The sequence below is a fragment of the Lampetra planeri genome, chromosome 16 (assembly GCF_965212315.1).
Source record: "Lampetra planeri chromosome 16, kcLamPlan1.2.h2, whole genome shotgun sequence".
In the NCBI taxonomy this organism is placed as follows: Eukaryota; Metazoa; Chordata; class Hyperoartia; order Petromyzontiformes; family Petromyzontidae; genus Lampetra; species Lampetra planeri.
This window is the reverse complement of record NC_136122.1, coordinates 8,507,400-8,651,578: the sequence shown is the minus strand read 5'-3', so window position 1 is coordinate 8,651,578 and position 144,179 is coordinate 8,507,400. Positions and strand designations below refer to the sequence as shown.

At 45.2% G+C, this 144,179-nt stretch overlaps 1 protein-coding gene across 1 annotated transcript; it reads left to right on the top strand.

Annotated features, from left to right (window-relative positions):
- The first annotated feature begins 68,908 nt into the window (after positions 1–68,908).
- OSBPL5 (oxysterol binding protein like 5) lies at positions 68,909–133,611 on the top strand. The gene is made up of 22 exons (XM_078601488.1): positions 68,909–69,044; positions 74,889–74,891; positions 76,033–76,097; positions 97,541–97,624; positions 100,929–101,030; positions 103,149–103,352; positions 105,083–105,167; positions 111,145–111,301; positions 112,734–112,935; positions 113,394–113,578; positions 115,397–115,478; positions 116,223–116,321; positions 119,909–120,005; positions 121,193–121,291; positions 121,734–121,831; positions 123,728–123,817; positions 125,194–125,330; positions 126,338–126,523; positions 127,483–127,636; positions 129,158–129,254; positions 131,209–131,302; positions 133,417–133,611. Exons 1-22 carry the CDS (start codon positions 68,909–68,911, stop codon positions 133,547–133,549), a joined length of 2,589 nt encoding a protein of 862 aa, XP_078457614.1. The 3' UTR covers positions 133,550–133,611.
- Positions 133,612–144,179: the final 10,568 nt, after the last annotated feature.

The window sequence follows — 144,179 nt, the reverse complement described above, 5'->3', positions numbered from 1 at the left end:
ACACTCTGCTCGATTGCACTCGTTTCTTCAACTTAAACACAAGTGGGCAGGTGGGTCCTTCTAAACCCAAGGCCCCCTTATCCTTTTTCCCAGCTTCATTATGGGGCTGATTTTGCCTGATAAGTCCATCACTGTGTACAAGGACGGGAATTCAATCGAGACGGCTGGGAAGATTAGCTCAACGCATTTCACAAGACACCAACTCCTTTTTGTACAAAAAAGCATAATCTAGACATATATAATCACACCTTAATACGGACCAGGGCTGCCCAGAGGAAATCTGGAGGCCTGAAACTTGAGGCCCGAGGCAGAAAGCCACATGGGGCCCTCTTATTGACGAGCAACAACAACAATAGGCCCATTGAGGGCCTCTCCATTGTATGAAACGCATTTTGCAAGCATTCACTGCATATGCAATGGTCTTTTTTTGTTTAGCTGTACACATTTATCCGTATTTGTCAACGTAACATTTAAGAATTAGCCGGTTTCAAGGTTACCAGGCGTCTGAGGTCAGAGGGCAGTCGGCATTCCTGAGATTCTGGGATAAAATCTGGATAACCACCCATGATTAAACCTCACTCTCGGTTTACTAAACTAATGGCCTTAAGTTAGTGACCGGTGACTCAAAATCGAAAACAAATAGCGATTGCAATAAATGTAGTTTTGCACGTAATTTGGTTAAATTCCAGCTCTGAAAATTTAACATATTGGCTCGATTGTCTTTGCAACAAACAACCTCATAGCAGAGTGTGTGGGAAAGTGCACCCCACCCCTACTGAGTAAAGGATAAGAAAGCCGCCATAAGGGGTTTTCAGGGTAAAGTAAGTCTGTGTAGGATTCGGCGTTTCCAAGACACATGCTACGACACACGGTGCACATTGTGAGATTCCCGAATGGATCATCTCTTCTCACGACATTCTCCGGATGTTTCTTAAACCCATTACCCCGTCCATCTGTCCACTCACCAATATCGATGGGTACACAACAGCCAGTCGATAAATATATAATCAGTGTGTGTGTGTGTGTGATGTGCTAACGAATGGTTACTCGCCAATATTTTCAAGACATCTCGCTGGCGTGGAAGAGTAGGCCAAACACCCACCGGCGCTCCCTTTAGTGGAAGGCCAATACGCCAACAGTGGTGCGCGGTAAACATTTTTAAATCCTTTATATTAAGTTCACTTGCTTGCTTGCGCGCTTACGACCGTGCAAATCTTTCGGTCGTTTTTTAACCCACTTCCCGTGATCCAATCGAGCTGACATTTTGCACACAGACTCGTTGTGCGTGACAATTTATTTTCGTGAAAAAATTTTCCCAAAATTTTCCACTTTTTAGGAAAAAAAAAATTCATATTTAATTTAAAATATCAATGTGATAAAAATGAAACTCTTACTCAAGATAAACAGAAATGAATAATAAGATAAAACCGATGCCACGCATATAAAGGATTTATAGTGAAAAACTTTGTTTTTACGGGTTAATCTTTCAAGGACTAACCACACCTCTACATTTTTACATCACAAGGTTGTTTTTGAAGCAGGTACCGCAATCAGTAATGACGAAGTGGAGCCATCCAAAATGTGTCCATGGTGTGCACATTGGATGCTCGTTTCTGCAGGCACTCCACACATTATTTATTAGTCATCATTATTTAGGGGAGGGGGGGGGAATTCAAAACCAGATATATTAACACCATTGGAACCTCCTTTGCCAGTAGCAAAATATAATAATTGGTTTTTTACCCTTTTATCTGGCAACAAAACTGACACCTTTTTTACGAGGAGTGATGTTTGCATTGACCACAATACCTGCGGTCGGAATGCAAACAAAAAACACAACTCTGATAATGTATGCCTTTTGGCGTCATCTGGTCCAACACCTAGGCTCTAAGAAAAGCTGTCTCGGGTGTGGACCAATCAATTTCAAGGACAGTGCATACATTATCAGAGTTGTGTTTTTTGTTTGCATTTTGACCGCAGGTATTGTGGTCAATGCAAACATCACTCCTCGTAAAAAAGGTGTCAGTTTTGTTGCCAGATAAAAGGGTAAAAACCAATAATCAGATATATAAAATTCATAAGAAAACAACCGACCCATGCACAGCGAAAAGGACACATTTACTGTCATCCTTGATTTATTTCCACGCACTGTGAGATGACTTGGGAGCAGAAAATTAACACCCACCACCCCCCCACCGAGAAATTTGACTAACTGCCACAATCCAGGGAAACGATTCAATTCCTCCCCTTTCCGATATTAGAAAGCCGCTGGAGCTATGCGCTTTAAACGTCTAGATTGAAAAGAATTTCTTCAGAACTGCCTTTTGTCTTTCGTTTGTTGCCCTACCCGGCAGCACATCCGATTGGCACGTCTGGCTGCGTACGGTGCGAAAGAAGTTCACCGTCCAGAACATACATACAATTCAAAGATCGACTCCTTTTCATACGACTGTAGAGATGTTAAATGGATCACTACGGCGCGTAACGCCAAGTGTTGTTGAAACAGGCGCAGAGGGCAACACACCGTGCAGTACCATCCAGTTTGCCACTAGGGGCATGGTACTGGGTGCGAGCAGGAGGAAGCCTCTTACAGTGGCGGGGCCACTGGGAGAGTGTGGTAGGGGGCGGCTGGTGGTAGGGCCCATGTGGGGACGAGTCACCCCGGCACCGGGTTAATCACGTGATGGGCCGGGGTGAGTAATGTGGGCCAAAGGTGAACGAGGGGGCACGGGGGGGGGGAGTAGCTGAGAACGTCTAGAGCAGCGGTCCCCAACCTTTTTGGCACCAGGGACCGGTTTCATGGAAGACAATTTTTTCACGGTCCGGGGGGGAAGGCGGTTCATCATTGCGTCTTTCCCCCTTTTTAAAAGCAGCTCTCCAGCGACGTTTGTTTTTTACTCATTGTGGCTACTAGGGGTTAGAGCTTGTGGGCTCACCAACACCGTGACTGAGACAAGTGCGCAGTGCGGGAAAGAGGCGCCGAGGGAAGTGGCCAATAAAATAATGGGGGCGTGCCACGCGCGGCCTCACCGTTCACCTCCTGCTGTGCGGCCCGGTTCCTAACAGGCCACGATCCGTGGCCCGGGGGTTGGGGACCCCTGGTCTAGAGAGTTCCCGAAAGAGGCGTGGTTAAGGGCGGAGCCAGAGAGGGAACGGGTGCGGTGTAGCCTGGAACCGTCGGGAATATTCTGGACGTAGGGAGCGGCCGAGGGTGGAGCCAAGCCGCGCCGAGAGAGATAAAAGGGAAGCCCCGATCACAGATCCGGGCTGTCTGCAGGTGAAGTGGAACCCAAGTGCTACGTCTACGTCTTCGACATCGTGGGTCAGGCAGCACGTTGGCTGCTCTGACCCGATTATAGTTATCCCGTATGCAAGAGAAATAGGATTATTGTGGCCCTATGCGTAACAAGAGTGAGAATATGTGTATTTAGTCCCGTGTGTAATGGTGTTGCGTAAAGTGTAGAATAAAGTTGTCTCTGCATGACTCGCTACACTACGATGAGTGCTAGCGCCTCGAGTGGATGCAGGGAATAACGGCATGTCAATAATGCAACAAATACAATACAAACGTACGTTGATTAATGAACCAGTGCTCTCATGATAGACCCCCGAGAGATGAGCACTTCATTCAGAACATTGGCTAGGATAGCCATAAAGCAAAGCAAGAAAATGCTTGGAGACACAAGAAGCTCAAATGGTGCCGTATCCATTAAACATAATAGTGACGCATCAAATGGCGTATCTAATTATTATTAACATAACACATTTGTCCACACTGTCCGTATCTCGTGACATTTCTATGTCTCGCCTACATTTCTCTCATCTCACAATATCTCTTCTCTTTACCTATCTCCTCTGTCGTCTCACTCGTATTTAATTATTTGGTCAGGTCCCGCGAAAAAAAACCTCATTTTTACATGGGACCCACAATCGGCTAGCACCACCAACTTCATTGAGTTACGGCACGCTTACTTTTCACGCTCATCTCCTATCCAATGGCTTCACGCCGCTTGCATCCATTCATTCATTCATAGGCCGACAATAAGCATCCTTCAAACTTCGATGTCCCGCTTCGCTGGGTCTCAGTGTAGCGTGGCGCGAGTTGTGGCAAGCCGTACGGAATTCACTTTAGGAATTATTCAGCACGAAGAGCAAGAGCTGCAGTATCCTCGGCGCAGCAGGGATGTGGCGTCTCAAATGCCACGCGGTGGGGAGACGGTTTCGTGGCGGGGGTGGGCAGAACCGGCCCTAGACCTTTGGGGGCCCTAAGCAAAATTTGGTTGGAGGCCCCTTTGATGTATGATTTTTTTAACCCACTCGCTAGCAGTGACTCTAGGGGGCCCTCTGCTGGCCACGGGGCCCTTTGCAATTGCAAGGGTCGCTTAGTGGCTGGGCCGGCTCTGGGGGTGGGTGAGAGTGGGGGGGGGCTTCGTTGAGTGGCTGGCGTCACCGCCGCGGCATTCGAAGTCTCGCTCGATACCGGGGGACTTCAAAGGGAGGATGGATGGGAGGAGGGATGGTGGGCAGTCGATCGCGGCACGACTGTGGGGGGAGGTGGCGGGCGACGCGACGGGGCCCTTTGAAGGGAGCCGTAAGTGGCGGAGAAGGGTCAGAAGGCGACAGGAAGTGAAAGGCTTGAAATTAAAGCCCCCTTCGGCGTTGTGACCAAGTGCTGTACTGTACTCCCATCCTCCCCACTCCAGCCCCCACCCAACGCTAGTGAAATACTAGCTCATGTAGAGCAGTGCCGGATTAAGCTAGTGCCGGGTCTGTATCATATGTTATAAAGGGGCACTAAATTAAAAAACACACAAATATTAAAACACGTGTTTTACTTGCATAGTAAATTTAATTTTTTCATTTCTATACAGCCAGATAATAAAAATCGCTAACCTTAAACACCCAGTTGTTCATACAAGTTAAAGTCAGTATAGTACTATAGTAATAGAGCAAGTGCAGAATCACTGAACCGGAATTGATAGCTTGAAAGCATTTAGCGTGGGGCCCTCGAAAGTGCGGGGCCCGTAACATATGTAGCTAATTTTGCTGCTCGGATAATCCGGCACTGATGTAGAGTCCAAGGGGTCAGCAACCAAAACAACAAGAACATTCATTTTTTACGAATTCGGTAAAAAAACAAACTCAGTATTTCAGCGCGTGTGAACACGCAACGGTGGCTCCTGCATAACTGTCACGAAGCAAGTCCTTCAGGAGCCTTGTGAGCCTCCGAAGCCACGGGTTGCAGACCCCTGTCATCGACGAATGGGGTTCCGGCCACGTTGGTTCGGTTGCGAGTTCAAATCCAGACCCTCATCTCTCCGGGATTGATCAAATGAAAATGCCCTTTGACGGGGAAGTCAACAGTTGTTGCCCTGTATAGGTAGTAGACTCGTCCCTATCAGAGCAATATGGAATTTCCACCACTCGCTGAGGGCTATTAATGGAAGATGAACACTGCCCGAATGCTCATTTGCGCAGGAAATCACCGACTCTTTTTTTAGTAAGGCTGGCCTGCGCATAGGCTTGCCACCGCTGAGGTATGGGACACTTGATGGGAATAATTTCTCACAATAACGAAAGAGGGGATAACTACACACATATGCATTGTTTCGAGTTGTGGATTATGATACCATTGAAAAATACGACACTTCCAACATCGAAGGAGGACCTACAGATTCCCTGGACAGCTTTACTTTAAACAGATGATGATCCTGGGAAAGCATGACAAGGTGTAGACCTCTTCTTGGTTCTTTCGGTAAAGTCACGTAGAATGGAAATAATAAAATAATACAAATTTTACATAATAAAATGATTCTCACGACGTTTCGGCCACAACGCAAGCAGCCGACCTCAGGTGGAGAGCAGGTCTGTCGAGTAGACAGATTCTGAAGTCACGAAAGCTTTAAATCGACATTTAAGGTGGAAACCTTACGTGTGCACGGCTCACCTGCATGCAGGGAGGCATAGATGTGGAAGCAAAGGTGTACGGCACAACAGTGGCTTTTGCTACGCTGCCTTATGAAGCCCACAATGTCGCCCTGCCACAGCACCATGACAGCCTGGTTGTGCATCGTCGTCTCTTGCCCGATCGCTACACAGGGCTCAACGTTGAGCCTCCGACGCAGGGGACTGTCGGGACAACGTTGTGACGTCAGCTCTAAAGAGGAAGAGTTCAGTGCTGCCACTGGGTGGCGTTACGTTTTGGTACAATCCTGCGGGTCACGCTGATGCGTTGGGACAATCCTGTATCATGTCTCGCACGTGCAGTTGGTGACTGATGCAAAGATTACGGTCGCCCGCCGCTGCAAATGGGAGCTTTTAGAGGTATAATTGACTGTGATTTGCGTCCTTAATTTGCATAGCCCACCTCCGTGAGGCAATTCCAGCACACCGCTGAGCTAAGCGTTGCAGCTGCTTATTCTGTAGCCAATTTCCATATCACCCCAGCGTGTGGATGTTTTATTTATTTATAACAAAAAAAATTGCGGTCTATGGCGCTAATGCGTGGGTGCTGGAGGAAGCAACGTCCCAAGAGCCAGACGCGGCCCATGACTTCATTTGTGAAGTCATCTTCTTGGTTCTTTCGGTAAAGTCACGTAGAAGGGAAATAATAAAATAATAAAAATAAAACATAATAAAATAATTCTCACGACGTTTCGGCCACCACGCAAGCAGCCGTCATCAGGTGGAGAACAGGTCTGTCGAGGAGACAGCGTCTTGCCGAAAGACAGTCTTCAGACTCTGTCTTCCCGACAGACCTGTTCCCCACCTGAGGACGGCTGCTTGCGTTGTGGCCGAAACGTCGTGAGAATTCTTTTATCATGTTTTATTTTTATTATTTTATTATTTACCTTCTACGTGACTTTACCGAAAGAACCAAGAAGATGAATCCCTGCAGTCACGAAAGCTTTAAATCGAAATTCATTTGTGAAGGTCCGTGGCAACACGTGGCCTCCCACTTCGGCCCACGAGCGAAATGTATTCATCGCAGCGAGCCCCTTAACCGCGTGCCTCCTACGGAACTGCGACCCCGGCATCGACAACGTTGCTGGCGCAGGGGTTTCCCAAGCTGCAGTCCGTCGCCACCCACCACTCGTTGCACGCTGCACGCGCCCAATGTTTGTTAAACAGCGCTCCCACGTGACGCGCTCAGCAGATCGACGCTGTCCGCGTTCGTGGTGCCGATTCAACTTAAGATTCAGATTCTAGATTTGAAGCTTTCGTGACTGCAAGGATTCATACTCTTCGGTTTTTTCGGTAAAGTCACGTAGGCAAAAAGTAAATAATAAAAATGATAGAAATAATAATAGAAATAAAATAATAAATCACGACGTTTCGGGCGCAACACAAGCGTCCGTTATCAGGTGGGACAACCACAGCAAGAGACAAATGCTGAAGTGGGCGAGAGAGCTGCTTGATTTAGATGTCATTGCTCGAGTGACCTGGGGCGCCAAAGTTACTAAACAACAAACAGTGCAATGATGAGGAAGAGCAATCAAAACAAACAAACAAAGCACCGTGTTGTACGGTGCAACGAACATTCAAACACAAGACAATATCCTACTTTGGTCCATTCCTTATGCACGCAAATATGTTGAACTTCTTTCGCAACGTATACGTAGCCAACCGTGCTCATCGGAGGTTGATTCTAGTTTTGTCAGCATCATCCTCTGCTGAAGGTAGCCGTCCTGGGAATCTGTAGGTCCTCCTCGGACATGAGAAAGTCGCGTTTTGTTCAATTGCATAATAATAAGCCACTCGAGGCAATGCATTCACATGCTTTAGTTTTCAATAATGTTGGTGGCTGCACAATTTAAATGTATGAGACATGTTGAGCAACAATGAGCTTAACGTTCTACAATTTGCCACGGACGTTAGTTTGTGTAGCAACTGTGACCTTTAAAAAGTTATTTTCACCACAATTTTAAATGCTATGAAATGTATTGACATGAAATGTTATTCCGCATATTAACATTTAATAGCATTTCCTTCAATATATTCCCCATTATGAGTGCAAAAATGTGAACTTTCGAGTTTTTTCTACGTTGTACTACAATGCTTAGAGTGACATTTTCAAACAAAAAATCCAATACTTGCTTTTTGTAGGTCACGTAACACGGAGGGTGTGTGAAACGCAATTCCTCGGCCAATGTTACATTGGCACAATTCATGCTAAACAGTGAATACGCCCCTTGTATTCCTGTGATGTAGGGAGCAGTGCTTTTCGCGTGCCCCAAATCATCGCCCAATATCGAGGCACGCACGAATACGACTTCAACATCGCAGCGCAGCTTTTCACGGCTGTGCTCTGCAGCTCTCCGACCTGGATTCGTGTTGTAGCTGCCCGTCATGGGAGCTTCTTCGGGAGCACGGTGCGAAACGTCGGTCATTGTGCTGAACAACAACTGCTGTACAGTCCGAACAACGCGTGGGAGGCTTTGCAAAAATTGCACATTGTGCATCACGATCGCATTAATTCCCTCGTAAGCCTTCAGTCTCTTCTCATCCCCTGCGAGTTCGAACCTTTACTTGGAAATTCATCCGAAGACAAAGCAAATAGAACAACAATCGCCCCAACGAAATATAAAAGCAGGGATAAGCCATCATCTTTGTCAAGGTCTTAGCACTTGCCTTATTTCATCATTGATTTTTTCTCCCCCCGCTTACAAGCGTGGCTTCTCCCTGATGAACGCTGCCTTTTTAGTCGTGACGTTCGCCTCCGTGGCTTCACTTGAGCGTCATTTTAATTGTGGGCGCGAGAGCTCAATAGCTCCCACTGACCCCCATCTCCCAAAGCAACCTTCTCATGGCTCGCCTCCAAAAGCCCACCACCACGCGTTTGGCCCGGGATGGCTTTCTGCTTATCTCCCTTCATTCCAATCGTCCCCACGGCTGAACCTGGTGACCTTTCTCAATTTGTTCAATTTCGTGACAAGATTCCTCCACCCTCCCCCCCGCCCCGCCACCTCCTTCTCCACGATATGCATTCACAATCTCAGAAAATGGGATAATAAAAAAGCGATCTCCTAAGAAGAAGAAGACAATCCCGTATCGTCGCCCCCCCCCCCCTCCATTAGAACCCAGAGATAAGGTCCCAGCTTTCCTCTCGTTCGTTTTCCATCAGTTCGCACGAAACGAGTTTATGAATAGGTATGAGCTGCAACAGCACAAAGGCGCCGAATTGAAGCGCACGTCAGGAGGTGCATTCTCTTAGTTATTTCGGTAAAGTCACGTAGGTAAAAAATGAAATTAAAATTAATAAAAAATAAAACAATAAAATCACGACGTTTCGGAGGCAAACACAAGTCTCCGTCATCAGGTGGGACGGTCACAGCCAGATTCGCTGCATCAGGAGGTTCATTGCAGCACAGCGGACAACGACGGCGTGACGGGCGTGGAAAAAACGGACGAGGCAACACAGACAGAGAGAGAGAGAAAGCAAACACTTTGCGTTTTGAGCGGCAGCGTATCGTCGCCGAGGTTTATATGAGCAGAACAGAGCGACAGATGGGGATACGAATACAAATGTGAGCCCGAGATTGAAAAGGCAACAATCAGGTTATCGTATCCAAAAACATCAACAACCCCGAAGAGCCAGGTGAGCCGGCGTGCAGTTTGTAATCGGAGAAATCGCAGTCGGACGCTTCCACCCGCAATTCACGCTCATGTAAAAGTTTCCAAGCAGGAAACAACTTTTATTTTTTTCTCTCGTGCGATGTGTTCACGAATGTGTGGCGTACAATTGGTATGCTGACATAATTATTGGACGCGGTTGGTTACAATGGAAAAATATCAGAGCATCTTTGTGTTGCCCTTTTTAACTGGCCTTATTTCATAAACTGCATGGAACCCCACTTGCATTATCATCCCTCCAAGGGCACAACGCAACGATGTTCATGACACAAAATCATGCCTTGCGGCACGAGGGCACCTTGGGGCAGCCGCTGGTTGAATACATTACAAAATGTGCAATTCCAGTCGGCTTGATTGGATTGATTAACTTGCTTAAGACACTGATTTTGCCGAGCCCACACTTTCAGATGGCATTATGCATCAGTTTGATTAGCACCCTTTTATGAACAAAAATGTAATTCTAATTTTTTTTTAAATTTCACTTGTAGTAGATTGCGATTCAAATGTGTGATGAGTACACGACTTGAGTTACAACCAGTGCGTACGGCGCACGTGTACGCCCACAAGCATTGCAAACTACAACGTCCTCAAGTCACGTGCACACACGCGCACACACACACACGCGCCATCGTCAAGTGTCTGTGACGTGTCGCTTGTCAGCGTCCCAATGGTGGTTTCACCCCTTGCCTCGTTGCGTACGGTGGCGGCAAAATGTCCAGGCGCTAAACGCCAATGTCGAGGCTCACGACATCACAAGGTCGCACTCGTTACACACAGCGCGCTCGTGGCAAATGAACCAAAGGCACCTTAGATTTGAAGCTTTCGTGAATGCAAGGATTCATATTCTTAGGTTTTTTTCGGTAAAGTCACGTAGGTAAAAAAAAATTAAATTAATAAAAGTAAAATAACAAATAAAATAAAAAATCACGACGTTACGGAGGCAACACAAGCTTCTGTCGTCAGGTGTAACCGTCACAGCACGATTGCTGTTTCTTACTTTTATTAATTTTTATTTTAAATTTTTACCTACGTGACTTTACCAAAAAAAACCTAAGAATACAAAGACACCTTACCGATCTCGTCGAGGGAGCATAAACCACGCCGGTCATCTTCTTGGTTCTTTCGGTAAAGTCACGAAATTAATTATGTTTTATTTTCATTATTTTATTATTTCCCTTCTACGTGACTTTACCGAAAGAACCAAGAAGATGAATCCCTGCAGTCACGAAAGCTTTAAATCGAAATTTAATTATTTTATTATGTTTTATTTTTATTATTTTATTATTTCCCTTCTACGTGACTTTACCGAAAGAACCAATAAAATGAATCCCTGCAGTCACGAAAGCTTTAAATCGAAATTTAATTATTTTATTATGTTTTATTTGTATTATTTTATTATTTCCCTTCTACGTTCTACGTGACTTTACCGAAAGAACCAAGAAAATGAATCCCTGCAGTCACGAAAGCTTTAAATCGAAATTGTATTATTTTATTATGTTTTATTTTTATTATTTTATTATTTCCCTTCTACGTGACTTTACCGAAAGAACCAACAAGATGAATCCCTGCAGTCACGAAAGCTTTAAATCGAAATTCACCCGGTCATCGCAGCAGCAGCAGCAGCGGATTTTGGCTGCTGCCATCGAACAAAAGGCGGTCACCGCATCGCGCGCGCTTTCTGATGCGCATCTGTGGCCGTCTTGAACGCGCTTCCTTCGGATATTAGGAATCCACTGGAGCTATGCACTTTTACATCTATGTTGGAAACTCATGTCTTTAGAACTGCTTTTTGTGTTTAGTTCGTCGTCTCCCGCACCTCCGATTAGCACGGCTGGCAAAGAAAGTTAACACACATACACACACATACGAGAGGCGAGGAGGGGGCTTCAGGGGAGAGTCCGTGTAGTTTGGCTGTTCCTCCTCCGTCGAGGAAGCACAGATCACAGTGGTGTACAATGTGGCTCATAGTTTGGATGGCATGGGCACGGTCGTGCTACTGTGGCTTGTCAGTGCTTTCACTGTGACAGCACGGTGTTCCATTGCAGTGATGGTCGACAAACCCAACTAGAGAGTAGACACTCTAAACAATAAACACACACACACAGACGGTACATGACGATGGCTCTCCCCATGTACGTTTGGGTTGTTCGGCGTGTCTGACGGTTCGCTCCACACACCGGGAGCTTTCTTCAAAAGGGGGAACGTTTCGCGCGGGAAGCACCACGGCACGTGGAGCGAAACGTCGGACGTCGTGCCGATCAACGCGCGAAAACGACCGCGAACGCACGCACATCACAACCGCGACAAGCTACAAAGTAATGCATGGCAATGCGCGGTCAGCTACCCACGTTACGCGTTACGACAAAACCACACCTCGTGTTTCAGAATGTTGACTATTTTTTACCTGCCATTTATGAATGTTAATGTGACGTAAAGAGCACACTGGATGTATGTGCTCAGAAACACCTGCGTCAGGCAACACACATGTGCTATGCATACGAAACGTACAATTAATATGCTTATCAATCATGATATGAAGCTTTCGTGACTGCGGGAATCCATACTCTTGGTTATTTCGGTAAAGTCACGAAGGTGAAAAGTAAAATAAAACATTATTTTTTTGTTTTATTTTATTTTTATACCTACATGACTTTACCGAAATAACCAAAGAGTAATATGCTTATATTGAACTATACAGTATGTTTGGTAGCTCTGAATTAAATAGATCATGATCCACACGGTGTAATGTGAAGATCAGATACCGTGGCGTTGAAGTTTTGCTCGGTACTGTATTCCATTTGTCAACCCGTCATGCTACTGCGGATTAACGTGAAGTGACAGAAAATAGATACACCTCCTCAGGTAAGCTGGGCACAGATTAACTGGTGTCAGTGACCGTCAGAACTGCGTAAAAAAACTGTGTCGAAATCACAATAATCCAGGACACGAGCGGAGTATAAATCTTCGCTGGTGTCTGTGTGCAGATACCACCTTGTAAGAGGGCACGTGACACTTCGTGTAACATTTCACGGCGTGTTCGACTCGATGATAAGTTTGCTACGCAACGCGACAGCATTTTTAATTTTGACCCGAGGTCAAGTAAAAGCTAACAAGCAAAATAAATACACTTCCTCTACTGGTTTGGAATTAATGTTGCAGCCATCAAGCTGTCACGAACACACCTGATGTGGATGAACTACACCAATTAGCTGCTGCGTAGCACCGATTAATTCTCAGTGACGTTACTGCAAATGCAAGCAGGTATTGCGTTCGACTGGAGGCAGGCCAAGAAGGCAGGAGGAGGGTGACATGAAGACTGTGATAGCAATACATCATAGACATCACACGGAGCATCCCCTGGACACAAACGCATGTAATGTCGTCTCATCAAGGCCAATCTATCTGCAATCACAGTAGCAGCGACTCCCCGGTTAAAATTGTCAGCGAGAAATAACGACACACATTTTACAGGTACACGCGCAGCAAACCTGCCCTGCAATGTCTTAGCTCACACCACTGCCGAAGGAAGGGCTTCCAATAAGAGTTAGCTCTGGACAGCCCCTCGAGAGGATATTTGGCCTACTCTTCCACGTCGGCCAGATAGCTGGAGAAGAGGTGGAAGTGGCTCACAGTTGACCCCACCACAGGGGGCTTGTGCCGGTCGACGAACTCTGAAGTGTAATAAAAAAAAAAATGTGACGTTAACCCACCAACACCCGACACAGCCAATTAGCATGGTTTGTCACTTAAACAAAACGTGCCAATCAGTTGCTACTTCAGCACACCGGTGTGACAAACCTTACAAATTGGCTGTGGTCGGGTGGTGGTGGGTAAACGACACATTCATATTTACGCGATATAACTAACAAAAACCTTTGTTATGGATAACGTTGGTTGAGAAAGCTTACGTGCTCAACTGTCGCCGACCCGTGCACGCTGCTGGGTGGACACAGGCTGGCCGTGCTGACAGTGGCTGGTGGTGGGAAATTTCAAGAAACCTGCCCCTTTGTCTCAACTGCCGCGCCAGGAGATCGATCTAACCCGACCACCTCCGGATTGCGAATGAACCGTCAACTTCGCTGTGGACAGCATCCAACATCTTCTTGGTTCTTTCGGTAAAGTCACGTAGAAGGGAAGTAATAAAATAATAAAAATAAAACATAATAAAATAATTCTCACGACGTTTTATTTTAATTATTGTATTACTTCCCTTCTACGTGACTTTACCGAAAGAACCAAGAAGATGAATCCCTGCAGTCACGAAAGCTTTAAATCGAAAAGCATCCAACATGTTACGCGGTTTTGTTGTTGTTGTTTGCTGGCAATTGCGACAGAAATAAGCACGGCGATATTTGCCGCTGCTGATATCCAGTGATATCATTGCTGGGGGGTTTACGCATCCGACTCGTCCCAGCTCTCAGGACAGGGCGGGTGGCGGCGAGAGGTGGGGGGGGCATCAGCTGAGCGGCGCTCTCGCCACCAACGATTGGACGACTGTTCAACCACAGCGACTCCCCCCACCGCAAAGGCTGAGACCCCCCCACCCTTTCCTACGCTTCGGTGAACATCTGTCACTCGGCGGAGCAAAGTTGTTCGCGAGCAATTGCGGAGCTTGGACAAGGCGTGGAGAGAGGTCGCTCGCTCACTCGCTCGCTCGGTGCCTGCGTCTCTCTCAAGCCGAGGCGCGCGACAAACACCACGAGCGCACATCTCGAAGGGGCTCAGCTGGAGATCTCATCGCACCGTTCCTCCTCGAAAGGTACGCGGCGCAGTCGCCGGGGTTTTATTTATTCGCTAAAAACGGGCCGACGGTGGCAGCTGGCAGCCGACTTCGTTGAGATGCATGAGCAGTTGGTAAAATATTTATTCGTATAAATATACGTTATTTGTACTGGCGATTCAGCGTAGTACGCATTGCTTGGTAAGCATACGCAGCCTGTAAAGTGTCAACATTTATGCACGAATACAGCACGCACGGAAGTTGCTGTGCACGGAACCAAGAATCCAAAACTCTGTAAGTGATCTAATGACTACGGTCTGTGGCAGAGCATCAGCCAGCTAGTGCTAATTATAGGGCGAGTTTGATATCGCTCGTAAGGCATATGCCGAATGTAGTGATCATATTTCTACGTGTAAAGCACACATGGTATGATCACGTCTGTGTGATGCCATGCGGGGGGAGGGCATAACAAGGGACTCGATGAGACGCGCACGGTGCAGATGCCTCTGATATTGTGACGACAAGTAGCGAGGCATTGGAGTGGTTGAGATGAGATGTGATGGAAGGCGATCTGAGCTGCCGAGAGATGTCATCTCCCGTTGAATGCAAATCCTTAATCAGAGAAATGTTTGCGTTCAGTGATATATTTATTAAGGTACAGGGCAGAGGTTGTTTATTCTTGGAAAAGGTTGCCATACCTCCATGGCAGGTTAAAATTAGAAACCACCGAGTGAGGATAATTTTATGAGATTTGCAGCCGCAGATATTTTTCGATGGAAAATCAATAAAATCCATCGGAATGCGGAATTTCCGGCACATGTTTAAAAAGCTACAAATGAACATTTGGACTGCCTAATGCGCTATTTGAGCATGGCGACATTATAAATAAATAAATGAACAGAAGTATTATACATTGCAAAGGCACATTATAAGGTTGCACTCATCACACACAAATTGCTTGCCATTAAAGAACTACAACACCTTGCGCTGATCTTCTCAAGGATCATCAACCACCACGTGAACTCCGGTCATCCTCGCAGCCGCTCGTGGCTGGCCATCGAACAAAGACGGTCACCTCTTCACGCACTTTCAGATGCGCTTCAGCGGCCGTCTGGAACGCTCTTCGTTCCGATATTAGGAAGCTACTAGAGCTATGCACTTTTACATCCAGATTGACAAACTCGTTTCCTTAGAACTGCTTTTTGTGTTTAGTCTCTTGTCCTCCCCCCACACCTCCAATTAGGACGGTTGGCTACGTACGGTGCGAAAGAAGTTCAACGTACATACATGTGAAATAATACCGTGGTGCAAACGGTGAGCACAATGGACTTGCAATCCAGAAGTCACCGGTTCGATTCCATCTCGCGAAGCGGTCGTTCAAACAACGGGGCCACGTTTCTCAAACTCCCCCCACATCTGTCCACCCAGAAGTATAAATGGGTATACCGCAATGAGTCAATCGGCAAATCGCGTGTGGTGGAGTAAATTGCGGGTACTTCTACTTCGTCTATGACATCTGGGGAGGCATGGAAGAGTAGGCAAATAATAGCTAGAGGGCTTCCATATAACTGCCGTCTCGTAGGGACCCTCTTTAAAGAAGTGGCGTGCACAAGCAATTGCATGGCTGCGCCTTCATCTTCTTCTTCTTATTGTATTCGACACGTGGAAATGTAAGCTATGTTGTTATTGCAATGTTTATTTATGCATTGCCAGCCATTTTTATCCGACACATGTTGAATGCATCACATTGCATCGGTGACCAGGCACAGCGTTTGCGTGCGTGTGTGTTACTGGCAGGCTGATCATGTCACGAGAGATGAATATTGGATTTTCAAACCCACTTGGCCCCGGAATGGGTGCACGTGATTTTTTTTAACAGTTGACGCAGCATACACAGCAAATCCTAAAAAAAATACGCGTACACGCGATAGAGCATATTTTTCATTTTTTTGTTCAGCCAGACGCTGTCTTTCCGACAGCCCTGTTCTTCACCTGAGGACGGCTGCTTGCGTTGTGGCCGAAACGTCGTGAGAATTGTATTTTATTATGTTTTATTATTTTATTATTTCCCTTCTACGTGACGTTACCGAAAGAACCAAGAAGACGAATTCTTCATGCTAAGATTTCACAAATCTAATAGCGTTGCAGTGTCGTGTTTCTCCACTTACATAACCGAGCATTCGTAGCAGTGAATTCGTGGTGTTGAAGTGCCAATGATTTATAAGAGGGTGGGTGATATCAGTGACTTTAATGCGAGTCATGGTATATGAAACCTAAAATATATCGCATTCTCTGGTTTACAAGATGCTGTGGAAAGTAAGAAGCACCGCAAACTTGCGCCCGGTGTGTCAATAAGGTTTTACCAATCTAGCCACGCAGGGGTCACCTACCACGTTGCGGACATTCGAGTGACACTCATAGATCCACCTTGCTTGCCGTCTTAAAGCGAGAGCAAGATGGCATCATCATCATTGTGCTCCAAACAGGTACGGGGAGAAAAGTGTGGGGGGGGGGGTGTAATTATATAACGATAGATTGTTAAATTTCGATTTAAAGCTTTCGTGACTGCAGGGATTCATCTTCTTGGTTCTTTCGGTAAAGTCACGTAGAATGGAAACAATAAAATAATAAAAATAAAACATAATAAAATAATTCTCACGACGTTTCGGCCACAACGCAAGCAGCCGTCCTCAGATGACGCTGTCTCCCCGACAGACCTGGTCTTCACCTGAGGACGGCTGCTTGCGTTGTGGCCGAAACGTCGTGAGAATTATTTTATTATGTTTTATTTTTATTATTTCATTATTTTCTTTCTACGTGACTTTACCGAAAGAAACAAGAAGATAGATTGTTAATCACAGTTAATTCGTATGCGATGCCTTTACAAGTCATACTATTGTAAGGTGTATTACTTAACAATAATACGCTTCCAGCTTCCAGGCCGCGATAATAATCCGCTGCTCCTTGACCGCGGTTGTCCGGATTGACCACCCGAATGTGAAATTGTGGTTGTTGCCCTCCGCATCCGCTTGCAGAGAAACGCCTTTAAGAGTATTTGGTTGCGCGACAAATGTCCACGCGATGAGCCACTTCGTTGAGCTATCATTTGTGGCCAGGTGGCTTTTGAAAAAATGCCAATATAGATCAGTGGTCCTTAACCTGGTAAAATACAATGAAAAAATGTGAAGTCGTTTAGTAGCAGTACATCAGCCATACGGAAGAAGAAGACATGCCACGTTCATAAGATGCATCCCCCCCAACGTTTTGCTCTCAAATACACGGCAAAATGTGACCATTCGAATCGGGAGAATTTGGCGATTGATACGATCGGAGTAGACGGAGCTTCGTTTGGTTTCAGAGAAGAAACGATTGGTGGTTGTACTCTGGAATTAGAAGATAGTACACGGCACTTGCATCTGTTTGTTTTATGAGTTATCAGCTTATATGGAAGGCGCATTTGCAGCCAAAGAGTTTATACGAGAACGTATAATATATATATACAGACACATAGCTGGCAACCCATACGGTTTACCCGTGTTCTTGTACAGGGAAATTGAGTTTTCAGGTCCATACGGCGCACAGCCGTTTCAATACGTGCAACAACATTGCTTAGTCTACACTATGAGACATCTCCTTTACCAGTGGCAAAATATAGTAATAGGTTTTTACCCTTTCAACTGGTACAAAAACTGACACCTTTATACAAGTCATCATGTTTGCAATAACCACCACACAAGCAGTCAAAATGCAAACAAAAAGAAACAACTCTGATGATGATAATGATATGCACTGTCCTTGAAGTTGATTGGTCCACACCCGAGACAGCTTTTCTTAGAGCCTAATCTCCATTGTTGTTGGACCAGATGACGCCAAAAGGCGTACAACTCAAAAACAGCGCACTATCAGAGTACTGAGAGCTCGGGGTAAGCATTTACACTATGAGACCTCCTTTACCAGTGGCAAAATATAGTAATAGATTTTACCCTTTTAACTGGTATAAAGACTGACACCTTTATACTTTACTATCGTTTAGTCTGTTTGTGTTTCTCCCTTGTGATGGGACTTTGTAGGATGAACGTTGCGATTTATAAGGGCACGGGGTGACCAATAAGGTCTGAATTAGTCTGCAATAAGGTACGCACTGATACAGGGTTGACAGGTATGCAGGCACACCTTATAAAACATTCGCGTTTAGCAAAACGAATGCCGGTGCGATCATTCCAATTGAAGTCCGTGGAATTTTATTCAGACATTCAATGAAATGTCTGAGTTTGTAGTGCTCTGCGTAAAACTCCTGTGACTCAGTTTTGTGTGTGTGTGCGCACGTCGCTTTAGATAAAGTTTCAACTTTCCTCCTGGGCTGTGATTAATATGATAATGTAAGTTGCTTTTGATCAAACATCACACTGAATGTCAATAAAGACAGGCAAACCTGTGAACTCCAAGCGCGTCCCAAAGGGAATCTTGACTTAATACTTTTTTGCAGCGAAGCTTTGCGAAATGCTTAATCACTGCGACTGCTGCTGCTGCCTGGTTCATAGCGGTGTTGGTCTCTGGCATACCTTTTTGAGAAATATAACCGTGAAGCATTCATGGACAACGAAAAACCAACGAAACGTCTCCATGGAAAAGGACACATGGCCCATGCCTATCTCCACTTTCAATGGACATAATTGATTTCGGTGACATTGGCTGAGCTCCCGTCAGTGACATCCGCACGTGTTCGCCACTCCAAACCCCAGGGACAGGGTGTCTGGGAAGATCAGACGCGCGTGAGCGCCACGCTTCAACCGTCGCTGGTCAAGGTAGAGGTGCAGCCCTGCAAGTGCTCGCTCGCTCCACCGCTGGCCTCCGCTATAGACGGAGCTCCCGAGAGCCCGTCCAGTGAACGTATTTGGTGTACTCGTGCACGCTGGGCCGAAATTTTGGAAGAGGCCGGAGTGCCCACATTTTTCCACAACCACACGCGGCCTGCCAATCAGCTGCTGCGGTGTTCCCATCTATAACGCGGGGTGGTTGGTCTGGTACGCTGCGGTACAAATCTTGTCAGATCTCGGAGGCTAAGCAGGTTTTGAGCCTGGGTAGTGCTGGGGTGGGTGCCCCCCCCGCCCCAGCAACACCGGAATGTCAAAGTCTGAACAGGACTGTGCACGTGATGGGCAGTTAGGTGGCAGTGGAGCAACATCCATTGTTGTAATGTACTCCCGTGCTCCTGTGTCTATGCTTCCCACCTTCAGCTCGCACTATCCAGCTTGGTGAAGTATGGTAAGAAAAAATGAGAATCCCATGACCCCGCAAGGCATGAGAAGACGTTCATCCAGTGATGGATCCACAAAGGTTTGGTACATGTACAATGGGCGCCTTAAGTATACTGTTTGTATATATGTGTTTACTGTATTGGCCAGATAATATTTACAAAGAGGTGGGAGCCCACTTACCAGCAATTCTAGTTTCAAGGGAAGGCTAAAAGAAGTATAAATTTATTAAACGTCAGGCCCACAAAAACACTTCAAATTACATCGCCGTGCGAAACTGACAAACTCTGCAAATTATCTCGAACACTTTCAATTGTAAGCGGAGAAATAAACCGCAGTATTAACCACACGGGTGATTGGTACGTGGCTCATGAGGATATCCCCCACATCTTAGTATAGTTCATTCTCCTAAAACGCCGCGTGTATTCATAACGCGAATTGGATATAGCGCGATTGAGCAAACGGAACTCTTTGTTGCGCGAGTATGGCTGCCTCGGTGCAGCATCACACGAGGCGGGATACTTCTGGATGCTTCCAGATGCTACCCACGCACCTCGATCTTTGTTCAGCCTACGTACGCATCTCACGTGTCGTCGCGAACTGTGCTTTACCCGATATTATATGTTGTTTATTATAACGCGATATTTCCATAACGCTGTGATCTTCACGAACGCAGCTACCGCGTTATAGAAGAACAGACTGTGCTTCCACGCTCCTTCAAGTGGAGGCAGGCACATGTCCAGTTCCGTAATTATTCCACAGCCACTGAAGCAGAGTTGGACAATTTGAGCTGGATTCATGTTTATACTCCATCTCTCGCCTAAAGCCCACCCAGACACGGCGTCAATGTGGAGAACATCGGTCGGTCACAGTGCAGCACAGCACGCGAATGTCAGAGGCGCGGCGAAGAATTAAGAGCTAACAAACCGACACAAATGGCCCCTCCGCAAAAACCAATTCCTCCACGGGACAAAAGGCTCATTGTGAGGTCATCATTTTCTCTGAGCAGCTGCTACTGTAAATTCATTTCGACGAGCGCCTGCTCCACGCGGTAAAGGTGCAGCCCTGCAATTGCTCGCGCGCGCCGCTGCAGGCGGAAGAGCCTCCACTCGACGTTGTTTGGCCTATTCGATGCTGGCCAGACGTCCTGGTCGAGGTGGCAGTCCCCACACTTTACCCCACCACACGCGGCCTGTCTGTGGTGCACACATTTATGCGTTAAAGAAAGCTGCAGTATTTGTTTTCAACATCCGCGCAGGGAGATCGAATTGAACTGGAAAATTCCGGATTGCAAGTTCAGGGTGCTAACCATTAACCCCGCGGAGCATAATTCCAATTCCGTGTGGGATTGTCTGATCGTCAAACATTTAATGTAAAATCACAGGGTCACAAGCTGGTCGGCCGGTCTCTGCTGGTCTGCAAGGCTATGGGAAGCGGCCTGTGGAATTATTGCGGAAACTATTTTTGGGAGAAAAAAACCCCCGTATTTTCTACTTACATGGTGGTCCATGAATATTGACAGTGATCTGCAGGTCAAGCGAAGTTGGGAACCGTTGAAAAACATAATTTTCGCCATACGTCAATCAGTGGTGATGGTTACATTGGCCAAATGAACCATCGCAATTGGCAACAGCCACCGATCGGCAGGGGGTTATCTTGAATAAAGTTATTTTCAAATAAGTTCACTGGTGCCATGTGATGAACTTCTTTCCACAATCCTGTACATGAACACGCCTTCAGAAGAGCCGTTTGAAACAAAGCTACACGCTGTACAGTGAGTGCCCAATGAGTATACGGCAGTTGACACGGTTGCTAAGTCACTGTCACCAAATGATCCCGAGTGCACCCAATTTTGTCAGGTCTCAGAACGCAAAGCCCCTTGAACGTGAGACTGCCAGGGAATACCAGGCGTTACACGCTTGGGCTGCGAGGTGGCCCAGGATGTTTCGGTACAGCGGTGGATTCTTGAATCTCACCACGCGGAGGGGTCTGAGTGTTAACCCATCGTGTGTGTGTGTGGATTTGATGCGGGGGTCCTCCAGTTTCCTCGCGAATGCTCATCAATGGAATTGGGCCAAACGTCCAAATGTAGAAGTTTCCTAGAAAAAGAAAGTCTAAATTACTGAGTGAGACTTTCCTCGATAAATATATGGCATTATTGCCGTTTTCTTGAAATGCCGTAAACAGGTAAATTGTGTCCTGCATATAATAGGGTTTGGTGGGGAGTCCATAATAGAGGTGTTTTGGGGTTAGATCACGTAAATATATAAATGTGTCGTTAAAACCCGCCACCACCCGCCACAGCCAACTAGTAAGGGTTGTCACGTAAACAGAACGTGGCCAATTCGTCACTAGTACAGCACTAACCGGTGTGTTGGAGAGTCAAGCCAAAACATTTACAATCTGTTAGACTTCTCTACAAATCTGGCTGTCGCCTGATGAAGCTAGTTGTAATTACTGGCGAAACGTTGTACTCAGATTGTAAATGTTGTGGCTTGGCTTTCCAACACACCGGTTAGTGCTGTTCTAGTGACGAATTGCCACGTTCTGTTTACGTGACAACCCTTACTAGTTGGCTGTGTCGGGTGGTGGCGGGTTTAACGACACATTTATATATTTACGCGATCTAACCCCCAAAAAAACACTCTACTATAGATGACATTGGTCGCAAAAGCCTACGTGTTAAATTGGCGGGGAGTGTTAAACATTTTCTAAACATTTGGAAACAACCTCCCCCCCCCCACAACTCCTTTTTTATCCACCCCTCACGTGTTTATTGTAAGAAAATAACTCGCGTGGCCTGTAACGCCTGGCGGCGTATCGTCGGAATATACGCCATAAGTAGGAAATGTGAATAAAGAAACATTTTTTATGGGATGATTGAAAACCGTACTCCTGCCAATGCCCACTAAAGTGAACAGCGTGGAACGCGATACTGTCTTGTCGTTAGTTCAGTCTCCACTGAACAGAGACGCCGCACACAAAACGGTTCCAGTCTAGTCGTGCACCGTACAGGAACTGTTATTATTTATTCAAAAACTTCAGGATTCATTTTCAGGAGGGGCCTGTCAAGTCTTCAGCAGGAGGGGGGGCAGTGATCGCTATGAATGATCCCAATTGAGCAATTTGTGGGTAGCTCATCTTCTTGTTTCTTTCGGTAAAGTCACATAGAATGGAAATAATAAAATAATAAAAAAAATAAAACATAATAAAATCATTCTCACGACGTTTCGGCCACAACGCAAGCAGCCGTCCTCAGGTGGAGAACAGGTCTGTCGAGGAGACAGCGTCTTGCCGAAAGACAGTCTTCAGACTCTGTCATCCCGAAAGACCTGTTCTCCAACTGAGGACGGCTGCTTGCGTTGTGGCCGAAACGTCGTGAGAATTATTTTATTATGTTTTATTTTTATTATTTTATTACTTCCATTCCACGTGACTTTACCGAAAGAACCAAGAAGATGAATCCCTGCAGTCACGAAAGCTTTAAATCGAAATTTGTGGGTAGCTGTTCAAATTAAGCTAATTTGGAGCGTTACGCAGGAACAAAGTGGCTTACTCTAGCGAATGACACCGCAGGTTCTTTATTATCCACTGCGGAGCAAACGGCGCGTAGTCTTTTTACGGTGAATACCACAATGCCGCAGTAATAACCAGCACCCCGGCAAGCGGAGATCGCTCCAACGCTTGGACATGTCAACGTCCCACTGCAATGTTGGATTGTGCGTGCCAGAATTGGCTTGGCATCTTGAGTGGTAACAGTGGCATTTTGTTGCCTGTTTTATATAAATATTTATTTTATTGTAAAAAAAAGAATCAACTTCCCAAGCTGTAAGTGGGAACAATACATTCTGGATGTAAATAACGGGCTTTTGTTCACGAAACAGATGCTATGGTACTGGGGCACCCGGTCGCTGAATTCGGCCGGTATTTCTAGGACAGTGTATTAATACACTTGGCTGGACAATGGACAGCTAACCTCAACCCTTCAATATTATATCACGTGGAGTTTCCATGTTAGTGTCAGAATTGTTTTATGAACGTGCCGAAGGCAAAGAGCAGATGGGCACCGGGAACAAGCCTCGACGTACGTGCACCGAGCGGCAAACGGATTTTAAACACTTTGTATTTTAAACACTTTGTATTTTAAAACTTTGTATTTTAAACACTTTGTATTTAAACACTTTGTATTTTAAACACTTTGTATTTTAAACACTGCGTGCATTTTGGTGGTAATTTAGTCGGCGCTTTTTTGTCGTTTATTTCAAGTCTGAGAGGGTAGTTGCTGATGATAAGCCGTGGAATTTTTGGACGAGCGTCATTGCAGGATCGTCCTCTTACTAAACGCCAGTGTGAGGGGGTGCGTCATTTGGCCTTCCCCACTATTATCAACGCAGCAAGCGGTGAACTCGGTACATCTTTGTGTATATACACAGATAGCGAATTCCCATTTCTTGGTCTTCCTCGGTCACTGCCGTCTCGAATAACACAACCAATATATATCTGCGTCAAACACGTCTCCATTCAGAATCCCGTGGCTAATTTCGAGTCATCGCAGTCGGTCGCACACAGTTGGTAGGCAGCTGTCGTAGTCATCGTCACGCTCATCATCATCATCGTCGCCGTCGTTGACGAAAGTAAGTCGATAGACAAACACTTGAGCAATTATTATTTCCACCATACGGCGCTGTACTCGTATGTGTGCTTTTTAATAAACATTGTCACGCTGAAGCATTAAAGGTCATCATTTTCGGCGTAATTACCCGGCGATAGCCCAGTAATGTCACGTAAAGACGGGACGCAGTGCAAAATCTGTTCGTAATTGCACCACTATTACAATGTAATTAACAACCAGTGACAATTTACCTCCTTCCACGAGCTAATGTCTCTTGCTGCATAATTTACCCACGTGGGTTATGTGTGTGTGTGTAATTATACAGCACTATAAATAGCCCTCATTTGCTTTAAGTTTAATCACGACGTACACGTTTGCACTGTTAATGCGATTCGCGTTATGAAAACATTATTCATCAACTGCACAGCAACGCATTGATAAGACGTCACACTGGGGTGAGGGTCACATATGGAAAAATAATTGTAATTACCTTGCAATTAACTACAATAATAAACAATTATTTTAATGTGTTAGGGATTGTACCAGAGCGATGCTGTGTTTGCCATCTTCATTCACAGTAACTCTTTCAACTACTTCCTCGTAAACAATACCTTAATATTTAGCTCTGCGGGGAATATTGGCATCGTTTTTATGCTAAATGAATGCATCCGTAAAATGAATAACATTACCCGCACTCGAACTGGTTGTGCTAAAAAAAAACGTTTAAGCAACAGCGTGATTGAGGTCAGCAGTTAAGCAATCAAAATGTTGTTGCGAATAATGATTTGAGACATCTGCGTTTAATGAAGTGCATCTGCTTATGAATGTTCCTTTGCATGCCAAATTAACACTTTCACACCGGCAGAACACATTCTTTAATGCATTTGTTAAAAAAAATTGAAAGTCAATTTGTATATTTAGTTGATACGTGAGTTTTTACACATGATACATTTAAATGTGGAATCCATCTACTGTATATATATGGTAGCCACCTTTCATGATTTCCTAAACATCATCCTCTAGTTGAGGTCATCTCCTGGGAAGTCCCTAAGTCTTCCTGGGACATTAAAAGTCCCACTACGTTGTCATTTGCATAACAATGCATCAGGTCAAGCCTCTCTCCTGCTATTGTGAGATATTGCTCTTTCCGCGATATGACAATGTTATTTTTACCACAACCCTTTACACAGACCAGCCCTTGCCTGAAATACAAACGCGATTTTTTTCTACAATGAGCATTGACTTGCCGCTCGTCTCCCGTCCGGAGTCCTAAACCAGTGGCGGAAAAACAAAATGCAGTTCTCCCTGCTTCTGATACTGCGAGACAGAGGTGGGACAAAGTCATTGTTATGCAAGTCCAAGTCGAGTCGCAAGTCATCAAATTCATGACTCGAGTCTGACTCGAGTCCAAGTCACATGACTCGAGTCCACATCTCATAGGTGGGACAAAGTCATTGTTATGCAAGTCCAAGTCGAGTCGCAAGTCATCAAATTCATGACTCGAGTCTGACTCGAGTCCAAGTCACATGACTCGAGTCCACACCTCTGCTGCGAGATATTTCTTGTTCCACTGACATGTGCCAGTTTTGTACCTCTGAGATGCTAACCTTCTGAGATACATACGAAACATTTCCAACGGACAGGTTGTTGGGATTTTTGCACACAGCGTTGGTGTACGGTGTTTTTGTCTGCAATATTTTGCCGTCTTTTCTTGGATTTTCTGTTTGCACTTAGTCACATATTCACTTTAAGATGTTTTCTTGTTCTTGTTTTTGTTTTTTTTGTTTGTTGCGGTTGCACCCGATTCAAGAGCCGAATGGCTCACAGGGCTATACCTAATAAATGAACTTGAACTTGAACGACCCAGGGGTTATTAGAATCGAGCCGGCTCGACTGAGATCCTGGGTTTTGAACGTTGGCAGCCCACTCATGAATAAGTTGGGTTCTCGAGTGCAGTGAGGTGATGGGCTCTGCCTGGCCACCAATGACTTCACGAAAAATAACCCATTGCTAGTATTTTAATTACAATTGAATTTTGGGTTTTTATTCAATCCGGCGATTTCAAATTCTAAATTTGACTGCCCTGTGATGCACATTTCTCTGTAGCAGGGAATGTGAAAAGATTTGCATGCAACGTGTGTAAATAAAAAAAACGGTAATTCGAAGGGATCTCTGATGTGGTTCTCTCATAGCTCCTTCCACGGGCCGTTTTGTAACCCATGTGATGAGTCACTGCTATGTGCGAGTTCTTAACTTGGCACTCCGTCTCGTGGCATAATACCCGCAGCACGTCGAGAATACAATTGGGGGAACAAAAGCACACTGCATTCATACAGTATGTCTGGAGGTGAAAGCTCATGCCTCATTACGATGTGACCATGCCTTAGAGGACCTGCTCTTAACACAACATCTCCAGGCGTTTGTCCTCATGTTGAGTACATCCGGATTCTATCTATTGGCCAGGGTGGGTTGGTATACATTTTCAATTCAGCACGCAAGACAATGTATTCAGCCAGAAGCACTCATCGTGATAAACATGTCACCGGCGTGCGATATTAAAACTCTATCAGTCCGTACAATGTTTATTACCCCTTTGGACAAATAATTAAAATACAACTCTCAAAATGCAAGACATGAAACTATAACTAAATTATTTAGGAATGAAATTTAATTCTTAATGGCTCAAGCAAGTAATCATCAGCATTATTGGCCCAAGAAAGCTACAATGTCATGTACCGTACATGCACCATGAATGTGATCATTGAGATGATGCCTTATTGTAAAATATAATGACATTTTTAATATTAAATTGTGTATTCTCGTGTTTTATCAAGTGTGAATATAATATTGATTCAATGACTGAAAATAAATCTTATGCTCATGATACGTGCATCGAATCATGTACGTAGACATCAAACACTGCATATTTTTCAAGTTCTAAATAATTTTAAGTGTATTTGATTAAGCAGGTGAAAACTCATACATGTTGAATGTTATGTTTTCACACAACCAATGCGGACACTTTAGGTGCTTCATTCACCACAAATGTTAAATGTTAACGTATTATTTGCACATGTATAATAAACTCGCATCATGAATTGGCTGAACACAAAAACCCAATGCAGGACCCTCCTAAAAATAGTCATACGACTCAGTTTGGCGCTCCTGGATAAATAAGTAAATTATAATTATTATATTATAGTTAGTCGATCGGTAGGTAGCGTGTGGTGGGGTAAAGTGTGGGTACTCCAACTTCTTCCAGGACAAATGTAATTTTTAATTCATGAAAGAGAAAAAACATTAGGGTTGTTAATGCCCGGTGCGTAAAGGTCCCATCCCAACGATTCGTGTTACATTAACAAATTGCCTTCGAATGTTTAAACCTTTTGTAGATTGGCAGGTGACGGCCCGTCGAGACCTGTCTGTCTGAAGACATTTGCATTGGCTTAGCGATGACACACCAAGAGGCTCTCTCTGCTCGTTTTCCCCATCCCAAATCACTGTGACATTGCAACTGACATAAAAGTCCCGAATATTGCTCGCAAATGCAGCTGAATGACATAAAACCACCAGAATGTATATGATGTGGCACTGTCATTATGGTGATTATGAGGACAGAAGAAAAAAATGTAACAGTTGAAAGCTTTAGCTCATAATGAGCACCATCTACCTTCAGCCACAGATAATAGTCTCAGGGCACTTTCACGCCATAATGTATTCACTTTAATGGCTTCAATTACAGTGGCTACATTCGCTTCCAAATATCTGCCGTTAATACATAAATTATCTAATTCATAAACTACACCCTCTTAGGCATATTGCTGATTATTGTATAAAAAAAAACGTAGATGCATGAAACACAACATACTTTTTTCGATTTAAAGCTTTCGTGACTGCAGGGATTCATTTTCTTGGTTCTTTCGGTAAAGTCACGTAGAATGGAAATAATAAAATAATAAAAAATAAAACATAATAAAATAATTCTCACGACGTTTCGGCCACAACGCAAGCAGCCGTCCTCAGGTGGAGAACATGTCTGTCGAGAAGACAGAGTCTGAATGTCTTCTCGACAGACCTGTTCTCCAGAGTCTGAATGTCTTCTCGACAGACCTGTTCTCCACCTGAGGACGGCTGCTTGCGTTGTGGCCGAAACGTCGTGAGAATTATTTTATTATGTTTTATTTTTATTATTTTATTATTTCCATTCTACGTGACTTTACCGAAAGAACCAAGAAGACAACATACTTTATTTATCCAGGCAAAACCCCATTGCGACGAGAAGTGTCTTCTGCAAGCATGAATTGCGTCAAACAAGTGGCGACGGTACGGTGTACCGTATACGTTAGCGCATTTCAGACCTCACATACGGAGCGAAATCAGAGGTCGCCAGTTCGATCTCCCAGCGTGGCACTTCAAATATTGGATAAGTGAACTAAATGGGGTGCCGTGGTGTGCGAGCTGTTAACTACCTCGCGTGGCGTCGAGGAGATCGTGGGTTTGACGCCTGTATATTTGGAGTTTGCATGTTTCTCTCTCTCTCTCTCTCTCCCCGTGGTCACGTCGATATTTCTCCGCGTCCTCCAGTTTTTTCCTTTACATTCAGAGACGTGCGTTTCGAGTATTTGGCTGCTGTAAATTTCCACGTGATAAGCCACTTCGCTGAGCTCTAAAAGAAGAGCTACACAGCTCTGTGGACCTTACCTGGCAGAGTAAAAATAGTTTAGGTTTTGGTAAAAAAAAAAAGTTGAGTAATTTTTTGGTTTAAATCCCCCTGCCTGTGCCCACACAGAAATATAAAAGGGGACACCACAGTGCGAAAATTGTGAGATCGCATATGGTCAGCTAGCATGTGAGGCCTCCAAACTCTCCCAAGACGCTTGGTCAGCACGGACGAATAAGCTAACGACCCCCTAGTGGAGGTCCCTTCTGCCAACAGTGGCGTGAGCAAGCAGATGCAGGGCTGTGCAACCAAAAATTACACAAACAAGTGAATAAATGCCGCAAAGATTCTGAAAATCCCTATTTTTTTTGTTCGTGTCAGTCGTCACATAGCAGCTAACGCTGAAGCTAAATTCACTTCTCCAACTCCTTCGATTACTCCGGTGAGGGCGATCGCTTCCCGTGGGCATTCGTTTGTCTCCGTCAAGTCCTCCTCTCCTTCGGGGCAGCCGTGTAAGTCCACCACCTCTCTGCGTGCGTGGACGGCGGCCCCTGCTTCTTGCTCCGGCCACGTGGCGGTGCGAGGACACCGATGGTTACTTGTCGACCTCAGTTCCCTTTGCGTGTGGAATGAGCGACTTCCGCGACACGTTGTGTAGAGGGTACTTCTTTATCACTCACACTGGGCACAACACAGGCCCACACTTGTTCTTCCTCACACCGAGTATAACGCTCGATATTAACGTCTTTACTGGCAACACACAGCCAATCACTCGGCGTGGTCCCATCGCCCTCACTCGGCTACGCCGCTGGCGGGCGGCGTGACGATGACAGCGATGGAAACCACGCAGGAGATCTTCCACGTGGCAGGACGACAGAAATAGATGTCGGCGAGCAGCGACGCAGCCAGGACCCTAGACCCCACACACGAGCCCCGAGCCCCGGGTCCGCTCCCCCTGATATCCCCCCAGGCGTGGCTAGGCCCCGCCTCTAGCCACGCCCTCTCATGGAACCTTCGAGCAGGTTCCCAGGGTATCTCGGCTAACCCCACCTGTTACCTTTGCTCCAGATAAAACCTCCTTCTCTGATTGGTTGGTACTTAAGCGTGCCCGTACCCGTGATTCCCTTTCCGGCCAGCAGGTGTCACCCTGTCATTACACATGTCCGAACCAAAGAAGTGTATGTGTATATCTTCGTATTCTTGTTACAACAAAGACACCTGGTGGTGTAGCTCTGTCCTCATTATTATTATTGTTACACAAATACGATTTTCTATTTTACTTACAAAGATCCTGATTGTAATCCATAATTTCAGTCGAGTTTAGCCTGGAGAATTTGCATGTCAATATATTTTTTTTCCCACAGCAGCCACTGTGAACAATGAACACAGCCCACATCTGTTTCCACTGCAGACATCCTTCAGTGTCGTTGACATTCAACGCAAAGAAGACCGTCGGCAGCTGCCATCGAACACATACCGTATGACAAACAGCTCCAGCAGTCACAACACCGCACACAAGCCTGACCTGGTTAGCGGAAGCCGATCCACGGAGGACCATTTCACATCGACTCACTTCGGCTCGCCATCAAAATACCGAGTTTTTGTTTCCCCCTTGGTGGCATGTATGTTGAACGTCTACGAAGCCAACCGTACTGATCGGAGGTGCGGGGGAAGGAGAACAAACTAAACACTAAAGAAATTAGTTTTCAATCTTGATTTGCAGAACGTCGATGGCTTCCTAATGTCGTCAGTATGAGCGTTCCATCCGGCCGTAGAAGCACATTTGAAAGCGCCGTGCCATGCGGTGACCGTCTTTGTTCGATGGCTGAGCCAAAAGCCATCGAATTAAAGCCTTCGGCTCAATTGCCCTGTACCTCTGAGTCAAGCATGTCATTGTCCCGTCGGCATTTCATTGGCGTGACCACACGTACACGATCAGGATTTTTATCCGGAGATTATTTTATTCATAAGCTGTCGGATTAATCTAAGAAATTTGTGCCGAGATAATTTAAACTCTGAATCAAGCCCATGTATGTAGATGTACAATAGATCATGTGTGCATGCAATGTGATTGGACCATATACGATAATGGCAAACACGCACAGAGGAAGGGGAAGAAATGTCTGAGATAGCCGGCTGGCTGACTTTTTAAGAAAAAGGAAAACTACAACGTTTGGATTTTCCGTTCCGCTCTATAAAACGAAACAAAAAACCAACCAATTATATTTCCCTTGTTTACTTGATCCTAATATCGCAATGTAGTTGTGACCTTGTGTAAAGGGGGCGGGGGGGGGGGAATAACAACTCAGAGTAGGGGGGCGGCACCACAACACATGTAATGATTTGACTACAAATAATTATTTACACTATGAGACATCTCCTTTACCAGTGGCAAAATATAGTGATGGGCTTTTACCCTTTTAACTGGTACAAAAAACTGACACCTTTATACAAGGCATCATGTTTGCAATAACCACAACACAAGCAGTCAAAATGCAAACAAAAAGAAACAACTCTGATAATGATAATGATATGCACTGTCTTTGAAGTTGTAAATGCTTACCCCGAGCTCTCAATCCTCTGATAGTGCGCTGTTTTTGAGTTGTACGCCTTTTGGCGTCATCTGGTCCAACACCAATGGAGACTAGGCTCTAAGAAAAGCTGTCTCGGGTGTGGACCAATCAACTTCAAGGACAGTGCATATCATCATTATCAGAGTTGTTTCTTTTTGTTTGCATTTTGACTGCTTGTGTTGTGGTTATTGCAAACATGATGCCTTGTATAAAGGTGTCAGTTTTTGTACCAGTTGAAAGGGTAAAAACCTATCACTACACAAATAATTAGTTGGGGGGGGGGGGGTGAACCCTCCACCCACACCCCCAGCTCGCCCCTCTCCCACCCCCCCCCCATGCTCCGTGGCTGCCTATGCCAACTCTATATGATTTCTGGTCACAAGATAATCCGTATCACTATGCAGTTTGAATGGACGGAAAACAAAGATGCGCGTGCTGCTAATGTCGGAGGCCAAATGGCAACGTGGCAGGGTGCCCGGTGAGCGATTGTAAGCTCGCGAGTTCAAAAACGCGCCCGGGCATTAGCTCAGTGCATACCGTCCCTCCAAGGTCAACAGGGTGTTTGGTGAAACGCTCCGTGAGAAGTTAGCAGTGGTCCTCGCCGAAGAAATGTGATTTTTTTTATTCTTCACCACTGACTCAGAAGGACCAATACAAAAAAGATATCACCCGAATTGTTATTGTTGTCTTCATTACCATCTTCATCATCGTTGTTATGTTTTTAATTACACAAGACTCCTTTTCAGGATGGTCCTGCCAAGTTTTTTTTCCACGGCAATGTTGTTACGTGTAGTCCCAATTGAGTCATTTTCAGGGAATATTTCAGCAGTGCAATGTTTGGTCTAAAACAGTTACATTGTGTTATTTTCGTTTTTGGGAGTTCGATTTTTAGCATGGGGAGGCTGTGTTTGCACATATGAAATTATCGATCCAGTACAGCATGTCAAGCGAATGATGCCACGGTGTATTGGTTAGCACCCTGGACTTTTGCCGATTCAATTTCCCGGTGAGGGAGGTGAAACATTGGCCAAGTTTTCTTAAATCCCCCTGCCTCTTGTCCACCCAGCAATACCGATGGATACCACAGCAAGTCGATCTGCAGGTCACATGCGGTCGGATATGTAGTGGGTGCTCTTGCCCCTTCCGAGACGTCCGACCAGGGTAGAAGAGTAGGCCAAATACCCCCTACAGGGGCTCTCCAGAGCTCCCTCCAGTTAGTGAAGGCCGATTGCAGGGCGACACTTTGAATATCTCAACAAAACCTGCCAACACCCATTTTTAATAGACCAGCCTCTGAATTGTCAAGTTTATATCTCTTCTGATACTATTATACATATATAGTGTTGCATGCCAAAGTCATGCACCATTTTAACCTCAGCCGAATTGGCATGTAATGAGTGAGTGATGGGTTGACCCTCTGACCCCAATCTGTTCAAGAGTCCTTGGTGGGATGAAGAAGCAAACGAAGGTGTGTGAGCACATGAATCACAAGTCATGAGTGGCGCTGCATCTCCTAACTGCAGTGTTCCCTCCCCCTGGAGGATCCCACCTTCAACACATCGCGAGAACCTCGAGCTAATCTCAAAAGGAGCACGTTTCATTAACACTTTCCTCTCCGCTCTCCTCTGCCTCTCCCTGCAATTGCGCTTAGTTTTTGTTCGATTGTGGTCAATCATCATTTCTCCGGCGGCGCGACGGTTGTCGGGCCATGGGTACGTGCTGACGAGCAGCACTTGCCGCTAGCATCATGCATAAATATACGGGGGATCTGTGTCTTTGTATGCGCGCGCGTGCGGTTCATGCATTGTGCTACGAAACCAGCGAGCCGAGTTCGATTCCCGGCAGCGGCTAACTAAGAGTGACGAGTGATGTCAGTGTGTAAACATCAAAACTGGGAAGACAAAGGCGGCTGGGCACGCTGCTTACCAGACCAAGGCCCTGGTACACCAGGCCTGCCTGAATAGGGTGCGTACTTATGGCATTCACCTTGAAGCGGCATGCAAATTTGCACAATGACGTTGGAAAGGGTCACGTGCACACAGCAGGAGGACTCAACACGTGTCGTGGTCATTATGCAGAACAAAGCTGATTAAATGCTGGATCTGGTAGAGTGGTTGGATTCACTTAATTCTAAGTTACAGCTGCTACTCTGCTTTACCACTACCACCATTATAATGATAATTACGAATGAGTATAATCATCGGCGTCATTGACGTCAATGTCCATGAAGAGCTCTGAGCAGATTACGAAACGGTGTGAAAGTCTACGTTAATTTTCTCTCACTATTGCTGCTACAAAAACCCCAACAACTCCTCCACCGGCGTCTGGGCTAAGCGCGTGGGTCTTTAATAGGCACCTCCGCCCGAATTAGCAGCGATACAAACGTATGCGATTAAATTTGGGAGTTAAAATAAAAACAAATGTGTGCACTTTTAATCAACATTATCGCAGGGACATTTTCCAACAGGCACTCAGGGGGCAGGCAGCAGTGAAAGTTGGCACGTGGCACGTGTCAGACATGAAACGTCTCTGGCACGCGGACAGTGGAGAAAACGTGACATCCGGACAGCTCTACGTGAGAAAGTAAATAAGTATAACCAGTAACAACAAAGTTTTTCACTATAAATCCTTTATATGCGTGGCGGCTAGAGTCCTCTCGTCCTCTGGCTTGAAATGGCTGTCACATATGGATCAGATGATTGCATTGCACCATTAAGCAATTGGTAATGAAATATAATATTTTTGTCCTAAAAAGTGTAAAATTTTTGAATTTTTTTTTACGAACATTAATTGTCACGCACAACAAGTCTGTGTGCAAAATGTCAGCTCGATTGGATCACGGGAAGTGGGTTAAAAAACGACCGAAAAATTCGCACGGTCCTAAGCAAGCAAGCGAACTTAATATAAAGGATTTAAAAACGAAAGATGCTGCGCCGAAAGTGGCTCAGGCCGCTGCTGGCAGAATGACCCCTGCGCCTGTTCGACCGCTTCACACATATAACAATAGGCCGGTGGGAGAACTCACACTTTACCCCACCACACGCGACCTCGGCTGCCTCGCTAACGTAGTGCTGCTTTTAGGATCTCCCTCTTTCGCTTAAGTCATGCATTGGTGATGTGACAGAGATGGATTTACAGAGTTCCCTGTGCCAAGGTAAATGTTTGTAATAATACAAACATTGTGCTGCATAACTAGCGATCGATATCCATTGTTGGGAATTATGGCTAGGGACATAACATCATATGTAGGGAGCCACGGTGGCGAGATGTTGACTACCTCGCCAGGTATACAAGAGGTCCCGACCCTGATGCCTGCTGTATATTTGGAGTTTGCATGTTCTCCCCGTGGTCGCGTGGATTTTTCTCCGGATCCTCCAGTTTTTCGCTCCACATTTAGAATCAACGTGCGTTTAAGAGTATTTGGCTGCTATAAATTTCCACACGATGAGCCACTTCGTTGAGCTGTCAATTGTGGCCAAGTGGCTTTTGAAAAAGAGCTACATAGCTCAGTGAGCCTTACCTGGTAACATTAAATATGGTATATGTAGATTGGAAACGATACACGAGGGAAGATGAGCTCTGCACGGTAGGGAAGTAACAAAGACGAGATTCCTCAACTCACAAATATGCATCTACAAAACTACACTGAATGCTTACTCCTCGATATTTATTCACCAAGTGAAATCGATCATTATGCTCATGAAAGATGTATCCAAACTATGCGTGCAGGAATCGCGAACGTGTTGTTGCACGTGACCGGTTCACGCAAACAATCTGCTGCCACTAATAAGAGACGTTACATTCACCACAGTGGCGAAAGCATGTCCCTCCAAATGTCTCCAAGTCATTTGCAATTTATCAAATTTATGAAATTGCAAATTTTTTTATCATGTGCAGCTGATTTTTGCAGCCCCGTTTAATTTGTGTGATTCTTCACGTTTGGATAACGTAAATGTGAGATCATCTGCTTGCGTTCTCATATCTGGCTCCGATTGTTTCTAACCCTTTGTAATATAATAGCATAATGCCCTATAAATGTACAGCTCTGCATCTATTCTTTTTTTTCGTATATCCTCTGTGAATTGTAATGCTCTATCACTGTCTTGTGCTGCAGATTACTGTACACAAATCATGTATTCTTCTGGAAACAAAATATGTGCTTAGCCATTAAATATTCAGTGGCCACTATGTAGTGCTTGACCATAGGGATGTACTGTGCTTGTTTCAGATGCAGTCTCCTGCTGCTTAACCGCGTCTCACCATTCATTATTCTGCTCGTGAAATTATTAATTAATGGCTTTGCCATACAATTAGCGATAACCGTCAGAAGGACGCAACTGCTAAGGACAGCAGCGCGTGTGGACAGAGGATGGCGAATGAAGGCCGACTGCAATCAAAAGGTTGAGATAAAGAGGCGGACGGGAGCTGGCTGGAGAGCTTCTGGAGAGCTGAACGTAATAGTCGGTAGCAGTTGCGTTCCTGGAGAAACGCCGCGTTATGGAAAAGTCGCGTGATAATAAATCATATAAAACACAGGGTAAAGCACAGTCCTCGATAAACACGTGAGATGCGTACGCAGGCTGAACAAAGAGCGAGTCGCATGGGTAGCATCTAGAAGCATCCAGTAGCATCCCGCCTTGTGTGATGATACTCCGAGGCAGCCGTACAACCACTCCCAAACAATCCGGATTCCAAGCTGGCCATAGCTGCTGTGAACAGATTGATGCCTTCACGACCGCTCATAGATGCAGGCTTCCAGCGTTAACACAAAACTGGCAGAGTGATGACTGACCTCTGCTAATAATAATTGACATTTGTAAAGTGGCGGATTTCATCCGTAGATCCCAATGCGCCTCATACGGAAGGCAGGAAATTAACAGAAACTGCAGGGTAAGCGGCCAGAACGAGGGGGGGGGGTAAAGGCCGGATTAAATTAAAGAGGTGAGCTTTCAAGACAGACTTAAATAGCTCTAACTGCTCCGCTTGTCTCATTAGCAAAGGCAAAGCGTTCCAAAGCTTGGGAGCTTCGCTGGCAAAAGCTAGATCACCCCAGGAAATTAGCCTTGACCTGGGAGTCTTTAGAAGAAGGTGATCCAAATATCCCAGGGACCTCGTTGGAGTATAAAGGTGGATCAGTTCCTGTAAAGATTGCGGGGCTAACCCATTGAGTGCCTTGTAGGGCAGCAGCAGCAGCAGCAGAATCTTATTGTCCACTCGATACTTAACTGGTCGCCAAAGTAAAGACATGGGAGCAGGTGTGCGATGTGCTCGCGAAACGGTGTGTGTGTTTAGGGACTCTAGCAGTTGCATTCTGCAACCCAATCTCTGGACCATATCGTAAACCACTGTAATCTGTGCACCTTCCATCGAGGAATAGCAAAATTACACGAACTTTCGTCTGAAGCCCTCTCGTAGCTAGCAGACCTCATCATTGATATTCAGCTCCTGGACTTATTGCCGTACGCAAGAATGGAATAATGAAAATTATCATTCCAATGTGGCCTCAAAAATATGTTCGTAATCAGTGTGCGTTCGCCACTGCAACATACGGTTTAGAAACACGGTCATTCATGTGAAGCAAAATGTTGAAAGGTTTCCAAAGAAGAGCCACGGTTGGAATTAATTTGAGATACAGAAAGATGAACGCATGGATTAGAGGACATACGCAGGCTAATTACATAATTAAAACTTTGATTTAAAGCTTTCGTGACTGCAGGGATTCATATTCTTGGTTCTTTCGGTAAAGACACGTAGAAGGGAAACAATAAAGTAATAAAAATATAAAACAATAACATTCTCACGACGTTTCGACTGCAACACAAGCAATCGTCATCAGGTGCGAAATCCACAGCAATAACAGTGATTTGATAAACCATTTCGGGTCTTAATTGATTGTGTTCACGCTTACGGTGACTTTCAGACCGCATTGCATTCTCTAATTCTCCCCCCTCGTCTTTTCCGAACAAAGATGGACTCGTCCATCTGACCAACTGCCAACTCGCTGTCCGTGGTGATGACGTTAGGAAAAAAACGCCACTTTTTTCAAAATTTCTTGCTGTGGATTTCATACCTGATGATGATTGCTTGTGTTGCAGTCGAAACGTCGTGAGAATTTTATTGTTTTATATTTTTATTATTTTCTTTTTCCCTTCTACGGGACTTCACCGAAAGAACCAAGAATGTAATTCAAACTGTTCGGATAAGTCATTGGGCTTTGGCACGCTGCGAGAAGAGTAGAAGGCGGATGGTCAAGAATATTGATGCGGTGGCAACCTAGGAATGGAATCCAACCGAAAAAAAACATCCACCGATGAGATGGCGTGAAATCAGCTCGCGTGTAGGCGCGAGCCGGGGTTATTAGATCGCAGGATCGTGAGAAATGGTGGCGGCGTGGGGAGGCCTCCATCCAGCAGTGGATCAACCATGGCTGACGATGAATTGCCCGTGTTCAGGTGCAGCACCCCCTTGCTGATTAGCCGCTCCTGCTCGCTGCATTCACAATCGGTGTGTTTGTAACTAATTCATTAATGTCCTCGTCCCGTCCCTCGGCCGTGGCCTCGAGCCACCACTTCTCCCCGCTCAAGTGTCAACACTGTTCTCTGTGGAGTAACAGTGTCGTGTGCGAACGCGTGGCAGATTCCTGGCTTAAGATTCCCCTTGTAAGCAGGGTTCAAACGTCTAGCGTCTGCTATTTTAAAAAAAAATATGATAATTTTGACCTTTCTCTGAGTTGCCATCCTTTTTTTACGTTCCCGCCCACCCCCGATACTAAATCACGTATTAGGTTTTGCATTGAGCTTCAAACACTTGTAGATGTCACTGCAATGTTCGTCTTGACAACGGAGCGCACATGGGGTTGGTGTAATGGCATTATACGGAAGGCGCGATAATGGCTGGATGAAATGTAAAATGTGTCAAAAGATATTTCGAGAAATATTTAAGACATGCAACCCATTACTGCTATCCGGCACTAGTTAAATGTGCCACTGGACAGCCAATACGCACAGACGAATACAAATCATCCCCGCTAATCTGTCATACTTTTTTGTCATTTCTTATTATTTGGCATTTATTTGTTTATAGAATGATGTTCTTAACCTTGGCATATTAGGCTTTTTCTGAATCTGAATTTATACCATGTGAATTAATAATACAAAATATGGTGTTAATGATAATGACATTGGAACTCACTTTGATCTAAGAGAGCCAAATTGGTATTGAGAGTCTCAAGACTGAGGTTCATGGAGGCTGTCCATTGGGGTGTTTGGCCGACACCGTTGTATGTGCAGTATTTCGAACTTCTTTCGCACCGTACAAAGCCAACCCCGCTAATGGGAAGTGCGGGGGAAGGACAACAAACTTTAGTACAGTCAGCCAATGGAGATCAACCTGAGCTTATCAACTCGCTACACTTGTCTCGTGTATTATACTTGTCTCGTGTATTATATAGTTTTGCATCGAACTTGGACCCATATCTACCGGAGACGGTCCTGGCTAATAAACATCTGGCGGGTTTATCAGAATTGGTTTAGGGAAGGATGACGCTGCCGATGAAACCATGAATGCCGAAACCGGTCAAAGGTTTGCTTTTGTTCAACCATTGCTGCTGAAAAATGTACACCTAGAAGGCTGTGCGACCGACTGGACGTTTTAAAAAAAAAGTTACTTTTTTACGTGGAGAGACGCATACAGAAATATGGTGTATTGTGTGTTTATTCATTCAATTTAATCGTCAGCGGATGAACCCCAGATACTAGCCTGGGGTCTCAGCGGTGCCATCTCAGTCTCTCTTGAGCCGTTCAGCGCCAGCTACAAAGGGGTTAACCTGGAGAGAATGGAGGTAGCCAGGGGAAGAATTCATCGCCCCAATCTCCCAGGGGTAACGCCCGACATATTGACGTTCGATCTAAGATGTGCAGATTCAACAGGCATCATTTCATTCTTGTTGAACAAAGACACACACACATTGGCTATAGCTGACTAGCCAGTCACAGGCATGTGAAATCATTTTTTTCCAAATTAATTGATTTTTTTTCGATCCATAGACTAGGGATGAGTTTGAGGTTTCATTTCTTTTTTATTAGGATTTTGGCAATTCCTGCTAAATTTTCAGATTTTTCATATATTTTTAATTTAAAGTTATTACACTTTAATAGCTTTCATTGCTTATGCATTAAGATTAGTCATTTGAGTCATTTTAAACATTATTTACTAAATTATTGAATTACGTAGAGTGCCATTAGCAAAACAATAAGTTGAATATATTTTTTCTTTAAAAAAAATATTACATCGTTTATAAAAAAAGAAAAACGCTGTAATGTCATGGAACTTTTGGCCAGGCAGGCGTAGACATGTCATCACAAATGCGACTTTACTTCCGGTAACATCCAAAACTCAAAACATTTCGGATCATTACAAATTTTTAATCCAGGCCAGATTTTTGGGGTATTTTTCTAATTAATCTGAAAATTGGGAACATTCATAATACATATAGCCGCTCTGGTCGGCTTTAAATAATGCAATGATACACAGTTGGACACTTAACTATTTTACTTTTCACTCCAGACCACAATATTAAATGTTTTATCATTCACCACTTTCACGTAGAGTATATATGAATAACAAACACATGAAGATAACTTTTAAGCCTGGCTCGCACACAGTAACACATTTTGAGAGCACTTACTTTTACCAGCATGCCGAAAGAAAAGGTTTTGGGGCCAGCTCTAACCTTTATCGCTCATGCTTCCGCAGCACCAAAGCACCCGGCGTGACATATATTATTTTTAGGATGAATCAACCTCATAGAGTACCGGGACTTGAGAATATGGGCTCAAAGCTGAGCAGCCGCCAGTATACAGTGATCCCTCGTTTATCGCGGTTAATGGGACCGGAACCCCTCGTGATAGGTGAAAATCCGCGAAGTAGGATTGGCCCCCTAGGAATTTCCGTATATGTGTGTGTGGGTACCAGAATGTTTAAACTATGTATATTTATACTTTATATATATATTTTTTTTACTTAAATCTATTTAATTATAAAACCTTAATATTATACATTCACTCTCTCTCTCTCATACGATGCGTATTATGGTGTTCTACACTCACCAATGACAGTAGTATCTTGAGACTTGACTCCAGTAATGACGACGACGACGATGACAATGACGATGACAATGACGACGATGACAGACCTGTGCAGTTCGATGAATGTGATGATGAATGATGATGATGGTGTTACTGCACAGGTATAATGAGGCCTTTAAATCAGTTCGAAAAATCCGCGATGCACTGAGGCCGCGAAACTTGAACCGCGAAGTGGCGAGGGATCACTGTATTAAGTTGTGGCCTCGAGGAAATGCAACAACAAAAGTAATTTTTTCACGTTATTTAGAATTACACCATCTCTGGAGGCTCATTGTCAGTGCCGTGACATTGACACAATGACACTTGTCAATGACATCCAAAATGACAGTTGCACCTCGCCCCACCCCCACCACCACCCCACTTGATATACCCACACTGACAAGCTGGTGAAGTATGATGATACAAAACAAACTGACTGACTGACACAGCACGGGTAGCTCTTCATCCAGCAGGGGATTGACAAAGGCACTGCTCCAAAGAAGGCCTTACGTGTCAGCGTACTGTTACGTCATGGGACGGCATCGGCGACAGCCGTGATGAGTGTTCTTAGGTTTTTTCGGTAAAGTCGCGTAGGTAAAAAATTAAAATCCATAAAAGTAAATAAAAAATAAAATAAAAATCACATCGTCGCCGGTTAGACGATGTGATTTTTATTTATTTTTTTATTTACTTTTATTAATTTAAATTTTTTACCTACGTGACTTTACCGAAAAAAACCTAAGAATATGAGTCCTTGCAGTCACGAAAGCTTCAAATCTAGAACCGTGATGAGTTGGGGCTTTTTTTCGGTTTGGAAATTGAACAGCTGTCGTCTGCCGAATATAAAATTGCATCGTCATCATCATCATCAGCAATGGCCAATCCACTGCTGAACGGCGGTTCTCCACAAACCGCAGCCACCAACTTTCACAGCCAGTGCGGCGTGATAATCCGCCCGGCACCTGCACACTTGGCCGCATGTCCTCTCGGAACATTTAGCATTCTTCGGCTGCCAATTCATTATTATTATTATTCTTGACCATTCTCTGTTATTCTTGACCTCGGATTAGCACGGTTCGTTACGTATGGTGCAAATTAAGTTCGTACGAACATCCGTACGTACATCCGTACGTCAACTCTTCCAGCTTAATATCCTGGCCAAGCACAATTTTTTTGTTCTTAAAAGTTTGTATGATATGATTAACCAAAAATGCATATATATAGTGTATATATCTACGTACTTAAAATAATTAAATTTCACAGTGTGGAGTGAGACTCCGGATTGTGGCTAGAAATTGCCAAGACCGCCGCAGCCTAGCTTCACTTGTGCACGATATTCATTTCTTCTCTGGGACCTTTTTGCGGAGCACAGATAAGCAATGCGCTGGTAAGGAAGTCGTGATATCTGCCCAGCAACAGCATTTTCTGAAAACCTCTGCTTTTTATACGAACCACAACCGTCGCATCTCCATAAATGCAACGACTGCTCTGTACGTGCATTTTTTAACAAACACACGTCCAATGGACAAAAACGAATAGGGCACTTGCTGCCATTAACAACGGCCCGGTTTGTGAAGTAAATAGCAGAGGTGTGGACTCGAGTCATGTGACTTGGACTCGAGTCAGACTCGAGTCATGAATTTGATGACTTGCGACTCGACTTGGACTTGCATAACAATGACTTTGTCCCACCTATGAGATGTGGACTCGAGTCATGTGACTTGGACTCGAGTCAGACTCGAGTCATGAATTTGATGACTTGCGACTCGACTTGGACTTGCATAACAATGACTTTGTCCCACCTCTGGTAAATAGCATGCACGCGTTTTGCAGTTTAATCAGATTTTTTAAAATATAAAATGAGAAATTCAACGATAGACCTGAAACACAAAGATATGTACACTTCATGGCGCCGGTATCTAAATGTCACCATCTACAAAGAAGGTACCAATTTAAAATTGCCTCTGTGAGAATTACGACACTGAGCTGCGAGAGATGTCCCGTCAACTGCTTCTTCCATACTTGCATGTGTAGGTCATTAAAATTAATAGCGATACGATCTGACTATATGCTTTTATTTATATAGTGTGCCTTCGTTGACGTTGGTTTATTACTTTATGACTTTATGACCCATTTTTACCATCTGCCTGCAACAACAACAACAACAAAAATGCTCTCCCACGTGAAAGACTGGGCAGAATACTTCTTGTTTATTTATTCGAACATTGAATTATATATTCTCTCAGCTCAAAAATCGCCACAATTCCAGAAGACACTCCCACGTCCTTCACCAAAATCGGTCCCAATTGTGCCCTAAATTCTGCGGATGGGGCTTCAGAGCGAAGAAGCATATGGTGCCTTTCCCATCCTGACCCAAAGGCAATGTGTGAATGTGCAGATGCACCAAAACAAATGTTTGAATTATGAGTGAATGAGTGTGCAAGCCTGGGGAACTTGCCTCGAGATATTTATGGTGCTCTACCTTCCTGCCAAAACTAACGCCTAATTGAATTGGAATTAAGATTTTATTTGGTAATATCGTAAGCGTAAGCCAAAGGGGGAATAAAATATTGTAAAATCATCATCGGCATCATAATACTTTTATCTTACACGGCACTGCAACACAAGACGAGTTTATATTGTGTTTATACGAGGATGCGTCTGAAGATGCTGCACATTGACAGTGGACTTAATCCTTTCCTGTTCCGAGACATCTGCAAGTTGCAGGGTGGGTCCCGTTCGCCGCTGAATTTCGGAACGCGCAAGCGGTTAACGTACATTTTATTTAGAGAGGCATAGCATCGTTGTTTTTAAAGACATTGGACTTGCCGCTGAGAGCTACAATAGCTGGCGCCAAACTGTGCCACACGCACTCCCGCAGTGGCTTGTTGGAGCCTCGGTACCGATAAAGTAGTATTATTTTATTTTCTTGTTCTGATTCCAATTCCGATGACGTACACATGTCCGTCCTCGGAATGGGTAAGGGTTCATTCGTCACGGGCTGAGTTAAAATGTAAGGCAAAAACGGGGACAGAAAGTCGACAGGAATGGTATCTGAGCGAAGGTAGATCCAGACTATGGGGGCAGCAGATAAGAATGATTGACCTCCCACAATTCCAAGTTTGACCAGGGTTGCTTCAGACAAATGTTTGCATCGCTGCCGATCATAGAATCATGGGAGCTCGTTCTGAGATGGGTGCTAGAATGTTAAGGGCTTTCAATAGCAGAGGTGTGGACTCGAGTCATGTGACTTGGACTCGAGTCAGACTCGAGTCATGAATTTGATGACTTGCGACTCGACTTGGACTTGCATAACAATGACTTTGTCCCACCTATGAGATGTGGACTCGAGTCATGTGACTTGGACTCGAGTCAGACTCGAGTCATGAATTTGATGACTTGCGACTCGACTTGGACTTGCATAACAATGACTTTGTCCCACCTATGAGATGTGGACTCGAGTCATGTGACTTGGACTCGAGTCCGACTCGAGTCATGAATTTGATGACTTGCGACTCGACTTGGACTTGCATAACAATGACTTTGTCCCACCTATGAGATGTGGACTCGAGTCATGTGACTTGGACTCGAGTCAGACTCGAGTCATGAATTTGATGACTTGCGACTCGACTTGGACTTGCATAACAATGACTTTGTCCCACCTCTGTTCAATAGTCACACACACACACGTGCACGTCGCTTTGGGTTTTTTTTTGTATTGAAACAACCCGAAGGATTGTCGCATGTGCTCGATGACAGACAGATAGTCATCGAGCACATTGCTCCTCCACACAGGTCAGACAGCTGGAAGAAACCCATTGAGCTATGGAGCCACCTTTTTCACCGGTGTCTAGCCCAAGCTGGGTTGGGTAATGACGGGAAGAGGAAAAAAAAAAGAGACACACGACGGGAGGCTGTAGAAAGTTTCGTAAACATTGCCCCGCAGCGTACATCTTTAAGCTCAATTTTAGGGCAGCTTTCCAATTATCACCGAGATCACCATAGGACATCATCGGACTCTGCAACTGCAAGCACAAGCAGCCACCACCTTCCTTGATTGACGTGTACTGTGCGTGCCCTTGGCTATTTAATAAAATCCAATTCAATTGCAATGCAACATTTCCGCGGGTTGCATTGAGGGTGTGTGTTGTAGTCTAATGTAACAATATACGTATTTGTTAAGTGGATGCAAATGGAAATCGCCTTCCTATACCTCGGGCAGTTATTGAAGGTCTGCTGGGAAAAAAACAATGGGAGCAGAGGTGAGGTGCTTTGGATAAACCGAACTTGATCGTAAAAACGCGTCAAAAAATAAAATGTCCCATCGGTAAATAATATCGGTGTGTATTTATATACTTAACATATAGACGGGTAACATGAACACTTACAAAGAGAAATGGAACCAAATATGAAACGTATACGAATCAACAGGGAAACGCACGTGATCAGCATTGCACTGGGGGACAGAAGCAGCAACAGATGGATCAGAACAAATGAAAAATCAGGGACGTCACTTAGACTGTTAATTGATGTAAGTGTCCTGGAGCAGAAGACGCTGCTTGAATGGATGGCAGCGGACGATGGTGGAGACTGACAGTGAAATGGCAGCTCAAGAGTGGAAAGCAAGAAGAAGCCCACTGTGGAGATGGAGCAATGAAATCAACTAACCTTACTCTGGTTATCCTCGCAGTGGCTTTTGGCTAGCCATCGAACATAGACGGTCACTGCATTGAACGCTTTCAGATGCGCTTCTGCGACCGTGTGCGACCGTCTGGAATGCTCTTCTGTCCGATATTAGGAAGCCACTGAAGCTATGCACTTTTAAATCACCAAGAATGACAAACGCCTTTCTTTAGAACTGCGTTTTGTGTTTAGTCTGTTGTCCTTCCTCCCCCCGCACCTCCGATTAGCATGGTTGGCTATGTACGGTGCGAAAGAAGTTCAACATATATACATACATGAGATCGTGAACGTGCGTACATATTTATACGTAACTTGCAGGAGCTTGATGGACTGTTGCATAGCGAGACGGTGAGGGCTGATGACAACTTGGGGAGGAGGCGTTCACCCAGCAGAGGTGAGATCGTGACTGATGATCATGGTAATGATGATAAGTCTAATGTAAAACAACAACAACAATAATAATGCATGCAAAACAAGGGAACGGTTTAGAACATGCCCATTAATCAAATTGCGTTTTACGTATGTGGCGAATATTTCAGTATTTTCATAACACTGTATATATTCATTGAAAGTAATGTCATAGTTGTACCCTACACTAACAACAATATATATAACATGGTTATTATTTTTAACAGTGTTGTCCCCATCTTAAAAAAAAAATCTCAATTTTGAAAGTGCTCACATTAAGCACTCATGCGGCTGACAGACACTGCATGCAATTAAATGTTTTAATTGCATGCAAATTTCATTTTCAAGAAGACTTAAGCAATTACGCTCTCGTATTTTTACATTCACAGACGCATGGAGGCAATTTTTGGAACAAAGCCTCAGGTGTTTGGCATCAACATGAGATGTGCACTTGTGCATGCAATATTGCAGCAACCTATCCCTTTAGAAATGCACAGATGCTTTTTTTGCGTAAATAAAAGCTGGGCAAGCTGGGCGATTGAGCGAGCTTCAAAATAATCAAACATTCCCTCCAGTGGTAAAATACAAGCGGGTTAAGGCAAAGGTGCAGGTCCTGAAATGTTTCGCTCATGCTATGGCAAGCAGAAGTCCCCTCAATCAGGTGGGAGCTTCAGAGAACCCCTTCCACGATGGGAAGACGTTCTTGGAAGAGTTGTGAGTACCCACACTTCGACTTAACTTGGGCGCCACGGTGGCGAGATGTTTACTACTTTGCCTGGTATGAAGGAGATCGTAGGTTCGATCCCGACGTCTGTATAGTTGGAGTTTGCATGTTCTCTCCCCCCGTGGCCGCATGGATTTTTCTCCGGGGCCTCCGGTTTTTCCCTCCACATTTAGAATCAACATGCGTTTAGAGTATTTGGCTGCTATAAATTCACACGTGATAAGCCACTTCCTTGAGCTATCATTGGCTTAGTGGGTCTTACCTGGTAAAATAAAAAATAAAATAGTTTTATCGTTTTTAGTTTCACTGTTACGCACATATTCGTACAGCTGGGTGGTGGTATTTAATAAACAGAGGCGGTGGTATTTAATAAACGTTTGCCCACATTATTACAACAGTTACGAGATCTGGGATCGAGCTGACGACCTCTGGATTGCAAGTCCAGTGTGACAACCATGACACCACAGCAGTATCGTCTCACTGCAGTACTTAAAACTGTGCTGCCTTTAAACATACAAAAAAAACAACCTGCTCATGTATTGATGATTCATTCATTTCAATTAAGTAATTGTGAAACTAAAATGTATGTGGATTACATATCTGTCATTTTTATTTTAAAAATCACTGCATGTCCGTTTTAAGGAACCCATTTCGGAAACAATTAAAATCACTGGGTTGCTTAATCTGATCAGCCACCTATCACCACACACAGAGACCTTCTATTAGCGCGGTTTGCTACGTACGGTGCAAAAGAAGTTCTAAATACAAACAATGGGCAGTGCTTAACCAGTGCAAACCACAGAATATGCCGACACCTGATACACAAGTGTAAAGTGAAACTCACTCCAACCCATGGGTCATACAGCTTCGCACTGCACCAATGAAAAAAATCGTTGAAGGTGGTGAATCAGCAACTCGCCAACTATCAGACAGCAATCGACTGGCTAAATCACTGACAACACAATCCTTCATAGTTGCTCTCCATTGGCCATACGAAACCGTCATCATCATCTGTACAGGACACAATTTGAGCCAGTCTCTATTAACAGACACGTGCAAATGTCACGATTTAAACAAAGCAGGTGCTGTATGGAAGACATGCACTGCCCCCACACAATATGGTGAACCGGCTTGCGAATGCGAGCTTGCCTCTTTAGGTTTCCAGGGCAGGTCACACACAGAGACGGGCATTACGAGCTTAGCAATTGTGATGTATATGGTCACAGGCCTTACTTGTGTGTGTGCAGTGGAGGCTTATGTTTCATTGGAGTTCTCATATTTGAAATAATGATTTACTTTTGCACACATTGTAATTGACCGTTCACTATTTAATTAAATGCTTCGAGCGACAGTCTGCGTGATGACGTTTTCATTTCTCGGGACATAATTCACGAGCAGATGCAGGTGCCACTTTTGCAACAAAAACAGGACCCTGTGGGGTGGGCTGGTAGGAATAATACTAATACCGGTACAGGGATTTCGACCGGGTATAGAGGAGTTAAAAAGAAAATGATTTGTGCATGGGGGGTGAGCGATGACGTCCTCACCCCCCTCCCCACTGACCCGCGCGCCCACAGAGCAAGGATTGCAACAGGCGATGTCATTGGCTGCGCCGGATGCGACGGCCATCTTGTTTAGTTCATTTAGTTCACGGATCGCAGGGGGAGCGGGCGGCCATCTTGTCGGACAGACGGACAGTCGGACGGACGGACGGACACATTAATCTATTGGTGGTCTGGTCCACTTCGTTCCAACCAGTATAAGACGAACAACTACGACTCTACTTTTGTTCCCTCCAATTCGTCTGCCTTCCTATTGAAGATGATGGAATGCCATTGTCTGCCAATATGTCGCTGCCAGAATTCTTACTGGGCACAAATTCATCTCGTCGCTGAAACCCTGCCTCAAAACTCCCCCACCAAGCTTCCCGTTCCACACTGTAAGCCTCCGCTTCTACAGCAGCCAATCCGTTGCTCCCACCACGACTAACCAAACATCCCCTTAGCTCGCATGATCTGAAGTCCAGCCAACTAAAATCCTTCGTTTCAAGGGCCCTTTTCAATCACGCTTCTTCTTTGACCATCAAAAAGATCGATCGAATTGATGTCTTTCAACTGTAGTTAAAACCCCATCATTTTAATCTGGCTCCCCCCCCATTGAATGCTCTATTGATTTTGTGATAGTGTGGTCTTTGCTTCTTTTAATTGTTTGCTTGTTTATATAACCGCAAGATGTTTGTATTTAGAGTGTTCTTTTGTATTGCTTTTTGACTTAGTTTCTATTACTTATCACAGATGTGTATATGAGGCTAAGCGTGCTGATCCGGGTACTATTGAGATCCTTATTTTTAATTTAAGACAGCCACCCATGAGTAAATCCGGGTCTCAAGTGTAACAATTTGATGGTCTCAACCCAGTTACCAATAACTGCAACAACAAAAAACGATCGGAATTTTTTTTGTTCATACGACTCAACTTATCTAAATTCCACGAACATATTCAAATATCGCACGTCACGTGATGCACGGCAATCTCATGGCAGAGGGTGCGTGAACGTAGGCCGCTTGAAATTATTTTCAAAATATGATCTGCCCAAACCATCTCGTGCTGCCGTACGCGGACACACAGAGTCACGGCCGCCGTGGGAGATTGCCGAACGGGTGCGTTGTCTCCTGGCGTGACACTGCTAGTGCACCAACAATACGATTGTAAAATAAATCATCAGTGACATGGCCTGTCACTTATGGAACTAACACCGCAATTCGTCTTATTCTGCAAACACAAAACAAGCTGTTATAAATCAGTGCTCAAGATATCGGTGTCATTCGTTTGTCGTTGCAACTCGCTGGTCCGCCCTTACTGGACATCTGTGATAAAAGAGCGGCATATCTCATCGGGTTTCTGCAAGATAAATAAACATTATGATTCTGATACGTAGCGTTGCTTTTGAGAACATTTTGTACATTATATGAAAGTATCTGCTTGTGCGAATGAATCGAGCGTCACATGTATATTATCAAGTATGACAGCGTGCAATTATTTATACAGTATGCATACATATCGTCATATCTTGGAGGCTAGCGATGCATCTAACTTTTGGGGTCATTAGCTTGCGGAAGTTGGCTGTACTAACCTCGTCAAAAAATGCTTAATATCCTCCTCCCCCCAACCATTCATAGCAACCAAGGTAGCAGTGGAGAGGTCACGCCCATGCAAATAAGCTCCAGCTACAACACAAAAATAAAGGCAAAGATCCCCCGTATAGCCTGACAGAGACCGTTGGGACAAGTGCTGTTAGCGAGTAGTACCTATGAAGGCCAGAACGGCACACGAGGGGGTGGGTGGCCAGCACCACGCCCGGCCGCCTTTGTCTCCCCAGTGGCGGTGTTTTCACGCACCGCACCAGGTACTCATTTGAGGCTGAGTTGACACACACACATACACACACGTGCAGTGGTGCCGCCGATACTTCTTGCAAATTGAAAGTCAAAGGCCCCGCTCGGCAAATTAGTCTGGAATGAAAAGCGATAATTGCGAACTGTAAATTTGCTGAACTTGTGCTATACCTTAAATTGACAATGTTAATTTAGAGCCCCACGTGAATTCACTTCCAGATGTAGGTTACGGGCAAAGGGTCGGGGTGGGGGGGGGTCTGATTATGCTTCACCATGGTGATCAGTGTGGGTTGGTGAAAAGGGTTGGCTCAGACCTATTTCGAATATCACACGCCACTGATGTTAGTTGTAGTGTAGTCAACAATCTACCTCAGGTCCAGTGCCGGATTATTCTAGCAGAGTAGACAGTGACACGGCGTGGTACCTGGAAGGTCCAACCCCTTCTCGCAGCTGATAGATGATTTGTAATATTTAGAGCCCTCTGAACGTTTTAATTGTGTGTATGGACTTGGGTCGGCTTCGGTGTTACTGACAGTGAGTCACATTGAAGCGACCTGCAACCTCCGTGGTGGCAGAATACGATCGGACTAACTGACCGTTTCACGATTCGGCAAAGCAAACCCAACCTTGCTACTGCAACAGGCAGAGGTGTGGACTCGAGTCATGTGACTTGGACTCGAGTCAGACTCGAGTCATGAATTTGATGACTTGCGACTCGACTTGGACTTGCATAACAATGACTTTGTCCCACCTCTGAGATGTGGACTCGAGTCATGTGACTTGGACTCGAGTCAGACTCGAGTCATGAATTTGATGACTTGCGACTCGACTTGGACTTGCATAACAATGACTTTGTCCCACCTCTGGCAACAGGATATGCAACATTACACAGAGACCACGACCATTCGAGAAGGAACATCAAGCCCCATTGACCTGTCAAAGTAAGGGCCTAGGAATCCCACAATACGATATTTCCCCAAGCTCAAGCCACGATATGAAGTGCAGTAAAATAGCCAAATATAGGAGCAGTGATGTCAGCTACTGTCAAAACGCCTGGATCCTTGACGGTGTTTTATGGCAACGTTAAGGAGCTGTGCGGGAGTGGTGGCGCGGTTATTAGTGCACTATGCTCTGACCCCGGTGACCTTAGTCCGATTCTGGACCACGTCCGATGTGATCGGTGAGTGATATCTGGACCTGTCCCTGGGGCCACCTATCCAGAGCCAGCACTGAGCAGTGTGAAGTATGGTAAAAAAAAAAAGCGACATTGAATGGGGAGGCCCTCATACAAGCAGTGGATTAAGGGCTGGATGTGATTATTCTTATAAACCCATCGTTCAAGCCGCCAAAGCTCCAGTTTGACCAGGATTAATTGTGAACTTTCCCATTTAAATTGGCAGGCCCTGCCATTCCTCCACCCACAGAAGGACGCTCTGTGTGCAAACGATAGTCCTATGTTGTGCCGCACGACTGAGCATGGGTTGGAGAGAATGCACTCATCTTCTTGGTTCTTTCGGTAAAGTCACGTAGAAGGGAAGTAATAAAATAATAAAAAATAATAAAAATAAGCAGCCGTCTTCAGGTGAAGACGGCTGCTTGCGTTGTGGCCGAAACGTCGTGAGAATTATTTTATTTTATTATGTTTTATTTTTATTATTTTATTACTTCCCTTCTACGTGACTTTACCGAAAGAACCAAGAAGATGAATCCCTGCAGTCACGAAAGCTTTAAATCGAAAGAATGCACTCACTTCATTGCCACCGAACAAGTCAACCCAACAGTACCACGTGGTGTTCACTTCGAGCCCGCATCAGCCCGAGAGACAGCGCCACAGTCGGGCTCGTCGGTGGCACGAGCCTCTAGCAGACGGCACTGAATGGGATTCTGCAAGTCCACTTCCTCCACTCTTTGCAGCCCTCCAGCTCATTAGGCGTAGTCGCAGGGGCAGCACCAACGCGGGCTCGCTCGATATTTGCGCCACCGCTCAAGGGAATCCACGACGCTCCGCGTATGATGCGCCGCACGCCGTTGCGGCGCAAAAAGCTCACGTTAAGTAATGTTATGATTGTGGGAATTTCCCATTGAGATGCAGCTCATGGTCATTTTTCATCATCTGTGTCAGTGTACCGTGTGTCTATAAAAGCAGTCATCCGGAAAAAGGATTTTATTTAATTCATTAGTTTGCTGGGCTGCATGTGTGTCTGTGTGTGTGGCAGGGGGAGTGGCAGCGTAGCGGTTAGCGCGCTGCGCTAGAAATCCAACGACCCGAGTTCGATTCTCACTCACGGCCAACACCAGTGACGATCATCAGCACCGGTCCTGGGCCACCCCTAGGTCGACTCAGCCTCAAATGAGTACCTGGTGCGGTGTAAAAAACATCGCCACGAGGGAGACCAAGGTGGCCGGGCGTGGTGTTGGCCACCGATCCCATCATGTGCCGTGCCGGCCTTCATAGGTGCTAGACAACAGCATTTGCCCAAACAGTCTTTGTTGTTACCTTTGTGGCTGCCTAAGGCCACTTTTCACTCGACATCAACATTGTCACGGCCATGTCCCCTCCTCCCTGCGCTCACTCTTTATTTATACACTTCTCTGTATCCCCACAGACTCACAGGCCTCTCATTGTTTCTGTTGCATATATATGTGGTAATTAAATAAAGCCAACACAAATACAACCTAATTTCCTTCAATACCAGCCCTTTGAGTTACTAACTATGCCGCGATTGAATAGCACCAAATTTCGATTTAAAGCTTTCGTGACTGCAGGGATTCATATTCTTGGTTCTTTCGGTAAAGTCACGTAGAAGGTCAATAATAAAAAACCAAGAATATGAATAACACCACTTTATTCGTTTTATTTGTATCAAGTGTAGTCATTTATTTCACTCCATAAATTGCGCTCGCATATAAATTAAGTGAAATCTGCAATGGCTTTAAAATTTAAGTCCACCACCGTAATTGTTTATTGCCACAACTGTCTACAGAGGTAATTGGAATATTTAATATCGTGCGGGCAATACTGGCAGAATAAAGTTCACTAAAAGCAACTAGGACACATTATTAATGCATATAAACCAACGTGCACTGTCAAACGTCAGCATAGGATGCACAGCAAATAACAACAAATTGGACCCCATGCAGTGAAATCTTTGCAAAAGAATCACATTGCAGATGGTATCCCTGTCATATGATCGTTGTTTGAGCATCCTTCATCACGCTGGTCAGTGAAGGGCATTGCACAGGATTGCTTAGAGACAGTGGTGGTTCTTAACCTTTACTGCAGCCTTGCACCCCTTTGGTTATCAATCGTTAAATAATATATAATGTTAAAAAATACATAGGTTAGATGAAACAAAGTAGTTGTACTTAAATTTCGATTTAAAGCTTTCGTGACTGCAGGGATTCATCTTCTTGGTTCTTTCCGTAAAGTCACGTAGAAGGGAAATAATAAAATAATAAAAATAAAACATAATGGAGTTATATAATAAAATAATATACTATAATATTTTTTTTCTTTTTATTATTTCCCTTCTACGTGACTTTACCGAAAGAACCAAGGAGATAGTTGTACTTACTTGGCCGTGCTCAATTTGTGTTTCGATTATTTACCTTCTAAACAAAAAATCTGGAATTTCTCGCACTCCCAGGGAGGGCTTCTCGCACCCCCAGGGTGTGCGTGCACCCCAGGTGAAGAAGAACCACTCTGCTCTAAAGGTATCGCTCGCCACTGCCGTGAGCTGTGGCCAGGAATCAAACCCTTGCCATCAGTAGTAGTAGGTTTTTACCCTTTCAACTGAAACAAAAACTGACACCTTTATACAAGGCATCATGTCTGCAATAACCACAACACAAGCAGTCAAAATGCCAAAAAAAACTTTGATAATGATAAGCAATGTCCTTGCACTGTCCTTGGTGTTGGATCAGATGACGCCAAAAGGCGTACTGGTCCAACACCAATGGAGACTAGGCTCTAAGAAAAGCTGTCTCGGGTGTGGACCAATCAACTTCAAGGACAGTGCATATCATTATGAGAGTTGTTTCTTTTTGTTTGCATTTTGACTGCTTGTGTTGTGGTTATTGCAAACATGATGCCTTGTATAAAGGTGTCAGTTGTTGTACCAGTTGAAAGGGTAAAAACGAATTACCAGAGGTGGGATAAAGTCATTGTTATGCAAGTCCAAGTCGAGTCGCAAGTCATCAAATTCATGACTCGAGTCTGACTCGAGTCCAAGTCACATGACTCGAGTCCACATCTCATAGGTGGGACAAAGTCATTGTTATGCAAGTCCAAGTCGAGTCGCAAGTCATCAAATTCATGACTCGAGTCTGACTCGAGTCCAAGTCACATGACTCGAGTCCACATCTCATAGGTGGGACAAAGTCATTGTTATGCAAGTCCAAGTCGAGTCGCAAGTCATCAAATTCATGACTCGAGTCTGACTCGAGTCCAAGTCACATGACTCGAGTCCACATCTCATAGGTGGGACAAAGTCATTGTTATGCAAGTCCAAGTCGAGTCGCAAGTCATCAAATTCATGACTCGAGTCTGACTCGAGTCCAAGTCACATGACTCGAGTCCACATCTCATAGGTGGGACAAAGTCATTGTTATGCAAGTCCAAGTCGAGTCGCAAGTCATCAAATTCATGACTCGAGTCTGACTCGAGTCCAAGTCACATGACTCGAGTCCACATCTCATAGGTGGGACAAAGTCATTGTTATGCAAGTCCAAGTCGAGTCGCAAGTCATCAAATTCATGACTCGAGTCTGACTCGAGTCCAAGTCACATGACTCGAGTCCACATCTCATAGGTGGGACAAAGTCATTGTTATGCAAGTCCAAGTCGAGTCGCAAGTCATCAAATTCATGACTCGAGTCTGACTCGAGTCCAAGTCACATGACTCGAGTCCACATCTCATAGGTGGGACAAAGTCATTGTTATGCAAGTCCAAGTCGAGTCGCAAGTCATCAAATTCATGACTCGAGTCTGACTCGAGTCCAAGTCACATGACTCGAGTCCACATCTCATAGGTGGGACAAAGTCATTGTTATGCAAGTCCAAGTCGAGTCGCAAGTCATCAAATTCATGACTCGAGTCTGACTCGAGTCCAAGTCACATGACTCGAGTCCACATCTCATAGGTGGGACAAAGTCATTGTTATGCAAGTCCAAGTCGAGTCGCAAGTCATCAAATTCATGACTCGAGTCTGACTCGAGTCCAAGTCACATGACTCGAGTCCACACCTCTGCGAATTACCATTGTTTGCCACTGGTAAAGGAGATGTCTCATAGTGTAATTCCTTGCCATCAGGTTCGCTGATCCGCCATTTCTCCCCTGTTTCTTATGCCCGATGAAAAATCTAACCAAATAAAATGACTGCTATAGTAATATACTGCTGTTTGATTCAGTGGTGGGGCTGTGTATCATCGGGTCACGCCGGCTTGACCCTCTGAACCTTGGGCATTTCTGCTGAACTAGAATTCCAATGTAGCTTTGTACTGCAACCCCTCGCATAGACATCGCTGCACACGCACCATCTCCAAATATCTCGACAAAGCCTTTGTTCACATGCGACAATGATGGTTACATAAAACGCGCATATGACAAGGATAACACTGCTTATTAACTGTGAACAGATGGACTTATGTCTTTGATTCTCTTTGTTCCATCCACTGATTTCTTAAATCGTTTCCGCTGACTTTCCTACAGACTTGCTCCCAGTGGCAGAATTCCTCCACTGATCTTGCTTAATTGTTTTTCTTTTGTTAAAAAAAAAAATTCTCAGTCGTGCAGTAAACCCTGAGTATTTGGGAATGTGATTATTCGTTATTGGGCTTAATTCGGCACGGCTGTGCTTTATACACTATTAGTAATTCGCAATAAGCCGAATTGCCGCACCAAATGGTCCAATTTCGGCATACACGTGGAGCAACGCCGCGTGCCTACGACCAAAACAACGACTCAGTCTGGTAGCAGTGCACGTGGTGAGCGTTCGTGCAGACCCGTTGTTGCTTTGGACTTTACCTTGTTGATGCACTCTGTGCAAGCCAACCCTCTCAGAAATGTCGTCTACACCTACACCAAGAAGTAATAGAAAAGGGACTGAGGTATAAATCCCGTAGTCTGCGAGACAAATCCAAAGTTTTGGATAGTATTGATGCAGGTGTGTCAATTCGTATGGAAAGAAAATTTGGAAAAGAATTATTGGGGCAGGAGGCACTGGGGAGTACACCATTGTACATAATTCGGAATCTATGATTCGGCAAGGCCAGAGCCCCATATGTGTCCAATTAACAAGAGTTTACTGTATATACATTCATAATAAAGGTTTTTGAGTTAGATCTTCATTTGGAATAATATTGGTCGTGAAAGTGAAAGCCTACGTGTTAAACTGTATATATATTATTGACATTCTATCACTTGCCCACGGTAAACACCAAAAAAAAATTACGCTGTTGACATTCTTCAAGCCCACCTGCTGTAGAGATCATATTTAGCGATGGGCCCAAATTTTTGACAATGTTGTCTTCTCCAAAATTTGCAATGCGACAAAACATGACAGGGAGGTTTAATTTCCCCTCCCCTTCACTGCGGGTAACCGACCCATGCCATTTTCCTATCATCCCTTAAGAACGATGCTTTTATCCACGAAACAAAAACTGCAGTTTCTGATCAGAGCCACCAATTACCCTGGATTGAGACACCATGGCCGAATTCGTCCTTGAGCCAATGGTTTATCAGCGCCATCCAGGATGACAAAGGCTACCAATTATTTTCCTGAAACACGTCATCTCTAGATCACAAATGTTTTTAATAGCCAGTTGAAAATAACGTCCTTAATTTCGTCTGAAATGGAAGAATGTGTGAGTGTATTAATCATATGTACGGGCACACCTTCATTTCCCCAAACAACAAATGCCGGTTTCAGTAATCCTTAATTTTGTCTGCCGTTCTAAAAAAGGAACCGAGCGGTTAGTGAATTACTGTAGTCGTACAGAATTGCCACTAGTGTGTATGACGAGAGAGTCTCTCTCGTGGCTTATGTAATAGCACTTGGGAAAGGTATAATTGGCAAGCTCTGGTACAGCCCTGATAACTAGTCACGGCTTTGAGTGTGACTTGAGTCACACACACACATCTGGTCCAATGACACGAGCAAATATTAGTTATATATCTTTTGCATTTTGGCGATGAATTTGTGCAAATCTAAATGAATTAATGGAAACAAATAAATAGTAAGTAAAATATATCTACTTACACTTTTAACTTAAAGCCCTTTGTCAATCTACTCCCGGATGAAGGCCTACTCATTCTGCGACGGTCATTGGAGTTTTGACCATACTTCACCACGTCGGTCAGTGCGGGTTGGTGAAGGGTGGGGCATGAGTCCCAGGGCCAGGTTGAGATATTACTCACTACTGATGTTAGCCGTGGCGGGGGACATGAGAGCAGGTCACCCGGATTATAAGCACAGTGGACGAACAACTGAAACCATCCCATGTGGCTTGTTTGTTTGGACACAAGTCCTGTTGGTGCTGGGAGCCAGAGCAGAGCCTCTCACCATTCTGGCGAATTTCCCGATGATGCTGGATGCAATTACCAGCGAAACGTCGTACTAAAAATAAAACATTGTAAATGATGTGGTTTCACGCTTCAACACACATGTGGGCTAAAGCAGTGAACTATTTGTCTTTTGTCAACGTGACACTTTTTACTGATTGGCCGTGTCGGGTGGTGGAGGGTTACGACACATTTATAAATAACCCGATCTAAACCCAAAAACGTTGATTATGAATAATATTGGTCGCGAAAGCCTCACACGTGTTAAACAAACAGATTGGTAATGTGGCCAGAATGAAGATGGCGTCGAGGTGTACATTCATAAAGCAACACGAGGCAGTCAATGTGCTTAAATATGGGAGGCAAAGAAGCTTAACGTCTTATATTAAAAGAGACACACACACATCAGAAGTGTTAGCCCTCCTTAAAGTGCAGTGAATATTTTCAAGGGTGAAACGAAATCTAAGGAAAGTCTTTAACACCATGGGATAATTTTCACGTTCGTATATAAGTAAAATATGTTTTTAAAAAAACTGCTCTCATTTCAACACCTATATATGAATACTGTAATTATGAAACTACCTATTGCGGCAAAATGTATGTTTATTAATATTACAGGAGCATTATTTCACAATAATGGTATAAGCTTTTCCGTGTTTTTTCAGTACCAATATCGTCCTTACAAAATCCCAGTAAATTGTGGCAATGATTAAAGTGCCCAGCATCTAATATGAAATGTTTTTTTAATATTGCAGCTGCTTTTCTTTTCAAATGTTAAACAGCGGTTTACTTGAATACAAATGCTATTACAAAAATGTATGCCGTGGATATCGCTAAAATTTAATCAAACAACACTACAGAAATGTACTCTATAAATACTAGAAAATGCTACCGTAGTGTGATGCTGAGGTCACCGGTTCGATTCGATCTCCTGGCGCGGCAGTTGAAACAATGGAAAGTTTTATGAATTCCTCCCATCTCTGTCCACCCAGTGGTATGACTGAGTACAGCACAGTTCGGAGATCGGCAATTCAAGCGTCGTGGGGTTTCATGTGGGCACTCTCTCCTCTTCCAAGACGTCTGGCCAGCTCGGAAGAGTACGCCGACATGCGCTGTACATTTTTACACACAGCAGGCTTTTGTGACCAATATTATCCATAATAGATGTTTTGGGGTTAGATCGCTTAAATATATAAATGTGTCGTTAAACCCGCCACCACCCGACAAAGCCAATTAGTAAGGTTTGTCACGTAAACAGGACATGCCAATTCGTTACTAGTACAGCACTTCGGTGTGTTGGAGAGCCAAGCCACAACATTTACAATCTGAGTACGATATTTCGCCAGTAATTACGGGTTTAATGACACATTTATATATTTACGCAATCTAACCCAAAAAAACCTGTATAATGGATGATAATGGTTGCAAAAGGCTACGTCTTAAAGTGACAAGCCTTACGAATTGGCTGCGTCGGGTGGTGGCGAGTTTAACGACACATTTATATAATTACGCCAAGGCCGTAATTATAATATATATTGGGGGGAGACACATCCCCCCCCAATATTAAAATATGCTCAAAATGCCCCCCCCCCCCAATATATTGCTATAAAATAGAATTCTGTTTATATGATTGTGGTTATGGTTGGACTTTATTAATCCCTAATCTCTGCCATTACGTACAATGAAACAAGAAAAGGTAATAAAGAAAAAACATAGCGACGTAATACAATACACTATTAGACATTATTGTCAAAAATAAATAAAACGTCCATCCCATGTGTTAGTGAATTTTTTATATTTTAGGTAGGAAATGGCAGGAAATTAGTTTTCAAATTTAGTTTTTTTCTGGGGGGGGGACCCCCACACCCCCTGGAAGATTTGGTCCCCCCCCAATGTTGACTCCATGGCTACGGCCTTGATTTACGGGATCTAACCCAAAACAAATCTCCATTATGGATGCCCTGCATACTGTAGCTCCCACTAGTCGAGGGCCTTCCACCAGCAATGGTGTGAGAAAGCAACCGCAGAGGGCTGCACCCTTTACCTTTCACATTATCATTCATTTATTTCCCCAATTCATACTTTGGGCTACATTATCCCCGCAGAGCGTTCCAATTTCTACAAAGGACCACAAAGGCCAAACGTGCACAATTCTTACAGCAGCGTTTCAGTCCCATCAAGTGACAGGGATTGCACTCTGCCCCTTCTGCATGAATCACCTTCTAGCTACAGGTCATATCCTCTTGGCAAACATTCGTATTCCGCCCCCACCCCGCCGCCCAATTTTCTGCAGCATTAATCGGTCTCGCGTAGTGTCAGTTACATTCACGCTCATTTCAATCTTCATCGGTGCTTTAAAACTATGAAACAATTTTCATCCATGTTATGCATTCTTCATCATCGTCATCATCACCACCTAAGCCCTATCTACTGCCGGATTAACGATTCCCTCAGTCGTTGTCAGTCCTCGAGGTCACGTTACACAACATTCCGACGGACTCTGGCGCAGTTTCTCTCTTGGACGCGTTCCCCTCCTCCGGCTGCCCCGCAACATCGTTAGTCTGGAGCAGAGTTCCTCGCTCATATTCAGAGGTGGTGGGGAGGGATGCCCGACGTTCGTCGATAAGTGTGAGGACCGCCAAACATTTGAAACCATTGGGGTTTGACAGCAGCACGATGATGGGGGGGGGGGCGTGTTGTCACGTGTTGTGTATTGTCGGGGGTCCGCACGTCCTAAAGGACACCAGGGGGGCCACCAATGGCACCGCGGGCCTTGCGAAGAAGAACACTGTTTACACCATTGGAACCTCATTTGCCAGTAAAAATATGATAATTGGTTTTTTACCCTTCTATCTGGCAACAAAACTGACACCTTTTTTACAAGGAGTCATGTTTGCATAGACCACAATACCTGCAGTCGTAATGCGCCCTTTGGCGTCATCTGGTCTAACCCATGTGAGACTAGGCTCTAAGGAAAGCTGTCTCGGGTGTGGACCAATCAACTTAAAGGACAGTGCATACATTATCAGAGTTATGTTTTTTGTTTGCATTATGACTGCAGGTATTGTGGTCTATGCAAACATGACTCCTTGTAAAAAGAAGGTGTCCGTTTTGTTGCCAGATAGAAGGGTAAAAAAACAATTATCAAGAACACTTGTTCTGGACTGGCTGTGGAAGACACTGGGCTGCGATAAAATCCCAACGAGGATTTGAACAACAAAAAAACTTTCCGAATGCGAGCCGCTCACTCGACCACTGAGCCACCTGGCCGGGTAATTTTTATTCGGCCCATTTGAAATAGGAGTGTTAAAAGTTAACACGCCATTATACGTGTCAGTGCTTTGGGAAGGTCACTCTTACAAGAGCAAGGATTGAGCCAGATTGATTGTTAAAGTTGTGTTAAATAGCATTCATACCGTTTAATGGGCTGTGTTCAGCTGTGCTCTTTTGCTAATGTTCCCTGCAGCAGTGTCCGCGGCCAATTCACACGGAATGCGGCCGATACCGTCAGATCTTGCAAGTTAAAGCTAAGCAGGCTTTTGAGTCTATAGAGTACTTAGATGGGCAACCACCGTGCTTAAAGAGGGTCCTTGGCAGTGCATCAGCAGACACTGAAGCAAGCCTGCCTCTCCTGATGCGACGCCGCGTGGTAAAATGCGTCCGGTTTGCTTCTGCGGAGTCAATGCTGCTGAAAGAATTCACTCCCAAAAGGCCACGGGGCCGATGGGTTGTGTAAGGAATACTTTTTGTTTTGTTTTACGTGGAGAGACAGACACACATTGTCCGTGTGTCCGTTTGGTTATTTCTATTCTCCAAAGTGACGCGAATGATTATTTTGAGTTGTGCATGAGACATGTGTTGTAGGCTGCTGTGAGCTACATTGTTACCGGAGGGCAGTACGGCTAAGTCTCTTGTTGTGCTGTCCTATGGTGCAACATCATTTCTCTCTTTCCTTCACAACGCCGCACTGACCAGCATGGCAAAATGTTGTCAAATAACCCCCCACAACCCACATCAAGCAGTGGATTTGGGAGAAAAAAATGGATAAGCATGTAAATACGATAATACGCAACTAACGCTTCAAAATATGCGCATTAGGGAAAACGTAATAAGCGCGAAAGCCCCGACGTGAGCAGGAATACTAAGGTGAGATTGGCTCTAAGCCATCTGCACTAAGCCCCGTGATTTATTCCGTAGTGAGATACAGACTGGGAGCCTAATGGACTGGGCTGGCTCAAAAGCATTGGATTTTCATCTGGCTCCATTGCCACAAAAAAAATGGAAAGCAAAGTGTCAGCAATTAAATGTTGAATGCACATGGGTGGCTTTCTTCGCTGTAAATTACCGGCAATTCGTGACGGTGTCTAATGGCTTCTGTCTACAACTGTAAAAGATAAAGGTGCAAGCCCTGAAACTGCGTGTGTTCGCATTAGGGCCTTCACGAGAGGTATCTCTCTAGATGGCTTCTCTGGAGAGAATTTGGCCTACGCTGGCCAGGCGTCTCGTAAAAGGGGGGAGTACCCACATTTTACCCCACCACATGCCACCTGCCGATCATTTAACTGTGGTGTGCCCAATTATGTTGTTGGGAAGACGAAGACTAAACTCAACAATTATTTTTTATTTTACCAGTTAAGGCCCACTGAGCTATATAGCTCTTTTTCACAAGCGACCTGGTTGTCACAGATGATAGCTCAACGAAGTGGCTCATCATGTCCAAATTTATTGCAGCCAAATACCTGAAACACGTGATGTTGATTCTAAAAATGGAGGGAAAAACCAGAGGACGCGGAGAAAATTCCATGTGACCACAGGGAGAACGTGAACATTTTTAATATACAGCAGCCATCAGGGCCGGGATAGAAGCCATGACCTCCTGCATACCAGGCGAGGGAGTTAACATCTGCCTTGGACAGATATGTTTTTATCAATTGTATAAATTTGCCATACTGGAAGATCGAAGCGGAGACCTCCGTATTGCCAAGCCAGGTCGCTAACCACGACATCACAGCACCATCTCATCTGCTTATTTACATCGACTAAAATTGTAAAAAAAAACACAGGTTGTGAATTTCCCATCCGACACCTTGTTTTGTGGAACAACAATTTTGGGCGGAATGTGTGACACAAACGATGACTTCACGTTTTTAAATGGACAAGGATGTATTTGAAATGCCAACATCAATTTCGATGTCAAAGGAACATAAAAAAAAAGATTGCACCATCAATTTCCAGCAACACTCCTGCTTTGTGCCCCACTTATATTTTGCCACAATAAAATGTGTATTTTGCCCCCAAAAAGTACATCTTTAGTTGGAATACAGATCACTGAAATTCAAAGTTATTATCTTGCATTCAAGAATAGCGCTTTAACCAACACGGAGAATTGTACGCACAATCGGGGAATCAACAACACGGTTTGAAATTCATTTCAGAATGGCTCAACTATACCGGGAATGTACAATTAGCAACGCAGATACTTATGCGAATTCCCCGAACTTACCGAGAGAGAGAGAAACAAATACATCTTTATTATACAAACGCTTGAGAGTAAACACTAAATGCTAGATACATTTTAAATTATTGCAGACACAATGAACATACCCGTTGGTTCTTTCGGTAAAGTCACGTAGGTAGAAAAATAAAACAAAATAAAAAAAGTAATATATCACGACGTTTCGATCGCAACACAAGCGGTCGTCCTCGAGTGGAAAACAATTATCCAGCAGTGGAACTGCTGAACATGTATTTTCTCCCTCCATCCTGGCTCAGATTAAATACTTGCCTGCTTTGCATGTACGCATTCTGTGTGTATTATTACAAAGCCACCTAAGTGGTTCTGTGGTAGGGGCAATCTATGTTTTAATACAAAAAAACAAGTAAACGTATTAAAATGTACTACAAATATTTAAACCACCACATTTTACACATTACAATTACATCATGGGTTATTGATTAAAGTCACGTGGAAACACATTGTCTCGAATGAAAATGTGAAACTATTTTAAAGCGTTACATTATAAATATAGATTGGTCTTTACTGAAGGCCATTATGCGACACTTTATTCCAGGAGGGAGAAACCTTTTCCTGAGGGTTGAGCAGGACTATCAAATACCCTTGGTGGGCAACCCACACACATTAGTCGATGCTAAACTCTGACCATGCTCGGACTGTAGGCTTTGATTGTGCACTAAGACCTAGACGGCACAATGTACTGCCTAGGTCTTAGTGCACAAGTGAGAGCCACACTAATATTAAAAAAACAGAGCACAGTATTGTAGTAGGTTTTTACCCTTTTAAACTGGTACAAAACTGACACCTTTATACAAGGCATCATGTTTGCAATAACCACAACACAAGTAGTCAAAAATGCAAACAAAAAGAAGCAACTCTGATAATGGTAATAATATGCACTGTCCTTGAAGTTTATTGGTCCACACCCGAGACGGCTTTCTTTAGAGCCTAGTCCCCATTGGTGTTGGACCAGATGACACCAGAAGGCGTACAACTCAAACACAGTGCAATATCAGAGTATTGAGAGCCCGGGGTAAGCATTTACACTATGAGATCTCTTTTACCAGTGGCAAAATATAGTAGTAGGTTTTTACCCTTTTATGGGGACTAGGCTCTAAAGAAAGCCGTCTCGGGTGTGGACCAATCAACTTCAAGGACAGTGCATATTATTATCATTATCAGAGTTGCTTCTTTTTGTTTGCATTTTTGACTACTTGTGTTGTGGTCATTGCAAACATGATGCCTTGTATAAAGGTGTCAGTTTTGCACCAGTTTAAAAGAGTTAAAACCTACTCCTATATTTTGCCACTGGTAAAAGAGATCTCATAGTGTGAGAGCACAGTATTGCCAGGTTTGAAGATGTTCTACTGTCCAATTAGTGTGGCGAATATGCTCGCCTGCAGTGATGGATGAAACACTATTTGCCGACAGCTTCACAGTGGTAGGCCCCGTGTGGCCATGGCGAAGGCAACCCCCCACGACAAAATGTACACCCCACAGTGAAAATCAATTAATATCCCACTCCACACCGGCGTTACTGCAGTCAACGTCAGCTTCACCGTTATCAACGTACTACTTGTACTGCATGGAGGAGACCAACACATTGAGAGATTTGTATGCAACGTGTACGCACCCTATGATATATCAGAGTTATTCTGAAGGTTTTTTTCGGTAAAGTCACGTCGGTAAAAAAAATAAAAATTAATAAAAGTAAAATAAAAATCAAATAAAAAATAATTTCATTTTATTTAACTTTTATTAATTTTAATTTTCGGTAAAGTCACGTAGGTAAAAAATTAAAATTAATAAAAGTAAAATAAAAATAAAATAAAAAATAATTTTATTTTTATTTTACTTTTATTTATTTAATTTTTTTAACCTACGTGACTTTACCGAAAAAACCTAAGAATATGAATCCTTGCAGTCACGAAAGCTTCAAATCTAGAATTATTCTGAAGGCTTCGGTTTTACTCGACGGGCTCGCGGTTGTTGTCTTGCTACAGAGTTTGACACGAGAGAAAACAGCTTATTGGTGCGCCGTCGCTGTTGATGAACGCTTTGGAAAAGTGTGGACATGTGCAGACGTCCTTGCTGACACTGTCTCTCTCCGTCTCTCAATTATAATCGCTGTATCCCCTCCATTTATCTGCGCGTCTCTGGGTGTCTGTGTCTCTCTGTGTCTGTCGCTTATATTTCCTTCTATCTCTGATTCGGTGTCTATCTGTCGAGACGTCTCCATTGATGCCCTCTTTCTCAATTGTCCCTCTGCCGCCGTCTGTGCCTCTGTGCCCCTCCATTCCCTAAATATCCCTGGGTGTCTGCATCTCTCTGTGTCTTTGTCTCAAGTTTATCTCCGTATGTTTCTCTCTCTATTTTTTTCTGTCTAGAAGTCCCCACTGACAAACCCTCTCTCTCAATTCTCCCGCTTTCTCTCTGTGTCTTTGTGTTCCTGAACGTTTGTCTGTGCGTGTCTCTGCGTGTCAGTATATGTGTGTCTGGTGGCATCGTGGTTAGTGCACTGCACTCGGAACCTGGAGACCCAGGTTCGATTCCCGCTTACAGTCTAACACCAGTGGCAATTATCTGAACCGGTCCTAGGCCTGCCCCAGGTCGTCCAGTCTCAAATGAGTGCCTAGTGTGGTGTGTAACCATCGCCACTGGGGAGACAAAGGCGGTCGCGCGTGGTGTTGGCCACCCACCACCTTGTGTGCCGTGCCGACCTTCATAGTTGCTCGCTAACAACACCCCCAACAGCCTGTTAAGGCTATAGGGGGATCTTTGTGTCTGTCTCTAAACACTCTTTCCATTTGTCTCTGTGTGTATCTCCGTGTCCCTCTGTCTAGATGTCCCCACTGACACCCTGTGCCATTACCCGCTACTCATCCCTCCACAAATGGAAATGTAATTGACTCGCTGAAAAGTAAAAAAAACAGGCTTCACTGATGCATTGACCCCGATCTCTGGTTGTTGTAAATGTCATGGCTTAACATGAAAGTCAGTGGCATCATGCACCTAGGCAACTTTGAGCGATTTCCCAAAGGCACTTAATGAAAAGGTTACGCTACGTGTTAAAATAACGACGGGCCTGAACACTACCTGCTCTTAAACGATGCATAATTTATTATTAAGCTGTAATTATTTAAAAGGAGAAAGATTAACAGAAAGGTCTACCTTTGCTCCACCCACACCCTTTTCAATAACAGGGGAAGCTCTACATTTTATTTAACATGCCACGGGTTTCATCACCACGAATGGTACGACTGGAATCGTTTTAAAGGCATTAGTCATCTTTCCATTGGTCCCAATCAAGCTGCTCACATTTTGCGTGCCAATGGTTTCAAACGTGTGCCAGGCCAACACTGCTATACCTACTATAATCACCCAGGAATGTCTGTCCTTAACGTTCGTGGCGTCACTCCACATCGATCAGATCCCCTCATTAATATTCATGAGCAGGTGACGTCCTCCAAATGAACACCGCCCCCCCCCCCCCATTATTACCTACTATAATGAGCCAATAATATCTGTGTGAAACGCTCGTGACGTCACTCCACGTCGACCAGCCCCCCTCATTAATAATCATGAACAGGTTACGTCACTCCACATCGACCAGCCCCCCCCCCCATTAATAATTAGCTGGTGACGTCACTCCACATGGGGGGGGGCCGAGGCGCCTCCTCCCCCCTCCTCGGCGTCAACTCACAACCCTCACTACAAAGGCAGAACGCTCACGTCACGTGGTCTCCGTCACGCTGTTGAGACATCAAAGTAAAAAGGACGTCATGATGAACAAGGGATTATAACCTTAAAATGAAATAGGTCTGTGTCACCGCGCCCTTACAAATTGCACACGCATTCATGCAATGAATATCACGTCACGGTCTGCTTTTCGCTTGCAAGTTTCAGATTTACTGCAATACACCTATCCTTGGACGGGCAGAAGGCGAGTTTGCTACATTTGGCACTGTTATAAAGTAATAACTCCCAGGGGTATTTCAAGGAATGCTTGTATTCTGCAACAATTGAAATTCTGGAGCTGTGAAACTGCAATGTGGACCTTTGTCTCTGAGAACAAGTCAAAATGAAAGAATCAGTTTCACGTGTGTCCCTCCATGCATCAAATTGCTTTATTTTTCTCACAAATCGATGCTGTTAAGGGGCCACAATGGTGCACTGCGTCAAAACTTTACCAAGAAAGGAAGAACCCATACTCTTTGGTTCTTTAATTAAAGTAACACAATATATGAAGGCCGTTTTGTGAACATTTACAATTTATTTGAGACGCATCATAATAATAAAAACAATCATTCGTCCGGCTGATGCATACAAACAAAAAAAAACTCAGACCATTCCGTAAATGTCGATGGAAAACCTCGGCGCTTATTTATATTAATTTTGTATTTTCCATCTCGCGACCTCGTGTTGATTCCGTTCAAGAGGTGCCCGAGGCCCCCAGTGTCCAAGACGCTGGTTCATGGCGTGACAGGAGGAATGTCTGGGCAGTGAAGCACTCGCGACCAGCACAGCTGTCTTGTATGCAGTGGAAGATGGCAGCAGCAGTCGTCTTTTCAGTTTATAGGTTGCAAGCTCAAAAAAAAACGGCACTGAAAAATGGGAGTGTGTGGTCAGCCAGTGTGGTCAAACTAAGCATTTAAAATAGCCATCTAGCTAAGTCTAAGCAGATACCATCATTTAAAGTAAGACCCAGATGGGCTGAGCAATTGTAATTAACGAAGAGTGCAAGAATACTATAGAGTACAGGAATATAATATCAGGGTTAAAAATAACAACGAAATAAATCGGTCTATTCAAATGAATAACGCGACTTTGATATTGAATCTAACTTCCGGGCCTCACTCAGAGAGCCACTTCTAAAGCACGTGCGCTCTCAGCCCTCTGCCTGGGCTCCCGCTCACGTGAGTCATTGCGTCAGCGTTCATATCACGCTTGACAACCACGAAACCAGCGGAAGAAAATTCCACATTCCTCTGACAAATCTATCCAAGAGGACAAATCGCCGTCGACCTCCTCGATTTGGCAACCTCAGGTGTGGAGCAAGAGACGAGATCGACAACCCTGACCGGGGTTTTGAACTCGCAAACCTTGCGACTGCCATCCACACACTGCACCACCGCACTGTCCAGTTCCAGAGGAAGCATCTGTCTGCAGGATGATCACTCGAAAGCAACTGCGACTACAAAAATGCTACAAATGGAACTCGTGTTAATGGTGGTGGTGATTATTATTAATTGAATCAAAACAAAGTAGTACGAAGAGAACAAGAGGAATCCATGTAACCTAAATAATAATATTGCAAAGTTAATTATGTATGTATTGTCTAACAAGTCAATCATGAGACTGAAAAATATATCTGTGATGTGTATAGTAGATAGACAAAAAATATTGGCTTAATGGTCCATCGCTGAAGCAAGACCATTGTCCAAACACAGATGTATGTTGAATTTCTTTAACACAGGTACGTAGCCGACCCTGCTAATCGGATGTGCGGGGGAAGGACAACAAAATAAACACAAAAAGCAGTTCTACAGAAATTATTTTTCAATCTGGATGATTTAAAAGTGCATAGCTCCGGTGGCTTCCTAATATCGGAAGGAAGAGCGTTCCAGACGGCCGCAGAAACGCATCTGAAAGCGCCGCGCGATGCGGTGACCGTCTTTGTTGGATGGCCCAGCAAAAATTCGCTGCGAAGATGACCGGAAATGTAAATATTGAAGAAAAAAAACACATAGATAGGTAACAGAAAATGTAACAACTCCGCAGGTGAAAGGGTTAACTTGCGGAAGAAGACGCTGTGCGTTGAAGTGTGGGACAAAGGCTTGTGTGCTAGGCTCAATGTTATTTTCTTCCCTCGTGTCGATTTGCCTCTGCCCCCCGCCCGCCTCCTTCCAAAAACCCATCCCCACATCCCCCACCGCCGCCTTATTCTCGAGCACTCCCTCTTCCCCCCTCCCCTTGGCTCTGTGTGTCACGCACGCGCATGGCACGCGCGCGCGCACACGCAGACACGCGGAGCAACACTCCTGCCATGAAGGAGGAGGGCGCTCAGCGGCGTCGGTTCTCTCTCTACGCCGGCATCGTGTCTCCGCCAAAGCACGCCTCCCGCAAGCTCGTGAGAAATGCGTCTTTCGGCGGCTACAATGAGATCACGTTGCCCTGCCCAGGTGAGAGCCACCCGCCCCTGCATCATAAACAAACAAACAAGCAGCAACAACAACAAAACAACTTCCCATCGCCTTGCGCGTGGGAAACGATCGCGGCAGTTGGTTATCGCCGTGCAGTTTAGACGCTGCACCAGGCGTAGCGGTTTTAAAGCACGCTGGGCAAGTTGACTCAATCCACCCATTGCCTCTGTCAACCATTCACATGCGCACACACTACGGTTAGTCGAATGGAAGGTCACCTGTGGTTGGGATGAGGCATGGGTACTTTCACATTTTCCAAAACATCTGGCCAGCTGAGAGGCGTATGGTCAAATACCCTCTAGAGGGGGGGCTCTGCAGAGCTTTCCCGAGTGGAGGCCCTTCAGCGAGCAGCGGCGTGAGCAAGCAATTGCAGGGCTGCACCTCTGTCCTTTGTACGATCACAACAGTCGTTGTCTCGAGAGAGAAGACGACTGCCATGCGCGCATAGCAATGTGGAACCTTCATCACCAAGCTCAGGACTCTCAAGGGAGACCAGCGGCACTCAACTCTTGCTTGACCTTGAAGACACTCGACTTTATTATTGTTGCGCTTTCTTATGAATTGGAGTTGATTTGCAAAATTTGCAGTGCACGTAGGGCCCCTTTCGAGAATCCACTGCCGCATGAAAACCTCCCTTACGCCGCATGAGCTGCGGGGTTATACTTCATCGCCCTGGTCCGTGCGGGTTTGGGGAAAGGTTCCCTTTCAACGTACGCGTGAATTGTGAATTAAAGCGCCTCTCATCCGCGCGTTTTTAATGCTGTCCAGCTGATGTTGAAAGCGTTAATGCGTTAGCTCTGTCCGTCTCTATCTGCCTGCCCTCTCTGTAGCAAGGTTATGCGATAACTCGCACAAAGATAATCCAATTTAGATGGAATTTTAGTGGAAGTTGTCTACTCTGTTAAAAACCGAACAAATTGTTCTTAAGGATTTCCCCAAACGTATTTTTGTAATGTCATTCAGTTTGCATAAAATTTATCCCAGTTTTTAGAAAAATGACTTTGGATGCAAGGTCGTTCCCTATAAAAACATAGAAATGGCTTTATATTCTATGCTGTGTGTGCAAAGGCTACTAATAAAACTATATGCTGTAGTTTTTTTTTACTTGCATAGACATTTTTTAAATATTTAAATGTAACATATGTGTATATATATTTGTTCATTAAAATATGGACCAAAGGGGCTGTACATGATACTAAAATGCCACGTGAAATTTCATACATTAGACATAAATAACAGTGCACGCAACTGTGTGGAATTTACGTCTGTTAAAATGCTCATGATCAATATTTGCGGAAACATCCCAAGTGCAGACATCGTAATTAAACCGACGTTTAAAGATTATCAGCAGCACTTTCTGGGCTGATGACAACAGCTGCCATTCAACCGTCAATTTGTACGTACAGTCCTTTAATTGCGACTATACTTGCCATCATAGATCCATTAGTACCCTGCAATGTTATCGCTTACGATGTTTCTATGTACGGAGCATCAATCTAAGTGCAAATCGCTTTTGTCCGTACGATGTTCTCAATTCGTCGCTTGAGATCGGCTGGGGGGGGGGGGGTCAGGGCGTGTTAATTGATAAAAATTGTAGCTTCGTGGCCAATTAAAGTTATGTGGATGGTACGCCCCAACAGTCTCCACAGACCCATTATCCAAAGACACCGCAGCAGCAACACATTCGTTTAGTAAATCGTTAAAACGTTTGTCCACTTATAAAAAAAAAGTGCGTCCTGAACAACCATTATATCCACGTTTGAACAATTTGAATGGGAATTAGTAATGTTCTCAAATATTAGTGTACTGTGTTTCATGACTGTTATAAAATATAAAGTCTGATAAATATGTAATTGAAAAGTAGCGTACCAATGTGACAAAAGGATAACGGTTTTAATCAGCGCATCCTACCACTTGATGACATGGTTCGGAAGAATGGAGCAAGGAGAGACGCACGCTTGGAATTACACCGAGAGAGAGAGAAAAAGGAAGACGTGGGCTTAGGGAACACACCGCATAGCTCAAACTGTTTTTATAAATTAAAAGTGGGCTAGGGCAAGACGGAGTGATGGTGGCCGATGGTCAAGAATAACGACGGAGTAGCATCTTCTTGGTTTCGATTTAAAGCTTTCGTGACTGCAGGGATTCATCTTCTTGGTTCTTTCGGTAAAGTCACGTAGAATGGAAATAATAAAATAATAAAAATAAAACATAATAAAATTGAATAATAAAATAATATACGTAGAATGGAAATAATAAAAATACTACATAATAAAGTAATATAATACAATTTTCTATTATTTTATTATGTTGTATTTTTTTATTTAATTATTTCCATTCAACGTATATTTTATTATTTTATGGAAATAATAAAATAATAATAAAAAATATGACATAATAAAAGAATATAATAACATTTTATTTTATTATGTTTTATTTTTATTATTTTATTATTTCCATTCTACGTGACTTTACCGAAAGAACCAAGAAGATGAATCCCTGCAGTCACGAAAGCTTTAAATCGACGGAGTAGCAGCTAAGGAATGCAACACGCCCGACAGAGGATGTCCACTGCGAGGTGCTGGGTGAATTTCTTATCGTGAGGATTGCATTGGATTGTGGCCACTTAGGGAGGCCTTCATCCAGCAGTGGACTAACCATGGCTGATGATGATTATTATTATATATGCGACGCATGCATGTAACGCAACGCGCGCTCTCTATCCGCATTTATTTATTTGACAATACGGATGACCATATTTGTATGCGTATTTAATTTACAAAAATAACTGCTGTACTAGAATTATTAATGACCTAAATCCTGAAAAACACTCAAGCTTATGCATAAAAAAGACTCATCTAGTATGCAATCCGGTATTTGAAAACCTCTTAACACGATTGCATTTGGTAAAAAAACGAGGCATAATGCCTCGCATTAACAAAGTACAAAATATATGTTTGCTGGGGCAAGGATCTGCTCCCGTTTTTGCCAAATGGGTCCCAGGTGCCTCTAGAGAAAAGAACAATGCCTTTTTCTGATTGAAAATTATATTTGGAAAACCAATTTCCACTTCCCAGGTACTTGGGACCATGTCAAATCCCATCAATTGAAATGCAATGCGGGTCCCCCGTATAAATAATATAGAAATGTACACCCATTCGTTATTCTGCTACTGGGTTAAGGCCGACCCTAACCATGTCGGGCATAGGGGATTGTTTAACCATACTTCACTGCAACGAACAGTGTGGGTCAGTGAAAGCGAGGGGGGCCAGGACAAGTTCAGATATCACTCGCCACTGAGGTCAGCCGTGACTGGGAATCACACTTAGAGCTCCAAGTACGTACAGCCTGGTGCACAACGCGCCACTCTACACTATATATATGTCTATTTTTAAAGCACCAAATAAGAATCTCTATTAATACAATCAATTACACGGACTGGGGTTTCTTATATCATAAAATGCTGCCAATTTTCTGCGTCAAAAACATGTGTAGTGGCGTAACGCGCGGGGTTAGCAAACAGCGGGTGCATTTGAGGGCGAGCAGGTGCGAGCGTCAAGACGTGGAGTAGCCGCCAGAGAGGCGCCAGCAATTAGGGGGAGGAGCAGTAATGAAGCGGGTGCATTTGGGGACAGGCAGGTGCGAGCGTGGGAACACGGGGTAGGCGTCGGAGAGGCGGGAGATGGAGGCGATAAGAGGGAGAGAGCACGTGCAGGAGGCGCCGCTGAGGCGCCAGCTTAATGGGGGTAACTGAGGACCCTTACTGAGGAGGGGGATATAAGGTGTGTGTGTGGAGCCACACGGGTTGTTGTTGGTTGGAGCTGAAGGAACGAAGAGGACAAGAGCCGGGGAGAAGAAGCCTGGGACCTCGCCCTCCACACCTCGTCCTGCCCAGCGGTGTTGGCTGATCCCCCGCTGGGGGCAAGGACGAGGGTGGAGGTGTGAGAGGAGAGTGACAGGCTAGTGGAGTAGTAAGTGACAGGCTAGTGGAGTGTAGAGTGACAGGATAGTGGAGTATAGAGAGAGGGAGTTCGGAGCAAGGGTGCGTTGTGTTCATGTGAGGAGCATCCACATGGGATGCGAAGTAATAAAGTGACACAGGAGAAAAGCCAAAAGTGTCCATGTCAATACACCACTACACATGTATGGTTTCTTATTTAGGCCTCATTTGTCCTTTAAAGGGAGGAAGGTTGCTGCACATAGCCAATTTATCAGACAAATGAGCTGCAAGTGAAACCCAATCCACATTTGTGGCTTCCAACCGCATTGCATTACCAGGCCAGCTCAGATTGTTGTGTGACAAACACTCCATGACACCTAACCCAAAAATCAGTTGATGAGCCCCATTTTATATCCCCTAGTTTCCCAGAGCTCCCCGTGTCCCTTCAAGCCACCTGTTGCTCCTCAGGCACCACACGTTCTTTACGTCCTCTCAAAACAACTCGTCCTGTGACTAAACGGCGACTCGGCTAAAACTCAAACCCAATGACGTGGTCAAAAAAAAAACTGAAACCTCTGCTGGAGAAGGCCTTTAGCTGCCTAGAAACAGAAAGTCGCTTTGCATCGCCAGCACGATGCCCAATTACCGAGGCTTCTGCCTCAACGGTAGCCAAGTAGCGTGACACGGCAGACTTGCCTCGTGGACGAAGCTTGGCAGATCTGTTACCTCGTTGTTTTTGTCACAAGCATCTCGCTTAAGGAGTTCCTCATTCATCCAATTATGCAGGGACATAACGGGCGCTCACTCTCACCGTAACTATAGTCTTGTTCAAGCCCATTACTGTACAAGAAAATCACCATGGTCATTTTCTTTATGATAAACGAAACAGTAACAGCTGGAATGTGCAGTATATTATAGCAAATAAATCACAATTAAAATCTTCTCAATTCACTCATTGATGAAGGCCTTCCCATGCCGAGTGAATTAAGTGGGGGGTTTTGACCATACTTCACCGGAGTGGTCAGTGTGGGTTAGCGAACGTAGTGGGGTCGGGGGAGGCGGGTGAGGAGTCGGGGTTGAGCAGGAACTGGACTGATATCCCTTGCCACTGATCTTAGCCGTGGATGGGAATGAAACTCAGGTGGTTTAACTCACAGCGCAGCGCGTGAACTGGCGTGGCCTCTCTCCGCGCACACTAAAGTAGATTATAATTAATCTGATAATGCACACATTGTAAAAAGCCATTTGGTAAGTGTCCAAAAAAAATTTTCGCCGCAGAAACACAGTTCTGGGTATTGCATTACGACGAGTGGAGTTGTTTTTTGTGAATGTTGCTTGTGCACCAATTAGTTTTCACGAGGTTAGACATGCCATTCAGATAAATGGATCAGAGACCAGTAACAAATAAGAATTATGAGTGCACATCCCAACGTGAGGTACATTTCACATTCTGTACCGAGAAAGCAACTGGATTTTTGTTTCACAGGACAGCACAATATCTCAGACGGAGCATTTGCCGTGTTTTGTGTTCACGTATTCACCAGGATTGGAGTGGTGGCACAGTGTTTAGCATGCTGCGCTATGAACCTGGCAACCCCCGAGTTGTGTTCCAGGCGATGGCAAACTTCGGTGGCGAGTAATATCTCAACCAGCCCAGAGCTCGCAAACAAACCTGCACTGACCAAAATGGTGAAGTATAGTCAAAAGAGAAACCTCCATGAATGACGAGGCATGGGGGATGCCTTGGTCCATTACTGGATTAAATCAGGCAGATTGTATATATATACACAACAGCGAAAGGCCACCTGTCCAAAACCCTCACGCTCGCCTTCGCTGTCCTCGTAATCCGCTTTGCAACTTCAGTTCTCCGATTAAAGGGTCAGAGGGTCATCTTGCGCGTGTCACACACGCACAAAGCACGTGCCAATCTACAACTCAATTCTCTCCTCGCGTGAAAGTGCCGCTGCTGCTGTCGCTGCTGCTGCGTACGTGAGTGAGTGAGTGAGGGGGGCTAAAGAACAAGGGGGGGGGGGGAACATTACACGTGGAAGAGACGTCCTTCAACAACACTGGGAGCGCGCAATGCTATTCACCCTGCAGAAGTCTCTTCTACCTTAATGTAGGGTTTCGTTGGGTTAGATCGCGTAAATATCTAAATGTTCCGTTAAACCCACCACCACCCGACACAGCCAATTAGTAAGGTTTGTCACGTAAACAGAACATGCCAATTCGTTACTAGTACAGCACACCGGTTGTGTGTTGGAGAGCAAATCCACAACATTTACAAACCTGTGGGCGGAGCACTGGCGTGGTGGTCAGCACAGCTTGCGCTGTGGAACCGGTAACCTGAGATTGAATCATCAAGTGGCAAGTGACTGACGAACAATTCCTGTCCCCCACCTTCACCAACTCACAAATAACCAGCATGGTGACGTACGGTCAAACAACGCCAAGGTGTAAGAAGGGGCCTTCGTCCAGCAGTGGATTAACAGAAGGCAATAAGTATAATGTTCTTACTTGTAATGGGATACATATGTTGGTGTGATAATGCATTGGCAGTGGTGTACAAGAACAAATAACAAAAACCACTTAAATCGAATTCATCAGTAACACGGTGGACTTAAAAGGAATATTATATAATTGGTAGCGTTTCAAGCAACATTACAGGCCAGAGAGGTAGAGTGGGAAAGTGTCGGAATAATCACATCTCGATTTAAAGCTTTCGTGACTGCAGGGATTCATCTTCTTGGTTCTTTCGGTAAAGTCACGTAGAAGGGAAGTAATAAAATAATAAAAATAAAACATAATAAAATAATAATAAAAATAAAACATAAGAAAATAATAATAAAAATAAAACATAATTAAAAAAAATCTCCGAGATTTATTTTATTATATAATATTTATAATAATTTAATTATTTCCCTTCTACGTGACTTTACCGAAAGAACCAAGAAGAATAATCACATCGTATATCGCATGCTCATGTGTGCAATGTTGTCTTCTCTTCTTGACGTCACCTTCCTGAAGTGGATAAAGATAAGGGCACGTTGATACCCAAAGACCTCACGCCACTCACCATCTCCAAAAGTAAGGTAAGACAAAGGCGGTCGGAGCCCTCTCGGCATCACTCACCACACGTGATGCCCTGTGCACACTCAGCGGATGGCTCCCCGGGTGCCTCGCGATCCTAATGGAGAAAACTTCTAACTGGTCACAGAGCTGGCGGTCGGTGACGGCTACGGAAATAGATGGACGTTCCACTCTCTCTCTCTCTCTCGTCTCTCCAGCCAAAAACAACAGTGACCTCGTTCATTACGCTGTAACGATCCATCGGCAACCCACCCCGCTCCCCACCCATCCATCCATCCGCGGCGCCGTCCAGGCCCCCATTGCACCACCATGTGATTGTATAGACATGAATTGGGACCTCACGATTTGTACGAAGGATGTATATTCTCTTTTGTCTCGTTTTTTGGCACCGATGTTTGTATTTGTTCTCGTTTTCCTCTATGTGTGTTGAACGTTTTTTTTGTTTTCTCCGTTTAGCCTCCGTGGAACGCGAGCGTGTGATCTGTATAATTGTAAAGTTCGATTCTCACGCGGCACAATTGAGTCAACGCATGCGTCATTAGTGGGACAAATGGTTCCAATCAAAATGACGTATGTATCTTCACGGGCCTATCATGTATACAATGAATGTAACAGCCACAAAGATGGAAATTCCATGATGCAAGATAAAATGACGAATTTCAATTTGAGACAGATGTTGTCTTGCTGTACTAGCTATCGCAGAGGAATTACAATCCAGAAATTAATAAAATCTTGTAAATGGCAAGCAACTTTATCGTAACAACCAACTCAGTGCAGGCTAGAAAACGTAAATAGTTTCAATAACGCAGAGGCACATGCACAAAAAAGCACTCAGCCTTGTGCATTATGCAAAAACCATCAAGAGATACAAAATAACTGCAGTGTGGCACTCTTGTCTTAGATCTCGGAGCTAGCATGCAAGACTAGACAAGAGATCTCTGATCTAAGACAAGATTAGAGCGGTTGGCTTAGTACGGTGTGAAAGAAGTTCAACATACGTACTTACAAACAGATCACGATCAAATCAATTTGAGCAAATGTGATCCGATGGGCAGTCGTGAAACAGAGAGAGGGAGGGACAACTGTAGACAAGTTTCTTCCTCATGAGGACTCATCAGTGCACTAGAGTCGCCAATGCTCACCGCTGCAAACATCCAGAGGTTGCCGGTCCAATTTGATCTCTAGGGGCGGCAAGTGGAAACAATGATGCGAATTTCTTGAATCCCGTCCACCCACATCTGACCAGCTGCATTGTGGGTACACCACCGTTAGTCAATCGACAGGTTACGTGTGGCAGGGTAGAGTCGGGGTACTCTCACCCCTTTAAATATGTCTCGCCAGCATGGAAGAGTAGGCCAAATGCCCACTTGAGAGGGCTGTTATACCAGTAACGGGATAGATAAGAAATTCATTTGACAAATTTCGTAAAAATGATTAAAAGGTCAAAATATGTAATGCGCAAATGGAAATAGCATACGCATGGTCCAATGACAGCAGCATGAAAACCCCGCAATTAGGCCCATGGTTAATTTTCCATCTTTGTTTAGAATTAATAGTGTCGGAGGTTAACACAAGCCCGTCTGTGACAGTGGAGGAAAATCGCTATTACGTACATCAATAGACACTGGGTGCAAGGACAATATGTCATTGATGTGATTACCACCGGGGGGATGCCGGACTGCTGCGCCATCCGCCGGGTCGGTCCGGAAAGGACATGCACATTGATAATTGCAGCTCCATAAATAGCAGCGTGCACATACATTAGTGATGTGTGCAAATGCTATGCCCGTCTATGCATTTATTTATTCTTAGTGCAAGACTATGTGTTTCACTTCTTGAGTGCTTATATAATTGCTTGATGTAATTGCAAGGTGGATCGCATCACACGTTGATGGAATTTAATAGAGAAGGCTGCAACGTTGGGCTAAACGATAAATGTGGGCAAAATAATTGGCGGATAAGGGCACGGAACGACGCATTTGCTCGACAAATCGAGATACCGGAGACATCTGTCGGAGGGACGCAAGTGAAAGACTGGAGAATTATATAAAACTATAAAACTAAACTATGTTTTCTTTTACCAGGTAAGGCCCACTGAGCTATATAGCTCTTTTCTCACAAGCGACCTGGTTATCACAGATGATAGCTCAACGAATTGGCTCATCATGTCCAAATTTATTGCAGCCAAATACCTGAAACGAGTGATGTTGATTCTAAATGTGGAGGGAAAAAAACGGAGGACCCGGAGAAATATCCACGTGACCACGGGGAGAACATGCAAACTTCAAATGTACAGCAGCCGTCAGGGTCGGGATCGAACCCACGGCCTCCTGTATACCAGGCGAGGTAGTTAACATCTCCTAGCCACCGTGGCGCCCAGAATATGTATTCCTTGAACCGTTCTTGAAGATAGTAATAGTTTAGTTTAGTTTTGCACAACATGCCAGGGATGTGGACAGACTCCGTGAGGCTAGAATGCGTAAGTATTTTACAATTAAATTTCGATTTAAAGCTTTCGTGACTGCAGGGATTCATCTTCTTGGTTTTTTCGGTAAAGTCACGTAGAAGGGAAGTAATAAAACAATAAAAATAAAACACAATAAAATAATTCTCACGACGTTTCGGCTACAACGCAAGCAGCCGTCTTCAAGCTGAGCTTATATATAAGCTCCTAGCTTGGTAGTGTCTCATTCTTCACCTGAAGACGGCTGCTTGCGTTGTAGCCGAAACGTCGTGAGAATTATTTTATTGTGTTTTATTTTTATTGTTTTATTACTTCCCTTCTACGTGACTTTACCGAAAAAAACCAAGAAGATATTTTACAATTGTTCCATCAGGCATATGCTACGATACAAAGACACCTCCGTTCGGAACTCTGCAGCCAGCAGTGCATCACTGTGAGTCATACAGAACAGCCCTGGCAAAGCGTCACTGAACTCCAGATTTGAAATTTTCGTGACTGCAGGGATCCATACTCTTTGGTTCTTTCGGTAAAGTCGCGTAGATAAAAAATAAAATAAATTAAATCACAAAATTTATTATATTTTATACCGACATGACTTTACCGAAAGAACCAAAGAGTATGTCACTGAACTGTTTATGAAGTCACTTTAGTCGGAGTCTTTCTCCACACTAGAGGGACGCACAGTTAATACGCCCTGCAAAGATTTGTACGTCACATGTCAATCACACCAACATCCATAATACCGATTTTTGTTTTGGATTATATCGCGTAAATATAAACGTGTCGTTAAACCCGCCACCACGCGAAACAGCCAATTAGTAAGGTTTGTCACGTAAACCGAACATGCCAATCAATGTGTTGCTAGTACAGCACACCAGTTGTGTGTTGGAGAGCAAATCTACAACATTTTCAATCTGAGTACAACATACCTCTTCTTGGTTCTTTCGGTAAAGTCACGTAGAATGGAAATAATAAAATAATAAAAATAAAACTTAATACATTTACTTTATTTATTACATAATAAAATTATTTAATAATGTTTTATTTTTATTATTTTATTATTTCCATTCTACGTGACTTTACCGAAAGAACCAAGAAGATGAATCCCTGCAGTCACGAAAGCTTTAAATCGAAATACAACATACCTGTCAACCCATACGGTTTTCCAATATTTTTGGACAGGGAAATTGAGTGTTCAGGTCAAAACGGCGTAAAGCCGTTTCAGTACGGGCAAAAACAAATTGTATTTGTTTGTGTTTCTCCCTCGTGATGGGACTTTTTCGGATGAACTTTGAGATGTATAAGGGGCACGAGGTGACCACTAAGGTCTGAATTGGTCTGTAATAAGCTAGGCACTGATAAGGGGTTGACAGGTATGCACCAATCTTTTCTTATTCTACGTCTCAGGGCTAGAACGTAGCCAACGTAAGTGACAGATGCAGTGGCACAATGGCCGTAAAGGTGGCCATCAACTCACCACACTTGAGAACATGGTTTAATCACATGTATCATGGGACCTTGTCGCCAGTATCAAATTATGAAAATTAAGAGTAGCTTTGACCCTTTTAGGCAATAAGACAGGTATTAAGAAGTTCAAACACCGAATAGAAACGTTTTGCAAGGAATCAAATCTGCATTAACCACCCGTACTTGTGGTGAACACACAAACTCTGATAACATGTGCATTTTTTTTAACTGATTGGCCTACACCAGAGAGGCAGCCTTCTTTGTTCACCACAAGTATCGTGGGTGGTTAATGCAGACATGATTCCTTGCAAAATGTTTTTATTTCGTTCTAGATTTGAAGCTTTCGTGACTGCAAGGATTCATACTCTTTGTTTTTTTCGGTGAAGTCACGTAGGTAAAAAAAAAACAAAAAATAAAAAAAAACGTTGTCCCCACCTGAAGAAGGACGCTTGTGTTGCGCCCGAAACGTCGTGATCTTTCTATTTGGTGTTTGAACATCTTCACACAACTGTTTTATTGCCAGAAAGGGTAAAACCTATTCTTAATTGTCATACTTTAATCACAGATGTCTGTCTCGAATTTAACTCAAAATTCGTAGGGGCCCAGGATCGGTGCTCTGAATCCTAGGCCAACCGGCCACCACGGGGTTTAATAACAAAAAAAAGGCGTTAAATAGAGAATTAGCCTATGATTTAAACCCGACTTATTAATTCCGGTGACTTTTGCCTATAAAACACAATCAGTTGCTGATACTCGGCAACGTATTCAATGCGTGGCATGTACACGTGTGTATACCTCAGAGGTGGGACAAAGTCATTGTTATGCAAGTCACAAGTAAGTCTCAAGTCTTTGCTCTCGAGTCCCGAGTCAAGTCGAGTCAAAGATGAGGCAAGTCCAAGTCGAGTCTGAAGTCATCAAAATCATGACTCGAGTCTGACTCGAGTCCAAGTCGCATGACTCGAGTCCACACCTCTGGTATACCTTGCTGTATTCTCTGCCTGTTTAGGACGCACTCCCCTCCCCCCCTCCCCATCTGTATTCCAAAGCCAAATCTGGGGGCGAATCGTTTCATCCGGCAAGCGTGTCTTTGTGTGTGACCACGTTTGTAAAACAAACAAACAAAAGACCTTATTGATACCGGGCACAAGTTCTGGGGTGCGTTTTACTCCCCCCCCCCCCCCGTCGCGTCCCCCCCCCCCACAGTCTGGGGAGATTGGGGTCGCTGTGTGCGACGATCTCAGGCGACTGCCACCTGCTGGGTTGCAGCTTAACGTTTTGTCAACAGCGGCTGAACGGAATTGCCTTCGATGGCAGGGGTGAGAGTTTCAACGATGAAAATATTGTCTGCGTCTCCTACGCATCTCTATGAACGCGTAGGGATGCGTAGAGACACATAGACCCGTAGAGTACCCATAGATACACATAGAAACCCATACAGATGCAAAGAGCCCCATAGAGATACATTAGATACCAGACTAAGGGGCCGTCCGTAAATGACGTCACGCACCTAGGGGGGGGGGGGGGTCAGACATTTGTAACGATGTGTGACGAGGGGAGGGGGGGGTGAGAAATCACGTCACGTCAAAATGCGCAACTTTAAATAAATTTAGACAACACGTTCTACTTAATTAAATAGACTTTTTGATAAATGTTTTTCCTACAACATCAGAGTGCAGCGCCACATTAAATACGCACTACAATGACAATAGTTTAAAGCGATTTGAAGCATTTTTATTTTGGGTGGGGGGGGCTGAGCTTTGTGACGTCATGTGTTGTAAAAATGTGTTGTAATTACTGGAGAAACGTCGTACTCGAATTGTAAATGTTGTGGGTTTACTCTCCAACACACCGGTGTGCTGTACTAGTAACGAATTGGCACGTTCTGTTTACATGACAAACCTTGCTTATTGGCTGTGTCGGGTGGTGGCGGATTTAACGCACATTTATATATTTACGCGATCTAACCCAAAAACCTCGATTATGGACACATTCATATTGCTTATAATAACCATACAGTTCACAGCGGTTTGCCCAGCACAGGTCTTTAGATCTCAAATATATTATATTTTTTCTTGGTTCTTTCGGTAAAGTCACGTAGAAGGAAATAATAAAATAATAAAAATAAAACATAAAAAAATAATTCTCACGACGTTTCGGCCACAACGCAAGCAGCCGTCTTCAGGTGGAGAACAGGTCTGTCGAGAAGGCAGAGTCTGAATGGCAAGCCCCAGGCTTGGAGCGACTATTTATGCTGGGGTGGAGGAGCGAAGAGCGTCTTGACAAAATAATTTGCATATCAAGATTAATTTAGCATATTTATGGGAAATTCAGATATGCGATTAGTACTACTCGTGAAGTGCGTATTATTTTCCTTCTACGTGACTTTACCGAAAGAACCAAGAAGATGAATCCCTGCAGTCACGAAAGCTTTAAATCGAAATATATTACATTTGTGGAATGCGTATGCAGCCCTTTTCTTCACGTAATCCACAACTATCGGTGATTTTATCCCGTGGATAAGTGGATTAAATTCACGGATAACCAAGCGAATAATAGGATCGGTGATATTGGCCGCTCACATCATCACAAATAAAAGAGGAGTTATCCTGTATAATACAATTTGAAATGCGTATCTTCTTCAGTACTGTCAGACCGTATCAATGTGTCGATGATTGTCTCTGAATCCACGCGATAACCTCCTGAAGCAGTCGCATGGATATCAAATCTCGACATGAATTCGTAATCCCCAAAAATTGTCGTCCGAAAAAAGGAAGAATAATTGCCTCTGAACGCAATAATGAAATGCTCATCTTGATAATTACCACAATTGTTACGCCTAATTACAAAACGTGCCTTGAGATTTGTGAACACACACGTCAGGTGTTGTATCAATGTGTGGGACGTAAAAAACATATTTGCAATTCATTATGTAGTGCTCTGCAACAGAGAGGCTCATTCGTCATCACTAATGACCATGATTTGCTGAATAAATAAGAGAGGACATAAACACCGATAGGCTTCCTGTTGCAGGCATATGGACTCTGCTTCTCACGTGAAATATTCACGCGTTTAAATGTGAAGCCATCAGCTAAAAAAAACGAATTGCTCATTTTGTTTGTATTTATTCGTTGTGTCTTCTGCTTCAACTGTCAACAGCTGACCTCTTGTGGCTCTATTGAGTCCCAAGCAAATACGAGAATAACTCTCGATTTAAAGCTTTCGTGACTGCAGGGATTCATCTTCTTGGTTCTTTTGGTAAAGTCATGTAGAATGGAAATAATAAAATAATAAAAAGAAAACATAATAAAATAATTCTCACGACGTTTCGGCCACAACGCAAGCAGCCGTCCTCAGGTGAAGAACAGGTCTGTCGATAAGACATTTCCATTCTACGTGACTTTACCGAAAGAACCAAGAAGAGAATAACTCTGTTCTATAGCCCCACGTCAAATGTACAGTGTATGGTTTAGTCTATCAGCCTATTGGCGTTCTGTACAAATACTATCCAGCAGTATTTATCAGAGGTCGCAAACGGGTTTTGATTCCTTACCCATACCCGTACCCGGCCGCACCAGGGTCGCAAACGGGTACCCGTACCCGGCCATACCCGTACCCAACCCGTACCCGGCCGGGTACGGGTAGGGTACGGGTATCGGGTTCCTGATTGCGACCTCTGGGATGAAGCCATGTTGCAGGCGCGGGTGGGTTGATTCTAGGAACTTGAATTGTGAGAAGAGACAAGACGTTGGGAAATGAGTGACATACGGTTACTCACCAGTGACTCACGGCCTACCCGTACCCGGCCGCACCAGGGTCGCAAACGGGTACCCGTACCCGGCTGGGTACGGGTAGCCGGGTGTCAGGTAGGGTACGGGTATCGGGTACCCGGTTGCGACCTCTGGTATTTATTTAAGCGGGAAAACTCTAGACTGATTTTGACCATCTGGGTCTCATCAGCAGTCAGGCAGCTGGTCATGAGTCCGTTTCTCAATCCCATCTTAGAGCCTACTCTATATAATACCAAAGGAGAATATTTGTAACTTTCATTCGGGAAAACTTTCCAGGAGGACTTTGCTCGAATATTACGTACTAATTCGTATTAAACAATCGTAGTACATTAACAAGAGTAATCTTATCCCTTTGTTAATCAACTGATGGATGAAGTTATCCTGATGCAGTGTCGATCAAGGGGGTTGGTTCACCATACATCTTCACACTGGTCACTGATGTCAGCCGTGTTTGCAGAGCAGTGTGCTAACATGTGCCAAATTTCTTTTTGCAGATGTCAATGCTTATATATTTTTAAAAAACGTAATTTATAGCCCACTGTTATTCCACTGTTTAATGAAGGTCTTCTAACACCGTGAAGGTCGTGGTATTATTTGACCACATCTCACGCTGCTGGCCAGTACTGGTTGGTGAAGGAGGATACCCAAAGCTGGGGTGAGATATCACTCGCCACCAACATTGGACATGGCCGGAAATCAAACTCAAGATGCTAGTTCAAAATCCTGACGCTCTCCAAAGACTCGTCAATTTAGTCTCATTACGGATACCTGTCTGAGCCTCAGGTATCTCTACCGGACTTTACACGGCACAGTTGGAGTCCGCAGTGGTGAGATGTTCACTCGCTCGCCTGGTATGCAGGAGGTCGTGGGTTCGACCCTGACGCTTGCTGCTGTATATTTAGAGTTTCCGTGGGGTCGCGTGGATTTTTCTCCTCGTCCTCCCGTTTTTCCTCTACATTTAAAAACAACAACAAGCGTTTAGAGTATTCGCCCGCCGTACATTTACAGATGATAAGCCACTTCATTGGGCTATCATTTGTGGCCAGGTCGCTTCTGAAAAAGAACTGTACAGCTCAGTGGGACTTAGCTGGTCAAATAAAAAATTAACCCGTAAAAACAAAGTTTTTCACTATAAATCCTTTATATGTAAGATCACCTCTTGACATGCCCCGTATATTCCCGAGGGCACTAGCGTTGACCCGTTTTACCACTTTCAAGAACCTGGCGGCTTCAATTTAACTGCTCTACAAATAGTCTCCATTGTACAGCGTGGGGGCAGGGATTTCATGCCATGTGGTTAGTCAACATTTGCGTCATCATGAAACGGGCGGCTAGAGTCCTCTCGTCCTCTGGCCTGAGATGGCTGCCACCTATGGGTCAGATGATTGTCTGCCACCATTAAGCAACTGGTAATGAAATATTTATTTATTTTTCCCTAAACAGTGTTAAATTTTGGGAAAAAAAATTCACGAAAATAAATTGTCACGCACAACGAGTCTGTGTGCAAAATGTCAGCTCGATTGGATCACGGGAAGTGGGTTAAAAAACGACCGAAAGATTTGCACGGTCGTAAGCAAGCAAGCAAGCACGCAAGCACGCAAGCACGCAAGCAAGCAAGCGAACTTAATATAAAGGATTTAAAAATATGTTTCACGAGTGATACCTTCTTGCATTTTGACAAACTGCTCTGGGATGCCATGTATCCGTACGCTGCACATTAACCGCTGGATTGTCCAATCGATATTGACAGTTCAGGGGCATCAAGTTACCTTCTGCTTGTTCTCCGTTATCTCTTTGTACCACACCGCGTTGCGCTCAGTTCGAACGCTGGAGATTTATTTTTTGTTCCGGATGTGTGGAGGGGGGGGAGAATAAGAAAAGGATCTCGAGAAAACAAAACCGAGTCAAATTAAATGTCTCATTACTCAATGACCTGAGAGGAGAAGACCATCACACTCGACGTTAAATAATAATCACACACAATGGCTTATGATAAAATACATAAATTATATTAAATAATAGCTGGCTTAAGTATGAGGCTACACTGTAAAAGTCAATAAACACACAATGAAATGAATTTGTAATGGAAAAGTTCATTATTCTAATATAGCCATGCATGATGCAATGCATTTTAAAGTGATAGACATTAATGCCTCACAGTATTTGTTTATTTTATTTCAATATGAGATAATGTAGGGACGTCCTTGTATACTGGGTATTTGAACGTCATAACACACAGTCCATATATGATTATTATACAAAAAATTTTGATTCACAAAACATATTTTACAAAAATATAAAACACTTTTCAACTAAAGGTAACTTGTCAATTTTACAGCCAAAAATATTCAGTAAAGCCTGTTGAATCTCACCACGGTGGCGAGATGTTAACTACCTCGCCCGATATCCAGGAGGTCGTGGGTTCAATCCCGACCCTGGCGCCTGTTGTATATTTGAAGTTTGCATGTCTCTCTCCCCGTGGATTTTTCTCCGGGTCCTCCGCTTTATCCCTCCGCATTTAGAAGTTTGCGTTTAGACTATTTGGCTGCGATACGTTTCCACATGACAAGCCACTTTGTTGAACTATTGTTTGTGGCCAGGTCGCTTCTGAAAAAGAGCAATACAGCTCAGTCGGCCTTGCCTGGTAAAATAAAAACATCTTTATAGTTTTTAGAATAATAGTATTGAACCTAACCATGTATATCCCCCACCTCCATTGTGTGTGAATTCACCAATGATGTAATTGGAATCTAAACATGTTATACATATACAGTATATAGAGAAATACAGTGTTACCTGTGAGGTGTCCGTGTGGCTCAGGAGTTCGTGCACTGAGGAAATCCTGGGTTTGAATCCAGGTGTCAGCCACCCATGATTACACTGGTTTTTCAAGTGTAGTGAGTGAATGATCTCAGCATGTTCCACCAATGAATGCCCTTACATTGAAACGTATTACATTTGCTTCTTCACTGAATTTTTGGGGTATACAGTGTGTTTAAAAGAGATGGACCCGATGTGAAATCGCTATATCTCTGCAACCACGAACCGCCCATGAATGAAACTCTTACCACTTGAAAGTGCGGGGCATAGAGAGGGCGGGGCATAGAGAGGGCGGGGCATAGAGAGGGCGGGGCATAGAGAGGGCGGGGCATAGAGAGGGCGGGGCATAGAGAGGGCGGGGCATAGAGAGGGCGGGGCATAGAGAGGGCGGGGCATAGAGAGGGCGGGGCATAGAGAGGGCGGGGCATAGAGAGGGCGGGGCATAGAGAGGGCGGGGCATAGAGAGGGCGGGGCATAGAGAGGGCGGGGCATAGAGGTTCAAATGATCACAGCTAGATGCCTATCCCAGCGCACAAACAGCCCCTGGCCTCAGTCATTCGCAAGACGCGCTGCCTCAACGTTGGAGAGGTCGCACGGGACCCCAAGACTTGGCGCTACACTCTTGGCCCCCAAGATCCCCAGACATCATCACACCCTGCGGCTTTTCTTGTGGGGATACGTCAAAGGCCGTGTTGTTTTTGTGCCACCATTAGCGACTAATCTGGATGACCTCAAAAACAGAATCACAGCAGCGGTGACTTCAGTGGAAGAAGACACTTTGAGAGGCGTTTGGGACGAATTCAACTATCGTCTCGATGTTGTCCGTACAGCAGGTGGAGGGCACATAGAGCATTTATAAAATGGTTAATAAAACTTGATAACTCATTAAACCGTTTATAACTTTTTGTGTAATTGTAACATGTTGGTATCGTGAAATATACCGCTTTGAAATTGGGTCCATTTTCTTTTTTGCAGCTCGACAAAATACACACAGCTATTGCAGGGCACATGGAAGAGTGTAACACTCCGTATCACAAGCAACTTAAAGATATCTTGGCAGTAGTTCTGCAATACCTGCTTCTGCGGGCCGTTCTATAACACGGAGTGTTCCAAATGAACGCTTAGCCTCATGAGATGATGCCAGTCGAACTATCGCAATACACCTGGGGGTGAGGAAAAAATATACACGGTGCATATAACCTGTACCTGCACTGCATTGATATCTTGTATTATACTGATATTTGCATGTTGCTAATTGCGACTTGATGAGTCCTGTTTATGACACTATTAGAATTGTATTGTGACATAAAGTGTCTGTTAGGTAGTACAGTCAACTCTTACCTGGTAACAAAAACCCACTGCTCACTACTAACCATCAATGCCATTCAAAACCAGTCTCGTCGTTACTTCAGAGAAATCTCCACTGTGCCGTATCACCCTCCTGACCAATGCACATCGCATCGCTGTGACGGGAAATGCGCAACTCTGTTGAGCGAACGATTCAATATCCGTGAGAAAGCCATGCCCCGTGGCTTATTCTGCGCTTCCCATGTGGCGTGTATGGCGACGGTGATTGCGATGCTCTGGCCTCAATCCCCACCGTGCAGTCTGTTGTGTCCCGTCACCCCCAAAGATTGCACGAATACCACCAGACCTAGATTTGAAGCTTTCGTGACTGCAAGGATTCATATTCTTAGGTTTTTTCGGTAAAGTCACGTAGGTAAAAAATTAAAATTTAAATTAATAAAAGTACAATAAAATAAAAATCACGACGTTTCGGAGGCAACACAAGCTTCCGTCTTCAGGTGGAACCGTCACAGCACGATTGCTGTATCTCTTACTTGATACAGCAATAAGAGATACAGCAATCGTGCTGTGACGGCTCCACCTGACGAAGGAAGCTTGTGTTGCCTCCGAAACGTCGTGATTTTTTATTTTATTTCACTTTTATTATTTTTAATTTTAATTTATTACCTACGTGACTTTACCGAAAAAACCTAAGAATATACACCACCAGACCATTTACGCGTCAGAGACGGCGGGGCGAAAAACGGAGCAGTGCCCGACTCACTCCGCAAAGTGAACTTCCCCCACATCACGGCAGCATTGGCGATGCTGGCGCGGGTGTGCGAGACGCGTTTGCTAAGTGCGCCATCCATCCTCACTTGCATCCAAACAGCGCCGCCCTCGCCCTCGTAACGTACCGACCAAAAAACGAGGCTCATTTGTCACTTTTTGCGCTCTGAGGCACTGGCGCGGAATCACAGATCCCGTGCCTGCGGCGCAGCCTAAGTGCATTGGGGCTCAGCCACCCGCTCAGATTTGAGGCACTCGCCGTCTCACTTGCCTCGTCTCCACGACCTTTGGGGGCTGACCTAAGAATGGCCCAGTTCTGTCCAAGATACAGCGGCAAGGCCTGGCAATGTTTGGTCCCCATACCCCGTGAGCCATGCGGCTCCAAGGGCTCAGCGTCCCTCACCAGTGCCGGGTGAAGTTAGTGCGGGGCCTGTAGCATATGTTATAAAGGGGCCCTAATTTAAAAAAACACGGCAATATTCAAACGAAATTTTTTACTTGCATAGTACAATCATTATATTTTTTCATTTGCTATACGGCCAGATAATACGAAAAATCGCTAACCTTAAACACCCAGTCGTTCATAAAAGTTTAAAGCAGTATAGTAATATAGTAATCGAGCAAGTGCAGAATCACTGAACCGGAATTGAGAGCTTGAAAGCATTTAGCGCGGGGCCCTTAAAAGTGCGGGGTCCGTAGCACGTGTAAATACTTTTGCTACGAGGATAATCCGGCACTGTCCCTCACCCTCTCAGCCTTGACCTTTGCCCTCCTACGACCCTTCAGGGTGATTAAGCAAATAATCACTGCGTTGATGTTTTCTTTTACAAAGTATTATTATGATTAGGGCACATACATTAAAAGTGCAAATGAAAATAGATTGTTTTCAATGTACTGTGCGCAAGTTATATAAAATACAAGTAAATAAGACTAAAGGCTGAAACTGCACAGCACTGTACAAATACGACAGGACAAATGACAAATTGTAGCCTGTGAGATGCTATTCATAAGACTCGTGAAGAAGTAATTATTGGATCGCATCATGATGCCAAATTGTGACGGATCATCAAATTTGCTGGGGACGTGAATCCTCACTGGACGTGCTATGACTCCATGAAGTGATGCCAGTCGCATCGCAAACCCTTGCAGACATTCACCATACCCCCGGCTCATCCTCAGACGAAGTTTTGTCAGGTTATGTAATTTCCCTTGAAATTGTTTGACCTTAGAATTACACTTTAATCACATTGGCTCCCCCAGGGCTTCCGTGCGCTTGCGGAAAAAAATGAAATGTCATCAGCATCTCGGGTCAAACTGAGGTGACCATTAAGAGTGGTTATGAATATTCATACAGTCCATGTTGTTCCATTGCTTTACAAATACAATGTTCCGTTGGGTATTGAAAGACTTCCTAATTAAACTATATTGGATTGTTAGCACAGATGAATTACGTGATAGTTAAGAATATTATGAAAGTTTGGGGGGGGGGGCAGATGGAGTTTATGACAAATTCAGGCTGAATGAAAACCTCATTTTTGTGTCATCATCAGCCATGGCCAATCTACTGCTGGATGAAGGCCTCTCCCTAATCCGCCACCAAATCTTTAGGTGATGAATGACAACTGTATGCATGGATGATGCAGACGAATAATTAGATGTGCGAGTAACGAAACACAGTACTGCGACAGTAAAAACAATGGGGTTTGCTACACTGCCCTCTGCTGCCCAATGCATAGCCCCTGCAGCAGCCTATAACACCTATGATGCATGGCGGTTCCTTACCCGAGCACAATCCAGGCTCGCCCCTGCCTAGCTACCGAGATCTGACAAGACAAGGGTGCATTCTGGGCGATTGGGTGATAGGAACTGCATTTAAATAATGATAAAGGTGCAGCCCTGAAATAGCTTGCTCACTCCACTGTCGGCGGAAGGACCTACACGAGAAGGGCGTTGTGCAGAACCTATCTAGAAGATATTTTTTGGCCTACTCTTCCACGTTGGGAGGATATCCTTGGAAGCGGGGCGAGTACCTAATCGACTAAATGTGATTAAAGAAACTCTTTCAATTGCCGCGGCGGGAAATCAAACCAGTGAACTCGAGATCGCAAGTCCAGTGTGCTGCTAACCATTCCGGCGTGGCAACAGCACTGCACTGCATATTAATGGTCAGTAATTCAGAGTCTAATCTCGATTTGAAGCTTTCGTGACTGCAGGAGTCCATACTCTTTGGTTATTTCGGTAAAGTCACGTGGGTATAAAGTTGTATTTTATTTCTACCTACGTGACTTTACCGAATTCAGAGTCTGTCCATTTCACCGTTTCGCCCATCTGTGTTTCAATTGAACGTCTTTCCGCGTGACGGGTCTGCCAAGGAGGCAGGGCGGCTCTCTCAGTGTTCCGAGCGGCCAAGCGTTGCCAAGTCATGCGCAGTGAGCGGCTCTGACACGTCGCACGGCGGGTTTCTTTCTCCCAGAAGGCACGCGTTGTGTTGCGTTGTGTGCGCGCCGCGCTCTTTCATTCTCTTACCGGGAATGTTTAGTGACAATCGGAAGTCATCTTATTCTTAGGTTTTTTTTCGGTAAAGTCACGTAGGTAAAAAAATTCAAATTAATAAAAGTAAAATAAAAAATATATTTTCTTTTTATTTTACTGTTATTAATTTTAATTTTTGCATTTTTTTACCTACGTGACTTTACCGAAAAAACCTAAGAATATGAATCCTTGCAGTCACGAAAGTTTCAAATCTGGAAGTCATCTTCTTGGTTCTTTCGGTAAAGTCACGTAGAAGTGAAATAATAAAATGATAAAAATAAAACATAATAAAATAAAATTCTCACGACGTTTCGGCCACAACACAAGCAGCCGTGCTTGTGTCTTGGTTTTTTCGGTAAAGTCACGTAGAAGGGAAATAATAAAATAATAAAAATAAAACATAATAAAATAATTCTCACGACGTTTCGGCCACAACGCAAGCAGCCGTCCTTGTGTTGTGGCCCGAAACGTCGTGAGAAATATTTTATTATGTTTTATTTTTATTATTTAATTACTTCCCTTCTACGTGACTTTACCGAAAGAACCAAGAAGATGAATCCCTGCAGTCACGAAAGCTTTAAATCGAAAAATCGGAAGTCACATCGTCGCAAAAAAAACATTTCAGGCAACAGCAGCACCCCCCCCCCCCCCACACGTTAATACGTTACATAACGGCTGTCGTGATAAGGAAAGTAAACGCACTGCGTCGGCAACTTGACACTGGCATGACGGCTGGGGGGAGGGTGGCGCAGTCAGTCGTTGCGCACTCTGCGAGGAACCGAGCGACCGCTCGTTCGATTCCCGACGTGAAAATCAGCGAGCTGAGAACCGAGGTTCGTGCCAACATGCGCAGCTGGTGGAGTTGAATGCCGTGTGCCAATTGGTTCGATAAAAATCAGTGCAACACATTTCACCTGAAGACGGCTGCTTGCGTTGTAGCCGAAACGTCGTGAGAATTATTTTATTATGTTTTATTTTTATTATTTTATTACTTCCCTTCTACGTGACTTTACCGAAAGAACCAAGAAGAAAAAAAAGTGCAACACATTGTTAAATATTCTTGGTTCTTTCGGTAAAGTCACGTAAGATAGAAAACAGAAATCAAAAGTAAAAGCAAAAAAAGCCACGACGTTTCGATCGCAACACAAGCTGTCTTCTTCAGGTGGAAAGAAAAGAGTAGGTTCAATCTTAAGTTCAAGCTTTCGTGACTGCAAGAATTCATATTCTATGGGTCTTTCATTGGCAATTGTTGTGACACAGTGGGATTCGGGTCAGATCAAAGCGTCCTCTCTGCTCGTATGAGTAATTGCGGCAGCGCTCAACTCAATTTGCGTCTCCCGAGATTCTCTCGTGCAATGTTGTTTTGTTATTCCCAAGTTCACGATGTTTTGTTTCTCCATAGCAGTCGCGAGCATGGCACCCGTTGGACTTGCAGTCCAGAGGTCTGCGGTTAAATCTCTTGCCACGGCAGTTGAAACGAGCTGCAAATGTTCTCAAATTCCCTTGCCTCTGTCTGCCCAGCTGCATAAATGGGCGCGCCACGGGTTGGTCAATTCAGCAGCAGGTCGAGTGTGTGGTGGCGTTTAAGTGTCACCACTTGCCACCAGCGTGGAAGAGGAGGGCTAAAATAGCCACGAGAGGGGGAATCTCTCGATCTGCCTCGAAAGCAGGGGTGGGGAACGTCCGGCCTGCGGGCCGTATGAGGCCCGCGAAATCATTTGGTGTGGCCCTGCCAAGGCTACCACAGGCGGGACTCGAAATTCAATAAATCTAGGAGCAAACCTGGAAAAGCAGTTGCGAGAAGCAATATACCAGCTAACATCACACGCCTCACCAAAGAGAAGCAGTTCCAGCCATCACATTAGGGGTGAGTTAATTAAATGTTTGACCAAATATAACAGGCTAATTTTTTAGTTGATAATTGTGTATGGCCTGCGAATGATGTTATAAATATCCAAATGGCCCTTGGCAGAAAAAAGGTTCCTCACCCCTGCAAGGGGAAGCCCTTCCAGCAGTAGCGGTGGTGAGAACAAGAAATTGCAGCGCTGCACTTTTATATTTGTCTATGACTCGCAGTGTGATGCAAATTATTATTCCAATGACAAAGACGCACGACACTTTTATATTCTAAATCACAAACTATGCACACTGAAATTCAAATATGCATTTACATCTACGGGCTGTTGTGCCAGAATTTAGATAATTTATCGTCGAAAAAAAGGGGGCAATGCATCCAATCTCCAGCTTACGATGTCTGCGGGTGTCGTGATCAATTCATCACCGGAGGTAGCAGCGGAGGTTTTTTTAAAAATATTATTTCATTGGATGCCGCAAAGCCAGAACGTTCCGCGGGACTCGCTGTTCACCGACACAATCCGACCGAGCCGGCGATCCCGGCGAGAGGGAGGGAGGGAGGCAGGGAGGCAGGTCGAGAGGACGGCAAGACACGAAGGGCAGCAGCTTCGCATCCGCTCGCGAGCACACAAGAAGCTCGCGTTTGTCTCCGGGTATTCGCGTCTTCGTAGCGCGGCGTATCCCACCGCCGACCCCACCCTTGAGCAGGCGGGGCGTCTCGCGCACGCCTACGCTGCTTTTCTAGCGTCTACGCATTCTTCACGGCCAGCGTAACGCCAAGCCCAGGCTCCTGTGGTGCTGCTGCTGCTGCCGCTGCCGATGCCGCAGCAGCGTTTGTAAATGCGTTCCGCGACGCACCTCCTTCCCAGGTCTGTGTGCGAAGCATGGTCCTAACTCCACTTTTGGTGAGCGTTACGCTTTGGTATTTTTTTGCGCCACACATTTGCACCGTAATCTATTTGTGCGCGCGCGTGTGTCCGTGGTTAAATGTGGGGAACGGGATCGTAGTGGTCAGCGCCCTGCGCTGCGAACCTGATAACGCGAGTTCGATTCCCGCCCATGGCCAACATCGGTGGCGAATATTTGAACCGGTCCTGGGCCTCCACCTAGGTTGACTCAGACTTAAATGAGTACATGGCACGGTGTGTGAACATCAATTGGCACTAGGAAAGACAAAGACACTGACGTACTGGCCTTCATAGGTGCTCGCTAACAGAACATTCCTCAATAGTGTCTCTAGGCTGTACAGGGGATCTTTATCTTCGTCTATGTTTAAAGACAATAAATCAAGGCTACGTAATGATTTTGATGAATGTACTGGCTGTCAGATATTTATATAAGGCCTGTGCAAACGCAATACATGATGTAACTGGCAATGGGCCGTGCAATAAGGGTGCATTATAAAAGTGTTTAACTGCACATCTTCAACATCTGAGCTTTTCAATGGAACATATTATTGCTGACTTTGGAAACAATGTTAATGTAATCTGAGTGTATTGTGAATTGTGCGTCTGCCCATAAGAGTGCATTCGTTAACAATGATTTACAATTGTGTAAAGAGCATGCTTCACAATGCATATATTCAGGAGTTTGTGATCGGGTGGGATCTTTTGTGTGCTTGGACAAAACTAAGCTGTACATTCAGTTTTGACCATTTAACTCATATGCATTTTTACCCAATTGGTTTATATCTGGACATATGCCAGGTATATAGTCACGTGTCATGGCCAGGAATTACGAGTGTAAACAATGATGATGGGAGGAAACAGAGGCGGTGGAGAAACAGGAGAAAGGGGAGTTAGAGCGAGAGAGAAGGTGCAATTCGGGAGGGAAATGAAATGAGGCATTGACTGATAATTAAGCAATAATGCGAAGACATACATTGAGAGTGGGGCACAAACATAAATTTAAAAAAATATCAATTCACCACGTTCACCATTAACACTGCCTTCACCATAGTAATAATCAACCATGCTCTTTGCACTGCTGGATGGAAGGCCTTCCGCTGCAATGTATCACGATCTAGCACGTGTACAGAGCACGTGCACATGAGCTACTTTCATCGCTCCATCACCGCTCCCTCCTTTGACTGCCACTCAGTCACTCTTCTCGACCGCTGACCATCATCCCTAATAGCGACGTGCTTCTCCCGAGTAAACTCACTTTTCCGAACACACAATGCGATGTCTCTTACTTTAGCATGTGCTCTCATCCACGTGTTCCCATTTTTGTCTTTCAATTCCAAGCGCGTATCTCTCCACGCTTCTTCGCGTGTCGGGTGGTGGCGGGTTAACGACACATTTAATATTTACTCGATCTCACCCACACACACAAAAAAAAACTTGCTTATGGACAACATTGCTCACGAAAGCCTACGTGTTAAACAGGTGAAGACAAATTGCACGAGACTTGCCAGATACAAAATATAACTCACCCCGACGTGCATTGTAAGTAAAATATGTTTGGGGGGGGGGGTGTGGGAGGAAAACGGAGCAAATCAGGCCGAGAGATGAGAATCCGCAATGGCAATGCGGTGTCTGCGCACGATAAAAAAAACTTGCAACCTTCGGGCTCTCGTTAAAACGAGCTCGTGGTACCACCGCACAACGCCTCCCCACCATTTCCCACTCCCTCGAGTGTGACCGATGCAGCGCAGTTGCCTGGAGGTAGGTCACTGCCGAGAACATTCGTCTCGGCCGTGAACGCTCTCCGTGCGTAGCCCCCGTGGTCAATCCAATGACGAATGAAAACCTCCCCCGGGCCGTGTCGGTCATGGAGGTTTGTTTGACCGCACTTCACCGCCCTGGTGAGTGCGGGTTGGTGCAGGAGAGGCCCCAAGACCGATGTGGAACTCACTCGGCACTGATGATGGCCGTGGTCAGGAATTTGGGTTTGCAACATTGTGCGCTAACCACCGTGCAGACACTTTAGCCTACGTGTATATTATTAGGGGGGGGGGGGGGGTGAGGAATAATGAATGCATCGAACCAATTAATACAATTTCTTAATCTCAAAATTGCACGCATTAAATTGCGTGTGTAAGGCATAGTTTTCTGAGTAGTTATGTTGTAAATATAATGGGTTCGCAATGAGAAAAATTGATTCTTGAACAGAATATTTATTGCGAATAGTGACACTTTATCAATCTCTAGGGGGTTGGGGGGTGCAGTGGCAAGCTGAGGATCGATGTCGACTTCAGAATCTTGGACGCCCTTTGGCGGTTTGATGTCAGAGTTATGGAGAGGCACGGTCAAACTGGAATCTTTCCTGGGTTCAGACCTTTAACTTGATGAAAAGGTCTTCTGATGTGGATCGTTTCGCTGGAGAAAGTCTGAACTAAGCCAAGATGAGACCATAGGAAGGCAAAGTGCCCGGATAGCCGGTGAGGTGGGGGCTGTGGTAAGATATGTCGCGATTCCCGAGTGATTGGTGAGTTTGTCAAGCTTCTGCATCGCAATTAACTTCAATAACAATTTTGTGCGTTAACCTTTTGCCATCTCGTTTGCATTATTTCTTATTTGTTGTGTCCCCATTTATATGATCTCGTAAATTATTTGCGACTAAATGTCATAATAATGATAATAGCAGCATATCATCTGCAACTGTAATAATATCATGCAATTTGCACCTCTAATAATAGCGTATAATTTTCACCTACAAACATTGCATATCATTTTAACATCTAATAATAGCATATCGTTTACACCTGCAACACTTAGCATGGAACATTTGCAACCGTGGAGCAGAACAGGGGAGCACAGAGTAAACTGCTGCCCATCAAGATCACGGGAGGGCATCACCAGAAGAAATTAATTAGCTGACGGCCTGTGCCATCAATTGCCGGATGATGTTGCACGTACATTTGCACGGCGCTTGAATAATTAATTCTCACACCCATCGGTTCGATGCGTAGTAATTTGAGCCCAGGAATCGATTTCAATGGATTAAGGTGTTGCTGCAGCTGTTGTTGTTGTTTGTGCTTGAACACCACTGCCGTTGCAGTATCTCAATTCACGTTGGGTGACTTGCACCTGTCCAGAACCTTTTCTGGTGCCTCTTGCTCTCGTATTAAACCGTATTGGCACAGTTATTTGTTTGTTTGTTATTCGCTTGTGTTTTGTTCAATTTGTTAATTGTGAATAATTCCCGAAGCAACATGTATTCGTTCTCTGCAACGTTGATGGTTTTTGTTTTGTCGTTGCTGCTGTGCTCACGCACCGCGCATCTCCCGTGTAAAATAGCCGGACAACTGGCTAAACGGGACCGTCATCTGTGTAAACGTATGTTGTATGTATGTATATTGAACTTCGTTCGCACCGTACGTAGCCAACCGCGCTAATCGGAGGTGCGCGGGGTAGGGGAGAGGGCGACAAACTAAAACGCAAAAAACAGTTCTAACAAATCATCGACTCAACACTCAAGACCCTCTCTGTCCGTTCCGCAGTCCGAGTCTAAGCTGTACAATGCGCTCGAGAAGGAGAGCAGCACACCCTCACACCAGAAGCTCACCAAGAAGGAGACCCTCAAAGTAAGTGGCCGTGACCGAGGCCGCCGCCGACTCGACCGTGCAAGCGCGTTCCGTCAGTGGCCCCGTGCGCGGTTGGAGGTAGAGAGGAGCGACGCTCACAACAACGAGCGGAGCGCCGGGCGGCTAAAACGCAGCAAAGTTGGCACAGTAGGGGGCACGGGTGGTGCATCGGGGCAGTCGTCTCAGTCAGTCGACCCGTGTGGCACCTGCTGGGTCTGTCCCGTGACCTCCTTCCAGCGGGCGTTCGACACCTCACGTGGCACTTAAAGTGCACCTAGCCTGGCTCAAACGTCGTGGTGACGTCACCACTACTTAGGTGGGCGAATGGCGGTTGTTGTTGTTGTTGTCGTTGTTGTGCATGGAGAGCGTCCGGCCGGCCGGCGGCTCGACGATTCGGAGGGCAACCCTTCTCCACGGCAAGGGAAGGGGCGAGCGAGTGCAGCCTGTCAGCGCTAAAGTCGCTCCTCGTTTTTTTTATTCTATAGTTCTTTCGGTAAAGTCACGTAGATAGACAAAAGAATAACAATATAATAATACAAATGCAATTTTTTATTCACTCTATTATCATTTTTTTTATTTCATTACATATTTTTTTTCTCTCTACGTGACTTTACCGAAAGAACCATAGAATGTGAATTTCCTGCAGTCACCAAAGTTATAAGTCCAAATTGCTCCTCGTTCCCGAACGTAAAGGCGGCCTCCCCATTGACACGTTAACGGGGAAAGGGACGTCACGATTGGTCGGCGGTGCTGCAGCCACGCGCGCGCCAGTTCGTGATTTCTCACGCCACGCGCATTTACATTGTCCTTTTAACCTCTTCAACTACTGCACGAGATCCCCCCCCCTTCCACATTCCTCTCTCTCTCACACCCCCCGCACCCGCCCGCCTGTGTGAAAAATCATCTGTGGAAAGAGTAGGGAATGTAATTCGCAAACGCCCTGCAGGGACAGAATTATCTTTACTGATCCTGGGAATGATCGTAGAGAGGTGTCGACGCTTAAACGTGTTAAGCCTTTACGCCTGAATCGTAACAAGCTGTGTTTTCAACGCAAGACGTTTATACTATATGTGAATAATAATAATAATACGTAAAGTGTGAAAAAAAACCTGAACATTTACGCACTATCAATTGAAAGTCGTATTCAACTGTGTTTTTTTCATTGATGTCTAATACAGTCTATACAGTTGATCAACAGACCACATGTGGTGGGGTAAAGTGTGGGTGCTCCCCAACTACTTCAGTGTGGTCAAAATATCCTCTAGGGAAGCTTTCCAGAGCTCACTCTGGTCCACAGCTCACTCTAGTCGAGGTCCTCCCACCTGCAGTAGCTTCACAAAGCAATTGCAGTGTATGCAATTATCTTCTTGGTTCTTTCGGTAAAGTCACGTAGAAGGGAAATAATAAAATAATAAAAATAAAACATAATAAAATAATTCTCACGACGTTTCGGCCACAACGCAAGCAGCCGTCCTCAGGTGAAGACCAGGTCTGTCGGGGAGACAGCGTCTGAATGAGAGCGTCTGAATGAGACGCTGTCTCCCCGACAGACCTGGTCTTCACCTGAGGACGGCTGCTTGCGTTGTGGCCGAAACGTCGTGAGAATTATTTTATTATGTTTTATTTTTATTATTATATGATTTCCCTTCTACGTGACTTTACCGAAAGAACCAAGAAGATGAATCCCTGCAGTCACGAAAGCTTTAAATCGAAAAGTATGCAATCATGTTTCCACATGTAGTAAATGGATAGTTATTCATGGAATTTCATCATGGATAGGTCGGTTTAAAATTACTAAACTATTTAAAGCCCAAATAACCTCATGCAATCTTCCAGTTAATAATACTCACACACATCAGGCCAAACTGTTACCTTTTGATTCACACAGAAATTCTAAGAATGCAGTCAGAATTTGGTAATTTTGAATTCATGTTGCTAGACGGTGGCATGTACACGTAAGTTGCCGACTTGCAGAAAAAAAACGATTCCATTGTGCGCAAACCGTGCTGCTTTGTATCTCTAGACTTTGCAAAACGTTGCACTGGCACACAGATCAATAATTAGATCGTCAATCCAAACACTGCTGCTGGTGCAATAATTCCTGTGCCTGCCCAATTTATCCTGCTATTGACTTAAATGCCTTGCTTAGAAATGAGTGACCTGCAAAAACAAAGAGCTCCGCTTTGTCACAAAAATCAAATTTAGCTAAAGATTTGTAAAAGGGCACTTTTTCTTTCATTACCAGAGCTTATTTGTGCCATGTAGCCTTTCTTGTAAGATTGTCCTTATCTTGGTAGTTCACGATATCGTAAAAAAAAATCCGAAATAGCAACCTAGTTTCAATTGGTATTCACAGTTCAACGTTGTTACCGTGTTTTATTTTAAACCATTTTAATTCGTGAAAACCCTATACAAACATCGCGTCAGATGCACGCATTCGTCTGCTTCGACTTGAAAAAGCGGAGAATGCTGGCCTCCGACTTTGTTTATGCCACGTTGAGTCAATTTGTCTCTTGCAAGTCTAAGGGCAGCAATTGCAGGGCTGCACATATGCAATTGGCAGAGCTGAGCGTATTCCAATCGGGCAGTTGCGAGTCCAAACCCTAGTTGGTGGGTTGACTCAGCCCATCATCCTTCTGGGGTCAATAACACGAGTACCATTTTGTAGAGAAGTCAACAGCGGTTGTCCTACAGAGATACTCCTCCCTGCCATAGGAATGTGGAATTTCCACGACTATCTCAGGGCTTCATATTCTCGGTTCTTTCGGTAAAGTCACGTAGAAGGGAAATAATAAAATAATATAAATATAAAACAATAAAAATTATGTGGATTTCACACCTGATGACGATTGCTTGTGTTGCAGTCGAAACGTCGTGAGAATTTGTATTGTTTTATATTAATATTATTTTATTATTTCCCTTCTACGTGACTTTACCGAAAGAACCAAAAATATGAATCCCTGCAGTCACGAAAGCTTTAAATCAAAATTTATCTCAGGGCTGTAAACGGAAGATGAGCACCGCCTCGTTCTGTGCTCGTTTGAGCAGGAAATCACTTTGACTTTTTTTATTTTATTGTACGTAAATCGTTTTCTTTCCATAACCTTCTCTGAAATGTGCCCAAAGACAAGAGGCGGTGGGGGTTCGGCCCCCGCTGTCAAACTCTCCCGATACTGAGAGACGGGAAGCAAGCAGGTGGTATTGTGCAATTTGCAGCGAGGGGGTGGGGGGGTGAGGTGCTGGCCAACATTTCGGGGGCAGGTCCTGGCAGCCCCCAGCGGGCCTCACTGACTTCTCACCGCAGGTGCAAAAGAAAAACTACAGGCAGGAGAAGAAGAGGGCCACTAAAGAGATGCTCAGCACACTCAAAGACCCAGCCGTGGTCATTCTCTCCGACTGGCTGAAGGTGGGTGCAGGCAGCTCGTTAAGCATTGTGCACGAATGTCGGTGATTTATAGTTATATATCTTTAACTGCCTATATATATAACACATTTGGTAGTTCACCATGCATAAACTCCGCAGATTAAAGTTCAAGTTCATGTTCAAGTTCATTTATTAGGTATAGCCCTGTGAGCCATTCGGCTCTTAAATCGGGTGCAACCGCAACAAACAAAAAACTAAAACATGAACAAAAAAACATCTTAAAGTGAATATGTGACTAAGTGCAAACAGAAAAGAAAGACAGCAAAATATTGCAGAAAAAAACACCGTATAAACTCAGCACTCCTGGGTCCAAAGATGGGGGGCGTATATGGTAATATTGTTTCACCTGTGAAGAGGAGATTGAGATGGTTAAGCAGGATCTTTATTTCCATATTCGGGACATCCTCACACACCTGGATAATTCCTGGAGATGTAACATCTCATTTGCAAGTCCCGTTTATGTGTCCATGTAAAGCCCGTTTGTCAATCCACTGCTGGATGACGGGCTGCCGTGTGGGTTTTATTGGTAGTAAATAACCACGCTGGTCAGTGCAGGTTGGCGAAGACGAGAAGCGTATATGTGGGAGCATAGAAGTACATGAGAGTACAACTATGTTCCTTTCTCCATTCCCCTCTGCTGCCCACATCGTAGCCCCCGATCTGATGCAAGGTGGTCACCCATCCAAGCACTACCCAGGCTCACACCTGTTTAGCTTCTGAGAGCTAACACGATTGAGCACATGTTTGTAAGCAAGAGTGACTTTAACTCCTCTTGGCTCCCACGGCTTAAAAGTGCCCTCCTGAATTCTCAAGAAGTGGGAGGTAAAGTGTAAAGGGCTCTCAGGTTTGTGCTGATCGGCATTCAAGTGGCTTAACTCGCCTTCCCCTGTGGCATTGCAGCAGCAGGATTGTTTTTTGTAATGTCATTCACGAAACACGGAGACATTTTGCCAGCACACGCTCATTTGCATCCATTATTGTAGCTGTAACAAAGGGCCCTTTAGATTAATTTCAATTTGGTGTTGTGTACTTACTCAAGTATTGTATTCATTATATTTAAGTGTTGATGCATTTCTAATTGTGGGTTAAGCTTCTTTTCATAAGAAGAATAAATCAATGTTTTGGACAATCCTGACAGCAGAAAAAAACTTCGGAAAGTAATGTTGTACATTCCTGGGTAATGTGCCTGCCTAGCAAGAAAGAACTGGGTCAGTGTTCACAAGCCTCTGCGCTGGAGTCAGCAAACTGTCAGTAAACCGTCTCAAGTTATTTATTTTACTTCAAACATTTCCCAGAGGAGTCCATGGAAAATAAATTCCAATATTTCAAGGAAAACATCAAATGACACCAAATTAGCCAGGTTTCATGAGACACAATGTAGTTTCCTTTAACCAAATAAATATACATTAAGGACATTTTGTTCACTAAAAATTGTGTTTATGCAACCCGACCTAGATTCTCTTCAGGACAAAAAAGGTGTCTACACATACACTCATAAAATGATGCTGACATTGATTCTGATTGTGATGATGATGATGACTAGAGGTGGAACGATGCATTGGTTATTATTGATTAATACGCTAATGATGCAAGCATACAATTGTGTGCAAGTATTGATATTTTAGCAGTGTGTATGTGTTGAACGCATTTTGGTTAAAAGTGACGCTGCAGCCATTAGAGGCGATACCGTTCCCCACAAGGAAATTTATTCTTGGGTTGACCCATGAACTTGAATCTCGACAATTCATGTAAACATCGGGGACAGTGGAGGATGAATCGTTCCATCCCTAATGACGACCATGACAATGACTATGATGATGATGATGATAGGGTTGCCACCACTGAAGTACACACAATGGGAGCATATCATAGACCTAACAATATCTCACAATACCGGAACGTTGTATCATTACGCAACTGACAAAAAACCAGAAACGTTTAACTGCCCGGGACAAAATTACAGGTTTCCTCGCACAGCAGCGACAATACAACAAGAGGACAATCCTGAGCAAAACCACAAACAGGTGACAACCCACGCCGCCGACGATGACGACGAAGACCAGATCTGACGCCGGGCGATGTCGCCCTGCCGCCCCGCAGATCCGAGGTTCTCTGAAGAGCTGGACCAAGCTCTGGTGCGAGCTCAAGCCCGGCGTGCTGCTGCTGTACAAGAGCTCTAAGCACGGCCAGTGGGTGGGCACCGTGCTCCTCAATGTGTGCCAGATCATCGAGAGGCCCTCCAAGAAGGACGGCTTCTGCTTCAAGCTCTTCCATCCCCTGGACCAGTCCATCTGGGCCATCAAGGTGCGGATATTCATAGGGGCTTGTCTTGTTCATTCTCTCACCTGACGTACCACGTGCAACTGCACGGCCCGTAAGAGATATGTGCTCCGCACGTTCAGGAGACCCAGCAGTCGTCATGCGGCCCCACTGGCTGAAGGTGGATGCAGGCCGCTGATGAGCGTGTACCTGTACGGCCCCTTTTGTCAATGCCGAATGAGGGCCTCCGCACGCCATGCAGGTCGTGGGCGTTCGTCGACCATACTATTGGCACACTCGTCAGCGTGTGGGTTCCTGTAATGTGTAAAGCACGTACCGATACTTGCCGTATGCATCACGGTCTATGTGACCGTGATTGTAACGAAGACCTGCGCTGTATGACATCTGTACCGTCGTAAGGCACCCGTGAAATATAGCCCAAGCGCTTATTAGGCCCTTCCTGCTAAAATAAACGAAAGAAACCTGTTGGGGGCCATCCATTGAGTAGGTACGCAAAAATCTGTCAAAACTTGACCCCTCCCCCCCTCCCTGTACGCACGCGGACTTTTTACACCCCCGCCCCCCCCACCTGCGTACGTTGGCCTGACGCACCCCTCCCCCCCAGAATCCTATAGAACGGCCGATATTTAATCCACGCAGAAACGATCAAGGATTAATAATATTAACGTGTTAAAGCAAACAGATCGTCCACCGCCGGCTGCATTATTATTATCGAGGCTTCACCCCCCCCCCCCCCCACGTTTCCTATGTGTACATTGTCAGTAGACCCCCCATACGCAAGCGTACGCATTTGGGTTAACCCCCCTCCATGCGTAAGTACTAAATGTACGGCCCCTTGCGGTGCGCAGGCTACGGTGATGTATTCTACGTTCCAAAGTTTGGGTTGCATGGCCACATTCGCACTCCTGTTGCTTTCGTCTTTAACTTTCCATCGATGAAGGGGACGTGCTGCATCGGCCTGTTGATCTTCCGATGTGGTTCATGGTCACACCACCGGTGCTTTCGAGGCATGTCAAAGCCAGGAGGTGCAACGTTTTGGGCTCGAATGAGGCGTTCTGGAATAGCTCGTGGTGCGTGCTTGCTACACATCATGTATGCAGCGCATATGCATATTTATCTCTTCATTTATTTAACTCCTGCACGTAGACATAGTTCCTTGCAGCTTACACAAGTGCACTTTATTGAATAATTGATTTTTGTCTGAAAATAGCTTTCATTCCCACAATGGAACAGTGCATAGTGCATTTATAAACACAACCTGAACAAAAACGAACGCCAGACAAGTCAACTCTTTTTTTCACAACCAATGCTTGGGAGGCCCTTGAAACATTCATTTGCTCTCTTTTCATAGATCCTTTTTTGTCTGAGATCCTACACAATGCGCCCATCACTAAATCACCCAGAGGGCGGCCGTCTTTAAGGCTGAGCGGCGATGAGCATGGACAGAGCTTTGGTCGGGGATTCAAACGCACAACCAGGAGCTGCTACGGCTTGCAGAGTTACGTGGTTCGCAACAGAGGGCGGTGCAGCAATATCCATTGTTGTACTGCGATACGCTCTCAGGTATATGCTCTCAGCCGTAACAAAGCCGTGTTGACGAGCAGGGTAAATTGCAGTCAAATTTCCAGCACAACCCGCACGGTGTGAGGAGGCCCTCAACCGGCAGTGGACTGGCAAAAATAAAAATGGTGGCTTGTGTTAGTTACAGGTACGCAATTGCTGCTGGTGTTGACTGTGCAATTACTTCTCACCAGGGCCCGGAAGGAGAGACGGTGGGAGCTTTAACGCAGCCCTTCCCCAGCAGCTACCTGATCATACGAGCCACCTCGGAGTCTGACGGTGCGTATATCTCGACGGACAACCAGCCGTCGGGACATGTGTTCGAACAGCAAAAGCGTCTGCAAAGCATGGGCGGTGCATGAAACCCGTCTTTAATGAATCATCGAAGAGCTTGGAGCACCAGATTGGGTTAAAAGATGACGTCACCATGCTGCTCTATTTAAGACCGGGAGCAAGTGGAGGGCCTCACCATTGTGGCAAAATTTCCTGATGATGCTGGATGTAATTACCAGCGAAACGTTGTACTAAAAATTTTAAATGATGTTGATTCGCCCTTCAACACACCAGTGGGCTAAAGTAGTGAACTATTTGTCTTTTGTAAACGTGACACATTTTCTACTGTTTGGCCGTGTCGGGTGGTGGAGGGTTACGACACATTTATAAATAACGCAATCTAACCCAAAAACCTTTATTATGAATGAATTGTAAAATGATTTTTTTAATTGCACAAATAATGTCGAAAAATGAGAGAACACACAAGGTTTGCTGCTCGAAGAGCACGTGGTAGACCTGGAGGCCCAAGGGCATGGGTTTTGCCAAGTGCTCTGCTCGTGGTGACCTTGTGACCTCTCGCTGAGTTCGGCTTCAGTAGCTTTTGCTCTACACGGTCTGCTTGAGTGGGAGCCGGTAGACAGATTTTCTAAACTATTTATATTTTTCCAGGTAAGGCCCACTGAGCTATGTAGTTATTTTTCAGAAGCGACCTGGCTACAAATGATAGCTCAACGAAGTGGCTTATCAGGTGGAGATTTATAGCAGCTAAATACTCCAAACGCGTGTTTATTCTCAATGTGGAGGGAAAAACCGGAATATAGAGCCATCAAGGGTCCAGATCGAACCCTCGACCTCCTGCATACGAGGCAAGGAAGTTACCATCTTAGCCCCAGCCACCCTCTGCCGTGCGTGGCAGGGCCAGAATGTGTTTCCCGATTGCATTTGTGAACACTTGAAAAACAAGTTTGGAAATGAACATTGGTGCTGTCCGGTCGCCTTTTAAAACCTCAGCTCAATGCATCCACAACAATGGTGTCCTAAATTTGATATACATATATGTTTTCTTTAAATGCGTCAAAGTGTTTCAGCCAAGTAGGCTGAGCAGGGTTTCGTGCGTGAGAGCTGTCTGCGACGCTCCGAGTCACGTAACAGTTGTTCAAATTGTATTCAATATTTTTTTTTCTTTCGCGTGGTATTTTTTTTTACCGTTCCATCTGCGTTGTGTCTGTTGTGTTCTGTCTCCTTTGCAGGTTGGCTTACATGTACCATTGGCATATAATTCTGTATATAATTTGCCAAAGTCATGAATACATGAATTATCCTCACACACGTTATCCAATGTGTGTATAGTCAGGGTGGGAATCCGTTTTGAATCATTTGATGCATTATTACATATTTATTTGCTATACACAAACCAAAAATCTTGAATAATTCATGATTTTTGTTTATTTCTTAAATGTGTGTATATTAATTACAATACCACACATACAGGTGTTTTCAGAATGATTCTTTACACAAATTGTCTGGTGGCTGAAAGGAATGTATCTGTCAACTTCGTGAAGACTGGCTCAGCATTGCAAGCCACAGATCTTTTCAGCTATTTAGATACCCAATTCGGGTTGCCACCTCTGAGCTGAAGAAAAAAGCATGAACATGTCATGGGACGAATATCTCACAACACGGGAAGAGGAGTGAGTGGCTCACTATTACGTCACGGGGAAGACTTAGGATATTTCCCAGGGTGGTCACCTCATCCAGATGGCAATCCTGGGAAAACCAGGACAAGTGTTGTTAACCCTACACCGAACCCAACTCTTTGTGAACCGATGCTTGGTCCATTTCTCTGAATGCTACGGGCACTGTTTGGCTCATTAGGGCATCGCTGGAGAGCACTGACAGAGCCAGTGGGGGATGGGGGTGGCACGTGCCCCCCCAATGATCCAATCGAAATCCCAAATTTCGATCGGATAATTGGGGTTAATTAGTCATAAATCGGAATTTTGCGACCCCCACTGCCACTGTGTAGCATATTATTATGTGCCAGGGACTCTATGAGATGATAGGACAAGAGTCTGAGTCCATAATTGGCAATAAGTAACGGCAAAGCAGTTATAAGTGACTCACAGAATTGTGCGCAGTTGCATATACAGTACACAACTTCCCTGAAGGCATTCACCTTCAGCGAGCGCGATGCCGATCACACAACACGGTTCGAATTCGACCCTCGATTGATGGTTGCGCCATCGTCGCACACGCGTCGAATAAAAAGCACGGGACAAGTCCTTACTAACAACTCCTCTATCATTTTTCATTGCTGGAAGGGCTGCCCCCCCCCCCCTAACCTGAAAATCCTAGCTCCGCCATTGCGTGAGAGTGCACAGTGCAACTGCCTGCTGAAATAACGAGCACAAATCTTTCATGGCTGCCCCGTACACAGGGTCGGCAGAGAAGTGTTATACTCGAGCCTACAAATCCGCCAAGGTTGACATGTACACACAGGGCGGAGGAGCGTATGCTTGAAGCCAAGCACATTAAGGCACATCCCCATACAAGCAGTCCAGCATATTAAAGCGGTTCCTAAATGATGTGTCCTCTGGTCACCCATTAAAAAAGGTCCCCTGCACCAAGTCAAGACATTTTGGCTTAAGTCGCTCAGCCAGCAAATGGACTATGGTGTTTATGCGGTCAGCATTGCCATGCCAACTGCTGCCTCTCTGCCTCACGGAACCTGCCGTTAAGTTGTGATGTTCTCTTCATGATAAATCGGAGATGGCGGTTTCGATGCTCTCTTGGGGCTGAGTGAAATGCATCTATGGATGGCTTCAAATTGTCTCTTAAGTAAAAAATGAAGGTGCTATCAGTGGGCTGCAGACACAGTTGAACCCAATCACCCCATATTGAAAGCTCTGTTGATGGTAATCTTTTGATTCCATCCATTGAAAAGCTTGGGAATTACTATGGATTTAAAACTGTGTTTTGCCACCCATATTATCCGTTATGAAGGCCTCATTTTATCACTTGAGAAGAATTGCCAAAGTGAGATCCATTCCCTCCGATGAAGATGCTGGGGTGTTGGTTTTTGTAATTTCTCAGCTTGATTACTCGAATGCTCTGCTGACCTTTCCGATTACGAACACAGTGGCTCCAACTGCTTCAAAATGCTACAGACGCAGTGCTCATCGCATACTGCATTCACAGCATCACACCACCACTGAAATCACTCCACTGGCTTGCTCTCAATTTCAGGACCGACATTAAAAATTCTGATAGCTACTTACGAGGCCCTTCGTGGTCTTGGGCCTTCATATTTCCAGGAAGTCCTGACACCGTACTCTCCAGGTCGCCTGCATCGAGATCAATGAACGCTGAATTATTTGGTAGTTCCGGGAAGCCGTCGTCTAAAATTTGGAGGGGGCAAGGGCATTTTGTTCCGATGCTCCCTGCCTCTGGAACGCTTATTTCAAGTCATATCAGAAATTCTGGCACAGCCGAATATTATTTTATACCTACGTGACTTTACCGAAAGATCCAAAGAGTACAACCACATATGTGGAAATCAAATTTTAAAACAATATTGGTTTGAATTAGCTTGTTTTTTTTACTGGATTGATCGGCCAATGGATTTTTTTTTTATTATTTTATTGTAAAGTGCTGTAGGATGCTCTTCTTGAAGAATGATATATTAAAAGAAAATGTTGTATCGTGATATTGTATCAGTATTTCTCAATCTCCCACCACTGTCACAGTTAGATTTATTTTGCAATTATATTCCATTTGTGCTACGAAGCATCGTATATCATGAGAAAAATTAAATTTCGATTTAAAGCTTTCGTGACTGCAGGGATTCATCTTCTTGGTTTGTTTCGGTAAAGTCACGTAGAAGGGAAGTAATAAAATAATTAAAATAAAACATAATAAAATAATTCTCACGACGTTTCGGCCACAACGCAAGCAGCCGTCCTCAGGTGAAAACCAGGTCTGTCGAGGCGACAGCGTCATTCGTGACTTTACCGAAAGAACCAAGAAGATGAGAAAAATTAATTACGTGAAGCTTTCGCACAGCAGCCCTTCACCCCGTCTTGTACAGAACAATCCAAGGAAGCAGATTTCCACGTAACTTCTTCCGCGGCCCCTTCAAGCGATTTGGTTTACCCCACACACTCGGGCTGCATTCTCACACACACGTCCCGCCACAGAGAGATCTTCATCCCACAACAATCAAATTGATAGTCTTAATTCTCAAGAGATGGAATTTAGGCAAATTCAGTGACAACCCAAATGAAATGGGATGGGTGGGTTTTTTAGTTTTTTATTTTCTACTCAGTCATTGCGGACCAGACAAAGATCATTGACTCTCACTACACTTGACAACTCAATTTAACAATGGGCATCTGAAACCCAAACTCAAACTCAGGTTCTCAGCAATACCGGCTCAGCGTTTTGACCTCTGGACCAGCCGGCCAGGGGCACATCCACAAATGTGAAAGTTGAGGCTGTCATAGCAGAAAATAATTCCCAGCGGCGATTGGTCACACGTGTGAGTTCTGCTGAAGCACAATTTTTTTTAATTTACCCAACTACTCGCTCCTGACTAAGTACTGAGCCTGCTGTTCTTCGGCCGCTGTGTATTTAAAGGTTCGACCGTCAGCGTATTCAGCTTTTATGTCACTTTGTTGAAGTGTGAAAGATGCAGCATTAAAAATAACACGATGCCCGTTCAAAACCTTGTGGGTGTCTCTTAGCCACTTATAGTCCACGAGCCCAGACCAGATTAACTTTTCGATTCCACCTCAAGATGGCATCACATTCGTGGTTCCAATTTATTTTCTGGCAGTGGACTGTGATAACCATTTGAAATGCGTGCGTTATCAAGCAATCCACTATTCTAGACTTGAAGCTTTCGTGACTGCAAGGATTCATATTCTTAGGTTTTTTCGGTCAAGTCACGTAGGTAAAAATTTAAAATTAATAAAAGTAAAATAAAATAAATTTCTTTTATTATTATTATTAAAATGGAATACATTTACTTTATTATTATTATTTTTATTTCATTTTACTTTTATTAATTTTAATTTATTTTTTTACCTACGTGACTTTACCGAAAAAAACCTAAGAATATCAATCCACTATTATTAGCCATTGCGGTACCTGTACTGGAGTTTTGCTACCTTAGCCTGCCCAATTTCTGCTCTGGGCCTTGGACTACATCGACACATGTCGGGACATCGGTGAAAAAAGAGCTCTGGAGCTCATCGAATTCCTCCAGTGTAAATACATATTCTGATTCTGAGTGGTTGGCCACCCTCGCCGGCCCACCACACCCGCTGCTCTATGGCGGTTGATCACGGCTAGCGGTGGCTACGAACGTGGCCCGTAATCCAGCAATGTGGAGGCAGTTGTCAGTTGCTGGATCACCGCACAAGCGTTGTGAAAATCCATTCCCCGCGTGCGTCGAGCGGGTACCATGCCAGGGCTCGCCAGGAGAAGGCATTCCAGCAAAGCTTGAACTGTACTTCTCACCTGTTCCATCTGTACAAGACGTAACGTTACTCCGGGTGCTCCGGTTTCTTCCGACATGTAGAATCTCATATTCTTGGTTCTTTCGGTAAAGTCACGTAGAAGGGAAATAATAAAATGATAAAAATATAAAACAATACAAATTCTCACGAAGTTTCGACTGCAACACAAGCAATCATCATCAGGTGTGAAATCCACAGCAAAAAAATTTGAAACAAAAAATCAAATTTTGTGTTGCAATTTTTATTATTTTATTGTTTCCCTTCTACGTGACTTTACCGAAAGAACCAAGAATATGAATCCCTGCAGTCACGAAAGCTTTAAATCTAAATGTATAATCTCATTAATTGGCAGATAACACCTCAATATGTAGAGGACTGCAGAGCTTGGGCGAGGTGGAGGGTGTGGCGGGGGAAATTGGCATCGGCTCACCGCCCGTCTGTCTTTCCCGCTCGTCCGCTTGTAGGCCGTTGCTGGATGGACGCGCTGGAGCTGGCGCTGCGCTGCTCCAGTCTGCTCAAGCGGACGATGGCGCGGGAAGGCAAGGACGTGGAGAAGGTCGTACAGGCTGACGGCACCCTGCTGGGGCTGCTCCGCACTGGGACTCTGCACGACGGCTCGCAGTACGACCCCCACTTTTGAGACGCGGCATGGCGCGGCATGCCGTATGTATGCACCATATGTTTGGCACCGTACGTGGCCAACCGTGCTAATCGGAGGTGCGGGGGAAGGACAACAAACTAAACGCAAACTAATGTAATTCCAAACGTGCCTCTCTCCATGCTTCTTTGCACAATTCTAGTTTTTGTTCTGTTTTTTTTTGCTAATGACCGAGTTTCTGAATGATACCTCATAGCAGGCAGTGATTAATACATTTTTCCCCCGGGTACGATGGGTACGTTACTTTTCACTGTCAGCTTCAGCTTTCCAGAAGCACTCCAACCTGCGCTAGCCTGCCTCTTTTATTTCCCCATTTTGATATCGAGTCTGCCTTCAGTAGCCATCCAAGGTAGCAAATAATTCTGCTGTGTGTATGTTGAACTTCTTTCGCAGCGTACGTAGCCTACCGTGCCAATCGGAGGTACAGGGGAAGGGCAACAAACTAAAACACGAAAGCAGTTTTATAGAAATTAGTTTTAAAAGTGAATAGCTCCAGTGGCTTCCTAATATCGGAAGGAAGAGTGTTCCAGACAGCTGGGAAAGCACATCCGACCGTGGCATCCGTTGATCCATTCTCTCCGCTCTATTTGCATTCACAGTCATTGTGCGATTATCGCGGTTTGCAAACTGTCCACAGATTAACAGAAAATAACTTACGGTTAATCTACTGCTGTATGAAGGCCACCTACGATGAACACGGTTGGCTACGTGCGGTGCGAAAGAAGTTCAAGTCCAACCCCACACTGTGTCGTCGCTCACGGGGGTTGTTTGACTGTGACGTATTTAAGCACGCCGATTCGTGCGAGTTGCTCAACAAGGGTGCAGCACTGGCTCAGATATCGCTCACCAACGATGTTGGCCGTGGCGAGGGATTGAACTCAGATCAACAGTTTCATACCGCGGTGAACTAACCGCGACGCTATTACTCGGGCCCGTTTAAAAATGGTGACAGTCCCCACATCCTGCCTGCCAAAGGCAGTAAGCCCACTACAGGCCACTCGCGGTGTGGCACGGCCATTGACGACGACGACGACGTCACCAAGCCCCCCGTCTCACCATCTTCCATCCAGCGGCACATGCAGGAAGTTGACAGTCGGTACAGTAATCGATGACTTAATAGCCCGGCTCGAGTGGAACACCACTGCAGATGTATGCACGTTAAACTTCTTTCGCACCGTAAGTAGCCAACCGTGCATGATACACTATCAGCCGCCGTGGGATTCTGACACAACTACGGGAATGGCAACGTGGCCGAGCGGTCGTGCGACTGCCGCTCATTACAAGGGCTTCATCGTCCCAAGTCACCGTGTCGCGCCAACCCCGGCAATGCCCTCCCCCCCCCCCCCCATCCTCCCACCTCGCCTGCCCTCCCTCCCCTGTACTGGGCTTGGCCAGGACACATGAGAGCGAGGCGACGCAGACGCACCTCACGGACGTGGAGGGGGTGTCCGACAGGTCGGACAGCGACGGGGACGAGGGCGCGCACAGCGAAGACAGCGACTCGGACACGTCGGAGAGAGCCGACGACAGCATCAGGGGCAGCGGGCGGCTCAAGGAGACTACGTACTGCCAGCAGACCGACGAAGAGCTGGGCCAGGTGAGCCTCCAGAGATGGCGGCACCACCTCTCCTGGTGTTTTATTTTCTTCTCCCCGCCCCCCCCCCGATAATTGTGCTCTTGTTGAGGTGGCTGTCCTGGGAAATCTGTGAGTCTTCACAGGACACGAAAATATTAAGTTTTCTGTCAGTGGCCGTTGCCTCCTCTTCTCGCATTGCGCTACGAAGAATGGCCACTTCTGAAAATGTTGCTAATTATGTATTTTTTTTACTTTTTCTGATTTACGAGCACCTTGTTATCTGCACGTATGCATGTTTAACTTTTTGCACACCGTACGTAGCCAACCCTGCCAATCGGAGGTGTGCGGAATTTGTCCTCGCGCACCACTGCCAACGCAGCAGCAGCAGCAGCAGCATCACCGAATAATGACGATGATGATGCCCAGTGGTCAATTCTCGGTCCGTGACGACGCGGCAAATGCTTTGCGGTCCCGCGCAGGTGGGGGAACTGTCGCAGATGGAGGAGGTGTCGGAGGAGCACAAGGGTCTCATCTGGGGTCTCATCAAGCAGCTGCGGCCAGGCATGGACCTGTCGCGCGTGGTGTTGCCCACCTTCGTGCTGGAGCCGAGGTCTTTTCTGGACAAGCTCTCCGACTACTACTACCACGCCGACCTGCTCTCGCAGTGAGCCGCCCGACTCGGCGACCCGGCCAATCCCTTGCGCGCACACCAAATGCTCGCAGAAGTCCCGGCACCGTCGCTTTCGTTGTCCCTTTGTGCCGTGTCGTTGCTCCGGAGACCGGGAGATCGACGGTCGACGTTCGGTCGCCGCATTGGCGCCGTTCGTCGTGATTTCTCACTGAACAGAGTGGGCCGCGTGAAGGCTGCCATCATCCACAGCGAAACACTCTCCGCTGCTCCTGACGCGGCTATCTGGCATGACCACCTGGGTGTGAAATCGTAGTCGTTGCTCTGCATCTACATCAGCCGCACAGAAGAATGAGAAGATTGTCCCTTTTTCCACCGGCACATCCGAGCCGAGCTGGCGAAGGGCCCTCAAGGTAAGGAAGGGTGATTTTCCACTGGCTATTAGTCATGCCAAGCCAGAACCAAACTGCGATATAGGCTGGCCTCACAAAAACATTTGAATCTACCTCGGGACCAATCAGGGCCAAGGGGCGGGACTAATGACGCAATCATTGCATGTGACGTCAGTCAGTACACTGTGAGGACACGGTGTCGCCGCGTCGTTGATATGACGTCACGCATCACGTGTGATGCCAGCGTGGCATGGCTTGGCTTCTGCAGTGGGAAAAGCAACCTGCTCCTCCTGACCTACGACGGCCTAGCTTCATACAGCCCTGGAATGGCTTGGATGTGCCAGTGGAAAAGGGATACAAGACTACTGGGAACCAGGCTCTGCCAGCCCGGGAACATCCCAGCTTTGGCCGCAGAAACAACAGCAGGGTCCAGATTCCCCGATGATCACGGTCGACTACGTATGGTGCGATAGAAGTTAAACGTACATATATTCATACAGATCCGTGTCCCTGTGCTCCATGAATCATGGTACGCCATGGGATCACCCCCTCCCCTATGTCCCACCCATCCCCGCACAACAACGCCCACTCTGCCAGGCACGTAACAATGCTGCGGATCACGACACATGTACAGAACCCCAAGCATGGGATCGGGTTGCACGAGCTTGGCTTGGCAATTGAAAAACAAAGGATGCAGGTGGCATCTCAAATTTTATCTCGTTAAGGCCACTCCCATAGCCTGTGACCTGCGTAAGAAACCAAAGTAGAGGGGGCTGTGGATGCAGCCATGAGCAAGCAGAGCGATCAATGACCAAAGACCTTCAGTAGCTGGGCATCACTTGGTAAAGGCCACATCGATGATGGATGACCGGACACCGATGGCGACGTTTGTGCGCAACGCAAGTTGGCAACCGGGCTGAATGCAATCGGCGTCACTTTTAAAGATAAAGTGCAGCACAGATCTCTAACCCTGCCTTTTGGGGGTGGGGGTGGTCATGGCTGCAAGCTTTGAATTCGTTTAATCTGGGATAACTGCCCTTGGAATGGGAACTGCCCAGTAAACATGGAACGTTAAGCCAATGTTGGTACATCAGCTTCAACCACATGCCAATGAATTTTGATTTAAGGCTTTCGTGACTGCAGGGATTCATATTCTTGGTTCTTTCGGTAAGGTCACGTAGAAGGGAAATAAAATAATATAAAACAATAAAAATTCTCAAGATTTGTGAGAATTTTTATTGTTTTATATTATTTTATTTACCTTCTACGTGACTTTACCGAAATAACCTAGAATACACATGCCAATGGTGGCTCGATGTTGCATGTTTACTGGATATTGGATCCAGCCCGGTACGAGTACCGAGCCAGCTCGCTCACTCGTTGCCATGGGGATGCGGCCTCCGTGGCTTTGCGAGATTCAGTTAAGACGTTTAGAGCGGTGCGGGTTGTTTTGTTTCACCAGAGCGGCATTGGAGGAGAATGCCTACGGCCGCATGAAACAGGTGGTACAGTGGTATCTCTCCGGCTTCTACAAAAAACCACAGGTACTCGAGAAAAGGCCCACCATGAAAATGTTGCGGCGCATGTCGAAGCGAAATCTATCACGAAAAGTTATATTTTCGATCAGATGTATAAGCAAAAAAAATAAGTGTTACAAGCGCGATTCAAGACGGCATGCGTGTATACTTCAGACGAAAAACATCAGCTATGTCCAATTCCAGTCCAGTAAACAAACGTGAATTCCACATTTTCATAGCAGGGCTCCTGTCTCTCCATAAGATGTATAATTAGACAAAGGGATACAGAGTTTACATTTAGTATAGTGCACGCTCATGTCACTAAGAGCCAATTTAAACCGGAAGATCCTTATTTCAAGGGAGACATCTGCCAAAATATGTATACTGCAAAAGAGCAATTTCAATCTATAAACAAAACACAATGGGAACCTTATGACACAATTAGGAAGAAAAAAGTTACCATATTTAACTTATTCGCGTGAAGAAAATTACGTAATATTAACTACCGAACAAAAACATTAATATTTTTTTACATATAAATCGATAATTGAGATATATATATACACCACAAGCAGTCAATTGTTGTCTTGACTGCTCTGAGACTTGCTCTACCACACACACACACTAAGTCACCCTAATGAGACAGACTCATATTAGGCTGCCGCAAACACTGTTGTGCTCGATAAAGCTGCAGTCCATCAACATGTCACCCTGCTGTGCGGAGTCCGCACCGAGGGAATGCTGAATTGTGGTTTTTCCTCTATTTAAAAGGGACCAAAGAAGCCTTACAACCCAATTCTTGGAGAAACTTTCCGATGCATGTGGTACCATCCCTCCACCGACAGCAAGACCTACTACATCGCTGAACAGGTATCATTGTTTATCTACTTATGGACGAATGCCTCCTCACGACGTCACCATCCTTCATCGTCGCCTGATGCCACGTTACATCTCACTTCACATCAGCACATCAGCTGGTCTCGTAACTCCTTCACTTTGACGGTCACCCCCTTGTGGGCATGTTCTCTCCTTTGGCCGCAATTTGCATCAATTGGCCAGCGTGCCTTCTATATGGTGCCAAGGTTGCGAGATGTTAACTACCTCACCTGGTATACAGGAGGCTGTTGGTTCGATCCCGTTCCCGACACCTATATTTGGAGTTTGCATGTTCTTCCCGTGGTCGCGTGGATTTTTCGCCGGGTTCCCCGGTTTTTCCCTCCACATTTAGAAACGTGCGTTTAGAGTATTTGCCTGCAATACATTTCCACGTGATAAGCCACTTCGTTGGCCTATCATTTGTGGCCAGGTCGCTTCTGAAGATCTCTATAGCTCAGCGGGCCTTACCTGGTTTTAGTGTAGTTTTAAGTCAGCTCCATACTAAATATGTCTGCGAGTTGTGTTTTGTTCCCTGATCCATGTGTTGCTCTGTCTCTGCAATTCCAAACCTGCATCTCCCCCATGCATATTTAACAGCTGTTGTTCCCTTTGAATCATAATATTTTGTCTAGTGTCCGTGTTTGATCATGGACACGGTAAATAATAAGCAGTTAGTGCGAGCGGAAATTTGCACTTAATCATTTAAACTCTATTGATTCTCACTTTAATCATTATATAATCACAAGAGTGCTTATGACCTATGAATAGCTAACCCATATAACTAATCGCAAAATTTGTATAATGTCCTGTCATGGTGGATTGTGGGTAATTAAATATTAATTAAATAACATGTTTTGGTCTACCAGCCTATGAGTCTCCATTGGACCAATGTTTACTGGAATGGGCACTGGCTTAGTGACCAAAATGTTATTTCAGTATTACATGATCAACACCTCCTTGCTGATTGTTTTTTAAAATGTAACTGATAAACACACACATAGATACCACCGTCTCAAAACTGTAATGCTGTCCTAATACACTCTGCCTGTCTGAACGTTTGTGCTGTGAAGAAGTGCTATTGCCCGAAACGCCGCCTCTGAAATGCTGTTTTTCTTTTTAAGGCCACAGTGTCTTTGACGAATGTGTCGAGTTGTTTATAAATCCTTAATATTAAGTTCAGTTGCTCGCTTGCGCGCTTACGACCGTGCAAATCTTTCGGTCGTTTTTTAACCCACTTCCCGTGATCCAATCGAGCTGACATTTTGCACACAGACTCGTTGTGCGTGACAATTTATTTTCGTGAATTTTTTTTCCCAAAATCTTACACTTTTTAGGAAAAAAATAAATATATTTAATTACCAATTGCTTAATGGTGGCAGGCAATCATCTGACCCATAAGTGGCAGCCATCTCAAGCCAGAGGACGAGAGGACTCTAGCCGCCACGCATATAAAGGATTTATAGTGAAAAACTTTGTTTTTACGGGTTAATTTTTTATATTTCATATAAATGCTGTAATTAATCTCCTCCATCCAAAACGGCGCCAGTGCCTGCACGACTCACAAACCTAGCTCCGCCCACCCCCAGGGGGTACGTCTAATGTGCGTGCGATGAACGGCATTGGGATGTATAATGGAGAGGGTGTCCTTGAGAAGAGTTGACAATGCACGAATTTAGCCGGCTTTTGATTGCGCGGATGGAGACGGTGAATTGTTATGCTCCCTCTGGATTTTTCTGTTGCGCGTAGTCACTTTAAGATACTCCACTCTTTGGCTCTTCCGGTAAAGTCACGTAGTTTGAAATAAAATCAAAACAAATCACGACGTTCCCATTGCAACACAAGCAATCATCATCAGGTGGGAAAACCACAGCAATAATTTTTTTTTTGCTGAAGTGGGAGAGAGATGCCGTGGTAAGAGGTTATATAGGTAAGAGAGGGGGGGGGGCAAGGGGGGAGAGAGAGGGGGGGTAGGGGAGGGGAGCGCTGCGCGGACGCTAGGAGAGGGACGTGAAGCTGGAGGGGGGGGGAGTGGGCAGCGCTGGAAGTGGAAGGCCGAGAGAGCTGGGGGGATTGGGGGGATGCGGGGGGGGGGGATGCGGGGGGGGGATGCGGGGGGAGTTAACTCGGAAACACGGGCGGTGCACAAGTGCCAATGCAGCAGCAATGTTAATGCAGCAGCAATGCCAATGCAGCAACAATGCCAATGCAGCAACAATGCCAATGAAGCAACAACGACAATGCAGCAACAATGCCAATGCAGCAACAATGCCAATGAAGCAACAACGCCAATGCAGCAACAATGCCAATGCAGCAACAATGCCAATGCAGCAACAATGCCAATGCAGCAACAATGCCAATGCAGCAGCAATGCCAATGTAGCAACAATGCCAATGCAGCAACAATGCCAATGCTGCAACAATGCCAATGTAGCAGCAATGCCAATGCAGCAACAATATCAATGCAGCAACAACGTCAATGCAGCAACAATGCCAATGCAGCAACAACGCCAATGCAGCAACAATGCCAATGAAGCAACAACGCCAATGCAGCAACAATGCCAATGAAGCAACAACGCCAATGCAGCAACAATGCCAATGAAGCAACAACGCCAATGCAGCAACAATGCCAATGCAGCAACAATGCCAATGCAGCAGCAATGCCAAACGCTGGGGATGCGGGGGGAAATTAACTCGGAAAAATAGACTAGTACCCAGCAGATATGATTGAACAACCATAAACAGTTATGGTTTTACCTGGTTAATAACATCCTTCCAATGATTGCTCAATTAGTATCCATCTTCTCGGTTGAAGTTATGTTTATATATCTGGATGGCTTCATGAACAAACCTTTGATAGTAGCCCGAAGGTTTGCCGAGTACCTTGGTCTCGGGAAAAAACAATATCATGCGAGCCCACAGCGTTATAGCAATGGTCAGCCACGGCAGAGGTATTGGTTTTGCCGTGTTTTAAGATGTTGCTTGTTCATGTTTTTGTTTGTTGCGGTTGCACCCGATCCAAGAGCCGAATGGCTCACAGGGCTATACCTAATCAAGGAACTGAACTGTGGCCATCTGCGGCGAGACAACACAACAAAAGGCAACCAAGAGTGGATGACTTCCAATGAAGCTGCCGTGGGTTTCGCTTTAGAAAATAAACACGTGCGGGTTGCCAACTATTTTTCCAAGGAATTCTGACGTGGGTGAGGGCTCCCTATTAGAAGGAACACTGGTTTCAATGATCGCGCCTTGGGTATTAGCGACGTAGCCCAAACAGATCTGTAATGACAAGTGCCGTTAGCGAGAAACTATGAAGGCCGACACGGCACACAAGGGGGTGGGTGGCCAACACCGTGCTCGGCCGCCTTTGTCTCCCCAGTGCTGATGCTTACACACCACACCAGGCACTCACTAAAGGCTGAGTCGACCTAAAGCAGGCCCAGGACCAGTTCAGAAATTTGTCAGTTATGTTGGCCGTAAGCGGGAATCAAACTCAGGTCACCGGGTTCGTAGCTCAGCGCGCTAATCGCTACGCGACCGCTCGCACACACACACACACCCACAACCGTCTCCATTGCCTTCTAGGTGTCTCATCATCCTCCCGTCTCCGCAATATACGTCAGCAACCGGAAGGATGGCTTCTGTATCAGCGCCACCGTGTTCGCCCGATCAAAGTTTTACGGTAAGGGCTCTCCCCTCGACGTTCGGTTGCGTGACAACGCAACGCCAACGCGGCCGGCAGAGTCTGCCGCAACGAGCACTCGTCGACGCAACGTTTTACAAACGGCGTGACTCAGAGCCGGCCCAGCCACTAAGCGACCCTTGCAATTGCAAAGGGCCCCGTGGCCAGCAGAGGGCCCCCTAGAGTCACTGCTAGCTAGTGGGTGAAAAAAATCATACATCAAAGGGGCCTCCAACCAAATTTTGCTTAGGGCCCCCAAAGGTCTAGGGCCGGCTCTGGCGTGACTGCTGCAACTGTGAAAAGAGTTTGCCCAACTTACATCTCCGAGAATGTTAAGATTTTGGCGGTTTTAAATGTCACGGGACAATTTCACAGCAGAGTGTGTGTGGGAAAGTTCACACCCCTATGATGTAAAATATATATTTGTAATACTCTTTGGTTCTTTCGGTAAAGTCACGTAGGTAGAAAAAATAATAGATCGCGAAGTTTCGATTGCAACACAAGCAACCATCTTCAGGTGAAATAGAGTCTTCGATCGCAAAATGAGTCTTTTTCATCTGAAGACGGTTGCTTGTATTTTTTTATTTAAAGCTTTCGTGACTGCAGGGATTCATATTCTTGGTTCTTTCGGTAAAGTCACGTAGAAGGGAAATAATAAAATAATATTTATATTATATTTTTATTATTATATTATTTTTTTATTTCCCTTCTACATGACTTTACTGAAAGAACCAAGAATATGATTGCTTGTGTTGCGATCGAAACGTCGTGATCTATTATTTTTTCTACCTACGTGACTTTACCGAAAGAACCAAAGAGTATGGATTCCTGCAGTCACGAAAGCTTCAAATCAAGATTGATATATTTGTAATATCACTTCACAGATCTCCTGAGAGAGATCCTGTGAAAAATCTATTCTGCAGATAATATCTGACAACAAAGGGGTGCACTGCTTTGCACGATTTGTTAATTCTCCTCATGACGTAATATTGGAATAAATTGAGGATTTTAAAAATACCGGAAAAAAAAGCTACGCAAAAAATCAACAGCCAATGTCCGATGGACATACTCGCTCTTGGCCTAGAAATGTGTCATTTCCCTTTACTTCGCTCGGGGGCTGCAAAACGGGAGACGATCGCTGCCCGGTCACTCGCTCTGCGTCTCTCCGACCTTTCGAACCCTCCCAGGAAACTCGCTGTCGGCGATCCTCGACGGCACGGTCCGCCTGAGCTTGCTGGAGCGAGGGGAGGAGTACGTCATCACCATGCCCTACGCCCACTGCAAAGGTGCCGCCCACAGCCGGGGCCCTCGCTCCTCGCAAGACCAACGCGCTCACGCTGAGCGGGGAGTCGAACCCGTTTCGCCAAAGCTGGGCTCTCCGATTTATGCTTGCCGATTATTACTCGGATAATCGGATACAAACTAATTGTTGGGGGAGGGGGCCGGATGTTGGGGTGGGGGGGTGGGTGCAGAAAAAAAGTCTCACCTCTGTTCCCACGTGTGCCGCTGGACGGGAGGTGATGGGCTTGGATTGGTGACGTCACAGGCATCATCGGTTTACGTCATGCCGTTTGTGGTTTGCAGGGGACATCAGAGTGGCGGATAAGTTTTCAAAGGGGCGCACGTAATCGATCACAGCAACAGTTGTCCACTATAATTATTTGTCAATAATCGACTTAACTCATCATCCCAGCTGTCAATATCTCCGTCCCCCCCCCCCCTTTGCAGGCATTCTGTATGGGACCATGACACTGGAGCTTGGTGGAAAGATTGGAATTGAGTGCCAGAAGACCGGCTACAGCGCCAGCATTGAGTTCAAGCTCAGGGTAAATGCTAAAGCCAGCACACATCAATTGCTAAAGCTGTTGCATTAACACATGCATGCTTCTAAATGCATAGCAATACACCGTGTCGTTCTTTACAAAAACAATTGCATAGTACATGAGGATAGACGCTGGATATAGGCACACTTCTTAGGAGCATATCCGAAGTGTGCTCATATCCGAAGTGTGCTTATAGCAGGAGAAGTCCTTTGCCTTCCACCTCACCTGTGCAATGTAACAATGTGTCGCTTTATATCAGAATTGTGCTAATATAAGGTGTGCCTACATCCACCTCCTATTGCGGCGATTACAATTGAACAGTCCTTTGGTCAATCCACGACTGGATCAAGGCCTCCCACCGCATGGCGTGTCAGCCATGGGGACTGTTTGGCCATACTTCACCAAGCCCATCGTGGTGTGGGTTGGTGAAGGGGTACAACTGGTTCAGATATCACTCGCCACTGATGGCAGTCGTGGCCGGGACTTGAACCGAGTTCGCAGCGTTCGTAGGGCACAAGCGCGCTGTTAACCCTTTCCCATTTCGAGACAACTGCAAGTTGCAGGGTGGGATGTCCCGTTCGCCGCTGAATCTCGGAACACGCAATCGATTCGGCGCTAATTTTACTTAGAGAGGCGTAGCGCCGTTCTTTTTAAAAGACATTGAACTCACCGCAGAAGACTGTAGCGACGCAGAGAACTGGAGCGACACGGCCGCACTCTAAGATAGCTGACGCCAAGCTGTGCCACGCGCTTTCCTGCATGGCCTTGTGGGAGCCTCCGTACGTCATCGGAACCATAAAAAAACTATTACGTACACATATGTCATCGAAAAGGGAAACAGTTATCAGAAGGGTTAAATGCTCCACCGCTTCCTCCCTGAAGTGTCCAATGAGATTACGAATGAAAAGCTCGTCTGTGTGCAATGGTAATTCACGTTTTATTTCCCTATTCACTAAAGGCACTGCTGCTGTATTATTCATAAGCGTGATACATATTTAATGGGGGGGGGTCCTACATAATGCAAGCGACAAGAAACAAAGGTGAGTTCAATAAAAACAAATGATCTGAAAACAATCCCACCTTCAGAAGAAACTATAGCGCTTGCTCAATTTCTTGAGATTGCTATGTACGCTTATTGTACTGTATAGAGGGAGATCCATTGATAGGTGCCCCACTGACCTCTGGTGACCCTCTTGACCTCTCAACCGTTGATTGGGGTATTGTGAAAGCGAGCGTCCTGTGTCTTAGAGGAGCGTTAAAAACATGTCACGAGTGTATTGATATATAGCACACACGGGGACTCCTCTACTTACGAACATTCGACTTACGTACGTTCAGAGATACGAACAAACCTGTCCATATGTCCAGTTGCCTGTTCGGACCGAGAGTCGTAAGTTCAACCACCACGCAATTGATGGCGGTGGTGGCATCTACATCTGCAGAACGTGGAGAATCAGTAGCATCTACATCTACAGGAGATTATTCAACTTTTAAAGCCATTCCCCGTGTTTAGTGTACACGCCGAACAACATGTTTGGAATCGACAGGGGTAAAGTTGGACTTACGGACAAATCGACTTACGAACAGACCTCTGGAACCTAACTCGTTCGTAAGTAGAGGAGTCCCTGTGTGATTTCTTCCTGTTTTATTATCGTCCGTACGTTTGTCTTCTTTTACTGTTCATTGTAAGCGGCGACACTTCTGTTTCTCTCGTGGGGGGATTTTAATATTTAGACAGCATTGTGGAGGCTTTGAATGACGTTTCTCTCATAATTTCTCCCTGTTATTTGAGTGGAGCATCTATAAACGAATGACCCTGTGTAACTTGATAAATGTCAAAGGCTCAATAATGCAACATGATGACTCTGTACTCTTCCCCCCGCCCCCACTATCCGCCAGCCCTTGCTTGGTGGAAATGACTGCGTGAATCAGATTTCTGGAAAAATCCAACTCGGCAAGGAAGTCCTCTGCACCCTGGAAGGCCACTGGGTAAACACATCATCATTCCGACTCCGGGGGGCGCAGAGACACCGGGGAAACACTCTGGACAACAATGGTGGTGTTTTTGAGTCCGCGATTTTCTCCCTTCACACGCAAGGTGACGTGAATGCTCATTATAAACTAAAAAAACGATTTAAAACATTTTACTAGGTAAGGCCGATTGAGCTATATAGCTATTTTTTCAGAAGCGACCTGGCCACAAATGACAGCTCGATGAAGTGGCTTACCGTGTGGAAATTTATATCAACCCAATACTAAAACACATGTTGATTCTAAATGTGGAGGGGAAAACCGTATGATCCGGAAACAATCCACGCGACCATGGGGAGAAAGACACGCAACTCCAAATACATCAATAACCGCCATTCGCCACTAAGTGGCGGTGACGTCACCACGACGCTTGTGCCAGGCCATGTGCACCTTGAGGCCACGTGAAGTGTCGAACGCCCCCGCTGGCAGGAGGTCACGGGGGCAGACCCAGGTGCCACGGGTCGACTGACTGAGATGACCGAGATGACTGGTTGATGTACCACCTGTGCCCCCTACTGTGCCAACTTGCTGTGCTTTAGCCACCTGGCGCTCCGCTCATTGTTGTGAGCGTTGCTCCTCCGCCCTCCGTTGTTGTTGGACGGCGACTGCCTCCCTCCAACTGCCCAGTAGTGTCCTTCACGAGCCTCCTCCACAATACAGACACTCGTTGACACACGCGATAGATGCGTTCCTGGAAAAACGTGCGTATCTCAAAATTGCGAATGTCAAAAGCAATTTTCCCATAAGAAATAATGGCAAAGGAGGGGGGTTAGGGGATTTCACTCACACTCGCAGACATAATTGCCTAAATCATCCTCGCCTATATCAATACAATACGCATACACACAATATATTACTCGGTCCTTAACTCTTCACCACCTGTGTTCTCTTGCTTGAGTACCCTCTCATTAATTATATCCCTTCATCACCTGTGCCCCTTCCCCTCCGCATGTTAGACATCCGGCCACCTGTGTTCTTAATGATCCCTTCACACAAGTTACCGTACCGCACTGGCTGCTGGCAACGCCATTGGGTGGTGGTGCCAGGCTGGGCGTGGCGCGTATGTCACATTGCGGGTGACATTATTCCGAAAATTGCCTCTCGTATGTCAATAAAAGGTCTAAATACAAAGCGCCGCGTTATTCCAAAACGTGCGTGCCAAAAAAGCACGGAAACCGAGGATTGCCTGTATACAGGCATACAGGGTCGGGATCGAACCCACGACCTCCTGTATACCAGGCGAGGTAGCTAACATCTCCTAGCCAGCGTCGTGCCCCTGACGCTTTGGCTTGGGTTGGCCCATTCCGTAAGCTAGCGCCGCCACTGCATTGCAGGACCGAGAGGTGTTCATCCAGGACCACAAGACGGGGGCCTCGGAGGAGTTCTGGAATCCGGACGCTGAGGTCAGGGCACGCAGGCTGACGAGGCACCTGGTGCACCTGGAGGAGCAGGGCGACTACGAGTCGGAGAAGTGAGTGACGCGGTGCAAAAGGAACAATTATTGGTGTACTAATGCAATGCTAATGCAATACTTTATCCATTTCCAGTATTTTATTTTCAGTGGGTTGCTTTCCTCTCCTACACTTTGCACTCCGATCGTTTGTTGCTGTTACTTTCTGAGCCCGTGCCCCTGCTGGACATCTGTGAACAAGAGCTTCGTAGATCATCGGATTTATCCAGGATAAATAAAGATTCTGATTTCGAAGACTTCACACCGGGTTGCAGCATTGCTATATTGGCTGTGAACTCACTTATGTTGTCATTACGTTTTCAGGACAAAGACCCCAACCGAAAACTCTGAATCTATCCGTCTCTATCCCCTCTTTTAACTGAATTGTGACCATTGCTGACCTGTTGGCTGATAATTTATCTATTTTTTTTCCGTGGTAAGGCAGTGTTAATAACAAGTGTTTTTTTTTAGACACATGTTTACATACGCGATGTATGAATTCAGACATCGAAGATATTGCTTTGCCTATTGTTATAGGCTGCTGCAAGTATCCATTGTGGGCAGTACGTAGAGGGCAGTGAAGACAAAGCCATTGTTGTACTCAACTTGATGCTCCCACCTTTACCCATCCGCAATGACCGGCGTGGTTGAGTGGTCAAATGACCCCCATGACCTGCAGGGCGGGGTTGTAGGCCTTCATCCATCAGTGGATTTAGTTTGTTGTCCTCCCCCCGCACCTCCGATTAGCACGGTTGGCAATGTACGGTGCGAAAGAAGTTCAACGTACATGCATACAACGGGGCTGTCTATGGCTTGTTCCTCAACCGTAGATGCGAATTACTCGACCGCAGATGCGGCAATTTCAGACGCAAATATTCCACCGGCTGTCCGCGCTGCGGCTCTACAATTGAATGCGTGCTACGGAATGTCGGCACAGTGCGCTAACGACTGCTCCACCGCCCCCCCCCCTCCTCCTCCTCACACAAAACAAACGCACGCACACACGCACACACACACGCACAAGCCAGGCTGTGGCAGCACGTCACGACGGCGATCTCACAGCGGGATCAGCACGAGGCGACGCAGCAGAAGTTCCTGCTGGAGGAGGCCCAGAGGGAGGGGGCTCGCGAGCGCGCCGAGCAGCAGGAGGAGTGGACGCCGTGCCTCTTCGAGTTGGAGCCCCTCGTGGGAGAGTGGCAGTACAAATACGCAGAGTAAGTGCCCCCCCCCCCCCACTCGATTTAAACACGGATCGCTTCATGGCCAGGTTTCCGCCGTTGCGCCGTGTGGCTCTTTCCGAAGTGGTTGTAGGTTCGCGCGGGGGGTGGGGGAGGAGGTTCACAGAGTTGGTGCCGGTCTGACATGTGGCCGGTTAAACGAGCAGTGCCGGCTATCCTGTGCGTTATTCAGCAAAAGGCGATCTGAGAACCCTGCGTCTGTTGGGGGCTTAATTTGGAAACCGTTCCATGGACGAGCGTTTGCAGGCCTATTTGGTTGATGGGCCCATAGTGTTTATTTTATGGCGGTGGCAAAGCAGACACGTCCATAGACTTACACATTATTTTACCACCGTGTAAGTTTTCGCAATTGTGCTAGATAGATTTGACGTTCTTTCTTCAGGGAACTGAATACAGTTCCTGCTGCAGCACCCAGCCCACGGAGCAAAACGTTGGACTTTAAAAAAAGTAAACCATAAACTATTTTATTTTACCAGGTAAGGCCCAATGAACTATAAATACATTTTTCCGTAGCGACCTGGCCACAAATGATAGCTCAACGAAGTGGCTTATCACGTGGAAATTAATAGCAGCCAAATACTCTAAACGCATGTTTCTAAATGTGGAGGGAAAACCCGAATGACCCAGAGAACAATCCATGTGACCACGGGGAGAACACTCAAACTCCAAATATACAGACGTCAGAGTCGACATTGAACCCAGGACCTCCTGCATACCAGGCGAGGTAGTTAACATCCCGCCACCGCGCACCTCTCATAAACATACGAACACAACATTGTGCCGAACATGCGGCGTACATCCCGAAAACGCATCGACAAGGGCACATAGCAAACGTCACAGGCATCCGCAGCTGCCTTTCGGGTGCCTCGCCAAAGCCATTTGCACCGTTTCACCCCCCCCCCCCCGCCCCCCCCCGCCCCCCCCGCCGGTTGCAGCCTGCGTCCGTGGGACCCTCTCAACGACATCGCACAGTACGAGCAGGACGGCGTGATCCGGACCCACGTGCGGCACGACTCGAGCGTGGCGCGCTGCGCCAGCGCCCTGGGGCTCAGTCCGAGCGCCGCCCGCTCCTTCCTGCAGCGCCGCCGGGTGAGTGCGCATGGCACAACGACACCCCCTGAACCCCCCCCCCTTCCCGTAAAGGGCGGCCGTTTTAACGGGCGCGCAGGCGGTTTGTCGATGGGCGGTGGGATAAAGCGCAGGGTGCTCGTGACTCCCTGTCTCTTTCAAAGTCGTCCTGGGTCAGAGTGAAGGAGTCGCCCAAATAGCTTCATAGCAGCTCTCTCTCGGAGCTCACCCGAGTAGAGGCCCTTTGGCCAGCAGTGGGGGCTGAACAGGAATTGCAGGGTTGCATCTTCACGTGTTTTTTATAGGGTAGGAGGGCAGCGGTGGCACAGTGGCTCACGCAGTGCCCAACGAACCTGGCTACCTGTGTTAACTTCCTGGGCGTGGCTAACATCAATTTTGCCATCGTTGGGGTGCATTCATCATTCCTTCCTCCTGAGTTTCGATCTGCATTCTTCCCTGCTTGGTCCTTTCTTTGACATTGCCTGTCCAGCTGACACGCAGTCTCCCACATTCGCCTTGTGCACTGCACTATGAACCTGATGACCTGAGTTTTATTCCCGGCCATGGCTAACATCAGTGGGTGAGTGATGTCTGAACCAGTGCCGCTGGGTCAGAAATAACCCATTCCCCTGCCGCCCCATCTCTTCACCTACCAGCACTGACCATCACGGTGAAGTTTGGGCAAACAAAAGCACTTAACATATTACCCATTATGAAAAACTGATGGGGAGGGAATCGTTTATCAGTTTAAGAGAGATGCAATTATGTTGCATGTGGAGTCTAACCAAGCAAGATCTGAAATTGCAGGGATCGCTCGCATGTTACTGATGATAATAACACTGCCTGTGATAATAAATTACAACCCTGTGTCACAACTCTTCATCTAGGCCTCCCGGTGCTTTATGAGGGTTGTGGAATCTGAAGGAAAATGTAATCTTTTCTTCAATAATACCATTATAGCTTAACGGTGTGGATTGCAAATTGACTGAGTTGTTTGCATAAATGGGCACTTCTGGTTGAACAAATTGTATTGCAAGATGACCGATAAGAGAAAAATACAGAACTATATGCAGCATAGAGTGAGTTACTGGGAAGCTGAAATTCCCAAATGAAATTTTTACTTAACTTTCATGACTACAGGAATTCATATTCTTTGTTTTTTTCGGTAAAGTTACGTAAATAATTAAATTACAAATAAAATAAAATAAAAACCCACGACGTTTCGATCGCAACACAAGCGGTCTTCATCAGGCGGTAGAGAAAAGAGGATTTTTTTTATTTTTTTTTATTTTCTATCTACGTGACTTTACCGAAAGAACCAAAGAATATCCCAAATGAAATGTTGAATAACTCTTGAGTGGATTAGTTTAAAATGTTGATAAAAGGATGGGATTGCGAGTAAACTTCTTTGTCGCGACTTTGTCTAGGGAACTATTGCTCCGACCGCCTGTAGAATCTGAGCCCTGAGCGTTTCCGGAGGGCGAGCGTGTTGGATTGCCGCGTGGGTCTTCCCTGTGATGGGCGAAAATCAATCGCGTGCAGAGATCGTCCAAAGACGAGAAGAGGAGCGAGCGACGTGACCAGGAGAGCCGGGCATCGACACCCGACCTCGATCACCGCGACTCTTCCGACATGGACGGTGCGATGTGGGCAGCACAACACGGCGCGAACCGCCATTGCGATGATGCAGAAATGTAAACATGGGACGGCCCTCTTTGTCAGTCCACCGCTTGGAGGCCTCCAAACGCCGTACGGATTGTGAGGGTTTATTTGACCATGCTTCACCGCGCTGGTCGGTGCAGGGTGGTCAAGGGCGGAGAGCATAGACGTTGGGTGCGTGGAAGGTATAGGAGGTCCCTGCTTTTACGACACAATGCGTTCCCAGAAACCTCATCTTGTCGTAATTCAGATCATCCTAAATCGGACTCCTATTTTTCCTGTTGACAGCAGAAATGGTGTAAACATCACTTGCTGATGTGTTTTTCCTTTTATCAGCCATATTTGAGGGTTTAATAGGTAAACATCCACAAAAAACACTTTGAGAAAAACAAAAGCTCCACGCCCAAGTCACATGAGTATGCGTCTTAAATCAAGTTGCTGTGTCCTAAATCGATCCGTGGTGGCATTACGTCGTAAATTTTGATCGTCGTAAACCGGAGACCGCCTGTACAATAGAAGAATGCATTTTGTAGCGCTGCCCTCTGCTGCCCACCACATAGCCACGCTAGCCTGTTTGTTGCATGGTGGCCACCCATCCCAGCACTTATCCAGGCACGACCCTGCTTGGCTTCCGAGATCTGATGAGATTGGGCACATTCTAGGCAACCAACAGACACACGATCTCTCTGTTCAAATGGGCGACGGCGGATGCACTCGTCTCTGTTGGTGGCCCCTAACCAGTGGTGATACTTCCACATTCCCTTGGCAGGTGCCATGCTGTTCATTGATTGACTACAAATATAGCAATGCCCCGATTTACGCCTCCCACTTTTGCGCCGTTTCACAAATATGACGTCACTTTATTATCAACACCGCGACTCGATTTGCGTCGCCTCCAACCCGCACACACGTCGCCGACAGCATCGTCTGTCCTTTCTCGTTACGCGTCGCCTCTCAGCCCTCGCCTCCACCACCTACCCTGTCAATCGCTTCGATTTACGTCATTTCGATATTCGCCGTGGCACCTTTCAGGAACGCATCCCCCGACTTAAACCGGTGGTATAGCTGCACCGTCGTTGGTGTGGAGCCGTGAGGTTTTTAGGCGTTGTACCTATAAGCGTGTTGATTCGTGTGTCCAGAAGATGGCGGTGTTGGAGTATGCTTGGGATTTATATGGTCGAGTACAGAAACTCCTCTACTTACGAACGTTCGACTTACGTACGTTCAGAGATACGAACAAACCTGCCCGTATGTCCATTTGCCTGTTCGGACCGAGAGTCATAAGTTCAACTGCCGTGCAATAGATGGCGGTGGTGGCATCTACATCTACAGATTATACAAATTTTTAATCCATTCACCGTGTTTACTGTACATGCCGTACAACATGAGTAAAGTAGGACTTCAAACGAATCGACTTACGAACAGACCTCTGGAACCTAACTCGTTCGTAAGTAGAGGAGTCCCTGTACTCGTCACATACTTTCCTCACACATACCACCCCTCATGGTACTGGCCAAATATCCCAGTCCAGGATGCTTCGGGGAGAAAAAAAAGCCGAAAGGCTTGGGGAGGCTTTCCTCGCTAAATAATTGCCATTATTGCTATTTCTCCAGATGACCACCACCAGCCACATGTATTTCAGTGTCATAATAATATTTTCAATCCAAATTCTTGTATTCGGAGTCACAATCAGAATCTTTATTTGGACAGGAGGAATCCGATGAGCTATAAAGCGTTTTCACAGATGTCCAGTATTTTCACAGATGTCCGTCCAGTGGCGTTAGCAGAATTTCACGAACGTCCACTTCAGCTGAAGTGAGACAGGTTTGAGTCTCTTAAGAACTGTTGCACATGTAATAGTAATCTACAACGCTGTGTCACGCTGTGTGATTAATGCTGCATGTTGCCTTATTCTGTACACCGTGCTGTTCCAGAGCCAAGATGCCACACTAAAATGCACAGAGGGGACATGCAGGAAGTCTTCACTGTGTTGAAATCCATCAGAAAAACGCAGGATGACATCTGCAGGTAAATATTCTCTACACGGTAAGCTTTGATAATTGTTTTTTTACCCTTCTATCTGGCAACAAAACTGACACCTTTTTACAAGGAGTCATGTTTGCATAGACCGCAATACCTGCAGTCATAATACAAACAAAAGACATAACTCTGATAATGTGTGCCTTTTGGCGTCATCTGGTCCGACCCATGTGAGACTAGGCTCTAAGGAAAGCTGTCTCGGGTGTGGACCAATCAACTTCAAGGACAGTGCACATTATCAGAGTTATGTCTTTTGTTTGTATTATGACTGCAGGTATTGTGGTCTATGCAAACATGACTCCTTGTAAAAAGGTGTCAGTTTTGTTGCCAGATAGAAGGGTAAAAAAACAATTATCATATTTTTACTGGCAAATGAGGTTCCCATAGTGTACTGTAAGCTTTTTAAAAAAAAAATGTTGAATCGTAACATTTAAACCACGTTGTAGTCACAACGGAATGCACGGTTACCATTGTCACCGCACGCCAGTAATGTTTTATGAAGGTTCTGTAGTAAGCCTACTATTCACACAGCAGCATAAATGGGTACGCCGTTGGTTTATGGGCACAACGTGTGAGGTGGGGTAAAGTGCGGGAACTCCCATCTCTTCCAGGATGCCCGACCACCGTGAGATGATCCGAGTAAACTCCACAGAGGGGCTCACTCGTGTCACCTCTAGTGGAGGCCCTTTTCCGCCGGCAGTGGCGTGGGCAAGCAATTTCAGGGCTGCACCTTCACCATGCATTGATACCCAAGGATGACCCTTCTCTTGCCCATCAGAATCTTTATTTAGACTGGAGGAGGAATCCGATGAGCTATGAAGCTCTTTTTCACAGATTTCCATTATGGGCGGGTGCGCAAGTAACAGCAAATAGTACAACAACACCGATAGCAGTGCAATATAAAGGAAAAGTTGAGCAAGTCACTAATTATGAATAAATAACATATTTCTGAGGTCGGATTTATCAAGCTTGAGCAGGGCAGCAAAATCAACAGACCACACAGTTGTCCCTCAATATAATGGCACATTAACAACCAAACTACTTCACCTGTAACAGTGAAATATTAAACAATTTGCGCTCAGCTCACTACATAGGTGCACGTCGTTCACTGTCAGGATGCCCCCAGTTGCCAACTTTCTGGCAGGACCTGAACAATGCACAGTTTTTAGCAGTAACAAACGAAAGCCACTGAAAATTAATCCTAAATTAATTACTCTTCATCAAGGGTCTGAAAGGGGAAGCGTGAGTGTGGTTCAACATGGATTTTCATTCTTAAACCCACAATTAATGTGATCCGCTGCTGGTAAAAATTGTAAGGAGCACAAATTGACTTTCGTATTTCCTTTTAACATACGTTGTGCCAAAAGTACATCTGCCATACGTGACGCAAAGCACTGTTATCGTAAATCAGCACTCTGTTACATCACATGCATTCATGGGTGTAGCAACTGTCAGGTGTTGTATACAATAGGTGACATTGGAAAAGGGGAACTATAATCTGTCACGAGAAATAGTTTCTCTCGGGGCGCCGCGGTGGCGAGATGTTAACGGTCTTGCTTGGTATACAGGTCGTGGGTTCGATTCCGACCTTGACGCCTATATGTTTGGAGTCTGCACGTCTCTCTCCCCGTGATTGCTGCGATTTTCATTCTGTTTTTCCCTCCACATTTAGAAACTTGCGTTTTAGAGTTTTTGGCTGTTATAAATTTCCACGTGAAAAGCCACTTCGTTGAGCCAGCATTTGTGACCAGGTCGCATCTGGAAAAAGAGCTGTAGAGCTCAGTGGGCCTTATCTGGTAAAATATATATTTTTTGCTAAGTTTAAGAAGCTGTGCTCTAATAGACGAGTCAGCACAAAGGATGGTTGGTCACAAATGATGAAATATCACGTCTGGTGTTCTGGTCGCATCGCTCGTTACGCACCACACACTCGGCACAAGAATGTCCCAGTTCTTTAAAACGCCGAACACTTCCCCCTTTGGTGTCGAGTTTGAGTCTGTTTGACGCGCAGAAAACAACACACATTTGCAATGTAAATTCCGACAGTCCCTTTAAGATCTTTCAACACAAATAACCGGCTCTGTGTGGCCTGTGGCGTGCAGCAAGGTGAAGGAACTCGTCCGACAGACCTCGGTGCCAAAGGCCGCCAGGGAAAGGCGACCGTCCAATCGCGAGTGGCTGCTCCTGTGCTTGCTGGTGATCTGCCAGGCCCTGCTCGCCTACGTCCTCAAATAGCGGCCGCCTCGGGTTCTCACCCCTCTAAGCCAATGGACTGTGCTCAGAGTGTGGGACACTGATGATGGGTAGGTGGGATTGGGGGCGGCGGGGGGAGAAGGGCCATGTCCCGGAGGCGTGTTGGGTGCAGGGATATCCGAATACTACTGTGTAGGTTCCACGGTTGCGCTGCAGCATGGCTCTGCGATGTGTTTTTCGGGTTGTACCGCGCGCTTTTGGGCACGATGGCCGGCGTTTTTGCTCCGCGTGTTTGGAGCTTCTTCAAGTCATCTGGAGGATCTCTCTCCCGAAAACACGTTGGAGAGCGATTGGATATTCCAAGTTTGAACTCCGATTACTCACGGGGCATTTCCACTTACAAGCCACACGTACAATATCTAACCCGACGTTAATTTAAATTAATCTGTGCTTGACCAATACTGTCATGGTTTATGGAATTGAAGAGAGCACGGTTTGAGCCCTACCATGGGCAATCCATTTCTCCGCACCAAAACATCCTACTACTACGACCACCACTACGACATAATTATTTTCACAGATTTTCTTTAACGGATATCTTGTCCTACAAAAGTGCTTAATATTAGCTAAACCCATTGAGTTTCAAGACAATATATTTATTATTTGACGTGGGTGAGCAACGATTGAGCTGACTCCCCGGTTTACATGGGGGATGCATTCCTGAAAGGCGCGAGGAGGAATATCGAAACGACGTCAATCGAAGCGATTTGCAGGGTAAATTTCGATTTAAAGCTTTCGTGACTGCAGGGATTAATTTTCTTGGTTCTACGTGACTTTACCGAAAGAACCAAGAATAAGTTTCATGAAGTGGTCTTCTTGGTTCTTTCGGTAAAGTCACGTAGAATGGAAATAATAAAATAATAAAAATAAAACATAATAAAATAATTCCCACGACGTTTCGGCCACAACGCAAGCAGCCGTCCTCAGGTGAAGAACAGGTCTTTCGAGAAGACAGCGTCTGAATGAATTCACATGCACCAACCTTGCAGAGTCTGAATGACTCTGTCTTCTCGACAGACCTGTTCTTCACCTGAGGACGGCTGCTTGCGTTGTGGCCGAAACGTCGTGAGAATTATTTTATTATGTTTTATTTTTATTATTTTATTATTTCCATTCTACGTGACTTTACCGAAAGAACCAAGAAAATGACTTGCAGGGTAGTTTGTGGAGGCAAACGCCGAGAGGCGACGGACAGCAAGAAAGGACGGGCGATGCCGTCAGCGACGTGAGTGTGTGGGGTTGAGGCGACGCAAATCGGATGGCGGAGTTGATAATAAAGTGACGTATTTGCGAAACAAAGTTTAAAAAAATGGGGAGACAAAAATCGCGGTATTACCGTAACCTCATATTTAACCACCACTGCGCACATGCATGTATACGTGTATGTGTCAAGGTACATGCGCATGGCTGTATATATGCATGTATGTATGTGTGTATATGAATATATATGTGGGTTATCCACGTATGGATTCTTCCAAATTTGACGAGTCGGCATGAATTCAGTCGCGAGTCAAGTCAAGGAATGGGTTATTGTTGTTCGTGCAGCATCGCAAACGTCTGCAGGAGGCACAGGAGCCAAATGCATACAACATACGTGAGCAGGAGAATGGGATTTTAATTGAACTGATGCATTGTTCTACACCAAGTGCGTGTGCAAGGTTGGTGCATGTGTATTCGTGTGTATATGTATCTACATATATTACACGAGTATATTCATAGCGCGTGTTTGTAGCAGAGTGTGGTTATCGCACTGCGCTACAAAAGCCTGGAAATCGAAGTTGAATCCCCGGCCACGGATAACGCCAGTGGCGAATACCTTAACCTGTACAGAGCCTCCCCTAGGTCAACTCCACCTTAAATGAGCACCTGGTGTAGAGTGAAAATCAGCACCTGAGAAGACAAAGGCTGCCAGCTGTCGTGCCGGCCTTATTTGAATGTATCTATTTGTAGTTATGTATCTACACCTATGTGTGCATCAGTATTCATGTACCTACATGTAAACACGTGAACACTTAAGACTTGGCTGTATATGTATGTGCACTTGTATATGGATGTGTATATAGACATGTACATATACGTGTGCGAAGGAGATGTTGACCTCTTTCATTTGAATTCAACTATAGACCCTCTCACAGTTCTACAACCGAATGATGGCCACTCCACCAACAGTACTGAGTAGAGGAGTTTCAACAGCACGCATTGGCGTGCACCGTGTGCGTACAACAAAGCTCTTGCAGCGCAACGGGCTCGTCGCACCAGGGGGTCGGATGCGCCCGGAACGTCGGACTCCGAAATAAACGCGCCAGACTCGGCGTCCGCTCGCGGGGATCAAGGGTGAGAGTTCAGGAGACGGCGGGGGGCGTGGGTGGCGTTCTTTCCCCACGGGTGCTCTGGCGGTACACATCGGGCAGAGACGTCAGCTGCAAGACCCAATGGTTCTCGTGCTCCCGCTCCGGTCCGCCACCGATGAGCGCTTGGCTCGCGACGGCGCATCGGCAATGCCTCGCTGGCAGACACCCATCACCGGCTCTGCGCGGTGTCACCGGGGTGGGTGTCACACTCCAGGTTGGCGTTGCGACCCGGCAACATACCGACGGGCTCACTCGCCGCCCCGAGACGTCATCCAGCCGGCGTTACGCGGTGCGCCTCGCACGGACGCCCACGGTCGCGCGTTGCTAACCCCACCAAACCGAGGTCCTAACCCGCCCTCTTTGTCTACGGCCTCAAAACACTCACACGAGTCTTCCCACGAGTGCTTTGTGGTGGTTTCCCATGACGACACACCGCGTGTAACCCACAATGCACGCCTACTCTCAGCGGCCCCTGCGCCAACTTCAATAGTTGATCTCGTTAAGAGACGCTATCCCGGGGTCTTCTCCCCTGCCACAGCACCTGTCCTACGCAAGGCAGTGCCTATGGCTTTGACGTACATGCGCGCGTAACGCTGTGCCAGTTATTACTGCGCCCTCGGTCAACACAAACACACGGTCCACCCCCTCGTCCACCCCGTAACGCGCGACCCATAAAGCACCGGCGAAACCGGTCACTTTGGAGGAAACTGTTCGACGGATTTATCGTCTCCCTGCAATCCAACATGACCAAAGTTCCACGTGTCCACTGTCCAGTATTGCTGACCAGATGAGAAGCTCTCTTGCAACAGGGCTGGTCCGTTGTAGTTAAAGCTGTGTGGCAGATGAGGACGACCCTGTAAGACAAAGTTCCACATTATTGTCCTGGACAGAATTTGGCAGCCAAAGGGCCGAGTTTGCGTCCAGTCGGTGAGTGACCATATTTCCAAACAACGTCGGCTCTGCCGAGGACAGGTAAAGAGCCCGCATAGTCTCCTGGAGGTGCGTCCACTTCATGTGAAGCTATCCTGCTGGTTCACGAGTGCAGGTGCAGCTCCTCAGCCTTTGTTTTCCCTCCACGAGTGTTCGGGTCTGATGTGTGAGAGAGATGAGCCGGGCATCTGGAAGGGGTTGATTGACACAGGAGCTCCTCTGCACGTGCTCCAGCATTCGGTCCATTGTAGCCACTGCTTGCATCTGGTTTGCTCAACTATCAAAACGTGGGTTTTGATAAAAACGAGATTTTTTTGACAGTGGATCCTTCCAAATATACAAACAAATTGTCAGCAGGACTGTGGCACAAACATTTTGGGGCAAGGTGCGTTGCGATTTAGCCTCTCCCATGAGGTTGAGAAGACAACCTGATGTAATGGGTAATCTATGTTCTACACGCATAAAGAGGAAACAAATAGGCGACACAAGCTTTCTTGTGCCATATCAAAACAAAACAAAAAATTGAATGTCACAGCATACAGGTTCTTAGCAATATATAATCACCGTTCCTATTGTCACGCTTGGTTTTAAATGTTTTGAAGTACGTGTGGCAGAATTAATCATCCAACTCCATCGCCGTGACAATCCCCCGCCGAATGATCGCGATACAAGATCTCTAATTCAATAACGTTCTTGTCTTAAGACTGCTGTGAATCGTAGCGCCACTCGTGGATAAAACAGCCGCGTGATCTCACTACCATATTTCATTTACACATGGAGCGAAGAACGTGTGTTCTTATGCACGTTATTTGGTGCACCTATACCGTGAGCCAAAGAATCAAATGATGAACCGATGAATCGATGCGTTGTTCCACCCGGACTAAGAGCTGTTAATGTTTCATCTTGTACAGGTAACTATTGAACTTGAAGTCAAGTCAAAGGGTCTCTCTCCCCGCTCATAATGAGCAATGAGGACCCAGCTGATCTCCACCGAGCCATTGGTGGGACTTCCACACACAACTCCTTTGATGGAGGTAGTTCTCTCTGCAGGAGGGTCTGGTAACTTATATGGGTATTCTCCCAGTGTCTTGGCTCTGCTCGTGTGTATTATATACACTGTTGACAATTCCATTTCTGTATCTCAGTACACACAGGGTCAGACAGGATATCAACAAGGTGTAAAAGTATACACCCGCCGGCGACCAAATAGATTGTCGCGATTCGTTTACCACTGAGGCTAATGTGAAATCATTACGTTAAACAAACACATGAAACACACTGATTATTATTACATATGTATTGAGATCATGAATCGATATTAATCAATCGATACATGACACCGCCAACATCAACGCACGTCCATGCCTCTATGCCATGTACTCTGGTGGCGCAGCTCTGAAGGAAGGGCATAGATGTTGACTTTTACATGCCAAAACGTGGAGAATGACTGATGAACGAGAGTTTGTGACCATACACCTGTTGACTCATGATGCTGACATTCTCGTGTGCAAATGATTCACAATTGCATTAGATTGAAAACGATGTCACACATTCAGCACAAATTGAGCCAACGAAGAATTTGAAATGCAGATTTAAACATATCTATATAAAACTCAACACGCACGTTTTTCATGTTGGCCAGTTTGCCTCAAGGAATCTATGCTCGGCTAAGACTCACCCACAGCAGCCTGAACAGACCAGTCTGATTCTTCTGCTTGTTTGTCTTCAAACAAGGAGACCCGGTTTAACACGCAGACTTGAGTACCAGGTTTACTCTCCCAACACACCGGGTGTGCTGAAGAAGCAACTCTTTGCCACGTTTTGTTTACGTGACAAACCTTTGTAACTGGCTGTCGAGCGGTGGTCGTGGTGGGTTAACGACACATTTATATTTATACGCGATCTAACCCCAAAAAAATGTTATTATGAAAGAGACTAAGCATTGGGCCACGATTCCAACCACGTGTAGAGTCATGGGGTCAACAGTCGGGGATGGATGCAGTCAACAGAGTGCCTCACTTGGGTCAAATTCAGTGCCAATGTCTTTGTAACAACAACAAAAACATCTTTGACTGACAGCAGTGGAGGGTAGGAAAAGGCAGAAGGGGTGGTAGGCGATGAAGGGTGAAGAGGAAAGGACCGAGTCTACAAATGCCAAGCACCGTAGAGGATAGGGGACCCCTCCTGGAATGTCCCAGGACCATCTCGGAGCCGAGGAGCTCACTTTGCCCAGTGGTAGCTCAGCGTAAGAGCACACTCCACCGGTATGGGAAAAGCGCGGCAAAAACCCGCGTTGAATTTCACTTCGTGTCGAGCTTGGATGAAGACTTTGATGATAATTACAGCTCAACAAGGGCTCAAATTAGAGATTAATAGTCAACATTCCAACAGTTTTCCTCATTGTTGAAATCCCTCCACCAACTCTGGCACATGACAAAATGTAACTTCTGCAACTTTCCATGTTTTCTCGTATTTCTTACTTGGCTTCTTTTTAACACCACACCGTGTCGTGTGGATTCGTTGCAAGGCAGGTAAACACGAAGCCCAAAGGCTCCAACTTTCAAAATGCTGCTCACAACACAAGAAACCATTCACCCAAGCCACCAGCCTGCTGATGCAAGCATCGTCTCCGATCGTTCACGTGTATTGATCCGTGTCCATTATGTACAGCGTTAGCGTCGTTGTCACCATATCCGTGAGCTTGTGAGTGTACATGTTTGCTTCTCGGGGCTTGAGCAATAACTGTATGTTTTGTTATAATGTAAGTGGCGTGAAAAGTGTGTAAGGATTCCAGCTTGCGTTTACATGCGTCAAATGTAGTCCATAGAACTGATTTTATTTTGTTGGATAAGCCTTGATTTAGAAACTCACAACCCTGTCTATGAGTGGGAAGCAGTGTCTGCTGTTCAGAAGTAAAAAAAAAACATTAAAAGAGCAATCTAAACTCAGCATTCAGAAGTAAAAAAATGGTAATTCAGAGGAGCCGTCATTCATCGCAATGCAACAAATTCCCAGAATGGCGCCACTCAATTGCACCGAATATACTTGCAAGCAGAACCGGCCCTAGACCTTTGGGGGCCCTAAGCAAAATTTGGTTGGAGGCCCCTTTGATGTATGATTTTTTTCACCCACTCGCTAGCAGTGACTCTAGGGGGCCCTCTGCTGGCCACGGGGCCCTTTGCAATTGCAAGGGTCGCTTAGTGGCTGGGCCGGCTCTGCTTGCAAGCCAGAGCAGCATACATTCGATATCTGTGCGACTGTTGACTTGCGCTTTCGATCACTGAAATGTGATTAAGGTTTTTAGTTACATCATTGCAACCCTATGAGGTTGCAAAGTTAACCCTGCACAATGTTTACATTACATATTGGGCGATATTTCCATCGGTAAAGGACAATGTTAAACAACAATGTTGGATTTTATGTTAAAATACACATATAAACAGCATTATAGTATTATAGTATTTTAGACGTTTATCTCAATACTTACCCAACTTCTAGATTTGAAGCTTTCGTGACTGCAAGGATTCATATTCTTAGGTTTTTTCGGTAAAGTCACGTAGGTAAAAACATTTAAAATTAATAAAAGTAAAATAAAAATAAAAAATCACGACGTTTCGGAGGCAACACAAGCTTCCGTCTTCAGGTGGAACCGTCACAGCCCGACAGCTGTATCACCTGAAGACGGAAGCGTGTTTTGCCTCCGAAACGTCGTGATTTTTTATTTTACTTTTATTAATTTAAAAAAAAAATTACCTACGTGACTTTACCGAAAAAACCTAAGAATACTTACCCAACTATGTAAATGTAGATAATTCCATGGATGTGGCTGAAAGATGGGGAAATATGTATTTGTCTGCAATAATGTGGCAGTGATTTGACATGTACTGTTGTAGCGGAACATGTTTGCACAAATATAATGTGTTTACACAAAACAGACTGCGTACTCATTCACCCCTCCCCCCGCGCCCATATTACGTACTTGAATTTACCATTGAGAATACTGGAATAAAGGATAATATCCTGCCCTTTAACAATCCACTGCTGACGGTCTGACCAAGCTGTGTTGGTGGGGAGAGGGAACCCAGGATATCACTCGCCACTGATGTCAGCCATGGCCGGGAATCAAACTTGGGTCACTGGGTTCTTAACGCAGCGCTAACCGCTGCACCACCACTCTGCCCCCATTTACAACGTATACCTGTTAACTTTACAATAACTGTCACATCCTGTGATCCTGACTGCCGGGAAAGTCCAATACGATAAAAGAGGTAGTGACAGACACGACTAATCCTGGCCGCACAGGGTTTTCTGCACTTTGGATGCACATGCACCGAATCTTGTGTTGATATCTTTGGTCGAGGTGTTTCCTACGGAGTAAAGTACACTTCGCGAGAGTTGATTGTAGAGCAGCTCGACCTTGTAACCTGCCCACCGTGGCTAGGTTTCCAGTCTATTAGAACCGTATTGTGAAAAGCATTAATGTATTATAATTGTATGTATGTTGAACTTATTTCGCATCGCACGAAGTCAACTGTGCTAATTGGAGGTGCAGAGGTGGAAATGACTTATAAACTAGGCCATACATTGTTATACATTTTTTTTCTAAAAAAACAGTTTGACATGGATTAACAAATAAGTGTCTGTGTGGACAAATGAAAATATCAAATCAAGGCCTTGCATTTAAATGCAATACAGTACGACATACAGTAATTTGAAATCTATTTTGATCAAATGTTATATTGCCAAAGAAATAATGCGAATTTACCAAATAACAGTCTTCCAATATTTCAACAGGTATCAAGCTCTTAAATGCACTTGTTTCTTTAAAAGCATACATCCCATTGATGTATGGTCAGGTGAGTTGCAAGATGTCCAATGACAGCTACGAGCATTTGTGCACACCGCAACGGTCACATGCCATTCATCAAACTGCAAACAACGCAGGTCAAATGCATAACAACACAAATCAAGACTCAATTTTTGATTTAAAGCTTTCGTGACTGTAGGGATTCATATTCTTGGTTCTTTCGGTAAAGTTACGTAAAGGGGAAATAATAAAATAATAAAAATATAAAACCAAAAATTCTCACGACGTTTCGACTGCAACACAAGCAATCATTTACACTATGAGATCTCTTCTACCAGTGGCAACATATGATAGTAAGTTTTTACCCTTTTAACTGGTACAAAACTGACACCTTTATTCAAGGCATCATGTTTGCAATGACCACAACACAAGTAGTCAAAAAAGCAAACAAAAAGAAGCAACTCTGATAAGGATGATAATATGCACTGTCCTTGAAGTTGATTGGCCCACACCCGAGACGGCTTTCTTTAGAGCCTAGTCCCCATTGGTGTAGGGCCAGATGACACCAGAAGGCGTACAACTCAAACACAGTGCAATATCAGAGTATTGAGAGCTCGGGGTAAGCATTTACAGTAAGTTTTTACCTTACTATCATATGTTGCCACTGGTAAAAGAGATCTCATAGTGTAAATGAGATCTCTTTTACCAGTGGCAACATATGATAGTAAGGTAAAAACTTACTATCATATGTTGCCACTGGTAAAAGAGATCTCATAGTGTAAATGCTTACCCCGAGCTCTCAATACTCTGATATTGCACTGTGTTTGAGTTGTACGCCTTCTGGTGTCATCTGGCCCTACACCAATGGGGACTAGGCTCTAAAGAAAGCCGTCTCGGGTGTGGGCCAATCAACTTCAAGGACAGTGCATATTATCATCCTTATCAGAGTTGCTTCTTTTTGTTTGCTTTTTTGACTACTTGTGTTGTGGTCATTGCAAACATGATGCCTTGAATAAAGGTGTCAGTTTTGTACCAGTTAAAAGGGTAAAAACTTACTATCACAAGCAATCATCATCAGGTGTGAAATCCACAGCAAGAAAATTTGAAATCCACTGTGGATTTCACATCATGAGAAACGTCGTGAGAATTATTTGTTTCATATTTTTATTATTTTATTACTTCCCTTCTACGTGACTTTACCGAAAAAACCAAGACTAAATCAAGACTCCTCAAACAAGCGAAAGGACATACATTCAGTGTAGCATTAATAGACACGTTTTACTCGGCCAATTGTTGCATGCCAAATATAAAAATAGTACATACATTCACCCCATACACATTCACAGCAACAAAATATATATTATACTGCGCTCTCCCACTATCATCAAACCTGCACTGACAAACGTGGCAAATACCAGCACGGTCAAACAACTGGCTGTGTGCATCGTCTCGTGTCAAATATATCATGAAATGTTGATTTCGTTTCTTCTGACTGCAATTGCACACAGAAACTCACCGCATGCCGTACACACGTCCGAAAATGTGATACTGTGTTGACAGCGATGCATAAGCGGAACAAAACAACCCCCTTATTCTTCTTGGTTCTTTCGGTAAAGTTACGTAGAAGGGAAATAATAAAATAATAAAAATAAAACATAGTAAAATAATATAGTTAAATAATATACTTATTTTATGTTTTGTTTTATCTTTATTATTTTATTTCCCTTCTACGTGATATTACCGAAAGAACCAAGAAGATGAATCCCTGCAGTCACGAAAGCTTTAAATCGAAACCCCCTTATTCATAACACTCTCCTGAAGATTATTTGTTTTACATGTACGCTCAAATACAATTTAATACGCGACGTTCTGGCCCATGGCCATGCTTCACAACAGACATCTGCTCTGAACAATGTATTGATCTGAAGAATAGTTACTGTCCGAAACATCGCCTATTATGAATTCTGTCTGTGGGGTCGTGTTATTGACAAATGCGTTGAGTTTTTGTTATTCATGCTGCATTCTTGCCAAAGGAGTATCGCATTTATATAAATAATTGCTGCGTTGTGTGCAATGGTTATGAAAACAAAGCAACATCCGAAATATATATTTAGCATGTAACGATTAATTGCGTGCAGAGGGCCTCCCAACGCACTCGAGCCCTTGAGGTTCTTGCGAAATACTTGACCATACTTCACCATGTTGGTGAGTGCGGATTTGGAGGTGGTGGTAACGCAAAACTATTGATTTTGCGACATTCCGCTTTGCTGCCCACGAGCCCTAATACACTTGTTTAGTACATTGTCATCATCCACTCAATCAACACTTCATCACTGTTAGTAGAGTAACTCGTGTGGGAGCAGGCGTGCATTGCCCCCCATCCCTAGTGGTCAAAGCTACGAGTTGGGACTCCCTTGACAACCACCATATTACGGAGCTGGAGTGGCTGCATTTTGTGCAAAGACGGAGCGCCCCAAACAGCGTTAAATGTTCGAGACCGTGAGCGCAATGATGTGATTGGGTA

Excerpts from the sequence above, each read along its gene's own strand:
- OSBPL5 (XM_078601488.1), top strand. The coding sequence starts at position 68,909 with ATGAAGGAGGAGGGCGCTCAGCGGCGTCGGTTCTCTCTCTACGCCGGC. Across the intron at positions 111,302-112,733 it reads ACTCTGCACGACGGCTCGCA|GACACATGAGAGCGAGGCGA; the intron begins GTACGACCCCCA and ends GGGCTTGGCCAG. Across the intron at positions 112,936-113,393 it reads CCGACGAAGAGCTGGGCCAG|GTGGGGGAACTGTCGCAGAT; the intron begins GTGAGCCTCCAG and ends GGTCCCGCGCAG.